At 42.1% G+C, this 124,302-nt stretch overlaps 4 protein-coding genes across 6 annotated transcripts; 1 reads left to right on the top strand and 3 right to left on the bottom strand.

The window, feature by feature from the left end:
* Positions 1 to 3,175: 3,175 nt before the first annotated feature.
* On the bottom strand, positions 3,176 to 10,825 carry SLBP (stem-loop binding protein). The gene is made up of 8 exons (XM_032186832.1): positions 10,782 to 10,825; positions 10,404 to 10,535; positions 7,981 to 8,085; positions 7,347 to 7,406; positions 6,984 to 7,115; positions 6,134 to 6,283; positions 4,901 to 4,985; positions 3,176 to 4,166 (listed from the first exon to the last, which is right to left on the bottom strand). Exons 1-8 carry the CDS (start codon positions 10,823 to 10,825, stop codon positions 4,050 to 4,052), a joined length of 825 nt encoding a protein of 274 aa, XP_032042723.1. The 3' UTR covers positions 3,176 to 4,049.
* A 3,839-nt stretch (positions 10,826 to 14,664) lies between these two features.
* On the bottom strand, positions 14,665 to 28,582 carry LOC116488931. Its single transcript, XM_032186934.1, has 12 exons — positions 28,518 to 28,582; positions 27,205 to 27,321; positions 25,353 to 25,457; positions 24,549 to 24,680; positions 22,050 to 22,199; positions 21,097 to 21,234; positions 20,383 to 20,499; positions 19,170 to 19,277; positions 18,705 to 18,818; positions 18,199 to 18,273; positions 17,387 to 17,573; positions 14,665 to 16,489 (listed from the first exon to the last, which is right to left on the bottom strand). The coding sequence occupies exons 1-11, from the start codon at positions 28,580 to 28,582 to the stop codon at positions 17,519 to 17,521; spliced, it is 1,176 nt and encodes a 391-aa protein (XP_032042825.1). The 3' UTR covers positions 14,665 to 16,489; positions 17,387 to 17,518.
* Positions 28,583 to 30,991: 2,409 nt separating this feature from the next.
* TMEM129 (transmembrane protein 129) lies at positions 30,992 to 39,194 on the bottom strand. The gene is made up of 4 exons (XM_032186964.1): positions 38,970 to 39,194; positions 38,106 to 38,580; positions 35,492 to 35,651; positions 30,992 to 33,127 (listed from the first exon to the last, which is right to left on the bottom strand). Exons 1-4 carry the CDS (start codon positions 39,172 to 39,174, stop codon positions 32,879 to 32,881), a joined length of 1,089 nt encoding a protein of 362 aa, XP_032042855.1. The 5' UTR covers positions 39,175 to 39,194; the 3' UTR covers positions 30,992 to 32,878.
* A 2,175-nt stretch (positions 39,195 to 41,369) lies between these two features.
* On the top strand, positions 41,370 to 60,677 carry TACC3 (transforming acidic coiled-coil containing protein 3). 3 transcript variants are annotated; one of them, XM_032187248.1, is made up of 16 exons: positions 41,370 to 41,428; positions 44,826 to 45,006; positions 45,154 to 45,299; positions 47,722 to 48,765; positions 49,941 to 50,034; positions 50,488 to 50,680; positions 51,369 to 51,421; positions 52,273 to 52,412; positions 52,501 to 52,612; positions 53,332 to 53,484; positions 56,684 to 56,760; positions 56,841 to 56,884; positions 57,794 to 57,954; positions 58,764 to 58,870; positions 59,083 to 59,203; positions 60,502 to 60,677. In XM_032187248.1, the coding sequence occupies exons 2-16, from the start codon at positions 44,827 to 44,829 to the stop codon at positions 60,568 to 60,570; spliced, it is 2,694 nt and encodes an 897-aa protein (XP_032043139.1). In that variant the 5' UTR covers positions 41,370 to 41,428; position 44,826; the 3' UTR covers positions 60,571 to 60,677. The 3 variants fall into 3 exon arrangements, with proteins under 3 accessions (XP_032043139.1, XP_032043140.1, XP_032043141.1); XM_032187249.1 differs by lacking the exons at positions 41,370 to 41,428; positions 44,826 to 45,006; positions 45,154 to 45,299 and adding an exon at positions 46,650 to 46,706; XM_032187250.1 differs by lacking the exons at positions 41,370 to 41,428; positions 44,826 to 45,006; positions 45,154 to 45,299 and adding an exon at positions 46,719 to 46,981.
* The last annotated feature ends 63,625 nt before the right edge of the window (positions 60,678 to 124,302 follow it).

The raw sequence follows: 124,302 nt of genomic DNA, 5'->3' as shown, positions 1-124,302 counted from the left end.
GTTATCCCACATTTAACCACCAGAGGACTTCATTGAGAGCAGCCCTGAGAAGGCCCTGGGGGTGCTGGTTGATGAGAAGCTCAACGTGAGCCAGCAATGAGCACCTGCAGCCCAGAAAGCCAGCTGTGTCCTGTGCTGCACCAACAGCAGCATGGGCAGCAGGGAAGAGAGGGGATTGTCCCCCTCTGCTCTGGTGAGACCCCACCTGGAGCCCTGCACCCAGCTCTAGGGCGCCCAGGACAAAGATGTGGATCTATTTGAACGAGTCCAGAGGAGGCCATGAAGATGATCAAGGTGCTGGAGCACCTCTCCTGGGAAGACAGGCTGAGGGAGCTGGGGTTGTTCAGCCTGGAGAAGAGAAGGCTCCAGGGAGACCTTACAGCGGCCTGCCAGTGCCTAAAGGAGGCTGCAGGAAAGCTGGGGAGGGACTCTTTGACAGGGGGTGCAGTGACTGAACAAGGGGTAGTGGCTTTAAACTAAGGTAGGGTAGGTTTAGATAAGATACTAGGAAGAAATTATTTACTCTGAGGGTGGTGAGGCACTGAACAGGCTGCCCAGAGGAGCTGTGGGTGCCCCATCCCTGGAGGTACCCAAGGTCAGGCTGGATGGGGATTTGGGCAGCCTGGGCTGGTGGGAGGTGTCCCTGCCCATGGCAGGGGTTGGAATTGGATGGGCTTTAAGGTCCCTTCCAAGCCATATCATTCTAAGATTTGTTCAATTTTGCACTCAATGAAGAAAATAATAATAATAATAATCCTGTTTATCATTTTTGAAAATACATCCCATCCCAGAAAACACGGGTGCTCTCTTTAAACCCCTACCTAGATGCAATCCTTGAACACTTAAGTTCTCTGAATAGTTAAAGTGAAGGGGAGTAACTCATAGGATTAAAAACAATGCCATGGATGCCCAGTTGTTTCAGAACAAACTCAGAATCTGAGCCTCTTTCACAAGCAGACACTGATCATAGTACAGCTAAAAAGATTTCTAAGCTGAAATAGTTTACCAACAGGTATCAGTGCTTGGGTAAGAATGCATGCTGAACACCCCAGACCTGCACCTAAGGGTTGCTTTTAAGCAAGCCAGGAGAAATAAATTATCTAAGCTTACAGATAAACCCCTGAGAAGTTACTCTGTAGGAACTTTAGTGTCCCAAGATGCTTGCTGAAAGAGAAATATTTGTTATACATTTTGTTATAACAGAAAAGCAGTCTCCACTCTTTGCCTAATATCTTCTTACCCTACGGTTCCACTACATTTCTTCGTGAAGTTTTGCCCTCTTTCCCCCAGGCCTGGATCTTTCAGCATGCACCTTTTGCTTTACTTATTAAACAGCCTTTTTAAAAGGCTGTAAAAACTCAGCCCACGAGTTTTCTCTTTTACATTTCTGATTCTCTCCCTCATTCCACTGGGGGGAGTGAGTAAGCAGCTGTGTGATGCTTAGCTGCCTATGAATGTTAAATCAAGTGTTAAATCTAACATCCCCCTTTAAAAAGTCGAGTTACTTCTCTTGACTCCAATACTGCCTTATCCTGATTCTCCACAAGAGGCTTAAAATTACTTACTACAGGATTAAGGTGATATTGTGTGACCCGTTTTACCCAGGAGACCAGGTTGCACGTATCTGCTAGCATCTCTGGGCTTAATTTTATTCAAAACGACCTGAACAGCCTGGGTATAACTTTGTGTCCTTGTTTCAGCTGGGATAGTTAATTTTTTCCTAGTAGCTGCTATGGTGCTGTGATTTGGATTTAGGATGAGAATAATGCTGATAACACACTGATGTTCTAGTTGTTGCAGAGCAGTGCTTGCTTACACTGAGTCAAAGACTTTTCAGCTTCTTGTGCTGCCTCAACAGGGCACATCAGGGGCTGGGAGGGGACACAGCCAGGGCAGCTGGCCCAGGCTGGGCCAGGTTAAACCACAACACCTTGACAAGTTTTGCCATGCTCTTTGTGGGAAGTTTAGATAGAGCATGGCATTATGAATAACATGGAGAAAAGCCAATTCACCGATCATCTAATCACCGATCATCTAATTCCTCACATACTCCCTTCAGTAAAACAACAGCAAAGTAAACAGCTTGACTATTTCTACTTGCTACAGCAAGTGTAAAAGCACAAGAAGCACCTGGCACTTCCTGAAACTATGGAAATTGAGACAACAGCTCAGTGGCAACTACCACCCTATGGTTTGCAGAATCAAGTACTTCAGGATTATGAGTACAGAATCAAGATGAAACGAAGTATTAATTTGCAGCTCTGCAATACATGTATGTAGTTCTCTAGAGAAATCCTGCTGTACTAGTTCACATTGGGTAAAGACACAACCTCATTTAACATTAATACTTTATTCTTGACCAATGCTGAAGTGCGTACTATCGGTTTCTTATTTACAATACGAGTAGCTTTGTTCCTGACTTCATGTGACTCATTACATATCTTCAAAACATTTAAAAGTGAAGCAAACAAAAAAAATTAAGAAAACATTTAGTACCACCAGTTGCCAACAGTAAGTGGCACAGTGGCAGAACTACATTAAGTGGTTGATGGAAATTAGATGCACTAACCATTAAAAACAAAACAAAACACAGAATACCCAACAGCAGGTAGTCATGATTTGAAATGGTGTTCCCAAGGAGCTTCATGTGCACTTGCCTGTCAGCCCTACCACCCAAGTTAGAATCATACGTTGACATTCAGAACTGTTACTGAACTCTAGTTTAAAGGCCATTTAGCTAGCATGTACAGAACACCAACACCCAGAAATTCCACGTTAGAGATCAAATCAGGTGAGGTCCTGTTAACAGAGCTTTAACTGTCCACCTAGTTTTTCCAGAAGTTCCAGAGAACACAGCCTTGTAACCAGCTCATGGATACCTACTAATCTAAACTGCTTTGAAGGAGACTGCAAAAGGCTCACCCATTACAAACCAGTCTTAAATTCAACACAGTGGCCTGCATACAAACAGATTCTAGGTCTTTCTCGAAGTCAGAGGACATTGCTAAAACCCATGTAATACTCTAGTTTATTATTAATATCAGTCTCAGATGTATGGCTTTCAGTATTTTCTCTGCATTTTGTTATCCACAGAATAAATGAAGTTGATTAGTTGTTATGAAGTTATTAACAAATGAAGTTGTTATCCACAGTAGGAAATGAAGTTGAAGAGTCATAAAGAAATGCACATCCATTTATTTTCCAGCAACATCCCATACAAAAGCAATAGAAACATTAACTGCTTTCAGCAGAAAGTCTGTACAGTGTTATCATTTACAAGTTTTACATTTAAAATTGGCAAATTAAAAAGCATCAATTATTTTCCCTAAACATTTTGTTTTCTTGACTGTATTAACAAACAACTCATTAATATTTACAATTCTCAAATTCATGCTACTGCTTCTTAAAACAATATTACTGCTACCTAGTCTTTACAATATTGACTAATTTCTTGAGTAATTCTTCTCCAATTGTTTCAGAAACATTTTTGCAAATAAAAATAATCTTTTTTTTTTCATTTTTAAAAGGTAAGGCAGTTTAAACTTTAGTGACTGCAACAGACAAGTGTGCTAGTACTAATCAGCAGTATGCTTCAGCTACCGCCTGCATTACTTCCAGACAGATCTTTGTAGAGACAGATGGAAAAGCAAAATGACATACAGACGCTGAAAAACATTTCCCTATTTTGCTCTTGATCTGCAGGTGGACAACTGAAATAAGGGATGCAATGGTGCAAAAAAAATAAATTGTAAGATCTTGCTGAACTGTTTATAATCACTTGAGAATAGCACTGCCTTTGGCTATTTTTTTCTATTGAAAGGTTTTATAAAAAAAATCTGACATAAGTTAAAAAGAAGTCACACAATTTAATTCTATTTTTACATAAGTTTGGTCCAGAGAGTATGTAGACCAACCATGACTTAGAGAACAGTCTTTAACTTTGCTTAAACTTTCTTACTATTATCAGGTAGAAAACACCCAGTTTATGAATCAAGCTAACCTCTCAAAATTAAAAGGAATTTCCCCTAAACCAATTTGCATAAAACTATTTAACTCACAGTATTGAAATCTTTAAGTGGCTCACTCAAACATGCTTCCAAGTCAAATTCACCTTCTGCTTGATAGTCAATGTGTCTAACTTTGGTGGGAGTGCCAGAACAGGTATCCTGGAATACAAAAAATGTTAAAAATAAGAAGTTAAATACAGGTTTGCTTATGCAATAATTCATTTAACTTCTTCAGTTCATTTAAACAACTCTGTAACGGAGACTTAAGAACACTTTTTTTAAAAGGCTATATAGAAACCTTAGACTAGTCTGAAGAGATTTAAGTGAAGGCCATTCAACCACTTTCTGAAGTTTCTTATGTACATCTTAAGGATCAGTGTATGCATATACCAAAACGTTATACAGCATCAATAATCATCACGAAAGATGTATTAACAGCAAGAAAAGCACTAGTAAATCTTTAGAAAAGGGCACTGCTCAGCTGTGCTACGTATTTTCTAGGTACAAAAAAAGCCTTCAAAATGTCCACTCATGCCCAGAAAACTACACCAATTGTTTCCTGTTTTAAAATCAGATATTGCAAAGTAAAGTAGCATTTCCTCTCTACATCACAGTTCACCAGTGACATGTTTTGAACAGGTGTATTCTCTTCTGCAAGCTATGAAAAATTAGGTAAGTGATCATCTCAGATGACAGTTAAGTTACAATTCTCTAAATTCAGGCTACAGACAGACATTGATTACAGCTGTGAATGTGTCTGAATTTAGTAATTGCTCAGCCCCTAAACACAGCTGACTGTGGAGCTTCTTGTGTATTCAGGCTACTCTGGCCACAATTCTAATTAACGGACCAATTACTAAACAAATATTTATGCAAATGACAGGCATTCTTACATCATTATCTTGACAGCTCGTTTGAGACTCTGTAGAATGGCTTCCTACGGATTCTGTCTCCATCTCACCAAGGTCAACAGGACTACTGTAAAATAATTAAAAAGCATACACCTTAGAACCAATTACATTTTTTAACAGGAGGTTTATTGTAGTTTATGGGCGCAGACCGGAAAGCTATGTCAGAACAAGAGCAACGAGACCTGCAGAGGTTATACAGAGGTGACAACTGCTGAGACAAAACAGAACGGCAGGTTAACTTACACAGCCAAAATGACTGAAGACCGTGTTAAAGCCTTGAGATTGAGTACTGCAACTAAAACAACCCAACACTCAAGCAATGCCTCAATATATAGAGAACAACAGTTACGGAAAGAGCAAAGAACTTTTATTTCCCTGGGCAAGATTTTCATTAATTTGATTTCCACACAAGATTTAAGAGCCACAATACACAGAATTGGACGCTAGAATCTGAAGACAGACTAGCATTTCAACACCAAAAGATACCGCAGGTTTCAGGATGAAATACCACTTAACTCCATTCTTGTTGATTACAAGTAAAAGAAAGCTAAAGTGAGCCCTTGCTTTTTTAGATCCACTGCTCCATATTGATTTTAAGATCATCACCATTGTTTGGGGGGGTGGGGGGGGGGTGCGCCAAGGGAGGTGATCAAGTAGTCTGTCACCACAAATCTGTTTCCTGAGGAATTAGTTACGTCTGCATCCCTTCATTCTGTAATACCACAGTTTTATTTTGGATATTCCCTGACCAGTTTTATTGCTTTCTGTAGAAAAAAATAACTATTTGCATCATTCTGTTCTGAGGTCAGTATTCATGAGATCTGTCAGTCAGAATTCTCCAGCACTGCTTCTACCACAGATTAATCAATTTACACTGCCCTGAAAGAACATTCTGCCTTGCTGGTGTGATATTTCCCTCTATAAAGCACTGCAGCATGAACTCTGATCTCATCCAGTGGAAATACATTAAAAGAAATGAGGGGTATATAGATATGCCCTTAGAAGTCCACTCTCACCAATTAGGTCCAGAAAGCTGTTACATACTCTGAGAGGGAACTGAGTAGCAATCAAGAACACTAACTGTGGACAACTAACTAAGGAAAACATTCAGTAATCACTGACTTGTCTCCCAAATAGCTACGCTGCTTTATTTTTTGAACATAAGGTGTTGTGTTTTTTTAATATATACATTTCTCTTTAAGATTCTATACATACATTTCTTGCAGATCACATCCTTCTTCAGTAGGTGGATCCCAGGAATGCAGTGCAACTTTCCATAGTTTTATTTGTTGGTCCCATGACCTACGGCTGTACTTCTTAAATTTATTTGGAGTTCTGGGGTGAACTCCAGGTATACGATGGCATCTACATTAGACATGAAAAAATTATTAATGCTTTTCACACAGAGATATGAGAGAGCTGCAAAAGTTAAGACATTTCCCGCTGCCCATGCTCATTACAACCCAGTAAATTCTAAGCGATTTTTTGAGGAAAAACTAACAAACAAAAACCACCAACAAAAAAGACTACTGCACAATTCCAATACCCAAGTGAAAGGCTGGCATCTACATGTGAATATTTTAGTTCTTCCATTTTTGCATCAAGTGAGGAAAAAAAAAGTCAATGTTAGACCTGAAAACTTAATTATGCAGTTTCCACATATAACATATAATCCAAACCGTAGGAGAAACCATAGTCCATTTTGTCTGTCAGTTTACTAATGAGAAAACTGGCTGAAAAAAAAAAGTAGTTTCATTTCCTCTAAATGACAAGCACAGAAAAAGAACTTACACTTTCATTTCTGCAGCATGAGGAAGTTCGAAAGGAAATGTGCATGTACATTTCCTTTACATGTACATTTCCTCATGTACAGAGTAGTTGTAAAATAAACAAAAATCCAAGACACATTTAATTTGTTCATTTTGCTTATCTGGTTGAAAAAAAAAAAGTCGTAGTTTCATATGTAGATACCTCAGATATCAAGTTTAGTATGTTCACATGCTTTCAAAGAACAGATATGACCTCTATTTGTACGTTTAGTTTTCCAGAAACTCAAGCAACTTACCTAGGAACTTCTTTAATGTATCTATCGTACGCAATTGTATTTTTTCCATAGTTTATCTGTTTTTGTCTTCTCATCAAAACCACTTCATCCGTCTCAAGTTCTACTGGTGCAGTGGACTCCTTTGAATCAGAACTAAGAAAAAAGTAATATAAAATGGGGGTACCAGAAAATAAGTGATACACCTAGAACAAATTTGTATGCCGCAAATTAAAAAGAAACATTAAAAAATTTAAAATGGATGCTGAGAATGTTACTGAATTTCAGTATCAGGGGAGACCTTGGATGAACTACTTAGTTTTCAGAAGCAACACAGCACATTTGAAAATTCAAACCTATTGTTTGTCAGCTAAGTTAGAAACCTACCTTCCAGAAGAGGACCTTCTTTCTCTTGAAAACTCATTTATCAGTAGTTTTCTTCTGTATCTGTAAGAGTTCAAGTCAGTAGTAAGAATATACGCAAAGAGAACAGACAAGGCTGCACTGTCCCAGCTCACAGTTAATTTTACTTCTCAGTTAAACAGTAGCCTTAAATAAGTCAACCTAAGTACCTTCCCACTATGGAACAGTTGCTTCAGTTTTTCCCTAAAAACAAACAAACAAACAAAAGCAAAATAAAAAAAAAAAAAAAAAAAAAACAAAGCAGAGCTCCAAGAACTTTCACTTCTCAACTCTTCTGTCTAAAAAACCTTCCCATGGTAAAAATACGCAAAAACAGTAAATATCAAAAGGATATTCAAAGGAGATCATTTAAATCTGGAGACATGGGAGAAGTTTTGTCCAAAAAGGAGAGGTTTAGTGACTCTCCAGTGTGCTACGTCACTGCTACAGGACCTAAGCCACAGCTAGCCTAAAGCAGAACTTGCTACCTCTGACTCTAAGGCCAAGGTTGGTCTGGTTTTACTACAACAGTTAAGTTAAAAATACAAGTCAATACAGATTCTACAAGAAAACTGCCATTTTCCCTCCTTTCTCCACGTCTTAAAACACCCACGGGTACCTTGCAATTTCTTTGTTAACGTTGGTTCTCATTTCATCTTCTTCCACTGCAGCTGCCCAGTCTGAACACCGGGAAAGGGGGCCAGGGCCTTCTGGTGTTGTAAAACTGAAGAAGAAAAAAAAGTAAGAATTAACTTTGTTGTATTTCATCCCTCTCCTACCATCTCCCCCCTTCACAGCTCGATAGCTATTTGATATATTCATGTACAGTAATGACAATTCTGAAGATCTTCTATGGTTCTGTAGAAGCATTTAAAACGCTGCAAATGGCAGCATTTTAAAACCAAACAATTGATAGATCCACTTCGAGGTTGTCTGTTTTTGTTTTGTTTTTGTTAAGAAGTTTAGGTAGGTATCTGTAGAAACTAACCACTGTAGCAAGTTACCTAGCCTACACTTCAGTAAGTTTAAGTTGGTTTCCTTCAGAATATGGTATGTGAATTATCGTCTTCACTCGTTTACTCACTTCCGTATTTTCACTCCACTAAACAATTTATCAAATATTTACTTTCATGATTGCAGACTCGTTAGCTATAGGAGACAAAAGTTAGAACATGTAATTTTATTGTACAGATCATTACAAAACACACTCAGTTTTCAGTTGGTAACCTGAGATTTGCTCTGACCTTGCAAACAGCATTTAACAACTTCATTGCAGCCCATTAACATCACGAGCAGATTTGGACTATTAAAAGGGAGTAAGCTTATAACCTTTCCCAGCTGACAACTGCCTACATTCAGATTATTAAATATGTTTTCCAGACCACCTCCTGTCCTGATGATTTATCTTCCTAAAGTACAAAATCAAAACCGCATCCCACGGACCAGAGCTTTTTCATTAGATCTGGAAATTCTCTGGAGAGTTGCAAAGGTTCTGCCCAGAGAAGTCTCTTGAAGTCAGGGAATTTGACCCATCTGCACTAAAAACAGCTCCAAATCCCTTTCTGCTCCCAGCTCAGAAACGGGCTTGCACTACTTTAATGTTTTTGTTAAATTCATGCTGGAAGTCCTTTTTAGATGAACTCCAGTTGCCAACTCAAAAAAGTTACAAGTCACATTGCAAATATCTGTTCATCCAAAAATGATTTCTAGCATTTACTTAAATCCATCTCTAACTGAAAAAGCAGGTTCCATTTGGTTACTGCTCCCCCATGGAAGAAAATGGTGCACTGCTGACTGTCCCAAAATAAACAATTCAAGCATGCTTCCTGATATTAATTTAGTAATTTATTTTTTATATCAGCCTTTCATCCATTGATCAATCTCTTCTGGGCTTACCATCAATGTGTACTTCTAGGGTACAACCCATCTCATTCTGGATCAGAAGCCTAGGTTCAATCAACAGGGCTGTATGCTGCAACTCCCATCCGCTGATGAGAGGAACAAAAGGGACCCTGGTATTTATAGCTCAGATTTAACAGTGCTATAAAATAAGATACATTCACTAAATTGTCATTTCCTGTGCTGGGGAAATGGTAAGGAAGGCAAATGGCAGCACTACGAACAGAGTGACTGACCTCAGAAGTGGGTCCCCATACATTTGTTTAGAAACAACTTTTTGGAATGATGTAGCATCCTCAGAAGTAAGACGAAAAATAAGAGCAGATCACTTTGCAGACTTGCATGTTTCATTAGCCCGCTTTTTTTTTTTTTTCTTTTTTTTTTTTTTTTAAACCATAACAGTAAGCACAGCCTGTACCCACAAAGACAGACGGGTTGGCTTGTGCTGTTAAGCATGTCATGATAAACAGCAGTAAACAGGCATAAAGCACAAGCATAAAAAAAAAATGAAGAAAAACAGTGCAAATCATCAGAATTAATCACAAAATGGCCGAGGCTGGAAGGACCTCTAAAGATCATCTACTCCAACCCCCCTGCTGAGCAGGATCACCTAGAGCACACTGTGCAGGATGGCATCTAGGCAGGCTTTGAGTATCTCCGAAGAAGGAGACCTCACAAGCTCTCTGGGCAGCCTGTCCCAGTGCTCTGTCACCCTCACAAGGAAGAAGCGTCCCCTTGTATTCAGTTGGAACCTCCTGTGCTTCAGTTTGTGCCCATTGCTTCTCACCCTGTTGCTGGGCACAACTGAAAAGAGCACGGCTCTATTGTCTTGATGCTCTCCCCTCAAATATTTATACACATTGATGAGGTTAAAAGATTAAAGAGCCTTCTTTCTCAAGGAGCAACTCCAAGACACCACAGTAGATTATTCTCTCCTATTTACTGTGCACTGAGCTGTGTCAGGGGAGGATCATAGCGTGTGTGAGGAAAAACCGCCTTGCTGTGCGGACACTCAGACCCTGGGACATGATCCTGGAGAGGTGGCTGGTGCCCCACACCTCTCGGTGCTCAGGAGGCATCTGGATGCTGCCCTTATCGGTGTTCCAGCAGGGTTTTCCCTGAGGGGAGCAGCCCCAGACCTACCTGCCCAGCCTGCCGTCGGCTGCCCTGCCGGAGCTCTCGTCCCTCGCCGCGCCGCCGTCCTGGCTCTGCCGCCTCCGCTTCCCATCCGCGCCGCGCTTCCTCCCCTGGCACCACCGAGGAGCAGACTGCGGGCTGCCGGCGGACAAGACAAAGCCGTTATTTCCACCTCTATTAAAAATAAATAATAATAAAAGAAAACGACTCCCCGCAACGACGCGGCGTCCCCTCAGCGAGGGGCCGGCGGCTCGCAACATGGCGGCGGCGGCGCCCCCCTCATGAGGCGGCCGCGCTGAGGGGGAAGCGAGGGAGGGAAGCGAGGAGGAAGGGGGTGAAGGGAGATGGCCGAGGGGGACCTCCGGGCTCCCCCATGGCTCCTACCTGGCGGTCTCGGCGCCGTGAGGGCTCCGCTGCCGGGCAGCCATGGCGTGGGGCGGCAGGGAGCGCAGCCGGCCCCGCTTCGCATCTCCCGCCGCCGCCGCGCCGAGCCCGCCTCCCTGCCGGCCCCTCCACCGCGGCGCCCCGGGGGGACACACGGGCGTGTGGAGGGCTGAGGAGGGGGAAAATGCGGCCGCCGGGCCGCCGCCGAGCTTCGCCGAGAACCAAGAGGGCTCCTTGGTGGTTGATGGAGGAACGGGAGGCTTCAAGGCGCTCCCGGCTCCGTCGCCGTCCCCCCCGCCGCCATGGTTGGACCCGGCCCGGGGCGTGTTGGCGGGAGAGCCGAGCGCGGCCCCCGGCAGCGCCATGGCTGAGGCACCTCCCTCTCAGCACCAAAACCCCCCCAAAAACAGGCGAAAAAGGGAAAGGGGAGGCTGGCCGGGATTTAAAGGTTAAGGCCTGGAGGCAGCAGGATGGCTCTTTAATCCAGGAGGAGGATAAGGGTATTTAAACGGCCGCTTCAAGCCCAAACTCAAGAGCTACAGTATAAATTTGTATCTTATGAAGAAACATAACCTTAAATAATAATTAAAATCAGTATTGAATAACAGTGCTTATGCCACAAGGTCACTAAACTTCTAAATAAGTGGAGTTTTTTGTGTTACTATGATTTCAAGCACAGGCATCACGAATTCCCATGCACCTGTGAGACCTGCTACAGGCTGACATTTACCAGAAACTGTCTGGAAAACAGCCCCAGGAAAACACAAACACACCTTTAAATAAAGTATCTTTCTTTTATTATTTTTGAAATGTAATAACGGCCAGATTTCTGCGGATTCTGTCAGTGTTCAAAAAGTGGCAAGGTGGAAACAAGAATGGGATGATTATCTAAAGATAACATATAATAGTCATTCTAGACTTCTGGTCATAAATTTACTGCTGTCAAGGAATTACTTCTCAGGAACTGTAAGCTTTTTAAGAACTATTGTCATCTGTGGCCATAGCAGCACTCTCTTGCTGTAGAAGCTGGCACAATTTTGCATTAATTCTAAGAATGCAGTTTCCTGCATCGCAAACCCAGCAATCTTGCACTGACCCAGGTGGCCTCTCCATTAGGGGCATTTGGTTACCACCTGCAGCATGGGATAACTTATTTTCCACTATCCAGGTCTTCATCATGTCTTTTAAATAAATAAGTAAAAAAATATTACCACTGTACAGCAGCTAACTTTGAAGGTAAACACATCTTAGATGTCCTGTTTTCAGATCTTAGTGTTTTACTGAGCATGGAGCCAGCCTGTTGTCACAGAACAGCAGCATCTCGGAGACTTCCTACAACAGATCTCAAAGAGAAAAAGCACAGGACCTGCCTACAAACTTTGAGAAAAAAAAACATGAAACGGCTCTGGGCATAAGAGCAAAAGGAAGAGGTCAGATATAAATGTCTCAGATCAGCACAGGGATCACTGCAGTATTACCTATGTGCTCTTGAAGGCCGATAGGAGGCACCTACCAGCTCTGAGAAGCTCAGCATTGCCCTGAAGTGGTGAACATCCTCTTCATGGTGATTTACAGAGCTCACTGTCTCTTGTCTTCCTGTAACAAGCGAAACTCACACTATTAATTTCCTCCAAAAGGCCCAAACGCTATTTAAGCACTTGGCTAAAACTTTCTTTTGCAAAGCTGGGCCAAACAACGGATGGATGAATAGAGACATTACCACAAACCTCCCAGCAAAATGAACAGCTTCAAATTGAAAATGCTCACTGCCTGCCTGCCCTTGTTGTGCCGCACCAAGCCAGACCAAGAGTCTTCAGCCACTAATTTGCAATAGCTTTTAGACTTTAAACAGTTTGAAATCTCAGCGGGTAGGTGGCTTGCTTTGAGTTTTTGCATTATTTTGCTTAATTTTACAAATGGAAGAAAAGCAAAACCATTGAGAATGCACTGAAATTAGTTTTCACTTATAGAAAATTCATCTGCATTCTCATTATATACATATATACACACACACACCAAAAAATACACACTTATATAAATAACTATACACTTGTAAGTGTTCTTTTTGCTATTTCATGATGCTCTTTGGATAGTATCCACATACTTTGTGCTCCTGGCTGAAATCAGTAGTATTTAGGGAAGATGCAAGGGAGAACTGAGTTTACTTTCTGTCACCTCGTGCTCTTCCCCTTCCCTCCCCCCAAAGTTTGTACACAGGTCCTGCATTTTTCTCCTCTGCAAGACCTATTGCAGGATGCCTCCAAGTTGCCCATCTGTGTGCGGTAACAATCAGGCTGGCTCTCCACTCAGTAAAATTCTAAGACATGAAAGCAGTACAATTTAAGTGATGTACCCATCTTGGAAGTTCCTTCCCCTTTGCCCACGTCTCTTGTTCAGTATTTGTATAATAAATACATGCTCGCACAGGAATGTTTCTGCTGCAGTAGCACTGCTCCTTTCCCACACCATACTACAGATAACAGAATTGTGTTTCTGAACCAAGGACACTCTTGCAGCTCAGCGGAGGTTCAAAGCAGATACAAACCAACCCATTTCTTCCAGCCTTACTCTGAGATCAGTTGACTTGTTTACCTGAACTCATCCAAGCTGCCCGATAGAGAATGGTCCCAGCCTAGAAGATGCACAGTGCTGTTAGCATAGCACTGCATTCAGTTTACCGAACAAAACTATCTGCTGGAACACAGATGAGGGGTTACAGTTGTCTTGCAACTTTTCCATCCTTTCCAGCAAAGAAAATCCTTCAGAAAAGCACTCTCACACTCCAGTGGGAATCTTAAGGGAACAAGGAGATATCTTCATCATTGTGACCTCAAAGGAACAGGTTTTTTTGTTCTTGTTTTTAAAAAAAGACACAGTGGCATTTCAGAACTGCTAGTGAAGGACTGTTTCTACAAGCACAGATAATGTATCATCTGTAAGGTTATTCTCCCAGTGGAAGATACGTGTCACTTCTTGAAAGAAATTTAAACCTGACTAGCGAAGTTCGGAATTTATTTTGGCATAATTACAAACTGAGCACAGAATTACGCAAACTGCATTTAATTAAGAGGTAAAAGTAATGGAAAACTATCAACTGGAAACTGAGCATGGAATACTAAATTTCAGCTTTGCTTACCTGAGTTATAAATCCTTACATCAAATAGTTTCAGATAGATAAACAAGCAAATGGATGGATTGCATTCAAGTTTTAACTGCTCTATTTAGACTGATGGTGTTGCTAATTAAAAGGTGTTGATATGGTTCTATATCCAGTGGCAGCACTGCAGGAGATGACTTTAGTAGACCTCAAACCTTATCTGTTCAGTATCATTCCTTTCATTATGCTATCATAGCTCGTCCAACCATGTGGAACCTGGATTAGGGAACAAGCCTGTCCAAAATGTTACTGCCACAGGCAGATTGGTTGTTCTATTCCTAATTTAAGTACCTTCAACCAAGAAACACACATTAAGAACTGACTCATTACAAGTCCTATGGATTTGTGTCCGTAAGTCAGCTGCAGACCTTATCTATCACAGACAAAAGCTTCAGGGCTCTGACAGCTGAGCTTAAACATTTTGTGATAGCCCATTACCCCCAAGTGACAACTCCACCTGCCCCACAAGGACACCTTTCTCCTGGCAGAATGGGTTCTGGAACCTCAGCTTCCCCCTACCAGCAAGCTACAATGCATTAAATGCAAGCCCATGACAAGATGTCAAAATACAAACTGAGGAGTTGGACTCAATCCCTCCCCTTTCAGCAAGAACTAGACCCCCATCCAAAAAAAAACACCCTAAAGCAAACAAGAAGACTACCAAACCCACATATGCCTTTTATAATGAAGCACCGACAAATTCAACATGGAAAAATGACTAACAGGGATTTTTAAAGTCTTTAATTCTTCTGCATAAAGACAATATGCCAAAAACATAACATTCTCATATGTACAATCATAAAGCACATGGAAGCATGCACACTGGAACAACAATGGTCTATATATTACTTTAAAAGGTGCTGTACAGATTTGTACCCCATATACACACCCCATGCTCAGCAGTACGTGACTGAGCCACGTTGTGCTGGGATACTACCAAACCCCATGCCTAAGCACAGATAGATGAGTCCCAACAGCCACAGGAACTGCACAGGACAAAAGTCACCAACCCATAGGCAGTTTCCCTCCACCCCACAACAGTGAGAGGTTAACTAACGTTTTAAATAGCAGAGGCCCCAGCCTCTTCCTGTGTCTGGGAACAGAGCACACAGCCAGGACATTCTTACCACTGAGCAGTAGCTGTGACCTAACACACTTCTGTTGAAGCAGCAGCACACATTCCCCTACCTAATCAAAGTTTGTTCTTTGTTAGGAACTGCCAAACTCATGATAAATAACCACAGCAGTGAATTTCTGTGCATGTGACAGGCCTTGGTGAAGGCAATCTAATGTTCAGCCCACTGCAATAATGCTGTTTGCAGTCAGGTTTTCCTGGTGCACTGGACACATCAGAATTGTGCCTGAAAATCCCAAACAAGCACAGAAATCCTGCAAAAACTCACCTCGAAAAGACTTCAGCAACAATTGGAAAAATTGGAAATATGGTTTTGGAAGGGACTGGAAGTAGTTCCTGAGGAAGCAGCTTACTTCTGCTTCAGCAGCGTATCTGGCTTCTAGCCCTTGGGTATATTGCAAGCCCCACAACAAGGCTACTAGGCACCATCCCTAGGCCACAGTTTCTGCAGAGGCCTTACAAAGGGCTGCAACAGCAAAGCTGAACTACTGCAAAGAGAATTACCAGCTCTAACAGACACTTGTACCTCATACATGCTACATAAGTCACAAGGTCTGTAAAAAAATTCTTCCAATTTAAATAGTTCTGCTCTGAACTCCACTGGAGCCACAGCCCTCACTTTTGAGGTTTTCAGCACAGTGATACAAAGGTAGAGCAAGGGAGAGTCAAGACCATTGTGGATTTCAGCCAGGACACTCCATGCCCAAGAGCAGCCCCAAACCTGCAAATACTGCTGGCTGTCATCCATTTCCTGTAACAATATCACTGCCCTCATCTACTTTCAGCAGTAGATTGTTTTTTCAGGACATGCTGCAACACACATGAAAGTGCAATCCAGGTATTCAGACCGTGTTGCTGTTCAGACAGTCACTCATCCCCTCATAGAGACACAGTTGATTATAATAATCTACCTTTCCCCTGCTCTCCTCTCACTTAGGCAGATGCTAGCTTAATGCGTTTTATCTCAGAGAACGGAAAACAAGCTGAAAAGGTAATCACCAAAAGTTAAAAGCAGTCTGTCTTTAGCAACTGAAGAAAGGCTGGAATTATCTACATTCTTTTGAAGCAGTTCTCCAGGTTGCATGTACAATTGGTCCAGTAGAACAAACAGGGTTTTAAGTCCTTGGTTTAACAGGAAGTATTCTTCACTCTGAATCAATATTGGACCAATTCAGCAGCAAAACATCAGTTCGCTTTATGCAGCATGGTCTCCAAATAGCAACAGGAAGAGCCATCAACTGAAGTAGACTTTACAGTATGGTGCAAGTCATCTGTCAGTGCAGGTCAAGAAGAAACAGTCTCACAAACTTTAAGGAACATCCATCATCATCTTAGCAAAAGCTTAATGAAATTTGAGGTTTTACACTTGAGGCAGAACTCGCAGAAGACAATCTATCCTTAAAGATCTGGAGAAACCTAAACAAAAGGCAGATAACATTTTATAAATACATTATTATCTATTCATTAACAGCAAAACATTACTCTCCTAAGCTGTGGTATTACAGTACAAAAGGATCAGAGCATTGTACAGGGTGAACTTAAAGCACAGTGTAAAAGACACAGCCATACTTTCCATACTAAAGGAAGTGTTACAGACTGCGTGAACACTTTGAGAATGTAACTTACTGTAAGAAGAATACATACCTGATATAACTAAACTATTTGCCAATAAGAAAATGAAGCAGCTGAGCCTATATTCCCAACCCCTTACATCATCTTCACTTAAGTATTTACTACTTCAAAAAATACATTTATCTCAAATCTAATCAACACATTGCTGACATGTGTCCTACTATTTTTTTTTTTCTCTTTAAAAAGCAACCAGATACATTCAAAATTATAGACATGTAATGGGGCTCAGAACAGCTCCGTTTTTTTTTCCTGAGACCAAAACTCCAAGTAGAAATTTTCAAAAATGGAGCGGAGTGGGGTTCTCTCATAACTCACAAGCTAGTTTTAAAGCAATATTCGCTTTCCACAGATATGTCAGAAAGCTCCTGCCATTTGAGAGCTAGAGCTCATCACTCCTGAAAACTATTGTAAAAGGTATTGTCTATCTCTGAATATTGATCTCTGTATCCCAGGCAACCTAGGTGTTGTCTCAGAGAGAAGCTATTTAATTCACTTTCTGTATTTTATGTGTCACAAAGACAGCTTTTCAATTAGAATGAGTGATTACAAACCCAGTGAGCATAAACAATCATTATAGCCTTGTTTAAAACAAAGACAACTACAAAGCAGATAAATATCAAGTGACTACCCAGAAGACCAGAAAGGCTCCCAACTCTGATTATAAATGCACGCTTTTTTCACCTGCTCATTTCACCTCGTGCTGATTGTACATATGCTGACTGTAAATCCCTTCTTCTTTCAGTGCAGAATTTATGAGGCTTTACCAGTCTTCCAAGTCTCGATCCACTGATCTCGTGCTGTATCATATTCAAGTCATTCTGTCACAGGAGGAAAGTCCTTCTTTGATAGTTCTATATACAAAGACAGACTAAATATTTACAAATACTGAATTAGCACTTTAGAAAAAGTAACACATTATGTCTTAGTCAAGCTCAAAGAATTTAACTTAAAATCATTTGAGCCAACAGCAAAAAGATGTTAGTAGCACTCTAAAAAAAAAGTTGTTCTACCTGCCTTTTCCTCATATTCCTAGGGGAATGCAAAATCTAAGTAGTGTAAAACTAGTTATGCGGCACATTTTTAATGAGGCAATATTTTAATGATTTTATTATGCAATATATTTCATGATAATGACTGTTAAAGACACCTGTATCCTACTCCATACTTCAGTCTTCATTAAGTGTAGATCAAATTACACAAAATACTATATTCATAAAACTCTGACTCAAGATACAAACCATCGTATTAACGCAACAAAAGAATCTACAGTTCAGAAGAGAACTTTCATTGAAACCTATTGCTGCAAATGCAGAGCTGATTTCATCACAAAATACTAAAGGCAGAAAATCTGCTATTAAAATAGTTTTCAAAAAAAATGGCAATTAGGTGATAAGACATGTTTTCTAACCAAACAAATATTTCAACTAACTCTGAAGTATTAGAACTTTTAAGGTACTGCACTAAATACAGGAGGATGAGAGGTTAACACTTACCATAAAGGAATAAAAAGAGAAACTGATCTGTTTGAAACGAACAGTTGGATTCTGTTCAATGCTGCATATGGGCTACTGAAACAGAATAGATAAAACAAATAGTCACCATGAACTCACCTTGGTATTTAAATTCTTTTTGTCATTATTCTCTCTCCAGTGCTTCCCCATCCCTTTTCAGAGTATTCTGGCTGATGTCCTTCCAGTAAACTGCTACAAAGCTTAAGCCTACAAATAGAAATCCACATATTTTCCTTCTGTACCCCTTTTTCAATTCAAAATTGCTTTATTACAGTAACCTTTTTCTACTAAGAACAGCGACAACCTCCTGCTTAATCTAATTGACTATCACAAGAGAACAGTAAGGATAGAATTTTACCACCAACACATCCTTAAAACCAATAATAAAAAAATAATCATGAAAGCTTGGATTGGAATATAGTAATAATGCAAGCTTGGTTCTTAACTTAGTATGTGGAAAAAAACAATTGATAAGCTGCATTTTATACCTCTCCAGCCTGCAGTCTGAATCTCTGAAAGTTTTGCTGTCAGGCAGAAAGATGCTTGTGTTTTTCTGTTTCTGGGCGTTCCATCCCGAAGAACAACTCGCTGGAATCAGGTCACTGCATAAAAACAAAGAACTGTCATTGTTACAAGCTGTAGAGCAGCTTCACCTCTGAGGAGAAGAAAGTTTTCAGCTCCTAGGCTTAGCAGGCCAGTAACAACAACAGGGACCAATTCTACAAATTGCCATTGCTTTCCGTAAGACAACAGGGGAAAGATTGTCAGCATCTTACAGCATTTCCTAATGGTGGAAGCAGCAGAAAGCAGTAGGTGGGGAGTTAGACTAGAGAAAAAAATACTGAGAAAAAAAGCAGTATTATACAGGGATGGAAAAGCGAGATTAAAAAAAAAAAGCCATGAACACCTTCACAGCATAGACAATTAAAAGAGATCATCATTATAGTATTTACCTTGTTATTTCTATACCATGTTGTACTGTCATTACTTCATCATTGTCACCTAAGGTCTCCCACTCTGAACAATTCGAAAAAGCCCTCTGATGTCCTGATTCAGTAAAACTGAAAATAAAATGAAAAGGTCTGAAATCATGGAGCTTTGTATCATAGTTCCTCCTAACTCTTCAGAGGATAAGGGGGCTAAGTTGAGAAAAAACACAACCGTATAAGCATTTTTACTAATGTTTGTGAAAAAAGAACTACTCACCTCCCTCTCCCCACCCCCCAACTTAAAACATTGGATCATGGCTGCCTTTTTTGTGGTTCCGACACAACTTTGTATAGAGTTAAACCTCATTCTACTTTATTAACTTATTTTCCTGGAAGATTTTTACACCAAAACTAGGAAAGGGAAGGAAGAAATAAGATCAAAATCAATCACTAGAGCAGAAGTGTAATTCCTGAGCAACTTAAAACAAAAAAAGGTACTAGCCTGAAAAACTCTACCTTTCTGTTACATATTTTTGAACATTAACCTGACTCTGGTTACCCAGCCTGGGACTAGGACAATTCTGTTGTGCCAGTAAGTACTTTTTCCTCATACTACCTTTCATAAGCAAGGAAAAGCTTTATCAAAATACAGAAGGGATATGAAGAAAGAACTTTTCATAAATACAATTTCCCTGTAATATCTGTAGTAAATTTAACAGGGCAGTAATTTACCAGGCAGCAAGCTTCAATATTTGCTGACTTATGAATGCACATTTTTTTGTGCATTCCATTCCTCTACTATAACATTCATTAACTTCTATATAGCCAAACTTCTGCATGCCAGAAGGTAGAATGCAGTGCACATAACACGTACAGAAAATAACTACTGCAGAGCCACAGTAATTTCAGAATTACAACCACTGAAGCAGAAACTACATTCTATGTGGAATCAAGAGCAAGACATTAATGTTGTCTGAACATATACATAAAAAACCACCTGCCTCAAAATAACTTATGCTGTATGTCCTGATGTTTTCTTCAACTTTGCAACAGAACACAGTGTAAATATATCCAATCATACAGCATAATTATTCTGGAATGAATTCCTGTCTTCATTAAATTGCACTACGTTTACATAAAATTAGAGCTATTAGCAAATGGAAGAATAAATTCCAGTTATATTCCAAAAGTCTGTTTGTAATATGAATGGATCACCACATGGAGAATCATTTCATACCTTTCCAGTGCATGGTACATATGCATATAATGGCTTTTGCCCTTTGAAACCACAGAAGGGTCAGGATTGTTTCGTTTTCTGCGTTTCCATACTGGAGAACAATCAGGAGAGCAGGAACTACAAAAATAGGATGAAAAAATAAGATGTAAAAATTCACATGTTTAAATGCTTATCAGTTTTGCAAAGTAACAGCATGTGATGGTTCGCAAGATTTTTTTTCCCTTTGTGGTATGATCCTTCAGTGATAACAAAGGAATACCGAAGAAAATGGCTCAGATTTGGTAATCATTCCATTGTATTCTGAAAACTGAACCCAGTCAGAATTGCCCAAGAAAATCCAGTGAGCTTGGAAGTGGAACATTTTCAGCACGCATAACCCCCGATTGAAGTACTTCAGTAGAGAGATGAGTGCATGAGGTGCTTTGGTTTTACACTCCCTGCTGTTCTGCTGACAAGCACAGTGCTGTTAAAACACAGAAGCAGAAAGAATGCTGCTCTCTTCTGCTGTTCATCAAGCAATTCTGTAATTCTGGTAGTTTTTCCCCCATTCAATGCTCTGTACCATAGATGGCCTGCATTCAGCAGTGTAAATGTGAAGCTTAGTCCCAGCATCAATCGCCCTCTCACTAAACATTTCATACAAAAAAAAACCTGACAGCAGCAACGTGTATTTATTTATCTCAGTAAGTTGATCAAAGAAGTTTTATTTCATACCCCTCTGGTGCATAGTCTGTCTGGCTGTGTTGGTTTCCACACTCATTTCTCTTCAGTTTTTCATCAAACATGGGGAAAACAGAATCATCATGATCTCTGCAGAACCATTCCTGAGAACTGCCTGAAGGTTCCGTATTACTAAAAACACAACAAAAATCTGGATTTTAAATACTACCCAGCTAGCTTACTGCTTCAAAAAGACACAATACTTGCAGTGGTTCATGGCTCACCTCATACAACACCCAAATGGTGCAAACAACTGCAGCTTCCACTGCACGTCAATCAGATCACAGCTAAAAACTATTTACACACCTCAGTGATAGTGCTTACAGAAGTACATTCACTCTTCTACTCCCACTTTACTGGTCCAAAACTTGTAAAATGTTAAGTGGTGCAAGTGAATGAAGCTAGCCTTGTTACAGAAATTCAAAGGTATGAAAAAAAATAAAAAAAATTCCATCTTGAACACAGCTGCCATTCTCCTGCAAAGAACACAGAATTCTCTCTAATCTTCACAGAATTCTTGAATTCTCTCGTGTATCATTATCGCAGGACAGTGGTTCTGCTGACAACAGAAGAAGGAACGATGGAAAGCTTGTCAAGGTCAAGGAACAGTAATGACCAGATTTCTACTTATTCTTATCCCTTTCTAAGATAATTTTATCTTGTGCTGACTGGTGTGAATGCACAGGGGAATACTGTGTTCTACCACAGAGAGACCAAATGCGTTCTTCCTTCAAGTGGAAGGAGATTCATCAGAGATGAATTTAGACTAAAAATGGACTTGAAGATTAACAGAATTCAAAAATTAAAACAAAGGTTTCAATTAGGCCCCCATTCCTGAGTCTGAAACTCATTTCCTCTTCAGTTCCTACTTAGGAACACTCTGAAGGAAACACAGAGTCTTCCTGTGAAGCAAGAGGTGTGCTGCTGACCGATTCTCCAATACATACACTGGCTGCAGATCCCAGGTCTCTTCAGCAGGAGGATCCCATGCGTGCAGTGCTATCTTCCACAGCCTGATCTGCTGGTCCCAGGATCTACGGCTGTACTTCTTAAATTTGTTGGGCGTTCGAGGATGCACTCCCGGTATTCGTTGATTCCTGTAAATACACAGTAATGTTTGTACTTCAAGATATTATTTTTGTTCTTAAAAAAAATCCTGTCCATCAGATAAAGCAAGCAGCAGTGGTCTAATAGTTCTCCTATTTCTAAACACTTACACTAAGATATGTAAATTCTAAAGCATTGTTGACAACAGACTGCACAAGCAACAACAAAATACTGATTCAGACCATAGCTTCATTCAGTCCAGCAAGACACCAAAGCAGGTGCCTACTGGCTGCAGACAAACAGGAAACCAAAGAAACACACGTCAGTAGTATCCTAGCCTCTGGATACTTCTATCTCAAACTTCATGAATCTTGTCCAGTTTCTTTGTACTCACTGTTGTACTGGGCATAGCTGGGATGGAGTTAGCTTTCTTCATAAGTACCCCTGCTTTGCTGTGTTTTGGATTTACAGCTAAACAGTGGTGATAAGAAACTAATATTTTGCCTACTAATTTCTCTCTTTTTCCCTAATCTGCCCAGCTCCCTCCTGCAGCCAGTAAGCTGGGAGCAGGCAAGAAGAGGGGAAAACAGCTGTCACAGCTGACTCAAATTGCCCAAAGCAGTATTCCATATTATATAACATCAAGCTCAGCAACAAGAACTGGGGCAGAGGAAGAAGACATATCTTCCAAAGTGGCTGCTTCTCAGAGATCAGCAGACTATCAGTATTCTTGTGTAAGTGATTGCCTTTGCATACACCAAGTTTCCCCCTCCTCCTTTCCATCACCTATTAATTTTCCCTGATCTCAATCCATGAGCTTTCTCAATTTTGCTCTCCCTATTCCCCCTCCAAGCCACTGGGAAAGGGGCAGTGAGCAAAGAGCTGTGTGGGTACGTGGCTGCCAGGGGTCAACTCACAATTGTCTTCACTGAAGACTTCTTCCACGCATTATTACAAGGTGGATTGCTCTGCTTCTAAATAGCATTTTTCCTTTGGGAGCATGGAGAGCCGTGTACCCACATGCTCCAGCTAATACACAAATGGTGTGCCTTTCCTGAATCATCACTGTGTAGATGCTGTAACAATGCTGCCTGGGATCAACCAGTGACCAGAGGCAGTATTTCTCAGATGGTGCAACCAACTCAGACCCTAACCACCACTAAGTTCACTCAAACCCTGGCTCCAGTACAAAATACTGTTCACAGGAACAAAAAATCATGCTTTAAATCACACAAAGCACCTTTACCTCAAGTAGTTCTCCCTACCACCTTCACAGATCAATATAATCATCCACTGCAGTTTTGTTATCATTTTAAAATAAATAGATCTCTGCTTAAGAACAGTATTATTAACTGCCTTGTTAAAATGCCACCCAGAAAACTTTTTAAATAGTTTATCCATTATTTTTTTTCCCTCCTCAATGTTCTCACCTCTTCCTATTTTCCACCTACAATTTAACTGATCACAGCACAGCTACGCAGCAGCCAGGCACCATTGTAAGACTGGCTGCAGTCCTATCACTGATGACACAGAGACAAGCAAAATCACAATTCAAAAGGCAGTCTGCAACTCTGAAGAAAGAACTTTATTGAAGATGCGTTCATTATATTGTGGAATATCTGTGGTCATTTATGACATCTGTTGTTGATATTTAATCAAGTTTTTAATATTTTGTTCAACAGGAAGCTTGCTGCACTCACTGCGCTGGCTGGCAATTTTCACCACAGACTCTTAAAGGCAGAATCCAGAGAACACAATTCTAAGTATCAAGTCACATTAAAACCAGAAACTCTATGTAACTACCTCCAAAACTAAAAACCAAGAACACAGATGCACATCCACATGTTACTACAGACTAGTTTCTGAGTCCTGATAGGTCTGCAGTAAGCAGAGGGAACTAACTAAGAAGTCTTCAACTTCCACAATTCATATAAAAAAGCCTGAAGTGGAATAACAAAGATGAAAAGAAATCCAAGTTCTGATTTCAGTTACGTACTGACAAATCATTAACGATTGGTTGCTCTTAACAATACTTAAATGCAAGGCTTCATTCATTCCTCAAAGATAGCATTTCCTGGTATCAATTAACTTCATAATGGCCTACCAACAGTCACCAGAAAGGTCTCATTAAAAATCTGATTAATACAGATATTTTTTTCAAGCATGATCGCCACTATACCAACAGCAATACACAAATGCAATATTTAGCTTTAAAACTTCACTAACTAAATTTGCTCCTATACAAAAAAAAAATATGACTTCTCTATAAAGAAAATAATTGATTCAAGTTTTCTTCACTTATCATTCCTATTACTTCAAGCGAACTGAAGCTGTGTGCTGACCTACCCATGTCACAAAAAAAAAAAGTATTTGGAAACGCGCAACACAGTACAACTTACTTTGGAACTTCTTTAATGTATCTGTCATATGCAAGTGTGTTCTTTCCAAAATTGATCTGTTTTTGTCTTCTCCTCAGAACCACTTCATCTGTTTCCCTTTCAGACGGATTAGCTGAATCATTTGAAACAGAACTTAAAAATAAAAGTTAGAATGAGACTGTTGTAGAGCTATTAAGGTGCTTTTCAAGTCACATAAACATACAGTCTGCAACTGCAATGACAGACAGTGGACAGAACTCTTACTTTGCTAGTTTACACAGAGCTGAAAGTTGGACTAACCAAACCAGCCACTAGAACAAGCAGACTGGGGTTTTCGAGGTTAATGCAATTGCTCAGGTTTGTAATAAGCAGACATACTTGAGGCTACTTAGTGCCAGAGCTGCCTTACAACAAGGAAATCAAGTTGTGCATGATTACTGCATACATGAGTAACAACCTCCTAGTATACATTAAAAATCAGCTCAGTAAAACAAAGATGGATAATATAAAGGCTTGAGTGACCTCATGGCCATTTCTCTAAGCCTAGAAAATTGGTTTTTGTTTTCCCACCTCACTATCTCTATTTTCTTGGACAGACAATTGTAATATGAAATCTAACCTAAGAAGGAAGAGAACTTGCAATGATCACACAAACAGCTTTTGAGTTCTCCAGGCTACTCTCTACTTCAGGTTTCCTTCAGGCTTAATATGAAAAAGCCTGTCCATATTTCAAGTCTTTGTTTATGCATGTGAAATAGGTGAAAATCATCAGATGGTTATTGCTAAAACCACACAACAGTAATTTAGTAATTATTCAATACTTACTTTGTCATTTTCCTAGCAGATGTTCTCATTGTTTTGCCTTCTTCAATTCCACCTTCCCAGTCAGGGCAATTATAAAGAGGCTGAGAATCGTCTGCTGTCATAGTCCTGGAAAATCAGAACTGTGTATGAACATTTGTTGCTCATAAATATTTAAGTGACAGAACCTTCAGTGGTGGACAAATGCAGCTTCCTCCCCAACTGTGACACCATGAGAGTGTTCCTACTCCATTTTAGTTCAAAGTCAAACAAATTAAAACATTTCAACTTAAGTCATCTTCTGTGGCAATGTAGTATAATTGGGTTAACTTTGCAGGAAAAGAAAACAGTCAAAGTTTTACATTAAAACATAGACCTTAATCTCTTAAAACATTCCCAGCTTAGCTACTGCCAGCTCTTTCTACAGCTCCATCAAAGAGCATAATAAACAAAATTATGTAAGGTCAAAAATCTTTCACTGGCAAAGGACTTCATAAAGGACAGGAGAAATGGAGTAGATTAGAAAAATGTCTATCACCCAAGCAGAACTAATATCCTGACAGACACTTGTATTTCATACTTTCCTGGCACACCATTTCAAGAATGTAAGCTCTGCCACATAATGGCAAGAAGGGAGCCAGGAAGCTGCTTAATAACTAGTGGATTATTGATATTTTCTGAGTGAAGTGACACACACCTGTTACAGTTAAAAAAAAAACAACAACACAGTAAATAAAAACTGGAAAATGAAGCAATATCCTAGTGGGGTCAGAAGTTTTCCTTCAGACTGAAGTCTGTCCACTTCTTTAAGCACTAATGCCTCAACTTTTAACATAAAGTAAAATAAAGTAGATTTAGTTTACAGTCTAACCTCTCTGAACTGTTTTGCATCAACAGTTGAAGTGACCATCGATGCTGTTAAAATAATTTTAACACTACATGGCATGAAGATCCAGCACAAAGGAATTTATCTACTCAACCAAAAAGAAACAATATGTTGCTAACACATCTGTTTTGATTCACAATCGTAATGTGCCATTGTTTTTTTTAACGACAGCGTTAAGAGACACAGGAAACACTCCTGAAGGTAAGATTATTTTTCCTAACCTCTTCAAAAGAGTTGTTTATTAACTGAAACAATATCAAACACACCATTGGAAATTATAAGAGCCACTTTCATATAATGCAGTACTCAGATGTACAAAGCACTCAGAAGTTTTCATGTATCTTCACTAAAATATTTAACCTCTCCTAATTTACGTTCTATGCAATATTCTGCAGGTATCCAAGCATTCACCACTTCTCATACTTCCTGTCAGACATTAAAATACCAACTTCAATCAGTTCTTCTGCCTGAGGTCTTTAGTCCAGAATACCCAAGAAGCAAACCAAAATACTCATGGAACTACCCACCTGTAATATTTGATTTCATCAAATTATTATCAACACTAGACTGCAAAGAAAATTGTTGTTTACTAAAAATTGCAGTAAAGCTGAATGCACTGTCAAGAGAAGAGACTTCATCATTGTTTGCCCCACTCACATAAAGATGTACAAACAAGCAAAGCATAAAAAAACCCAGCATATAGCTTCCACGGGAGTTTTATACTAACACTGAAAACATCAATAATAAAGAGCTTAAGCTACTGCTTCAGTATATACAATTTCTTTCTTTCATAAGCATTACTTGCTGATGTTATGGCACGTATTTCAATTAGCCAAACTTAATGGTCTACTGTTGCAGATATAGTTTGCTAACTGTGTGCTATGGCATTATAAGAAAACATTGAATTTGATCACATCCCAAGCTTTGTCAAATTGCTTAAGGCAAGTGTGCCAAGAGAGTATTTAAACAAGCTTGACATGCACTGCTTACCTCTCCAACCACTGGTCTATATGGCTACATTGATACTGATCAATTCCCAAAGAATCCGAATCATTCCAGCTTCCACATTTCTGTTCTTGTTGCCAGCAGTCTGGATCTTGCATGTAACTAGAAAATAAGAATTTTCATTCCATCACAGGGAGTCACTAAACGCTGACTATGTGGAACAGAGTATTGTCAATTATAGTTACAAAATGTTGATTACTTTGGCAGAGATATGCAATTTGTGCCAAGTTATTCATTCAGCAATGCTATCTTGGAGAGTGTGGTCGATAATGCAATTACTGAGAAAAGGGTCTTTTACTACTGCAGTTATGACACCTGAATTTTAAAATAGTCTGCTCATTTTTAGAAAAGCAGAAGTACCCTTTCTCTATTTGGGATAAAAAAGGGGGAAAACATAACTGAAGACCTTCAATAGTGTTTATAGAACTGCTGACATGTGCCAACATTCACAGTTTGCAATACATTAGTTTACATTTATATACTAGTCTATTCATCATTTAATGCTCAGAAGAACCAAACGTACAGAATTATGACTTTTAACACAGGAAAACGGCACGTTTAAAGAGACTTAGGCCAACCGTTGACATGGAAACACTTTTACACAGGAAATAGTTTACCAGACACTGCCTTGGGGTCCTCACAAGCACGGAGGCACTTATAACCGGCTGAAAGGACAGCTGAAAGATTAAGTTACCTAATTTTTCCTTGCCTTCCTCCTCAGTTCTGGCGGCTTTGACATCTTAAATGATAGGTTACTAAATAAAACTGCTCCGCAGCCCTGGCTTCTAGGGTAAGAACCAGCAGCTCTGCCAGCACCTCCCTGAGGGAAGGAGCCCGTGCTGCCGGCTCCACACTGCAGGCACACAGACCCAGCCCCCGTAAGGTAACTGCACTTTTTTAAGTCAAAAAGTGAAAGTGAGGGCTTTGTTATTGTAAACCTGGCTTAACAGCCTAGCTTTTGTTCCTCCACCCAGACTCGCTTTCGGCACGTTCCGTGACACATTTCCATTTCGACTCACTTTCGACACATTCCTTTTCGCAAAGACAGTTAAAAGACAAAACGCCTCCCTAATCACCCGCGACAATTACCCAATTAAAACACCTGAAACAAGCAGCACACAAACCCCAACCAAACCCCCGCGCCCCTCACCACTGACCCGAAAACACACCACCAAGGCAAAGCAGCACCTTTTCTCCTCACGACCACGAACCAAGGCCACCCCACAACCCTATCTCCCCCCAGAAACCGCCCTGAAGGAGCCAGACCCTCACCCCCAGCCCTCCGGGGGGGCTCCCACCTGTGCAGCCCGCCGGGCCCCCCGCCGCCATCGCAGCGCGGCAGCCCCCGCCGCCCGCCCGACATGGCTGAGGCGAGCCCCACCGCCGCTGCCGAACATGGCTGCCGGCCGGGCGCACGGCGCAGGCGCGGTCATGGCTGCCTGAGGGGAGCCGCAGAGCGAGGTTCTCTCTCTCAGCTTATTTTATGCAGCCCTCCTCATTCATACTATACGAGGGAGATGTATAAAAGAAGGAGTTGTCAAGTGTTCCTTCAGGAGAATGTTAGCCCTTCTTCTGCTGTCATATTCTGAGCTGAAACCACAGCAATAAGTTGGTCTGCTTTCCACCCACCCCCCAGTTTTAACCGTGAAACACAACTTAAAAATGAAAACCAGAAGTCTTTCTTGCATAAAATCAACTGTATTTTTATTAATCTCTTCACAAAGTTTTAAAATGAACTACATGTATTCATTAAGCCTTTAACATAAAGGCTATCCAATAACTCTGTTTTAAAATAGATAAACTGTTTGGATCAAAAAGCAACACAAATAACAAACCTTGTGGTATATCTTTGGAAGAAAATGTCTCGTTGTGCATGTCAGAGCTTGAATGTTCATATCTCACCTCCTCAAATATCTCAAAATTTCTTAAGAAATGTCACTCATTAATTACTTGTGTAAGTTGAGGCTGACTGGAATGCTACATAGCTGCAGTGTACAACGCTTCAGCACAACAAAAATACTCAGTTGGAAGTGATCACATAATAATCAGGTATTCTTGTTGCAGGTTTTGGCAAGCCTCCTGGTAAACAACTTCATTTATAGCATGGATTCCAACTATATCCTGCTTAGGCAACATGCCTTTTGTGGGTTACCAAATTATGTTTGTCACTAACAAACATTTTGCCAGTATTATCTGGAATGCTACAATTACAGAAAACCAAACAAAACACAACTGTGGAAATAAATAATACATATAGACACTGCCCATGTTCTCAGAAACACCTGTTCAGCTGCAGTGCATATGGAAATTTGGGCTATATATGTCTACATACTTATGTGGTACTTACACTGACACTATGCAGCCACATATAGCTTGTCATAATGTAATGACATTACATAATGTACTGCAGTTTACTAACATTACCTACCTACAGGTGAGTGATGGGAAGAACATGCAGCTGAAAAAGTATCTCCAAGTCACTAATAATAGACGAAGGTTTTATTCTTAAAGTAAATATTTTATCCCATAACATTATTCGGTTCATTTTTCTCTTAGAAAATTGTTGTAAAAAGAACAATTCTAATCCCTACCCCTTTGTTTAGGAAACATATCATGGTTGGGCGGGAGGCAATGTATTTATTTTTTACTGCAAGCAAAATGAGGACCTGAAGCTATCACGAAGACAAATTCCTATTTTTATACTATATAAATTTCATGTTCAGTGAATTATGCAAGACAAATAAGATTATCAGATGACCTGTGTTAAGAAACCTGTCATGGTTTTTCCTTTTACTGTCTCTTAGAAGAAAATGTCATACAGATTTTTAACAAGTTAGTTCTGTAACATAGCTTTTAACAAGCTTACCAACTTTGGAGGCATGCCTGATTATTACAAGAATTTAAACTTGGAAAAATGCTTGTTTTAAGGAATTTAAGACAGGCAGTATTATTAACATAAATCATTATTTTATTTTTGTAATTGTTACAAAGTTTTCTTAGAGGCACTTCTGTGGACAGAACACTACCATAAAAAATATGCAACAGTATTATACATTTATGACTATTACTTTGCTGTATTGTCATACTGGCAAAAGAAATAAGATGGGTAAAATCAAAGTTCTACTGAAAGGAAAGCTTTCAATCAATACAAAGAAGATAGAGTTATCTAAAGAAAAACACTACTGCACAAGCAATTGGGAGACTAAAGCTTTTACTACATGAGATATTACTGGCAATTGACTTTTTTTTTTAATATAAATATCTGCAACTACATGTGCTTATTGTCTAAAGTTCTCAAGGCCTTTATGATTTTAACTTCATACATCATTACAATAAATATTTTTATTCCAAACAGGAAAAGAGATGTAGGAATTGGCTGTCAGTGACAGAGTCCAGAATCCTACCTTCCCTTCTGCAGCTATTTCAAGGACCATATCCCTTATATATGTGCCATATTATGCAAACTTACTGTTAAGTAAATGGTTCAAAATGCTTATTTATAAAGTCTACTGTATAATAAGAAGATGCATGTCAGGTGATACCACCTGGCCTTGTAGGACTCTTTGAAAGGTTAAAAAAAGTCCTGCAGAGAGACTACTTCAAAATTCCAAATAACTTTTCTACAAAAGTACTGGAAAATTCACTCATCAGCTTCTTGATTTTCTACTAATTTTCAGACTTTACAACAAAACTGAAACTCAATTTTATGCTATTCAGATGGCGCATGCCATTTAAAATAAAATTGTACTGCCAGGTGCAGTGTTAAATTTTTACTTTTTATGATCTGAAACAACATGTAATGAAAACCAGAAAAAAACACTCTTATTAATAGGCAGTACAGATAATTGTGTAGTAAAAGTTGTATACGTAACAACTGAGATATATACTCAGTGTCCTTATACTCGTTTGGTCTCTTATAAGTGCAAATTTAAAAACAAACAAACAAACAAACAAGAAAAAAAAAAAGCTCCTCCACCAGCCATACAATATAGTATGTCAGATCTCAAATGATGCTGTCAAATCTGTTTTCAGTTCCTTATCACTCTCCAAAACACGGCTTAAAGCCACATATATATAACCATTTCCTCACCACATTGATTTAATTGGAGTTTGGTGCATTCAGCATACATCCTATGGCTAGGCTGATACTAGCAAAATCTTTGGTGGTTGCACTTCCAGTACTTGTGCCATTTTTAACACCCTGCTACCTATTCCTTCTCAGAACAGTCTTGCTTCTCAAGGACATCAAGATTTTTTCAGTTAGCCACTGGCATGTTACCTGTGCTTATGATTTACAGAACCTTCTGATCACACACTATATAAGGGAAGCATTAAGGCTTTCATTCTCCTAGACCAAAGCTTTAAACAACTCCTTTCTCTCACCATTTGTCCCACCTGTCTGTTAGAGGTTACTGCCCCTCTAAGATGGACTACCTGGATAAGCAAATACCTGCATCTCAGCCACTGCAGTGCACAGATCAGTGTGAGAACTCAAACACACATTCTCCAGCACCTTGAAGCTTTTCACCAAGCAGTGTGACAAGCAATCATTCATTGAAGGGTCTGATAGACATACAAAACAGTAAACACAACATTTAGGTCCAGGAGAAGGACTCTCTTAAATTTATGGAAAATGCTTGGGTTTAAATTTGCAAATTATCCTGATGCAGACTGTATCAGGGAGTGTGCATCAGTGCCCTCTGAATGTTAAAACACTGAATACTGCTTATGAGCAGTCTTGAAAGTGCACACCTGAAAAATTCTGATTAGTGAAATGAATGATGGTCATTCTTGGGGCATCTAACATGGCAATTTACACCTCTGTGATCCTGGCATCTCTTTCAGGGAAAAGGTTACCTTTCAAAACTTAAAGGCTTTGAAAAAGCTGAGCACTCTTTCAGAGTAATTTGACAGTTTGGATATTTGCTGTGCTCCTTTCAAACTTAGAAAATAATCCATCACCTAGAAAACATTGAAACCCTAAGCAATGTAGCTCCTGGAAACCAACAGATTTAATGATGCACAGCATTAGTAGTGTAAGTAAGCAGGGTACAGTTCTGAATCCTTCTGTTGTTTGAAATAAATATGTCCATCGAAAAATAAACTAGACACAACTGGAATAAAAAGTCCCTGTGGGAATTGCATATCTTCAGGAATTCAATTCCTGAGTTTACAGAAACCCATCCCCTTTACATGTGGAGGGGACCAGCAGAAGGAACACAACCGGAATACTTGCTTTGTGAACACTAGCCAAGATGAATAATAACTTGAAAAACAGATTAAATAAACACAAAGGTATCAATGAAGACTAACCAAAGTCATTTTTTTCAGTTAGCCCTTTGTGAAAGAATCAGAAATACTTATGTTTAAAAGAGAATACTACCGCACACATGGATGGGATAACCTTATTCCATCCACGACATAAACAAAATATTGTAGTTCCAGAAACTGACATCTGATGAATAAAAAAAACAAAGACACAGGTAAAAATGGAAAGGAACATAAAGAGATCAACATCCATTTTAAAGGCTGTAAAAGAAAGCTCTGAGTTTGAACTCCTGTAGAATGTGAAGTATAAGAAAATGCTAACAGGCCTTTTGGCCAAAACCACTATGAAATACATTCAGATTTAAAAAGTTAAAGCATATCCAAGTATTATTCATCTTATTATGCAAACATCTAAAATGCAGAACTTGGCTCGGCAAGTTGGACAAGGCACGCGGCTCGACAGCCAGGTCTCTGGGTGCTGCTGATCCTGTCGGCTAGCAAACCATTTGCCCATGCAAGTGAGGCACCACATAGGACGACAGTAGCATTGCTGGCATTCCCCTTCATTTGGCTCCTGGCAGTTCTTGATGAGCTTGATGTTTGCAATAGTCTGCATACACCCTATGCATGGCTCCAGCTCCTGAAGGAGAATAATGTCAAAACTATGAATCGCACACAATGGCTTCCTATTGCTCTTCAAAAGGCTTTTTGAAAATTATCTCCATACAAGCACAGCAGGAACCCGAGCTGGGCAGAGCCTCAAGGCAGACCTGCCTCAGCAGAAGATAGCTTGTGCTTCCAGTCTCCAGAGCTTCCATAAGAACACAAACTAATGAATGAGAACAAATTTACTCTATAGGCAGAAAATCCAGAACTGCTGCGTGAAACTGATTAAGCACAAATGACTGAAAACAGATTTTTTTTCAGGTCTCTGAAGATCTCCATCTGTTTCCAGAGTACAGCAGCCACATTAAGGTAAATAAGCAGCCATCTTTATCATTCAGACATGCTCTTTTTCAAACAACACAGAAATATACAGTTAGGAAAATAATCAAAGCAAGCAGTTCTCACTACTTGTTACATCAAGTGGTTCCTATCTTCCATGTTTGTAAATAAAAGACATAAATAACAGGAAATATGGGGTCTCCTGAAATTAATGAGCACTGGTCTTGAGGGACCAGAAATTTACTTAATTTTTCTTGGAAAATATTAGAATAATTTATATTTCCCCACAGTTAATTATGCCATGTGAACTAGCAGTTGCATATAGAGAGATCATCTTGCTCTGAAGTGTTTTAGCAATTAGAATCACAGAATGGTTTGGGTTGGAAGGACCTTAAAGATCATCTAATTCCAACCCCCTGCCACTAATTAATTGATAAACAATTAGCATTTCCCATGTGTCTTCCAGCTAAAGCTCTCCAAGAACTTGATGAAGTTCAAAAGAGTGCTGAACAGGCAAGGAGATGTGAATCCTGTTCATGCTGCTATCAGGGATTTATAAAATTCTGAGAAATGCATCTTAACACCTAAATGTGTATTTATATTAAAGAAAAATGGAAATAACTATCTGTTACTTACCTTTTTAAAAATATAATGGCATAAATGAAAACAAAACAAAACAAAACATTGAAGTGTTTACTAGCATTTACAAAACTATCCTCACAGCAGGGTAAAACCATACTGTTGGTGTAAGATAGCACTGATATAACAAAAAGCAGCTCTGCTTTGTGGTCTCTGGCTACCACTTCCACAGCACATCTTCCTTTAACCACATAGGTGGTTTGGTTGTCGAACAGATCAGACAAAAACTAGTCATCTTCCTTAGCCTCTTTTCACCCCAGTCATTTCTCCCAGTCATGTTCACCACAGACAAAGTGTTGCATCAACATTAGGAAAGGAAGAGTGTAGGAAGCAGGACTGCTTCTTTCAGGGGCTATATAAGGTTTCAGTTTGAGAAATTAGAGTTTATCTTAGTTTTTAGGCAAGAAAAACTCCAGTGCAGAAAGGTTAACTAACTTTTTCTATATATTCACAGAGCTTCAGAGTAGGGAAAAATCACGTCGTATTTTTAATGTCTGCATCATATTTTTTGTTGTGTGTTTTTTTTTTTTTTTTTTTTTTTTTATTGTGCAATGTCAAAGCAAAATTGAGTAGCTCAGTTGACACTTAAATATGACACAAATTAAAGCTCTGAAAGCAACTCTAACAAATAAATAGTATATTTTCTTTAATGTCTTCAGACTGTTTGCTGGCACTGCAATCAGAATGCACAACCTCATTATGTGCAGACATGTCTGATCCAGCTTTATTTTAGCTATTGCATGTAACCATGCAGTGAAGATAATAGAAGCTGCGTGATACTGCCCAGGATATCAAGTACTCACTCCATTAGGTGGTACATCTGCCACAGTCTCCCTGCAAGGTCACCAGAGCTAGTTCGATTAGTTGCCTCTGTTACACTGAACAATGCTTTAGTCACGCTTATGATTACAGCACAAGTATAATAATAACCAGGTCTCCCCAAAGGCTACTGAAGGAAGGACTCCACGGCATTATTTACAATTAAAGCAAGCCCCAGTTAAGCATCTTTAATTTATTACAGAAGAAGATCCAGCAAAACCTGGCTGTCTAGAAAAGCAAGCTGTAATAGAGCAAACTGCCTAAAGCACAGTAACAACAGCTGTTATTCTAGGTCTCTGTAAACCTTCTGAAAATACAACCTCACCATATCCAAATGTTTTCAAGTAAAAGTTTTATGAAAATTATTATAGGGGACTTCCTTCTACTATGCTATTTTTCTTGTGTCTCAAAAATGTAATGTTCACAAGACAGTTTGTTTCTTAGTAGAAGGAACAGAAGCAGCAGCCAGATCTACATAATAAATGTTTACTGAAACAGAAGGTGAGCCCTAAGTAAACAGAGTTACCAATTACAGTAATCACAGGCTCACCTACATTGAAAAATATAATTATTACAGTCTCACATGGATAGAAGGTCTCACCTGAGTGCTTGGAACAGAATAAGGCTGGTTAATTTCCACCAGAGAAGTAAAGGTTTCTAGAAATAAATCACTAAGGCTTTGATGGATCACAACATTAGCTGCATTGCTGATGGGAGCACGGAGCTTTTCTCGGAGCTCCCCATACTCTGTGGAGTTCAGCCTGAAGAAAAAAAGATGGAACAAAATGTTACCTTGGTTATCCATTCAAATACCTTGATAGTACGGTGCAGAGATGAACATCAGAAAAGTGAATACACAGAGAAGCTGTGTAGGTTGGTATGTACTGGTTAGAATAAACATGACAGCAATGATTTTATTTTCTTTTGCTGTTTGTTTGTTTCTGATACAACTTGAAACACGACGTCATCCTGCCTGGATCCCAACCTGCATATATAAGTAAGTTCAAGCTTCATGTCCAGCCAGTTCTTCATCATACCCTTATCAGATTGCCAGCAAGATATTCCAAAGATCAGCTAAAATGTCATAAAAGGAAGGCTTTTGAAGTCATTAGCATGAATAAAAGTAATATTGATAGATAAATCATACTTTAACTAGAAAATACTGCATGCACAGTTTCTGTCCATCTTTTTAATGCCTATTTACTTACACAATAGTACAAGTTCATTATAATAATATATATAATTCCCTAGAGTTCATGAACTCGTGAGGACAGAAATTACAATTATCATATGAGGAGGCATGTATCACATATCAATACAGTACATGTAAGTATCAGAAGAATGACAGTCGGTATAAGTTTCTATGACTCTGTGATACAATTACAGACTAAAACTGAAATTTTACAAAGGCTACAAATGGCTGCTGAATGTGACTTATGCTCTGATTTAAGGCAGCAGCAGGCTGTGTTTCACACTAGGTTACCTCTAGTAAAATAAGTCTCCCTAAGCGAGTTGCACAGGCCTTAAGTGCCACAAGACTTTACAGATCCTGTAGTGACACATTATTATTGTTACCCTTTCAAATTTAGCAGCTCTGAACTGTAGATTCAGAAGTCCCCATCTCAGTGTTTCCACTCATTAAACAGCTTTCATTGAAGGAGCCCTGGGAACATTGCCCTGAAATTCCTAGGTCATTCTGCCACTAGCTCGGTTCCTGCAGCACAAGGCTAGCTTAATTTTAATTCCTGGTGGTCTCAATTGTTTTAACTGCTGTAGGATAATGGAGCTTGCTGACTACAGTGTCTGTACAAATAACAGAGACCTTTGTATCCAGAGAATGAACTCACGCTGAACATGCAGAGAAACATGGCCTGCCTATACAAAAGCATTTTTCTTTCAGAAACATCCCACTGTATCTACTTCTGATTCTGCATATATACAATGATTCTGTAGCCTTAAAAAGGGATTTTTGTCCTATGGCAATTTTCTTAAATACTGTATGGCTGCAGCCTAACTGATTTGCTCTTTTTGACATGTCTTATTACAAGAGCTTCTAAACAGTCTTCTCGGTGCTGTTCCATTTAGCCATAGAATTTGTGGTTTTGTAATTTTTTTTCCTAACAGAAATTGCCAAGGAAGTCACACTTTTCTCAGCAGGGGATATAGTTTTATCACTCTGACACTGAAGCACTTACAGAAGAAGATAATTTAGTTGTTTAATATTTATTTGGTCACCACTCTCACAGGCCTATAGAAGTCTCCTCTTTTGGATTCTGTCATGCTCACCCTAACTTCTCAGTTTGAGCTGTTCACCTGGATGTCTCATGCCACCCTCACGCTTGCCAGGACCCCTCCGTTTAGCTAAATGTCTGGTAACGTCTATTTTTAGTTACCTCGTAAATAAATGCTGCTGACTTACAAATTTACAGCAGACACTCAAATACCTTTTCAAATGTATAGTTGCAGGAGCACAAACATGTCTTTGTGTACTCCTTTTAATGACACAAGAACATCAAAGACTTTAGCACCGTTCTAATCAGTGTTACAGGTTTCTGCAGAATCTTGTACTTTTGCCCTGCTACACAGAAAGACTGCTGAAAAAATAGCGCAGGCCCTGGGAAAATGATCCATAACAGTTCACAGAATATTTACGATGATTTACTGCTATGAGAATACATAAATCATAAATGGACCAAAATTATTTCCTTGCTTTAAGGATAGTTGGCTTGCTCAGTGAGCTCTCTTTTGACAAGTAACAAAGTTACAAGCCTTGAGCAGGATGGGGAAAAAAAGACATGGGAGAACAACAGACAGTTTTAGACAAATCACTATTTCTTCACTCCCAAAATTTGTGAGACCAAAGATTCAGAGATTCTCCCTTTCTTTCCTGTTCTTCACCTTTCAACTAAGTTTTTCTAGTTACTTTTTTTTCTTTCTGCATCCAGAACAACCCTTTTTCTAAGAGAGGACCAAATGGGGCAGTCCCTCTGTTTAACCGTTGTGCATTATTACTGTAGGTACATGAATCTTCCTAAAAAATCTTTCTTCAACACGCTGCACGGTAGAACTGTGCTCACAGCATCTCTGAACACCAGGCAGGGAGCAAAAAGGAAGGGGCAAGATCCAAGGAGCCTTCAGATCTGCCACAAACACACTCCATCAGCATCATCAAATACCATATCTATAACATAACAGGGCAATATATTTTGTTTTACCGAATATCAAACGCCTTCACGTAGGGATTAATACTGGCAACACGGATGGTGAGGAACTGCACAGGCATATTTGAGTCTGGCGTGAGCTCATGCTGTCTGGAGTCTGTCACTGTCAAATGAATGTCCTGCTGCTGGGCAACATGTAAACAGTAGGTGGTCACCTTAATCACCCACGTGTCCGTAACGATCACCCTCGCTCCTGGGGCTCCAGTAGCAAATTTGTCAATTCTCCTGAATTCTGTATTGATGGAAGAAGCCACTGCCCTCCATCCTGACTGTGGGAGAGCGTGAACAGCAAGCGTCCGGGCTAAGGGGTGGTTATTCCAACCCTTCCGTGACCAGTAATATGCCAGGGCACCAGCCACCGCTGGGAAGAGAACGGCGAAAAACAGGAAAGTTTTCCATCCACTTGAAGCCAGGTAGAAAAAATAAAGATGTTTTTCAGGTGCAGCAAAGCACATACCAAGGTAATAACCTGCAAGGAAGAGGAAGCAGTTAAGTACACACGTAAAGACACACCCCTGGATCTTACAGTTAATCTAGCCAGTGAGCTCACTCCCGGGACAGCTGTAGGACGGTATCTGTCATCCTAAGCAATTTGATACTTCGTACCCTTACCTGTCACTGAGTTTTACTAGAAATATATCACTCAAGGAAGCCGATTTGAACTTCCTGGTTAAATAAAAACCTCTTTTTTTTTGTAATGGCATGGATGCAGCCAGGTAGTTTCAAAGCTCAGCATTCCAAAGAAGCCGGAGAGCTCCCACCACGCCGCCCGCTGTCGGGGAGCTGCCCACCTTCCCGCACCCAAGGGTGGGAGGTGGGTGCCGGCCCCTTTCTCCCCACCGAAGCCGGGTGTCTCACCGAGGGGCAGCAGGGAGTGAGCCAGCAGCGTGCCGGTGCTGCGCCGCAGGTGGTATTGCACGAAGGCCGCGTCCTCGCTGCCCAGCCAGGCGGCCAGCAGGCCCTGCACCGTCAGCCCCGCCGAGCGCACCTCGTCCGGGGGGAAGACGAAGCAGACGGCGAACACCACGTAAGCCAACGTGAAGGTCACCGCCGGGCTCTCCATGCTGAGCCACCGGGGCACAGCACGGCTCAGCACGGCTCAGCTTGGCTTTGCGAGGCTCTCTGGGAGATGTAGTCCTGCAGGCTCGCCAAAGTCCTGCTGCCACCGCACGGCACGGCCTCAGGAGATAGATGGCCGTGGGGAGGCTGGGCAGGGCCAGGAGGGTTTGGGGTTGCTCCTCACCCAAAGGCTCTCGTTGTGGCGTCACCTGCTGTCTCCATCCCCGGCAGCCAGGCACGTGAATGCGGAGGTGCTGTGCTCGATGAAGTTCATAAACTTTTAATTGTATGCTGCGCAGGCCCGGCGGAGGAAATTAATTAGAGTTTTAAACCCAGAAGAGTGCTGTATGAAGATAACATCCGTCTGAATTAGGCTAATGTTTTACTTAAGGCTCCAGAAAAAAAAGAACACAGAAAAAAAAAAAAAAAAAAAAAAAAAAAAAGCAATTTTTCTCCAGGCTTCCTGTTGTGTTTTACGTAATATTTTCTTTAGAGGATGATCAGCTAAGACCTTAATGGGAGACAGATTTAAAGGTACATTTGTACACTCCAAAACACAGTAGAGTCCTACCTGTGATTTCTGGCTACTCCTGAAATAGAAGCGACACAAAACAAAACAAAAACTAATAGCCACAAGAATGGCTGTTTCTCTCAGAATGCAACAACCCCCCTGCCTGCACCCTGCAGTAACCATGAACTGCAACGTTTGTCTGTTACAAAGAAAGAGGAAATTGTGTAATTGGAGAAGCACAGAAAAGAAACCATTGTGCAACATTTTAAACTGCTACCAAGTAAACCAAGTAAATAGGAAATGCAGCCCCCACAATGTGAAATCTTATACTGGCAGATGGTTGCTGTGTTACTGATGTTGTTGGGGATCAGGAATTCGCGGTTGTTTAGTGATTCTTGAATAAGATTGCTGCATCGATACAACTAAGCTTAGATTGGGAGCATCTTATTTCATCCTAAAAGACAGTGTTGTTACAAAATTGTTGTAACAATCATTTCATTGTTGCTAATGACTCAGCTGCAAGAACTGTTTTAATTTGTCGGCTGGGCTATGAAGATTCATAAAAATAAGCTTGTGAAGGTGGTTTTTTTTTTTTTTTTTTTTTTTTTTTTTTTTTTTTTTTTTAAGAGGAATGTTGAAACAGAATAACTGAGCTGTTGTGGAAGTTATTGTGCCAGGGGGAGGAGAGGCAAAATACTATCAGAGCTATGTGGGACAGTTGTGCAAAAGTCCTGAAGGTCCATGTGGATGTATTTATCAACACAGATTTCTCAACAGAACCAGAATTTAAACGTGAATGTAAAACTTTTCCAACTTCTGAGCTGATCCTGCATTGTTTTCTGTATCAGCAAATTTTTATTTATTTTAAAGGATCTTAATGGGGAAAAAAAAAAAAAAAAAAAAACATTTCATGAGCTCAGCACAGGCGTGACTCTCAGGGGACGCTCTGGGTTTTTACTTCCAGAGACCTCTCAAAAAGTCAGCCCAGCCTGCTGTAGGCTCAGACCTGACTCCTCCAGTCTCCTGAGAGAGAATACTAGAGCCTATTCCTGTGATTTTTACCCTTTTTTGCTTTGTGTGGGCATCAGGGTGTGTGTAGTATGGACTGATGAGCACAGGCAGGCACCTGCCTGAGTCCATAAATATCTCTATGGGCTTTCAGTGCTTTGCAGCAGCCCTCTTAGCTCACTTCCTTCTGCTGCAAGAGGGTTTTGGCTATTAAAATGTTGATTTTGTAAAATGTCACACCAAAAAGTGGAGTTATTTAGCACAGGATTTACAGGATTTACGGACTCGAGTCTTTGCCCCCCAAATACACTTCAGTCCTGTGGGGGCCGAGCTTGGGGTGCCAGTAACACCACAAATTTCTCCAGAATAGCACTAAACACGGGGTTTTCTCCCCCCAAGAGCCAGCAGGTGCTTGGCCTAGCGAGAAGCGGGGCTGAGCCATTCAGCCATAACAGAGCGCCGCAAAACTACAATTCCCAGCATGCCTCACGCGGCAACACCCCCTTCCGAGGCGCCCTATTGGCGCGCCGCCCCTCTATCCCCGCCCCACCTGGCAGCGCTCTTTTCCTATTGGCTAAAGCGTTGTGAATGCCGCTTCCCATTCGCCGGTTGGAGCCGCCGTTGAAATTTGAAATCCTGAGGCGGCGGAGGTGGTGGCGGCTGTGGCGGAGGGGGGTTGGTGCCTGCTGGGTCCCGCTGGACGCGCTGAGGGGGCTCGGGCCCGGGTCGCTGCCGGCAGGTAAGGGCTGAGGGGGTTCCTTGGTGTGCTTTGGGGGGCGCTTGGGGGCCCCTTTGTGGTTTTTCGGGGGGCTTGGGAGGGTTTTGTGGGTGTGTGTGGGGTCTTGTGAGGGGGTCTGTGGGGTTGGGGCCCAGAGGCAGGGCTCAGGGGGCGGCGGGGGGCTCGGGAAGGGCTTGGGGTCGTCCTTGGGGTCGTCCTTGGGTCTTGGGGGCGATGTAGGGGGGTCTCTGGGGAGTGGGGGTGAGGTGAGGGGGTACGGGTTTGGCTCAGTGGGATTGGGGTCCCCAGGGAGCTGGGGGGGCTCGGTCAACAGAGATGCGCTTTTCTAGGTCGCTGAGGCCGCTTTTTGGTCCCCCATAAAGAAGGGAGGACGAGGGGGCTGGCTGCTGCCCCCCACGGTTGTTCTGGGCTGGGGCTGATATGAATTCTCCCTCAAACGGTTTGGGAGTCGGGTGGCCTCTGTGGTCAGAGGCAGGCCACGACTGTGAAGGAGGCTGTTAACGGGAAAAGTCATCGCTCGTTCTGAGCTGAGGTGTTTGTGGTAGAAAGGAAAAACTTTTTGAGGAAAGTTCAAGTGAGCTGGGCCTGTTTAGCCTAGAGAAGAGGGTACTGAGAAGGGATCTCACCAATCTCTACAAGTACCTGAGGGGGCCATCTGAAGAGGATGGGGCCAAGCTCTTCTCAGTGGTGGCCAGTGATAGAACGGTGGTTAACGGGTGTAAATTGAACCACAGGAGGCTTCATTGCCATATGAGGGAGAGCTTCTTTATGGTTTGGATGACAGAGCACTGGAACGGGCTGCCCAGAGAGGTTGTGGAGTCTCCTTCTTTGGAGATGCTCAGAATCGGCCTGGATGTGGTCCTGTGCAGCATGCTTTATGTGATCCTGCTTGAGCAGGACTAATGATCTCTGGAGGTCCCTTCTAACCTCAATCATTCTGTGAAAAGATAACTGTCAGCTCTGTGGGGAAACACAGCAGCACGTGCCTTGGGTCACTTAGTGATGTGTGAGCTGCAGTTAACATGTGAAAACCAGCCCAAAATACCAGGCGTGAATGTTGGTTGTAATGTGTCACTCTGTCTGGGGTGAGTGCTCTGCATCTTAGCTGCTGGAGGGCTTCAAAAGGATAAATAAGTAGGAAAAAATTGCTTTTGCTTTGTGTGCTCAGTGCAGGCATTTGAGACCACACTGGTGTATTGGGTGTTGTGCCTCTGTGACTGGTAGTACCTAACAGGTAGCTGCTAGGAAGCCCTCAATTTATAAATTGGATTCACTTGTTGTCACCAGACTTATGTTCTCAAATTCGGAATGGAAGACTGCTGCTTGTACATAAATAAATATTCTTCAGAAACACGAAGCAGTTTCATTTTGGGATCTCTGAGTGGCCATAGTGGGGGAAAACTTGTCTTTCACAACCCCTACTTGCATGAGTTGGCTACTGACCACCTCAAACAATGTCATTTTTTTTTTTTACTTAAATATTTTAAATAAATGCAGAATTTGACTTCTAGACTTAATATCTAAAAGTCTGGACAAAAATACACACGTATATGGGGTCAATTTGTTAGCCATTTTAGTGATCTGAATCTGGTGCATGTGTAGCTGAATAACAAGCCTGAAGTCTTCAGGTGAGCATCCCATGCTTATGGAGCTTGTTTTAAAGGTGCTGCCAACTTCATCACATCTTAGGCTTTGTTTCTAAACTGATTGCACAAAATAACTAAAGAATTGCTATCCCAATTTTAGCTTGCACTGAAGTGCTTTATTTCAAGTTCTACAGGTTAATGTAAAAATATTTTATGTAAAATAACTTGGGCTAAAGTATGAGTGTGGTGAAAGCTAAAGAAGGAATGAAGAAATAGCAAATAGAGGCGTACTTGGCATTGCTTCCATATCTGTTGTTTACATTCTATTGCTGATTAACACCCTGCTGTTGTCAGTCTCTCAGACAAAGAAGCTGAGCTTACTGGAGAGTAGGAAACGGACTTTCCCATAAGGATTATTGTAAGAGTGGGGAGATGAATATTCAAATTTCCATATTTAAGTCTCTGCATACAAGGGCAATGAGATTGAAAATGTGACAAAGCTTTCAGTGTGAGTGTTCTTGTTACCTCTTTACGAAAATTAAAATGATCATTTGGAGTCTCCCTCTGCTAATTTTGTTGACTGCATGATGGAGGGTGAAGAAAGCAGCTGATGGTCAGCTGTTTGTTCAAATCAAGCTTTTGAGATAACTTGGAATGGTTATCCAGTGCAGAAAGCCAACATCTCTGCTTGATGATCCTGGTTATCTTGCATAAGTGCTGTCTGATGCCTTCTAATTTCAATTCCTATGAAAGAAATCACTTTGTCAGAGGCCTGGCAGATAGCTGAGCTATCCTTGGTGGACAATGGTTATGCCTAGATCTTGCTTAAAATGCTTCTTGTGCTCTGGTCCTTTTTGGTTGTTTCTGTTTGCTCAGTAGCAACACTGAGCATTGTTGCTTTAATGTTTAAAAACAGAGGAGACTCCAATGGGAATTAGAAGTAGACTGAGTTCAAGTACATAGAACATGTTGGCTTGCCTGGGATACTTGAAGTGTTCTTTTTGTATTTCTAACTTATTTTCATCTTTGATCTTAGATGTTGTGGAAATTTTAGTTTCAAGTCTTTCACATTTTAAATATTAGTAAAATTAGACAAGCCTGTATGGTCTAGTGAAGCTTTGTGCATGTCTTAAAAGCAATATTTCATAAATATCTATTTATTACTTTTTTTTTTAGATTTACATACTAGTAATGTCTATACAACAAAGAATTCTTAAGTATATGTGCTTCACAAAAGCAGCATGTGTTCAGACAGTGCTGGAAAAAGCTGAATAATTGTATTCAGGACTCTGATCCTAAACACACCCTAACTAAACACATTTGTGTTTTGCTGATATACAATGTAGAAATGAGACCATGTGAATAAAATAGAGGAATGATTGTCATCTGCCCCTTGCAAAAGCTGTAATTTTGCTTAGCTGGATGCCCTATTACAAGAGACATGACTGCATGTCACTGCTGGTTTTAAGGGGCTGAGAATGAAGAAACTTGCAAATGATAGAGCTCCTTCTAAAGTATGGGCAGCTTAATTAGTAGGGTAGTATGTTAACTGGAAAGCATAATATTAGCAATTAACTGCCTAGACCACTAGCAAAAGCAGAGGGGCTGGACAAATGCTGCATTTAGATGCTTTCATAGTCTCGAGGTACCTTTTCATGTCAGGATTTTGAATGCTTTTAAGGCTGCTTTTGAAGCTTTTTTTTTTTTTTTGCTAGCCAGTGTCAGGCTTCCAACTTCAGTTATCTGAAAGTGCATCTGGCTGACCACACCCTCTCATTCATGCAGTGATGTTGTATGTGTTGATATCCTAGAATGAGTCTGCAGATTTTAAATGCAGAAAATGGAGAAAATGGAGAAAACATCAGTGATGATCTAACAGCGGAAGACTGTGGTTTTTGCTTCGCACCACCGGAACCTACAGGAAGACCTTCCATTCTGCGCCTGTCCCAGAAAGAAAACCTGCCACCAAAAAGCGTGGCAAAAGCTATGAAGGTAGAGTTTTGCTTTCATATTGGTTATGTTCTTCTTCCTCCTATGATCTACGCTACTGAACGCGTATGCTGTTTGGAGCTTGAAGATGTTCTGGTGTTCATGTTCTTTTTTTCCTTTCCCCTGCTCACCCCTGTCCCTTTCTTAAAGGTAACCTTTCAAACTCCTCTAAGAGATCCTCAGACTCGAAAAATCTTGAGTCCTACCATGACGGACAAACTTGAGTCTACTTTCACACTTGATGATTGCAGTGAAGCCTTTCAGGATGATCTTTTATCTGCACCCGTCAGTATTGAGTAAGTAGAGTATTCACTGCTAGCAGCATTAGCAATGGGGGACATCTGCAAGCTAATTTTCCCCTTTTTAAACCTGTATATTTAAACTGTAATACAATATTTTGTAACGAGATGGAAACAGTAAAAAATAATGCTGACTTGATACATAAACTTCTTTCAAAGATAACTGTTACTACTTTTAAGAAAGCCTTCTTGTGGTTTGTAATATTGAATATTGAACTACATTTTTAATTCCTTTACTAACTGATTTCCTTCAGATGACTATAATAAGATATATTTCTTAGTGTATTTACTAGTAAGCATAAATAATTTAAAAGTACTTTAGGCAGAGAATGTGAAACTGCTTCCTATGGTAAGGTTTTCATGCGAGGCTATGACTATTCTGAAGTTAATCAAGCCTTAAAACTCCATCTTTATGTTAGGTACTGCTTTATCTCTTTAGGCTTTCTCCTTAGGATACGTTTTCTGGAGGGTTAGCTTGAATTGCCACCTTGAGCCAGTGAGTGTTAAGATTAAAGGAAATCTAATAACACAGGGAATATCATGTCAATTCCAAGTAAGAACAGTCTAGCAGCCTGGGTCTTAAGGAGCCTGGTGGCACCTGTCTAGAGAAGAGCACAAGGTTTGCAATGTTACAGTTTAGGGTTTTGTAACCTCTCCTTTACTACAAGTGTTGTTATAATGGTATAATGATAAAATATCTAAATAGGCAAGCCTCAATGCATATTTTTCTTACTGAATTTTTCAGCCCCTTCTTAAACTTCTGCAAACATCTGGTGTCTACAGTGCCCAGTGACAAGAAGTCTCAGATCTTAACTTTTGTCTTCTGTGAGGAAGTACATCCTTTTGTTTTCAGCTACTCTATAGTATTCATTTGATCCCAATTCTTGTGTTTGGGACAGGGAGAAGAGAGAAAGATTGAATGCTTACATGTTCATTAAACATTTAGGTTTGCTTCAGCCGTTAATTTGTATGTAATCTTCAGTTGAGAAAAGTACATCTGAGCAAACCACCTCAATTCTTAAGTAACTTAATTGTGTTTATGCCTCAAACTTATTGCTTAAATGAAAATTTGGTACATACATGGCTCAGTTCAGTTAAAAAGGCTAGCACCAAACTGGCTTTAGTTAGGGGGATGAGTGTGTGTCAAGATACCACTTTGGCTGTGCATATCTTTTCTACATTTAAAATATAAGAATCTGCTTGCAGCAAACAAGCTAAAGGAGTGGGTCTTGCTGAAAGAGGTCACTTTTGACTAGTTTCTGAATAAATTAAGCAAAGTTTCAAGCAGGTGTCTTGCTCTGGGCTGGCATTTATTAGGTTAAGCACTGAAGGAGAATGGGAGGGGCCTGAGCAGTTGAACAAGTCTGGGGCTGAACTATAGCAGGGAAGAGGCGCTCCAACCCGGTGAGAAGAACTTCCTGAACTCTATCTCCTGCCTTTGCTTTCAGGCTTATCAAAGTGGTATTTTTATTGACAGGCTTTTAATCATGTCCTGCTCTACAGCAGATATGATTGGCACATAGAAATAGCTACTTTGAGCAGGGACAAAACAATGGGAGGAAATCCTGTTTCAGGAAGTAATGGCTTAACTCTCTGTAGTCTGAGGCAAAGCCTCAGAAGTTAAGTCAAGTTTGGGGAACTAACGTGGAGAGCAATGACTTGTAGACTACCAACCAGTAGTGAGTACACAAACTCATTCTTTAACCTGTTTCTTCTGCTGGAGAGTCTTATGTTTTACTTACTGGAGAAGTATTTGCTTGTATACTGCTTTGCTCTTCAGCTCTTGTTTTGTATTGAGTTCAGAGTGCCTGAAATGTAGGATCTGTTTTTGACATATAGGCCTCTGCAGATGATATCCTGGTGGATACTTGCACCGGGGGGAAGGGGGGGGAAATCTGTTGGTGACCAGACAGAGCATTGACTAGAATGGGAGAACCTGAATCATAATTTAGTTTAGTCTGTCTTGTGACTTGGTCATGACTCATGGATGAAATTACACAAAAATGCACCACTTGTTGTGCCTTTCCTCAGACTCCTTGTTGTTAATAACTTCCTAAGCAACGTGTATTTCACACTGCTTAGTGACAGAGAAATGTCTGTAAGTTGTAGTGAGTACAGGTCATCAGAGGTGACTGGTGTAAGGTAGCTGTGTGTAGAACTGATGGCTTAAGAATACTGAGTACCTTCGAAGATTGTTTTTTTCATGTAGTTTGTGTGTGCTAGCTCGTGATTTTAGACTACTTAGGTAGCATCTGGATTTTTGCTTTTAGGGCATTCTTTTGCTATCAGCTGCTCTCATTATACCACCAATTTTTATTATCTGAAGAAAGCTACTTAAGCAAATAGCATTTCACATCATATTTAAAGAGATATCTAAAAAATGGCTATATCATGTGTGATTTGACCTTTTTTAATGCAGCACGAGTCTTCAAAAGACTGAAGCTGAAGCAAGTAATACAGAGATAAATACGCAAATGCCAGAGAAAGTCAGTGCTGCTCCTTTCCCAGATGATGAGATGCCAGTGAAGAGCCGAGGTTCCTACAATATTGATTTTGATAACTTAAATGACATCAATCCCTTTCAGAGTTCAATGCAGCTTCAGAACTCTCCTGGAAATCTGCAAAAATCTCCTGTAAGAGTATCTAGCAGCTCTGGGAAAACTTCTGAAAAAAGTAGTAATTCTCTTCCACTGGATAGTACAGCTTCTTCAGCTATAGCAAGTACTGAGCACCCAAGTGAAGAGGAGAATACTTTTTTTGCTGGAAAAGAATCTGTTTTGACAGAGTTGGAGTCTAACAAACCCAAGCTGTCCCCAAAACAAACTATCAGTGACTCTGTGCAGGAGTCAACTTCCACAGAAGTAAACCAAGCTGGTAAATCTGGCAATCTGGGTCCTCGTAGCTCTGATGTAACTGATTCTTCTAAAACTGGGGAATCAAAGCTTCAGAATGTTTCAGTAGCAGAAAAAGCTTCTGCAGAAGAGTTGAAGCCTCTGGAAGAACCTGCTGTCTCTAAAAGGGAACCCTCAGAAAAGCCTGGTGTCCCCAAAGCCGGACCAGTAAAACTGGAATTTGACTTTGATAATACCAGTGCTAGAAAACCACCGCCGAAGAAACTAGGTAAAAGGCCTGGTATTAAACCACCTTCCAAAAAAATTCCGACTACCAAAACAAAGCCAGAGAATACTGAAGTGCAAAATAAAAGTAATGTGGAAGATGAAATTCCTGTTCCAAAAGCATCTTATAAGTTTGACTGGGACAAACTTGATGATCCAAACTTCAATCCCTTTGGAGGAGGCTCTAAAATTTCCACCTCACCCAAGTGCTCTGAACCTAGCTCTCAGAAAGCTGACCTGCAGGAGGAGCTGGATCACACCTCACCAAGAAAGGAGCCTCTTCCAGTGGAGCAGGATAACAGACCAATTACTGGTGAAATTCTTGAGAAAAAAGAACCCAGAAGCCCGTAAGTAAATCTGTATAACTGAAAGTAGAAGGGCCTTGAACTCGTGTGAGGAAAAAGTAGTTAAATGGTATCTATCTAATAATAATTAGACTCCTACACCTCCTTGACTTTCTTCCTCCAAGGCTGGCTGGCTTATATTGCACATGGTAACCTTTAACACAACATGTTGCAGCAGCTAAGATTTCACTGGAGAAACCATGGCTAGCTCTTGGCAAAATGTATCTTTAAATTTGGAGGAAGGGAAGGGGGCAGACTTACATGGGAAGAGCATTAATGCCTTGGTCAAGTAGCTCTTTACCTACTCCAAGATGAAAGTGAAGTGTGAAATATCAGGTAACTACTATCTTTCAGTAAACAGGTAAATAGGCAGTGTTGCATATCAGGTACTACATGGAAGAACTAGGCAGTTCTGTTCTATACTTAGTGTCTTGGCTGAACTCAGAGGTGCTGTTTCTGCCTTGCATTTTCTTGGTATCTGAATGCTATCTCCCATAAAAATGCTGGTTATGAAAGTTCTGTTTTTTTGGCACCAGATGAAGCAAGCTTCTCCTACTTGGGAATGGGAGATAATGTGTTGCCTTTTCTTGGAAGTGTAACTATTAAAATGTCAGCATTACAATAGGCAGCCAGGAACAAACCTGAAGGAGACTGCCAGGAGATGCTGATTTAACAGAAATGTTTGCTCTCCCAGTGTACTGTAATCAGCTACTATTTACCAAAGGGGAAAGTTATGCTGTCAGCATTAACTGAAGTATTGGACCTCTCTAATGAAGTTCTATGGCTTACACCAAGAATCACAGTGTTATTTTGGTGGAAAGAGCAGCCTGCTTGTAATTCTGCTCTTAATTAAACAAAAGCCTATCTTTAGTTTAAAAATGTTGGGCTGCTCAAATGGAAATGAGAAGGGTGTTAAGTGAACAGGAACAAGTAATACTGTTGTGATTTTTCTGCTTCCCATATAGCACTGCTTCTGGTGGAGGTAGAGCTTTGTCATTTAAGTTGTGACCAGGCAAGATGGAGAATTTACATCCTCATCTTCCTTGAAGCTTCCTGTACTTTGCAGTAGAAGCGCTCAAATAAGCTTATTTATTCAGTGCTTCAGTATATCTCATATAGGTAAAATTCAGAACTGTCTGTGACTGGGATTTTGACTTTTCCCTCCTCTTCCCACCAAGGGAGATCGGCAAACAGAATGTGGTAGAAGACAAGCCAAGAATGCAAGAAACGCCAGGAGTTCAAGAAGCTGAACTTCCAGAAGCACCGGCAATGGTAAGGTATAGAAAAGATAGCCAGCTTTTACCAAGTTGTTCCTTGGAACAAAGTTCTTTGCAACTTAACCTTGTCAGACCCATGTTTGATAATTTATCCAAGAAATAGTTTTTTTTTTTTTTTTAATGAAGCTTCAGCAGTTCTAGAGTAAATGTAAACTGTGTCGACTTGTCTTTTGAAGGTAACATCAGAGACAGACAATTGGTGTCTTGGTATGTGGTATCATTTTTGATCAGCAGTTGCGTACGAGGACAAACACAAGGGTGTGGATTCTTAAAAAGTGACTCCTGTACTTAGTGTTGGTACTGTTTAGTTTCCCAGTCTGAATTACTGAGGCTTATTATCCTGGTTGCACAGCTAATTTGTGCCAAACCAATTTGATTATTAGTGACTTTCATATTGCATTTAAATTGTTGTTTTAAACAATAAAAAGGATTGTTTTTTTCTTTTCAGGAGAAGCAAATAAACCCATCTAAAGTGTCTCCAGCTAATACCCCATCTCACGATAATTTAGTTTCTGCTGACAGTGGGAAAAGGTCAACGCCTGCAGAAGAAACTAAACCTAGCTCACACAAAACTGAAATAACAGCAGATGAGCAGACAGCAAGCACTGAAGCTGAAGAGTTCTTCAGACCATCAGCAGAAGGTAAGGATACTCCTTCACAGTAAAATGGAAAGATATTGTTATAGTAACTTCTGTGCATGTATTTCTTTTCAGTTTTAGTACTGATTTTAGCTTTTATTATCTTCCATTTCCTTCTTCTGGAAGGATTGTTGGGGGGAAAAAAAGCCCAACACAATAACTAGCAGGGTGGGAAATGTACCTGAGCTTACTTCTAACTTTTTCTGTATTAATAGGTTAAGCTAAATTGAAATAGCTGGCTATCAGCCATCAGCTGCTTGTGAAGATGAAACTTGGGCTTGTGTAGAAATAATTTATTTGGGGCTTCAGTGGCAGCTTTTTTTTTAAGAAGAAAACCTCTGCCCTTAAAATCACTTCTGGTATTAAGGGGTTTCTAAAGGGAGAACACTGGAGCTATACAACTACCTGTAATTGTGAGTCTTGAGGGTAACTGCAAGCCCCCAGCACTGCTTGAATAGTCGCTGCTTATTGCTATATGGATGGTCATTCATACATTTTAGAGCTCTTTGCCTGATTTTCATTTTATTTCTTTTTGAGATAAAAAGTGCAATATCTTTTAGTAGATGGAAAATGAGCTCATGAGATAGGAGCACAAACTTATTGACTGTATACACCAGCATAGCTGTAGATGCTTCACTGTGAGATAGCAATGAAGATGCAATATTATCATATCATATCACTTCTTTTCCAGTTCTAGGAATGGGCAATGAAATAGACTATCTGGAGCAGTTTGGAACTTCATCAGTAAGTATTGTATTGAAATGCTTTGTTTGCCTCCCTGGCTGGGTGAAAAGGAAGCCATGAAGCCTTAAATGTTTTTGTGAAGTAACTTGACTTTGAACTTGCTTACAGAAATACAGGTTTATTTCATAGGAATGTGTCAATAAGGCATGGTGAGGAGGAGGGAATATAGTTATAAACAATTCTGCAAAGAATCAGGTGTCCTATGCTTCCAGTTTGGAGAGTTTGCCAGTTTTCTTACAGTGGTGAAGTTCGGATGGATGACATTTCCCCTCTCTGCCAAAATGGCAAGAACAGCATGCTTTGAAAGTGCAGGATCATTGTTTTGAAAAGATTTTTTTAAGCCCTTCCGTTTCATGGGCTGTTTCAGGAAATGTTTCAGGAAATCTGACTCTGAATTGGCTATGTCATGTTTCAATCAGTTCAGCTCAGTTGTTTTTTTCTCCCGCTTTGGGCTGGAGTGGGAGTGGCTTTGAGTATAGAGTGAATATACTGAAATTAAACTTGGTTTTTAGTCATACTGTGTTTGTCCTTATTTTTATGTGAGTAAAAACAAAAGATAAGACTATGGATTCAGTTTACAGTACCATCTTTCAGTGTCTTTGCTGGTTTTGAATAGTTAGTAAAAGTTTGTCCTTTTGGCTCTATCTGTGAGCAGAGGACTGTTCACTTGATGTTACATAAGGACTTCAGAACTCGGTGCCCACAAGCTTATGTATTTTTCTCCTGAGAACAATACTCTGGCCACAGAAGAATAGGCTCACCCTCTCTCCAGAGGGTTATTTGTGTGGGGGTTTGCGTGTGTGTTATTCTATGAAGCAGCAAATCTACCAGTTTATGCCTCTTCCCCTCAGTTCAAAGAGTCTGCTTTGAGGAAACAATCTCTGTATTTGAAGTTTGACCCTCTGCTGAGAGACAGTCCAAGAAAACCAATTTTTGGCACTATTGAGACAAGTACAAGTATCATGACTGCAACTGCTCCACCACGGTATGGGTAGGTATTGATTTAATCCAGACTGTAGTATGTGGTGGTATAAGGAAAGGCAGCGCTGGAATATTATGTTGTGTTTGTTTGTTTTTAGCCCTGTTTCTGATCTAAGCAAACTGCTTGAGGAAGCTGAAAAGCCTGCAGTGAGTCTTCAAAATGAAGAGAAACCAAAAGGACTAGATCTTCTAGGAACATTTACAACTTCTGTAAGGATGTCTGGAGTGATACTGGGTTTCATGTCTTTATTTTGGGGAAGCGATCAGCCAGAATCTGGAGTTAAGACTTACACAGCTTTTAAAGATTGCAGAATATTTGAGGCTTATTTTAATTGTTGTCCTAGAAAGGTTGGTTAACTACTCATATCAAAGCTGAACTTTTGGATGGACTTAATTTTCTTGTATTACAAATCTTTTTTTGTGGAAACTGATGGCATTGCACATGGTCTAGGAGAATTTGAACTGTTTTTAAAAACTGCTTTAATCAAGCAATCTTTTTTCATACAGCTGAAGCCACAAAAATAAGACAAACTTCTATTTTAATTGCAGTGCTGAGATGAAAAGCACTTTTTGATTAAACTTGATGCCATACAGTGTAAGCTTCAGAGCAATGAACACCCTTATATGAACAGATCTGCACACAGTAACTCATCCTGAAAAGGTGTTCTGTTTATTCATAGGGAATAGTATGGTGTCATAACCATCAGAAACACAGCAGATAATTGGAGGATAGCACTCTGTTACACCTCAGATAACAATGTAGCTTTATAAAATACCTACAAGATAAGAAAGCCATGGTAATTAAGTTATGGAGGTATTTAGGGGGGCTTCTTATTGGGATATATTCATTTACACTGAATAATCTATCAACAGTTAATGATTGCATAAAAAAGTCAGAATCACTTAACTCAACTTTTACTTCCTCACAGGACACAGATTCCTTAATCCCAGACTCCTTCACTAGTGACATTTCTCCACTCCATTCTGCTGCTTCCACAGATGCTGCGGTGGATGCTATTATAGATGTACTAAAATATAGCCAAAAAGACATGGATGCAGCTGTTGAACTGGTTAAAAGAGAGGTATGGTGACACTTGACTCTGCATAGCCTTGAAAATTGTTTTTGTTTAGATTGTGTTGTAGAGTTCCATGCTTGGCAATTCTGTCAGTCATACTAGACATAAACATCTCATCTCCAAAAGTTTGTTGTGTTCTTGATAGGAACAATAGGTGTAGAACTCTGAAGAGCTGATATCTAAGGAAATATGTGAAACTTCACTTTTAGTTGGGTTCTGCCTTAGAACCGATGCATATTAAAAAGCATTCTTGATCAGATTTGGGGCTTGATAACAGTTATCAAAATTTTTTTTTAAACTACCCAGGAAATACCTATTCTTACCAGTGGGAAGGAGGGGCTGCGTTTTATATAACTATTCCAGTAAAGCAAGATAAATCTGTAATGTCAATTCAGTGTGGTGATAACTTTTTTTTTTTTTTTTGTGGAATAGGGAGGCATGTCAGTATGTCCAGCAACTAAAATAAGTGCTGGGGAGATCCAGAGCTCCCTCTGGACTAACATTAGTTGGGAGGGGCAGAAAGAGTCAATGGGATTTTAAACATTGACTCACAGAGTGGCTGAGGTTGGAAGGGCCCTCTGGAGGCTGTGTGGTCTGACTCCTGCTAAGGCATGGCCACCCAGAGCAGGTGGCCCAGGACTATGTCCAGGTGGCTTTTGAAGCCCTCCAAGGAGGGGAGCTCCACAACCTCTCCAGGCATCCTGCATGGTAAAAATAATGTTTCCTGATGTTCGGGAGGAACCTTTTGTGTTCTAGTTCTTGCCTGTTGCTTCTTGTCCTGTCGCTGGGCACTGCTGAAAAGAGCTTGGCTTCATCTTCTTTGCATCTTTCCTTCAGGTATATACAGACATGGATGAAATCCCCCTGAGCTCCTTCTTTTTCCATGCTGAACAGTCTCAGCTCTCCTCGTAGGATAGGTGCTCCAGGCCTTTCACTATTTTGGTGGACCTCTGGACTCTTTTCAGTGCTGGGGGACCCAGAACTAGACCCAGCACTCCAGGTGCAGCCTCACCAGTGCCGAGTTAGAGAAAGATTGCGAGAGGAAGGATTGCCTTTTTCCCTGCTGCTGATACTTTGCCTGATGCATCCAAGAATAGTTAGCCTTCTTAAGAGCAAGGGCGTGTTGCTGGTTCGTTTTCAAATTGGTGTCCACCAGGATTCCTAGATCCTTTTCTGCAAAGCTGCCTTCTAGTTGGGTGCCTCCCAGCATGTGTTGGTGCCATTTGTTCCTCCTGAGGTGCAGGACTTCGTACGTCTCTAGTGTGTTGAGGTCCTTCTAGATGACAGCATGACCCTCTGGTGAATGGGTCACTCCCTTTTGCCTCATCTGTGAACTCATTGAGGGTGCACTCTACCCCCAGTCATCCAGATTGTTAATGAAAAAGGTAAATAGGACTGGACCAAGTATTGATGCCTGAGGCACTTCCCTCATTATCTTCTGTAACTAAATCACTACAGAAATTGCTTTTGAAACCCCACCTTCTCCCTGATGCCAAAAGAATAGTGTATTCGCTCACTTTAAAAAATCTGGATACTTAATTTATTATAGCTTTTGGATTATGTGAATTCATGAATACTGAATATTGTAAGAGAAGGACTGAAGCACCAGTTCCCATAAAGCTAGTTTTCACTTCAAAATTAACTGCAGAAGAAAAGCATTCTAAATTCCAAGTGAATATGGCAACCAGTAAATTCCCTTGGTGAAGGTGACCTGCAGCCTATTGCTGCTTTACAGTTCTTTTCTTTTTTAGAGTATAAAAATACTACCTTTTCTGGGAGTGACTTTTACCCAGTATGTTGTCTAACACATGAAATGGGAAATGTGTGGCTCTGGCAGGGGTCACCTCTTAGTGCGCTGATCTGAAACAAAGAAGTTAGAAGAACAGGGAGCAAAGCTTATAATATCTTGAACATAATTCTTTGAAGTGAGATATTAGAGCACCATTTTAAACATGGAGAAATAGTTGCAGCAAGGCAGGTGTGACTGTTATACCAGCTATTGGGGCTCTTAAAAATGGATAGAAGTGCTCGGGTTTACTGTATTAACCTGAAAGCAAGATGGATCGAATTTACGATTTTTGTGAAACACCTCAAGCTGAGATGAGAAGGAGGGAAAATGTGTTTTCCTCCTGAGCAAATGTATCGTTTCATGAAAGCATGCTTTCTTGTCTGCTGAACCATTTCAGATGAGTTTGCTAATGAAAGCTTCTATCTTAACATGCTTCTGCTGTTTTAACACTTATTTCTAGCTTAACTATTATTGATGCCTTCTGCAGGCATACCTCTTGAGTTGAAATGTTCAGATTCTCCTTATTTTATATTCTTTTTCACTCATGACTTGCTTCCTGCCATCTGAAATACTACAGTACACTTAAAATGCATTTACTCTTAAAACTGCTTAAAAAAAAAACCAAAAAACAAACAAAAAACAGTGTACTGCAATGTACCATGCAACTTTGAGAGGAAGACAGCAATAATTAAGTGCACTTACCTTTTTCTGTTCAAATTTCACAGCTGTTTTGGGCCTTGTTCGATGTTCAAGGCCTCCCACACTGTGCAGTCAACTTATCAACATTATGGCTAGTAATAGAAATTCCAGGACAAAACTGAATTCCTGGGGTTTGCACAAACTATTTAGTATTAAGCAGTAAAAGCACTCTTTGCTGTTACTGTGAGCTCTGCTTTAATTAAACTGATGTGAAATAGTTACATTTATTTTTAAGATGACTGAGGTGTCTTAAATTTGGAAACATGTTAGGGAGTGAGTTGAGTATTGAATAAAGATGACTCCAAACAGCAAATTAATCTTGACCAGCTTAGTCTTTCAGTATTTACTGTCTGTCTTGTGTTATGATCAGTAGATGCGTGACTGACTTTATGATTTGTAAATAAAAAGGGAATATATGTCACCTGAGAGCATTACTGGCCAATGAGCAATGTGTAGGATGGATAAGAGCAAGCAAGTGGTGGACTTGCCAGCTGAGAGAATTTGGTAACGCTGGGAATTGTGCAGTTTGAGTTCTAGTTTTCACGTACATCTTACTTGACTCAAATTTGTAAAGAAATGTTTCACTTTGAACCTGTTAGGCAGTTAGAGTTTGAAATGGGGAAAATTAAGTATAACTAAGCTACCCTTTGGACCATTCCTAGTATCAAATCTTGTATCACTTCATGTGAAAGAGACATGTTTACTTTTCCCTGAAAGGTTGAAGAGAAACAGTTGGAGACTCTCGAATGGAAAAAGAAGTATGAAAAGCTTCATATGGAATACAAGGAAATGGGGTAAGTATCTCTTCTATGCCAGCTTATTTACTGCAGCTGCTTCTTCCATCTTATAGTCTAACTTTCTTTTCTTTTTATAGAAAAATAGTTGCTGAGTTTGAAGGTACAATAACCCAAATGATGGGTAAGTTCTGAATTTGCATTTGAAATTATTCTGGGGGCTGTGCTTAGCCTAAGGTTGCCAACTGAACTGTTTCACTTCTGATGTCATTAATGTTTCAAGTGCTTTGAGGGTGAATAAGGTTTCAGACAAGGTACTTAGAGGGTAACATTTCAATGAATATTCATATAGACATGGCTGTGTGTTGATTTAGTAGATAATAATGACATTGGGAGGCAAGCATGAGCACATCTAACATCCTCTGACACTCCAGTGGACTGTGAACTACCAGTTTATTAAAACTGGCAGATCCAGATGTCTGCAGCTTGCTTAACGGTTCATTATCTGGCCTTAATTAAGCAATGGGATGTCAGTAGGAGATCTTGCTGGACTGATCTGCCCTCTGCTTCCATCAAGTTTGTCTTCCTAACTTTTGAAGCACATTAAGTGAAGTTCTTGTTACATAGGTACATTGTCCTAGCTGAGAAGTGAATTAGCCAAATCTGTGCCTTGCTTAAATGTAGTTCCTTTTCAGGAAACTGAAGAGTATGCTGTGTCTTTTGTATGTATGCTTTTTTTAAAAGTAAGCCTATGGGAAATGTAGCTCAGGCGTGCTAGCGAAAAGTTGTCCTGGAAAGGTTTGCCAGGCTAGTTTGTCTTGTTATCCCAGTCTTCTCCAGTTATTCAACTATTGTGATAATCACAATCTTTAACAGCCTTGGGGTTAGTACAAGAGAATATGTAGCAAACTAAGAGAATACTACTACTTTACTAAAAGTAAAGATACAGCCTCCTTTTTGGAGGAGACATTATGCTATGAAAACATCTTTTCACAGTGTTATCTGGTGGGTTACTTGTCCATATTATAGATCTAGCTTTATACTAATTCAATAACAATCATTAATGTAACCCTGTTACCTCCGATTTCTTTAGAGGATGCTCAGAAGCAAAAGGAGCTTTCAAAGAAAGAAATGCAGAGGATGATGGAAGAGAAGCAACAAGTTATTTCAGATCTGAATTCTATGGAGAAATCTTTTTCTGAACTCTTTAAGAGATTTGAAAAACAGAAAGAAGTGCTGGAGGGTTACCATAAAGTAAGATGCTATAATGCAAATAATATTCTTCCAAGATAAATAAGACTTCCTTTCCTATTAGAGAAGATCATAAGTTATGCATTTCTAGAGCAGCCATTAATTAGCTAGTAGAGGCACAGCCTGTAAAACAAGTTGTCTGCTTTAAAGATTTAAAAATGTTCTATTATATTTAGTGGCTGGCTTAAAGTATGATAATGATCTTTCTGTTAGAAGCCAAAGGCTTTTCAAACAAAAATGAGCTGTTTCTTATTGTATGCATATTGGTTTTTCTGTTAATTATGAGGAACAAATCTATTGTAGCAACTTGTTGCATAAGGACAGCTTGTTTTCCCCTATGTAGCATTGAATGGGTACTGAAGAGGATTTTCTATTACAAGTCAAAATGATATACTTTACTGAATGTTCTCTAGCTTAAACTGGTGAAGTCAAACATACTCAGACTAGAAGAATGAAGTTAATGATGATCATAAGCTATGGTTTCTTATACAAAATGCTTAGACTTATTCAGCAGAAACCTATGCAGGACTTCATCTTGCATTCTTTCCATCCCTCTGCCCTGCTTTCCAAAGCCCTTTCCTTAGCACAGAGTTAAAGCATCACCTGGAGACAGTGAGTTGCTGAAGTCAGGAGTTGGAATTAGTAGGGAGACTTGGCACTTGTTTCATAGCTTATGTTACTTGGCAATTTTTCCTCTTACTCTGATTGGTAAATACTGTCACTTTGGTGTAGTTAAGTTGCTGACTTGTGCAAAGTCTTTCCATTTTACCAACTAGTACATAAAAAGCCAACTAAACTTCTTCCTGTGGCAGAATGAAGAGGCTTTGAAAAAATATGCTGAAGAATACCTGGCTAGAATTAAGAGAGAGGAACAGAGATATCAGGCACTAAAGGCACATGCTGAAGAAAAGCTGCATCAGTAAGTACCATGCCAAGAAGCCAAGTACTAAGAGTGAAATATGCAGTTTTCCCCAGTTGCTGTTAAATGGGGTTTGCTTATGCCAAAACCTGGCTTAAAGTATTGATTTTGGGGGGTTGATCTTCAAAGAATGAGAATCTAGTGTGATTCTATGAACAGTCATACTGTGCTGTTTGAATGTGATAGAAACATCCATTTTGCTTCAATTCCAGAGCAAATGAGGAAATTGCCCAAGTACGAAGCAAAGCTAAATCGGAGACTGCAGCACTCCAAGCCAGCCTCCGCAAAGAACAAATGAGGATCCAGTCTTTAGAGAGGAGCCTTGAACAAAAGGTTAGTCAAAATGCTGTGACTGAGTCTTTTTAATCTATTGCCTTAGACAAGCTGAAGAAATACCTTGCACCACTACTAGAAATAGTCCTAATAACTGCTGTTTTAGGTGACTGCTGTCCAGGTAGGTGTTGGGAAATAAGTACTGAAATTGAGTCTTGACATAATTGATGTGTGCCTTATCTGTATATAGATTTTTTTTTTTTTTGGAGCAAAAGGGCTTGTTCCCATAGATGGGTCACAGAAATGACCAATCGAGGCTGCTGTCTCAGGATGCTCTCTAAACTACTGAAGGAGTTAGTGTTTTGAAACTTAAACACATCCAAGAGCAGAATCTGGAAATGATCTTGAATAACTGTCTGATTCAGCTTGTTTGTAGACACATGATTTGTAAGCCATTAGCACTAGTCAAGCTGTTTTGTATTGGCTGAACTCTTTCAATATTGTTCAGGCCCTTAATCTTTATGAAACACTGCGATCAAATACACTTCATGGATGAAGTCTTGAAATGCTTTGTAAAGCCACATCAGTCTCCTTTGTTAGAACAAATAAATAGAAATATTTGAGGGTTGAAACATATATTGCTGGAAGTGCATGCTCTTAGTTCTACTGCATCGTGGTTGTACTTCTGCCAACACTGAAGACTCAAAAACAGATAATTCTGATTCATTCCTGCTGTTAAGAAAAAATATCCTGTATTTATGTCTTCACGGTTATGGCTAAGGTTTGAATAAATAAGTAAACAGTAGGCCTATAACTAGAAAGATGAGATGAGTCATTTAGCAGAGAACTATTTTTTTCCTGTTTAAGATTTGATTTTTCTTTTATTTTATGTTAGGAACTCTTATTAAAATGGTTTAACCACTCAAGCAATTAACACAAGCTGGAAACTACTACCACATGTTGGTAAAAGTACCGAAGCATCATCCCATGGAGATGTCTGTCTTGTGAAGTTTAAAATCCAAACCATTGCTATCATCTTGAATTTCAGTATACCTAACAAAATGACCTTGAGTCTGAAAAGTCTAAGTTTACCAAAATTTTTAGAAACAAATTGATCTATGGAAATCTGTTGAAGTAGAGAGAAATTGTAGTTAATTCTGCTTCACTTCCTGGGGCTCTTAAGGGGATCTACATGAGATCTACAAAGTAGACTGTCCCTTTTGAGTAAATTTCTGTAAGTCACTAGCATATAAATGGACTTTCTATTCCATGTTGGGAAATGTGGCTTATTGTGACTCAGCTTGCTACCTGTAGTATACCTTACATGTACCTGTAACTCTTCTTTTTTTCTTTAACAGGCTAAAGAAAATGATGAACTAACAAAAATCTGTGATGACTTGATTTTGAAGATGGAAAAAAATGCATAGCTTAATTGTTCTTGTAAATATTTCTAGTTTTTCTGACTTCCTGTCCCGTGTGTTCATTCAGTCTTTTAATTATGTATTGGGGGAAAAAATAAAACTTCACATTTGCACTCCTCTTGTATATTATTATCTCTTGTTGGAAATGTCAGTTTACCGATATGTTTATAAATACTGAAGTTCAATTTTCTCTTCTGGTATGTATCAATATATTGCCTACTTTCACATATGTCAGTGGAAGGAAAAACTTCTAATTGTCTTACCCTCAGTCTCTTCCCTGTGTGAGAACACCAAGATTCTGTGATGACCTGGCTGCTGATGAAGGTCAGCATTAAGGCCATGTCTGTCTTTCACTTCCTGCTGTGTCGTTTCAGTCAAAACTTTACAAAGTTAGAGGACTGTAGTTTTAAGCAGATTAGGTGTCACATCCTGTCAATGGTGACTTATGTTCCTTCTAAATAAGAGACGGTTGTGAATCTTGAGAAGACCTGATAGCTGTTTGCAGTAAACCAGGCCAATTACTGATCTTGAAAGTGAATACTGAGCAGAATATTGTATAGGAGTGTTTTGTACTTTATTTCCAAGCAGGGCTTGGCGGTGGGGGGGAAGAAGTTGTGGGATAATTTTTTCACTTAGTGATGTTAAAAAAAAAAAAAAAAACAACTCAGAACTTCAGCTTTTCTTTATTAAAAGAAAAATATAAACATGAGCTGAAGTGATTTGTTTTCAGATGGGCTAAGATGCCAAGGGACTGGAAAACAGGACAGACTTGCTTGCTACTCTACTGCTGTAATATTTTTCAAGTCATTAGTCTGATACTATTGGCTTTCCAGTCAGCCATCTAGAGCTCTATGCCACTCTTACAGAAAGGCTTTGAGGAATGTAGTAGGCTGCAGGTCACAGGTCATAATGAAATCAGTTTTAATTAGGACAGAAGTAGATACGTCAGATAAGTTATTACCTAACAGACCTTCTACAGGATTGTCTCATTGTGTAAGCTATAGTTTTTCATTTAATATTACTGGGAGGTCATTCCCTCACTTGCCTAACTAGTAGCTGCATTTTTCTCTCAGAAGGGTTGTTGCTGCCGGGTGTGCTTGTAGCTGTACTTGGAGCTCTTTCCTTATTTGTTAAGGGTAGTTTGCTTGGGGCAGGAGGAAAAATGACTAACAGTACTTAAATCATAGAATCTGTGGTATACTCTGGCTAGGTAGCTACTCATCATTATTGGTATGTTTACAGGAAGCCGTATGTAGCTAGAATACTCGAGACCTGTTCCACTCTAGGGTTAACTAACACTTCAAAGCTCATGGTGTGTTGAGTTTTCTTTCACTTTGTAGTTTCAGAACTAACCTGGGAATGTCAATGTGAAGTCAGTAGCAATGATATTGAATGCCCGCTTCCTGCAGAAATTGCTTTGCTAGATTTTTTTCTTTAATCTATAGCTCAGGAAGTGCTACATGGAGGCAGAGAAGAAATCATTCACAGAACAGACTGTACAAAAACAAAGCCTTGCTATCAAATTTAGATAACAGGGATTGCTCCAAGCTGTGTCTTGGAGTGTCCCTTTGTAGTAGACTTAAACAGAGCTGAGAAACTTGGTGCCTGTTAAATATGAACTCTTGCTCATATTTTTAATTATGGAGACTAATTTCTCTTGAAGTCCTCATTGAATACTGAGGCTGTGGGTTGATCTTAAGATAAGATTAGGCGTGTAGCCACAAAGTGTAGTCCTTTTCTCTCTGGTGTTGGATCATCTCTGTGGTGTGCTGGCCCAGATGGACTAACTGGCCAAGGTGAAAGGGTGTCTGATTAGAAGAAACTGGTTTGCAGGGGATCGATGTGATCGATGTGCTGTGAAGGTTCACTTTTTACATCTAGTACAAAAAGGGGTAAAAAAAAAAAAAAAAAAAGGCAGGTCACTTTGGCAGAGTAACTGACTACCTTAATGCAAAACTGAACTTGAACTAATAACTCTACAAACTCATATTATTAGAAATAAACTTGCAATGGCAAATCTTCCCACAAGATGTAGCTGCTGCTCTTCCAAATATTGGCTGTAAATGGCAGGGCTGTGTGTCAGCACACTGCAGAAGTGGAGATAATCTCTGACTAGTGCTTAATACTAATAAGGCAATTGTTCTAGTAAATTGTTCTAGTAGGTTCCTGTTGGGAGGGATGAAGAGCTGCAAAGTGATGTATGCCAACAGACTGTATATACATAGTGATAATACTACATGGAACTTCAGTGCTACAGCTATCAAAATAGTAATCATACCACCAATTAATATAATCAAGTTCTTCAGAGTTGGCTGGGTGATAGGGTCTCTGTTGCTAGTTTTGCCCTTCTGCTCTATGGATGTGGGATGGGGGAGTTGTAGGCATTTTGTGTGTGCCTTTAGGCAACTGCTGCATAAGGGAGTACTGGCACCCTCCTCACCTTCCTTTGTTCCATCAGAGTGAAATGTCCATGGATGGCTTTGGGTGGGCTGCATAAGCAGACCGTCTCTGATCCAGTATCTCGGCAGATAAAGGGAGGAGAGCTGTGAAGTGGAGGAAGGAGAGGAGCCTCTCAGCTTGCTTGTTCCCTTGCTTGAATATAAGGGCATTGCAGACACCTTAGTCCCCAGTCTGCTGACTGAGGTGGATGCAGATCAAGTCCAGTAAGAGAGCAGCACACCAGATACAATTTTCATTTGGTCTCTTATCACGTGTATCATCAAAAGTCACATCTCATGTGGCTGTTTATTGCCTATTTATATTGAATAATGGAAACTGCACTTCAGTAAGATGTTGAGAGATAGCACACCACAGTCCTACTGCAATCTGTGACTACTGTGCTGTGAAATCTGCCTGAGGCTCTTCTATTTGCTGGTTATCTCCCTCTGTACAAGATAACTGTATGTGACAATCATCACTCAGAGATGGCTATGAATACCTGTGCACTGAGGAGGATGAGTGGGCAGTTTTTGAATGTGTGAATTACCAAAGCTTATCGCTTGAGTATTCCTTAACTTTCAGCCTGGATGACTACATTTTGCTTGTCAAGTTTGTGCATGGCTTTTTTTTCCCTTTTGCTTCTTTGTATGGTCTGCTTTGACCTTTGCATTTTAATCAGCTCAGAAGGGATAACTTATTTTTCTCTACAAGTGCAGTATATATCTTCAATTTAGCACTCACAGTCTGTGAGAAAGTCTAATGTTTCATAATTTCTAGTTGAAGAGTGTTTAAGTGTCACCTTCCTTATTTCAAAGCATCATTTTTTTTTTTTAAACTATTATTCCTCTAGTGCTGCACAATCCCCGTCAGAAGAATTCATTTTTACAGCATGCAATATAGGTGGCTGGGTGCACAGTACTGAAGTTGTGTGTTCCAGTTGGATGAGATTAGAGTACACTACCCTCAGGTATGCATCAAGCTGGTTGGTTTGTTATCTTATTGCTATTTACCAGCAGCAAGCAGATAATAGGGAAATAGTGTACTACCTGGTGCCTCTGTGCTCACTTGTTTTTCTTTATTCATACTAAAATAATATAGATTTTATATAAATGCAAGTAACTGTTAGGTGCTGCACAATCAGAGGATGACAATTCTTGCTCCAGACAGCCAGTTTCTGGTTCAAGTATACAGGATGAGATACTTTTATTTTGAAGTTGTTTAGGGTGGATCAAAGGTACTGAATCTGTTGTGAGAGCTAACTGCACACGTGTGTTTATAGTAAGGTCTTTCAGGGGACTGGGCTTCTAACACCTTTTCATGACGTTTCCCAGGTTCTTCATATTACTCAAGTCTTAAGAGTGCGCAGCTGCTCTTGGACTCTTCTCAGCTGTGCTACTGTGCAGGCAATCTGCACTGATGTTAGTCAGACTGTGATGGGACTCCTTTTTCTGTTAGGTTTTCAAAGCAAATGTAACTGCTTAGCCTTGTCTAGCATATCCAAAGTCACCTTTCCAGCCATGTCAGCTCCTGTTCCATCATAACCTGATTTCAGGGGAACACTCTTCATGGTCCAAGCACAGAGTACCTGGACTCACATCTAGTTAGAGACATAGGTTATGAAGTCATGGCTCAAACCCTGCTGCATTTAATACATATCTCCAGACTCATTCCAGAATTGGAGGGTTGCATTCTGACTTTCTAGTCCTTTTTGCACTGCTCTGGTTTAAATAAATGCCATAGTGTAATGTGGGAGAGTTTCAGGAGAGTCATCTCCAGTGTGAAACTTGAACCATGCAGGGCTGAATCTGTTGCTGTGACTTCAGATGGACACTTGAATGTACCAGCTTCACTTCTAAGGCTGGAACTGATAACTCCAAAGCAGATGTAATTCACTTCTGTCCCACATTTAAAAACACAAACCAAACGCTGTAATTTGCACAGAAGAAAGCCAGACAAATAATGGGACATACGTGTTTTCCTCATTTTGGAGCAAGGATTTGCTACCTGAACCAGTAAACAATATTTTAAAGCAGAAAATAGAAATTAATACTCTTTTTCCACCAGAAAACAGATTTAGAAAGCTTTTAGCTTCAGCATGCTGTATTTGGCTGAATGAGGAGCTCAGCCTTGTCAGAAGTCATTCGATCATGGCATAACTGATCCTTCTTTGGCTTTGAAAGATGCCTGTGATTTTTTTTTTTTGAGCTTGTAAAATGGATTGGTCACAGCATTTACTTTCTTAGATGTCTTTTCCTTTCCTGTATGCCTAGTTAGTACTGGCAAACTAAATGCTGCCGAGGAGTGAAGGAATTCCTGTGAGTTTCTTCCTAGTTTTACTGACACTCGTATCATTAAAAGTAACAGCAGTTTACATCAGGTATTTGCTTTTCAGCACTTGTCAGGCTTTTGCCAATGATGTCTTACTCCCTGAACATCTCAGTGGCAACTTGCAGACTGGGAACATAACTCTGTCAGACTCTAGATTTTTTTTTTTTTTTTTTTTTTTTTGAGTCTGCTGGGCGAGAGTTTCCCAGTGGTGAAATCCTGCTGGCTTTAAGAGGGTTGTGGTGTAACATTATCTGTCTTCTGGAGTCCTTCCTGACTCTTGGTGTGCTTAGAGAGGAGAAGCCAGGCTGTGAGACTGGCTCCTGGCTGGTGTCACCTGCCAGAGCGCTGATGGAGCTGGAGCCCAGCTTGTGTATGATCCCAGTGTCCCAGAAGCAGCTGTGACAGTTTGATGGAGCAAACGTGGGTTGCAACAGAGCACCAAGTGTGCTCATGTGTCATATACATTGTTAGGCATAAGAAAAGAGCTGCTTGGGACATAAATCTGGTGAATCTTCCTCCCTGCATCTCTTTAAATCCCTTGGACTTGCAGTGCAAGACTGGGGGGAAAGGTCTTTGAGCCCTTCCACTACTGTGTTGCTCCGGTCCCAGATCTGGTGGCTAACCCTCTTGTGCAACAGCAAGGTGGAATTCAGATGTTTGTGGAAGAAATGTGGTAGGATGGCATGGAGCTGTCTAATGAACCATTCAATGCTTTTCTTCAATTTGTCTTGGGAGCATGTTGAGCTATATTGTATCCTCAAGCCAGTTATGCTTTTTAATTTTAGATGTCTTATTTTTTGTCCAATTTCATCTACAAAGAAATATAGTTTCTCTGCATTGCCTTTTTCTCCCCAAATCAAAAGCCTGTATTTCTTTCCTTCTACCATAAGTAAATGTTGAGATTTTCAAATTCAGTTAACTCCCTTTTGTACCAGTTCTTCAAGATGCTTCTCTTATTCCCTTGTAGCTAGCCAAAAAAAGAACAAAACTTGCAGAAAGGTGATTCTGGATACAAGGAACAAAGAGTCCATATTAAATAGCTGGAATGGGCTGTGCAGCCTAGAGTATAGGAGGGCGTCAGGCAGTAAGGGAACCCAAATGTTTTCCTTGAATTTCTGGACATGGATTTGTCCCTAGTTTAAGAGAACAGGTACTATTAAGGAGGAAAAAAAAAAAAGGCATTGCGTGGCAGACACAGGAAAGAGAGAACATTTTTTGGGAACTTAGTTATGTAAAGTTCCATCATGCAGCAAGTTCCACCACTTGTCTGGCTCTGGCACCTAAACCAGCCAGCCCCTGCCTTTCTTTCCATTAGCAAACCCACCGGGACTGCGTTTGGGAAGCGAGTGACAAGCGTTATCCTGGCTTGTGCTGAGGAGCTGTGCCGGAGCCTTTGCCCAACAGCTGATGGTTTTATTTATAAGCGTGGCGCCACGACTTGTCATTCCCTTTGAAAGCATCGTCAGTGTGATGAGGGAGAATTATGTTTGGGTTGGAAGAGAGGTAAATGTTGGTCTAAAAATAGATCCTCAGCCTAGCTCCTAAAGTGCGTTCAGCAAAGTTGAGGGCATAGAGGTGTGCTGGCTGCTTTCTGTTCTCCCAACCTCAGCAGCATCTTGCTGCCGGCCTGTTCAGTGCTGCTGTTCACTGTGTCCCCTGTAGCCTGGAGGCAGAATGTCATTGAATATAATCTATAGCATTAATCGATAACATTTTTTATTGGTTCTTGCAGTAAATCAATAACATTTCTAATTGGATCTTGCAATAAAGCTGGGGTTTAGTCAATGGGGGGCTAAATTTGAGTGTTGGGATCTAAGTGCTGAGTTGTAGCGTGCGCTTGGAAAAGCTGCTTTGGTACTCCGTGCCTCCGTTTGCACAGTGGTAGCTGGAAATTGATGAGGGCTGCTGCTTTGCACAATGCACTGGGAGGTTTTCAGTTCCAAAAGCTGAGCCTGTTACTAATATTTTCCGTCTGAGGGGCAGCCTGGAGCTAGCACTCTGAATTTTAGCCACCCAGATCTCGTGATAGAAAAGCTGTTGTTCTGATAAATTAACTAATTAACAATGAAGCATCACATCTGGTAGAAAAATATCTGCTGGAGTTTCTAGGGAGATTTCTGTAAACAAATAAAATCCTTTCCAAAACAGTGTTTTGATCAGCAGTTGTTTCCAAACAATGGAACTTATATCTGGGTCTCAAATCTGAAATCTCCAGCTGAGATCTGGTCTGCCTGGAATCCAGGACATGGAGACTGGCTGTGGGTTTAACTATTGAATGGAGGTGACAGATACTTTTTTTCAAAAAGCAGATCTTGTTGCACTGTTCACGTTGTCTGTGACGAGTGTTCTGGGTGATGAGCAGAGTCTGGCTGTACATCGTGGTACCTCTGAACCTGCCAGTCCCACAGACATCTCCCCTGTCAGCCATCTCACAGCTGGCACCGCGGCAAAGTTCGTGTTTCTCTCAGCCTGTCCCTATTTCCCAGGGCAAGCTGTATGGGGTTGCTTTGGAGGAGAGCCTTTCTGTGGGAAAAGATCATGCCAGGACCCTTGGTGTCCATTTATGCCAATACATTTCAGCCAAAGGGCTGACTTGTGAGTAGCTCTTAAGTTTTATTTGAGTCTTGGTTTAATCAAGATGACCTCCAAACCTGGGGTTGCAGCTCTGGGATGTGGGGGTGAAAAGCTGGACTGTGTTTCGTAGCACTGGGTGAGCAACTGGCAATGAAAAAATGTGCTTTTTCTAAACAAAAATGGGAACACCCTGTATTTTCTGTAAAATGAAGGCTTTTAAAGAGTCTCAAAGTGGTGGCTGATGCTAGGACTTAGGGCGAGGCTGTCTGGTTGTTGCAGAGCCCCCAGCAGCTGGTGCTGTATCACCCACTGTTTATTTAGCTGGCACTGACAAACCCATTGCTCAAACTTGTGACATTTCAATACTTGGGGTGACTCAATATGAGCAGGGAGTGTTGTTAACTTCTTTCTGGTGCCCGAGGTCTTCGAGTGACAATTATTCAAGGCAGAGCCCAGAGCTGGTTTGTCTGCTTGGCGTCTGCAATTCGTTCCTACAAGTGCTGCTCTCCTCTTCCACCATAAATCCCATCCGAGGCACCCCAGGAAAGCTTGTGCTTGGGCTTTAGGTAATGGCAGACCATGGAGACCGAAGGAGGAGGATGCTTTGTATTACCCAGGATTAGGTCCAATCTGAGCATCCATCCTAACGTGAGCAGGATAAAAAAAAAAAAAATACAACTGGAAATGTTGGTGGCATATTTGTCCTTTCCTATTTAGATACAAAAATATAAATAAGACTACGGGTCAGTACATACATACACATCTCTCTAAGCATCATTCCTTGTTGTCTGATCCAAGCTCCAAACCTCCAGATAAGGGTCTTGTGTGTTTTCAACTATGCTAAGACGCAGCTCAGGATCTTACCAGCTCCGAGAAGTGTTCCCGAAGCTAAATAAGAGTCCCAGTCCACCAGTGGCATAGCACTTTGTAGCACTGCCAGGTGTTTTTCAGCTGATTCGCATGGGTGGACAGGGAGCAAAGCAGCTTGATTGCTGTAGGCATGGAGTTAAGGTACCTATGCTGCCTGTCCAGGTGTGAAACTGTTGTGCACTTAATTGCTTGCTTTGCTCACAGCGATATTTGGTTTCTCAGCTTTGTAAGAAATATAATTTATGGAAACTTCATACTCCTGGCAAGCAACCAAGCAATTAATTCAGGCTGCATCTTTCAGTTGCATTTTGCTGTGCTACGTGGCTGTGAAATCCAGAGGATGATGAAGAAATGGATAAAACTGTGGATCCATGATTACATAGTGGATTCTTGTAAATAAAATGAACAGCAGCTTGGGTTGTAGTTTGATTAATAATGAGTAAAATACGAAGGGAAAGGCTGGAAACCTACCAGAGATCATAGGAGAAATGAACTGGATGGGCAAAACCGAGCTCCAGGTTTTATGGTATGGCTCAGGCAGGGTTGTGAAGCCTTTTGTTAGCAGCAAGCACATCTCCAGGTCCTTACAAGTGTGCTAAGAGGAGCCTGGGCTGTGAATTCATGGCAGAGGATGGTGATAGACTCCAGGGCTCGGGGCAGCATGCTGCAGGGTGTCTGCTGGGACAGAGGGCAGAAAGAGCCAGCATGAGTTTCAACCCATGGTTCCCAAAAAGTTGAGGCTCAATAAATAAATGGTGTAAGTGTGCTTTAATTCTCCAGTTTGTAGTTCACACCTGCTTTGCACTGCTGGTAGAGGTCTGCAAATAAGAAAAAGTGAAAAGAGGGTTGCTACTTCCCTTGGAACATCAAAACAAGACAACAAACTGCAAGGCCACGTATCCACGCCATCTGCAGCAAGGAACAGGCAGGAGCTAGGTTTCTGTGCTGGCTGTTCATAATTGTAATAATTGTAATAAACAGGTCCAAGGCACGTTTCAGCATGACTGTCATGCACGGGAAGCTAGAAATGTCCTGGTCCTATACAGCCAGTTCCTTAAGGCTGTTAGACATGTCATTTGCATGGATTTCAGTGGGAATGAGGTATTTGCTCATGATGAGGACCCAAGTGCTATTCCTCCCCCCTACTCTGCGCTTTGCACGTGGGGAGATAGCAGGCTTGTGAGGTATCCCTGTCACCAAGCTGCATTTTGCTGCAATTCCCCCTTTCCTGCAATACCTGGTAATATAACTTATGATTCCAGGGGTAACTTTACAAAAAATAAAAAAATAAATAAAAAAAAATATATATATATATATATATGGTGGAAGCTAACAGGTGTCACTGCAGTGGAGTCAGACATTTCCTCTGGCCCAGAGCTGGCCTCTGTCCCAGCTGTTTCCTCCTGCACAAGACAGCTCCAGGGTGGGAGGCTGCTGTCACAGCAAGCTGCCTTTCCTTTACATCTTCTTCACAGCTCTGCAGATGGATCAATGGACTGCTTTCAACTCTCAGCTTTCTTTTTAGACCAGTGGGGAAATGATCTGTCGTTCTCAAAGAAAAGTAGGGAGGTGGCACAAGGGATCCTCTTGGATTAGGGCCACAGATCAGTCGCGGCAGGAGCGAGGGATAGTTGCAGGAAGGATTTGGTAGGTTTTCAGGACTGTGACTTTCAAAGACTGGTAAGTCGGGGCCATGCTAAAGGTCTGCAGGACGCAACCATGGCTTTTTGCTCAAGATGGTCCACCTGGCTATGGGGCTGACATGAGCCATCAGCTTTATGAGGTGAATTTCCAATCCCAATTCCTTCCCTCCATCCTATTCCAAGATACAGCCACCCTGACAAAAGCAACAAAGAGACAACAACTTGCACAGAAGTAAATAAAGAAATAAATAAAGGAATAAAGAAACCTTTATTAAAGACTGTGACCCCTGCTCGGGGTGGCCCTGCTGGGGCAAGGCTCAGAGCAAAAGGCCCCAGAGGTCCCTGCCAGCCTTGGCCACCCTGTGAATACTTACTCTAGCTTTGACTTGCATAAAGTGGTTTAGAAAGAAAGGCAAAAATCTCAGCCCCTGCTTTCTGTTACAGGTGGAAATTCAGACGTTCCCCAAGAAATTCTTACAAGTGACCTGAATTTAACTTAGACTTAACGTTTTCAAGCTTTGTAAAAAAAGTTTTAAGAGGCTCTCTCAGACCAAAACTTGCTGAGTGAGAGGGAGCAGCAAAACGGGGACTTTATTTTCCCACTAATCTCTTTTTTTGCAGCCACTGGTGAGGAAAAAAGAAGCTTTTCTCAGCTCTTAGTTCTTTTTTTGCTGTCAGACCTTTCTGTTGGGAGAGAGTTGTTGTTTTTTTTTTTTTTTTTTTTTCCCTTATTCTTATTGTGACTTGGGATTGTGCACACCAGAAAGCAACTGACTCTGCATAATAAATTGGAGGTGACCTGAAAAAAAAAACAAATAAGCTGGAGTTTCTTGTGCATTCAAAAACCATATGCTCCAAAACCTGTTTGTCTGTACGTTGATGGTTATTTCCATTTGCCAAGGAACTCCATGTACGCTTCTGCTTTTTCAAAAGTACATTGTGTGTGTTGTTGACAGGAGGCGCTTTGGCTCCAAAATACTGCCAAATATCATTGTCCAACAGGGAGAGATCTTCTCCTCCTTCTCCTTCTCTCCTGTTCCCACTGTACTCCTATCCTTCTACATCTCCTTCTCTTCCTCTCCCATCCTATCTGCACGTCTCCCTCTTTTTTCTCCTCCTCTCCACTTCCCCTCTGGCCAGAAAACCTTCCCATCACAATTTTGCACTGAGATTTGCTATAATTTGCATTAAATTCTTAATTAATATAGAATTCTTAGTTAATATAATTGCACTTAACTAATTTAAATACAAAATTGTTTTGAGTCATGATGTGAAGCAACCTACATTACCAAGAAAGCCAAGGAGCTGAAGTTGTTATTTTGGCTCAGAGAGTTTAATATGAAATGCAAATACAGATAGCCTCTTTCCCCTGGATTTTGTGCCTCTGGTTGTAGCATTCTGGTTCGGGAATGTCTATTAATATTAAATAATACACTTGGGTGACTTTCGTAGGTGGAAGCCAGTACAGATTTCAAAGGACTCCAAAGGAGGCCCTTCATAAAGGAAAGAAATAATTACACATTGTTTTTTTATTTTGTTATGTTTTTACCTTATTTGCCTCCAAGAAGCTTTAAATAGGCTTTCTTTGTTTGTCCACACTGGAGCAATATAACCAGGGAATTTGGCAGGATCCCAGATCCTGGCAGCAACTGCCAATAAAAGCTCACTGAGCAAGTACAAAAAATAAAATCACACAGTATCATTTTTAACTTTGATTAAGTTGTGCTAAATTGCTCCAAGGGAGGTAATGGCAAGCTCCAAGGGGTTAGGACCAGCACGGGATGTGAAGGATGTTTATCTTGCAAGTGTTTGCTTTGTGCTGTATATGGTAGTTCCCACTGCTGGGGAAACACTTTGTGAAAAGCCCACTATTGAAAGTTTGGGGAATAAACACTGCAACAACAGGAACAAACAAAAAACTTTTGTACATGCATAACAAGTCACTATCAAATAATAAAGTTGATTATGCTTTAAAATGCTCTTTGCCATCCAGTGATGGGGCTGCCTCAGATTTGCCAGCAAGTGGCTGAGTGATGCCAGGGACTGTGGTCCTAAGCCTGACACACCGTGGCTGATGTGCCACCGTCTCGAGGAACAGGACATGGTTGAGTGGTCACACACTTGTGTTAGGATAACCACAATAATGCTACTGCCCATCCGTGGTGTGATGCTATATAGGGCAGGAGGGTGGGGAAATTGGCTCTTGTTATTCCGGCCCTGTTTGCTGTGAAACACGGTTTGGGAATGCTCCTAGAGTGGGCTTGGCTGAGAAGGGATCCAGCTGAGTGATGGGAGCCACCGCTAGCCCCTTAGGTGGCTTTCTGGGGGTGCTTGAGGACCAGAGGCTGAGACATTTAGGATATTTGTGTCTCACATTTGGCATGGAAGGGAGTTAATACAACTTCGTGGTCATGAAGCCAACAGATGGGGCCCATTCATGGGGATGCCCACCATCCCGAGGCCTGGGAGCTTCACATTTCAGCCTTCAGATGCTTCACATTTACATTTTCTTTAGGGCACAATGTCTTCCCTCAGTTCCCGGGATGCCAGGGGTGTCAGAGCTCCAGGGTCAGCCTGTTCCCGCTCTGCGCCCACCCCCAGATTCCCCCTGCACAGCACTGGGACCATGGTTGAGGATCACCTCTCCCTAGTGTTATCCTTCTCCTGGGGCAAAACCACTTTATGTGTGGGGAAGACTACTGGAGGAAAACCTCCTCTAATCCCATCTAATTCCACCCAGTCTGGAGACCTGCTCCACACCTGCCATTGCAATGGAGAGCCCCAACACCTCCATCAATAAAACTGCTTTGTCCTTGCCTAGCTTCTGGCAAGAAAAGGCTATTTGGGAACACAAAGTAGCTCTCTTCCTCCCTCAGCTGTTATCCAGAACTTAGGTACTCATTTTTTATTTATTTATTTTTTCTTTTCTACATCACTGCCCTGTGATATATGATCCTCCAGTGCATCTCACTGTCCTGATTCCCAACTTCCCTTCACTTGAAGCCATGCACTTGTTCAGCTCAGTGGCTGCAGAAAGCATCCGCTCCCTGGACATTTCTGCTGGCCTTGCTGTTTGGAGTTCTAGCTCTGCTGCCCTCAGTAATTCCTCCTGAAAATCTTGGGTCCCACAAAGAGTTCTCTGTTGAGCCAGGAAGTGTTTGTGCTTCACGGTCTGTATGCAGATGCCAAAGTTCTCAGCTGTGGAGCAGAATTCTTTACTTTGTCCTCCATTCCTTGGTTTCAAGTAAAAAAGGAAAAAAAAAAAACAATGCCCAAACAATAGTATTTCTCCACATTCTTCTGGTTGCTGGAATCCCAGTACTTATCAAATGACTCCTCAGCCTTCGCATTGCATATGGTTCTCAGCAGCCATGCCCCACTCGATTCATCTGCTTTTCTTCACAGCGAGACAGTACAATCAGTTGTGTCTGCATTTCCTCCACTTTATCCCATTAGCAGCTCCATTATAAACTCTGTGCTTGCTCCCACATTGGTCTGAAGGTGTTTTTTTTCCTCTGGAAATCCACCACTGTCAGGAGTCCTGGCACCGGTTTGCTTGGTTTCCACATGGTTTACCTGCTAACACTGCTCCAGAGTGGCTCTGGCCCAGCCTCTGTCAGCACGTTTCACAGATCACATGCTGATGTAACTCATGTTTTTTACACTGGAGATTTTTATTTATTTATTTATTTTAACCCAAAGAAAGAGTAAAAACTGTGGTAAGGACAAGGATTACAGCTGGGGTTATGCTTTGCCTTTCTGCACGTGTACCAGGCCCAGCAGCACTACTCCAAGTGGGCCTGCAGATCAGGCCTTGCACTGGGCCCTTCTCCAGGGGTAGTGAACATTTTGATGACAGAAAGGGAGCGATTTGGTCCCCATGTGTGAACATGTTGTGCTGGTGAGACAACCTGTGGTGCCAGTGGCGTCCTGAGCAACCTGCTCTGGCCTGGCTTGAGCTAGGGCCCTGGATAGGACATCTCCAGAAGTCCCTTACCACCATAGCCATGCTGTGACCCTGCCTTAAGCAGCTTTTAAGGCCTGTTCCTGAGTGCCCACAGGTTAGGACTGAGCCTTGCTTAAACTTCAGGGATCCAGCTGTGAGGAGATGGGGTCCTTTCTTCCCTATCACTTGCTGGGTTTTGCTCTCAGCCTTCAGATCTGTCGTGTTTATGTGTGGATTTGGTCCCCTTCTCTGCCAGATCAATGGCAGGACTCCTAGTCTGGCAATCCACCGGACCAGACTTTGTTAAAGCATGTGTTTGAGTTATTTATGTCATCTGCTAAGCAGCCAAAAAACATTGGGCCAGACCTTCACATGCTACTGGGATTTCTTTGAAGAGGCAGAGATGTTTCCGTTGCTGTAAGCCTATGTTGTGAATACAACTGGCAGGTCTGGTCAAGGAGATTCACCAAGTGTCTGGGTACCGAGAGAACAAGAGGGTCCAGCGAGGACAAAGCAGGCAGCATCCAGTGTCCACAACCACCAGCCAACAGAAGCACAGCCCATGATGCCTCTTGTCTATTGAACCTGGCCAGGTGTCCTGCTTTTAGCTGTGATAGAGTTAATTTTCTTCCTGTGGTGCTGTGTTTTGGATTTTGCATGAGAACAATGATGATAACACCCTGATGTTTTTGTTGTTGCAGAGCAGTGCTTACAGTAAGTCAAGGATTTTTCAGTTTCTCATACTACCATGCCAGCAAGGAGGCTGGGAGGGGACAGAGTCAGGACAGCTGGCCCAGGCTGGCCCAAGGGATGTTTTGTACTGTATGGCATAATTCTGAACAAAAACACTGGGGAGGGCACTGCTCAGGGCTGGGCTGGGCATTGGTCAGCAAGTGGTGAGCAACTGCATTGTGCATTTCTTGTTTTGTATATTCTTTTATCATTATTATTATTTTCCATTCCTTTTCTGTTCTATTAAACTGTCTTTATCTCAACCCACAAGTTTTATCTTTTTTTTTTTTTTTTTTTTTTTTTTTTTTCCAGTTCTCTCCCCCATCCCATAGCCGGGGAGTGAGCAAACAGCTGTGTGGTGCTGAGCTGCCTCTGGGGTTAAACCAGAACATCAGCAGAGCAGAAGAACCAGAGCTAGTAGCTTATGGCTCAGCAGACTCCTTTTTTTTTTTTTTTTTTTTTTTTTCTTCTGTGCTTGAGCAGCAACTTCTTTTAAACCTTCACCTACCTTCACCTAGGGCTGAAACTATTTTCTGTTCCTCAGGGAATGCCATCATTTCCTCTCATCCTGTATTGCACCAAAATGTTGGGGCAGATGAATGTGCCAGCAGCTACCAGGTGTTGGAGCTGCATGGAGCAGTGGTGGGGACTGACCAGCTACCCCATTGTGGGAGGAGGTAGTAATGGTTCCTGGCTTGCCTTACAGTGCCAGGGGGATATCCAGGGAATGCACTTCATCCCAAGCACGTGGCATCTTGGTGGATCTTGATCTCTCAGTCCAGGAGTCTCTCAGTATTGCAGAAAGCCCAAAGAAGCTACAATAAAATAATAATAGTAATAACAACAACAACAAAACAACAACAACAATAATAATAATAAAAAATAATGATCAAGATGGTCCCCTCCAATGGACATGGAGAAGATCCTGCGTATCAGGACAGAAGGCTGTTTAGGCAAGATAGGGCATAAATGTCTGGCCAGCTTGGTGTCTCTGTGGTCAGTCTGGCTGGAGATCCGCCAGCTGAAGGGTGAAGGAGGCACCTGAGGTGAAAACTTTATCAAGAGATTGTAAATGCAAAATTCAGACATTTGCTCTCATTGATTTTCTTTCTGGAAGCCCACAGGTTTTCTCTGGCTGCTCCAGAACCATTCTGTAGCACATTTCAAAGTAGAAAAAAATAATTTCTTATAGCTGGTGTTGGGCAGCAAGCCCTTCAACTCTCGACGTGTTTCCAATGACTTTCACATTTTTTCCTTCATATTTCTGTTGGCCTGTGCTATAATTTAGACACTTGCTTCTGTACCTCTTTGGTTAAGGTTTAAACAAAACTAAAATCTTGTGATGCTTTACTGTGTGGACTTGGGCCTGGCTAAACTTTCCAGGCTCTTTAGCTCTACCAACTGTTTCTGTGTGCTGCATAGTAATGTTGGTTAAAAGCTCTTCTTTTGTAGTAAATGAGAGCATGCTTGTATTTATTGTGCTTCTTCTTGCAGACATGCCAGTAGAAGAGAGTTACCAGCACAGGTTTGTGTGGGTGGTATTTTGTATATTGTCACTAATGCTTTAGGAGAGGTGGATAGGATGTGTATGCTCAAATAACATAATTCCTGTGCCTCCTACTGTGTGTCTCTGGTAAGATGATAACTGTGTGGAAATCTTAAAAGGAAGCCCTGATTTACACCACAGGTTGATCAGAGATCATAGTCACAGGGGACAGAGGTAGAATCATTGGGTCACAGAATCATTTAGGTTGGAAAGGACCTCAAAGATTACCAAATCCAGCTGAAGCCTCAATTACTTTCAGGTTTTATCCAAAGATCATCTAATTGGTAGATTTTGCTGATTTTGAGGACTCTGATGTGAATAGGTCACATTTCAAAGCAGGGATTTTAACCTCTTTGTTTCAATGAGAAATAAATTCTCCAGATATACTGTATAAAGGTTCATTTCTGTGTTATCACGATTGAAAATATTGTCATCAATTAGCAAGGAATACGATATAGTGACATAATCTGAGTACAAAGTGTGGGTTACAAATCTATGTCAGTAATTATCTGTGTGTTCTTTAACTAGTTAATATGATGTGATAGATAAAACAGAGAAAAACAATGCATTTTCTCCCTAATTCCTTATATATAAAAATGATGAGCTGGACATGAGTTCCCCCAAAACTATGAAAAGTTGAAGGTTGTGCCATTTGTCAGTGGAAAGGTCATTTCACTGGCATTAATCCAAATTTGATCTAAAGAGCCAGAATATCCTCAGATACCATATTTTGCTCGTTTGTCTGTTTTGATTAACATTATAAACAGCATCTAAGCAGAGTTGTGGCTATGAGGAATCCCAAACTTCCAACCCATGAATACCAAATGATGAAAACTGACCTATGGAAAAACTGCCCTTGCATGCACATGCTTCCCATCACTGCAGCCAGGATATAACCATTGTCTGCCATCCATGCTTTGGTCCCCTGCTTGACCTGTCCCTAAAGGGAGTGCTGGACACACTGGAGAGGGTTTTGCTCCAAGCAGAGACTGTCCATTTATCTAAGTCTATATCTTGGCTCAGGAGATTTCTGGATGCATTTAAAAACTTCTGTACTCTAAAGAAATAATCAGGTTGGGGTTCATGCTGGGTGTTTTGGGGACCTTTCTGCCCCGCTGTGATGTCTCAATGGTTTTGCTGTTCAGCACAAGCTGGCAGCCTCGCCTGCTCACTCGACTTGTGGGGCACAGAGCCCAGGGGCTGTTTAAAGGTGCACGTGAAAGTAGTGAGTGCTGGAATCAGTGAGTGGCCGTGAACCCAACACAAATCTGCCAGACTGAAAAGCTGGCACGTTCACCCACCTTGCCACCCCTTTTATAACAGTGACTGACAAGGCTTGAAAGGATGTGTACACTGGAGCCAGGTCCCATTAAGTAAATTGAAATTCTTCCCCTCCCTTTCCCCTCAATCTGGCATCCAAACACTTCAGCAGAATAAATATAACAGCTACATAAAATCTACTATTTACTTTTGATCCACTTATTTGCTACTTTACTGCGTGCTTGCCCAGTTACATCACTGGCCACTCGCTCGGGGAGCTCAGCCCTTTCTCTGCTCAGGGCACCTCTGCATCACGAGCACCTCCCGAGCTGCTGGGGCTGAGTGTGGGATGGAGCTTGGCTCCAGCCCTGCCTGTCACTGGGTGAGCTCTTTGAAGCCACGATTAAAGGTAAGGTTTTTCTTCTCAGTATTTGCAGCAGCTGATGCTTTTCTTTGGTGACATGTTAGGAACCAAATGCTTTCAGCCCAATGTTGAAGGGTGGTGAAGCCTGCTGGCCTCCAGCCTCGAGTCAAGTGATTTGTACACGAGTACATCTTTTCACAGCTGTGCAGGTGGCTGCTGGACCTGGGAATCACTGCTAAGCACCCCTCCTGGTGCTAAAAGCCACTGTGGCCTTGCGTCCTCACCCAGAACTTGGCACCACCCCTCCTTTGGCATCTCTCTCGGAGAGAGACTTGTTTTTGAAATCCTATGCACCAAGAGAGGGTTGACTCCCATCATCATCTGAAACTTCCTTCCATGTGGTTCTTGGAGGAAGTTTGACTGCTGGGGGGGAATCCAGAGCCATCCAGAACTCCTCCTGGGGTCTAGCCTTTCCCTTCTCATGTCCCCATACACCTGCACCAGTGTCACTGAGGATCAGTGTTCTAGGGTCCTTGGGGACACTCCAGTCCCACCTGGGTGCTTCCAACCAGCCATGACGTTTCTACGAGAGAAGCAAGGCCAAACTCTGCCCATACGTGTATATTATAAAACTGAAAGCAAATTTTCCTATGCATGCATATCTAACATATCAGAAAATATGTATTTCCATCCACTGCCATCAGCAGTGCTATAAGCATTTACCCTGCCTCACTACAGGGGAGAAGGCCTGGAGAGTTGTGTCTTGGCTGATTCAAGTGCACGAGCCTGTTCATACCCCTCTGTTGTTATAGCTCCCCCTTAAAGGAGAAGATTAGCACTCCATTTAACAGCTCTTTATATGACAACACACCATAAATTAAGTTCAGCATAGAGGCAAGCGTGTGCACCTCCAGGCCTAGTCTCTGAGTCTTCCTATTAGGAGCAGAGCAATTTCCCAAATCAAAATGCAGTCTTATGGCTTTGCCACAGCTAAATCCTCTTCAGGTTTAAGCTGGGACTCCAGAAAGAAGCCCCTGGAGCTTTCTACTCTCTCCTGAACAAAGCCTCAGAAAGAAGTGAGAATAGGCTATAATGAGGAAACTTGCCAAAATGCTTATTTTCCAGGCAAACATTTCAAGCTGGAAGAAGGTGTGAAGTGACTGGGATGCATGCAGGCAGGTGTGAAGAACAGACCACATGTGGATGGGGGAAAGAGGGATTTGGAGAGGTGTTCTGCAGAGATGAGAGAGAGTAACTTTGGATGTTGCTGATGAGACCAGCTCCTGGCCTCAGGGCTGAGACCTCAGGCAAAGGCTGAAGAGGTTGTGACTGGGGTACTTTTGGGACCTACAGACGATTTAGTGGAAAGAGAGTAGAAAGAGAGGGTACTGTGTCCTTAATTAAAACATTTTCCTAAGGGCTATCACTGCTTCTCTGTAATCAGAAATATCTAAAGCTCACGAAACACCAAACCAATGCAAAATCTGAGATTCTGCATGGACTGATGAGACTCGGGTGGTTTGACTGGTCTCTGGCTTGGTATGTGCTCACTTTGGAGACTGGTGACCACAACCAACAAAAGGGAAAAAAAGCTGCTGGCAGTGGGACAGACTGACAAGAGAATGGACAAGGAGGGGGGATGCTGCCCATCTTTACACAGCTGCTGTCTTCAATGGTAGCTAGTGGAAGACAAGGCTCTGGGCCATGTATTAGAACAGCATGGGTGTGAGAGAATGTTTCAGTTCTTTTACATCTCTATTACAGTGTCCTCTCCAAACTGCATCCCCTGTGATGGTGTCTGCAGTAGAGCTGGGAAAACAGGAGTGGGAAAACTGGCAATCTCCCCTGACTCCTCTGCCTGGGGTGGAGCACACCTTCCACCTGCACCAAAACCATCAGCAAGAGGAGCACGTGAGAACAGGAGAGCTTAAGCACTTGGGGCACTCTAATTATATTTTTAAGGCACTCGGTGACCTGGACTCATGTGTTAGCCCAGATGCATCTGGGCTGTGCTCTCCTGTGCATAACAGACACATCCTGAAGCCCTTTTAGTTTTGGTCAAAGCAAAGATCAAAGAAAGGTCTTCCACAGATGGCACACACTGCATCCAGCTTGTCTCCTGAGACAGAGCTACAGGTCCTCAGGTACAGAGAGTGGAAGTCTCACCCCGGTGGTAACAAAGCAGCACACGTATATGTATCCTGATACGTAGCGTTAGCAGTTTCACATACTTCATAGCTCTTTGCTCACTCAGGAATGTGGTCACTGCACACAGGCATTGAAATGCCAGTTATTTAACAGCGCAGTGTTGCTCAGCCAAGGAGAAATGGGAACAGAAGTGTATTTTCTGCCTCTTGTTAAAAGGGCACACTTTTGAATACGGGGCCTTATTCTGACCTCAGTCACTCAGAATGGCTCCACGTTAACAAAGGAGGTAGTGTTGATTATACTGTGATATAGAGATCAGGATCAGTCCTGTTAGTTGTCTTTATATTTTAACCAAAATTTCAAAAGCATTGAAAGGCTGGTTGATCTTTCAAATGAGTTGCGCTCATAAAAAAAAAAAAAAAAAAAAAAAAGGAAAAAAAAAAGGAAAAAAAAAAAAGTGTTTTAAATTGGGGTGTTAAAAGAATGTAAATTTTAGTCCATCCCAGATTCAGCTGCAATTAGCATCACCATTACTATGCTGATTTATTCCTGTATAGTCCCTTGTTACTCGGAGAGAAAGAGTGAATGAGATCAAAGATGCGTGGTCCTGGCACTTCAGCATCTCCTGGGAAATCTCTGCTCCCTCCTTCCAGGAGCGCTGCTTTGGCTTTGCAGTCGTGGCTCCAGGACCTGGTGGTTGCTGTTCCTGCATGGGTGGCCATGGACAGCTGTGGGATGGCACGTGAACCATGTGTTGGTCTCTTGGTCCCATCTAGGTTACTAATATGGGTGTAACCACAAGGTACAATCTCTGTCCCAGACAATTTCATCTAATGAGCACTGGTGGGGTTTAACTTAGCTGTCGGCAGCACAGCAGATCCTGCTTTCCGAGAGGAAGGAAGAGAAGACAAGGGGGAAATTTATGTGTTCCCCTGGGTTTACTGGTCCATGGCTCCTGTAACAACACAGCAAAACATGGATTTGCTGCAAAAAGAGGCAGGATAGGTTAGTTTAGGACTAATCTGTGTGTGTGTCCAGCTCTTCCTCCTGCCATTCTGCGTACATCATGATGCAGATGTCCCCAGCTGCTGTCCTCAGTGGTGGCATGCAGCACTGGGGCCACGCAGGGTTGTCCTTTTCCATACAAACTCCAGTGCTTTGGCTAACCCATTTTTCAGGATCTAATTGTTTCCAGTTCATTCTGGGAAAGACATTGCTCTAACCCATGCTCTCAGCACTGGCTCCTCTAAGCAGCTGAGTGCTGTCTCAAAGGCCAGCCTGGGGAGCTTAAAGTGCTGGGGCATCAGGAAGAGTTTCCCCTGAGACCCAAAGACAGAAGGAAGCATTTTTTTTTCTTTTTTTTTTCTTTTTCTTTTTTTAATTTTATTTTTTTTTTCTTTCCTCTGTGAGCATGGGGCATGCTCTGCTTGCTAGCATTGTCCCCGAGCTTTATTGTTCAGATTGCTTCCTATTGCAGAGATCTGCAAGAGGCTGTGCCCTGGGTTGCTCCTGCTCTCTTCCAGTGGCATGTTAGAGTGATTTCATACGGTTTTCTTCTATAGGATATAAACTTGCTCCTTAAGTGCCCTTTGGAAGCCCTGCACGGCACCAGCGCTTGTCATGGTGTAAGGGACTCTTGTTCTGCACTGGATGGATGTTTTTAGGACACTGAACCCCATGACCCTCTTCATTTGCCTTTGGAGAAGTAGCAACGACCCGGCTGTTGGCCAGGAAATCAGAAGCAGCATCCACAGTGGTCCTGGCTCCATCACCAGCCGTTCTTGTCACGTTGCCCAAGCTGCCGCCCCCTTTTCACATGATGAAAGCACTGTACAAGGCTTGTACCCCCCGCTGGCTGACCAGCTTCCTCCTCCAGATACATGCAGCACTACCTGGGAACAAGCTACCAGCAGATAACTTGTCTAGCTAGGAACATATCCTTTTTGCCTCTAACACTACTACGCCTACCTTCCCGTTTTTATTACACTACACAAGCTGTATATGGCTGCGTGTTATCTTTTCCAGCCCCAGAGGTGTTGTTCTCTCTGTCACCTTCTCTTTCTACCCAAACACGAGTAAATTATTTGTGACTTTTTTTCTTTCTTTTTTTTTTTTTTTTTTTTTTTTTCCTCAACTGCAGATGGAAGGAGGGAGGCTATTCCCTGCAGAAGCAGGCTGCAGATGTAGGAGCGGGCTGTAGATGGTGCTGCTGGCTCAGGAAAGCGGAGCTGGGCTCTATTTGCCGACAATAAAAGCTCCAGTAAAAGCAGCGCCACTTGAGCAAGTCAGCACGGAGAAAACCAAGGCAGCTCAGAGCTCTCGGAGCACCTCGGCGGGTAAATGCTGAGCTCTGCTGCCAAAAGCTGATGTGTTGAAAAGGGGACGCAGAGAGACAGCGCTGAGGGATCGAGGACCACCGGGGTGTTTGGGGGGACAAAGCGATCTCCTTCGGCTGTCCTCTGCAGACCCAGCCCTGCCCATGGTGGAGCAGGACAGAGCTGTGCCTAGGCCAGGACTTTTTGGGCAAAGGGTAGATGCTCTGGCAAGAGATGTAAGAAGCCACAAGAGATTAGGAATAACTGAACATCAGAGAAATTTCTTCCTAATCCCCAGCCATTGGTTTAAGCCCTTAAGATTTTGATTTCTTCTAAACCTCTTGTTTTTTGTTTGTTTAATGCTGGCTATTATGACCAACTAATCTTGTTAGCCACAAATGCAAGCAATTCTCTTGTGGATTCCTACTAGATTTGTTGGCTAGAGGAAGAAAATCACTGGCAATTGAATTATCATGGCTTAATGAATTACCACTTCTCCGCTGAGCCCTGGCCACTGGCGATTTATGAGCTCTTAGCCCTTTGCAGTTGCACAGTGGAGCTCGGCAGCACTTTTAACTGAGATCTAATCTGCTTTCGCAGAGTGGTAGCATCTCCCACAACGCCAGGCACTGTTTCAACACCAGCCAACCTACCAGGGAATGAGCCACAATCCGCTCATACCTGGAGTCACGCTGATGCCTTGCAGCAGTGAGTTTCACAAGTCAATTAGACAGCATTTACCAGCATTAGTATGCTAACACGTCTGCAGCTGGCCAGGTGCCTCCAGCTTCCCTATAACTTTCTAGCCCAAGCGAGAGAAAACCAAACTGACATGGCAAAGCATTGGACTTGGCTGCTGTGACCTGCCAAAAGGTTTTCTGCCCCTAAATGCTCCCCCTAATACACTCTCACTGCTTTCTGTGATGCTTATGGAGCAGCTCTCTGAGCCCGTCGTCTGTCCTGTGCCTGTTTCCAGTATTCATGCCACTACAGCAACTGTTTGGGGTGGTTCAGATCGGACATTTCTGTGTCACGTGGCAGGAGGAGCACTAGGTAATGCTGAAACTTTGGGGCTGAGTCCTTATTTAAGGCCTGGCAGGACTCCACAAGTCCTGAATAAACACCTTCATCGGTCCCTTCAAGTAAATCAAGAAAAGCAGCCCTCCTTGACTCCGTTTCAGGCTTGCAAAGACTTTTTCTTCTTTGCCTTCCCTCTCTTGGAGGAAGTTTATATCAGAATACTGCTGAAATTCAAGATCCCTCATCTGCCTCACCCCCTAAAACAGAGGCACAAAAGAGGCATTAAAGACACCGAACATGCAAATAATCAAATGTTTTCATATGCAGAAGAACGGTTGCTTTTAGTAACTCATCCTAGAACACGACGGCATTAGAGGTTTTGGAATGAGGGCCTCCCAACAGCATCAATAAAGGGAAAAGGTCCAAAAAGTAAGCTAAACAGTGCTGCCGCCTGAATATAGCCTTTCATTCAGTCGTCCCCACACTGTTTCAGGCTCATTTTAGAGCTTTTTCTTTTTTTTTGATAAATGATGGAATTTGTGTTTTTTGGCTCCCATTCAAGAGTTTATATTTTTGTTCTATAATTTCCTTAAACATTTAATTTCCTACATTAGTTGACGGTCTCTTGCATCTGCCGGAAAATTAGTTCTGGTGCTTCTGTGCCTGCACTGGGATTTTTTTTAATTATTATTTTAGTTTTTGAAGCTGCAGAGAGAGTGAATCCACCCGCAGCCAGATGCTGTGTTGGTATACAGCCTCAGCCTTGGGGGTGATGTAGGAAGACACCACAGATAAAGAGATCAGAGTCAAAAGGCTCTGGTGTTAAAGTTGTCAGGGGTTCTCCTATTCTGTTTAGCTGCAACACCATGGCCATCTCCAAAAAATTTGAACTCTGAGGTGATAACTATGTGGGAACAGGTTTTTTTTTTTTTTTCCTAAATGCTGCCGTTGACCTGTGGAACTCATTGCTGTGAGGTATTGGTGCTGTCCTGAATGGACAAAAGTATTTCTGACAGATCTCTCCATTCCTCCTTCACTTTGATGCTCTTGCTTTCCAGTGCTGCCTCTGCAAACAAGGTGTTCCTCATTTCAGGCCAACCCTCCCTACAATGGTGGAGACTGCACATCTGCAGAGTGGCAATCCTGAAAATGAACACGTGAAAATACTTTTCCTAATGGCATTTAGGAAAAAATGGATGGGAAATGGCATTTAGGAAAAATGCCATTAGCAAAATTAGCAAAAATGCCACTAGCACAGAAGTAGGTGTGTTTGGACATTTCTTTTTGGAGTTGGTGAGGGGACATCACATCTGTAAATCCTGATTCCCACAGCCCCGAGGAATGACACATGTTGAGAAGCACCCTTTGACTCTCTTGTGTCTTCGCTCATTCAAGTAAACTGAGACAAGGGATTTTTTGGGAGCCAACCCCCCTGAGCCCAATGCCACAAACATACACCCTTGTTCTCCTTCAGGAGAGGGCAGCATTCGGCCCTGTTGTCCCAATGGCAGCAAATAACTCCTGAGACACGGCAGCCCCTCATCTGTTCCTACCAGGCAGCTGTGGGATAAATCTTCACTGATGCAAAATGATGGGATCTGTCCCAAGTTAGATAAGTTGCACATTATTAAAAAGTTACTGGAAGGCAGAGAAATCATCATTTCCTTGATGCTTGGCTGGGAAGAGAGGCATGTGCTTCAGCCTTTTGCAGAGCGGAGGACTGAGCGTTCTTGGCACTCCGGCAAGGAAAAAGAGGTGAAGTCCTGGGCTGACATGGGATTGGACATCCGAATGGGCAGACCTCAGAGCAGTGGGACCAGTTGAACCCCCTTTTGTCAGCAGGTCAGGTGCTTTTTGGCCAGGTGACAGCATTTCTAGAGTTTAGGTCTGGTCAGGCACATCGGCTCTTGCAAACAATTCTGATTCTCACAACAATCTGAGCCTGCTACCATGGTATCCGAGGAAATCTGCTCTGGTTTGAATTAGCATACCATTACAAGAGATAAAGGCGTTCTCCCAATTGCTATCAGCTGAGGTTTGCTGCAGCAGATGTCCTCCCCTGTCTCTTCCTAAGTAAAAGCTTCCACTGACTGGACTTGAGAACGTCTCGTGTCTCGATGGGAATGATCTGATGGAAAGCTTAACAAATACTCTTTGTTTATTAAGCCTGCAACATACACAGTGTGTTTGTGGCCATGGAGGATGTGTAGGAAAATCTTCATGTGTCCTGGAAATACTGGGAAGAGCAAGAGTTGTTTATAAGTGGAGAAAGTGCCTGTTGGAAGGGACGCACGGCAGGCTGTGGGCTGCAGGAAGGAGCTATGCCTGCAGGCAGCACCTTCTGCTGGGTGAAGGCCTGTCTTTGGAACAAAACAATTGCAAACTGGAAGAACTAAGCCCAATGCACCATTTCTGTCCGTCGGCTAGATGCATCCTCGCAGCCTGTGACATGTCGACTCATGAGTTATGGTGGAAACCAATGAACAAACTCAGTGAGGTGTGATTACTCCACCTGCCACGAAACCCACACAAATGCAACGCTGATTTATTTCCAGTCAACCTCTGCAGACAGCCCTCCACCCCACCAGGAGCTCTGCAAGGGGCTTGGACCAGCCCTGGGACTGAGCTGGCGGTGAGGAGCCCATTTTTGTAAGGTGGCTTTGGCATAAGGTATCTTGCCCAAAAGACTTTGGCCTAGAAAGAGACCGGCAAGTAGCCTGAGAGGAAGCAATGGGCATGCCAGCCTTCATGCTCTGCCCCAAACAGGGCCCATGCCTGCAGGAAAACCTCATGCATGGCTCTAGGATGCAGATCATGGGACTTTGTCCTTCCTCTGTCAAAACTTCCACTCATTTCCTCAGGGTTTTTCATCTGAGCTTAGGCTTCGTGGTCCTTTCCTGTCAATGGCTGGATTTCATCTCCTTCCCTTCTGCACAATGTGCTGGTTGCCTCCTCCATCCCCATCTTCTTCATCAGGTTGGGATATTGGGAGAGCTGTGTGTGGTCCTGGCCAGCTCCTGGTCCACGCTTGCTCCAGGAGAAATTAAGGTTTCAAAGGTAAAAAGAGTGTGTGTGTGAAGTGGGACTTACTTATCTTGATACCAAAAATGTCTGGAAGAGTGATGTTTGGCTGGGAAATTCCTGCCCAACCCCACAGGTCACCTGAATTCCCAGAAAGGCAATGGCTGGAGAGCACCAAACAATATGTGAGAAAATATCAGACGTGGAAAATATACAGTAGCAGTTCTTAGGCCAGACACGTTAGAAAAATTAAGAGGCACAATCAGTTCTGCCATCCTTTTCTGCCAGGTAATGTGAAATCTGATACTGAGACTAATACAAAAAAGTCACAGGGGCCCTTGTACCTCTAGGATTTTTTGTTATTGTTCTGAGTTGAGATTTTTCTCTTTTTCTGAAAAAGTGGATTGCTGTATGTTGGCCCCACTTGCTGCTCTGCTCCTTCATCTTGATACCTGGAAACCTCTGTGAGGCAGGGCTGTGACAAACAACCACAAAAGGAGGACAGATTTATCAAGAAAAAGTGCTGCGGACATTAGGTGGGATGCACTTCTCCTCATGTAACCCTCTAACCTGGATGCTGAGGGTGCCTCCATGGGGTGCCTCAAAGGAGGTACCTCGAGGTAGTGCATAGGAATGAACCTCCTTTGCTGGATGTCATTGCTCCTCATGATGGAAAAGCACATGGGTGAGTGTGGACTGGATGCCTCTCTTTTAATCAGCTTATGCTGAGATGAATCCTCTCTGGAGATTTGATCTATGCGCAGGAGCTCCAACAGAGCTACATCCAGGGCAAGGAGAGAGCTTAAGTGACAAGATTAAGCTAGAAGCTTAGTCCCCTGAAGATGGTGATGGAGGGAAGAGATGGACAGACTGAGTTCTGCTGTGCAGGTTGAGGTAGGGATGTCTTTGGCGTGCTGAAAAACCAAGACACTATTACAGCTGACAGAGAACTGTCTATTTTTTTATGACAAAAAAAAAATAAACAAGCCAACAATATTGAAATGAAACATTTGGGCTCAGCTGTGTTCAACATTTATGCATGCTCAGCTCACACAGGATGGAGACCTGGTGGCTAATTCTCTTACATAGACCAAGCCTGTAGCTGGACTACATATCCCATAATGAATTACTGCCTTCTGCCTTGTTGTGTTTCTGTGTTTTGCCATGGGACCCGCTGATGCATTTTGGGGTGGGAAGTCTCAAACGCGCTGAGGCTTGTCTACTAAGGAGGCTGGGACCATAGGGCATGTGTCTGGTGACCTCTCAGCAGCTCATCCAGGTGCAAGATCAAGCCTGAAGCACGTCAAAGTGACGTATGAAATATTGCTTCCCAGAACAATTTATTCTACGAAAAACATTTTGATATTTCAACATTTTGTCCCGAGTCATAACGGAAACAAATACTGAAATATTGGAAATTCCTGTGGGATGAAATTCCTGTGAAGTTCATTTTTGCACTTAGTGAAAGTAAATACAAAAATGTCTTGTGGGTGATTTCTTGTTTTTGCTCCCTTAATTAAAGTTTCCTGATTCTTTTCCATGGTGCCAGGGCCAGTTTAAAGTGCTTATTCCCTTCAAGAGCCATTGCACGCAAATAGGCCTTGAGATGTCTCCATTGTGGGGAGGGAGATTCACATGGAAATCCAGATTTCTAGTGAGGGTAGTCCAAGGGTGGGGAGCAAAACCTCCTCCTTGCTCAGTTATGGGCACCTCTTTGCAGAGCACTGATTGTTGCTGTGGTTTGCTTGCTGCTTTGCATCAATGGGATACTGTCAGGAGAAACAAAGATATGCATTTTTTATTCATTTTCTTCCTGGCATATATAAAATGTGCTGCTTTGTTGGAAACCTTTTCGGTTTATTTTAATAGCAGTGTGGGACGTCAGGAAACATTCAGACTTCAAGCCTGGCACAGTGGCAGAATTCACATTTCAATTAAGTTTGCAGGAAGGCTTCCTTTAGCCAGCAAGGTGCTCACCAGCGCTAGTGTTCCTCTGCTAGTGTTCCTCTTCCTTGTCCTTTCTTCATCCCTAGCTCAACTGACCATGGCTAGAAAGTTTATTGCTACCGAATTTGGCAAGGGCTTGACGCCAGTCAAAGCAACTGGCATTTTTGGAAGACTTGGCCCATCTGCATCCTGAGATTCTTAACCTGAGGTCCAAAATATAATTTTTGCTCTCCTTCTGTGTACACAAATATTACTGAGTTATGATGTCAGCTCTTTCTCCAGAATTTGCCTTTTCACAGAATCCCAGAACAGTTGAGGTTGGAAGGGACTTCTGGAAGTCATCTGGTTGAAACCCCGGCTTAAGCAGGTCCATGTAGAGCTGCCAAGGGCACTTAGCATCTTTGGTGTGTTTGGAGTTTATGGGTGGCCTCTGAATGGGGTAAAGTTTGGGAGGCCTGTGCAATCAGGGTGGATCCCTGCTGTATGGGTCCCCTGCTTTTGCCACTCTTCCAGCATCAGTTTCCCAGCATCGATGAGCATTTCCCAGCTGAAGCAGTTTAGGATGGTTGTCATTCAACACAAATGAACTGTTATCTTGAGCACAGACCATCCCTAGCATTTCCAGCACATTAGGAACCTGCTTATTATGTTTGTCTTTGGAAAGGAAAATATCACATACAAGAACAAAGCCCCATGCTCATAACAACTGCAGGGCATCAGCACAATATTTACAATGTGGTGAGCATGGGGAGACACAGAGGGGAATGAACTCAAGGCTCTTTGTACATCCACTGGGGCCATGGCCCCACACCAGCATGGGTCCAGAGAGGTGATGTTCCCGAGTGACTCTGAATCCACTTGCAGAAACAGATTCTCTTGAAAATTGCTGTGCTTCCTGTGTATCTAATTTGGGATTAGCGAGCCAATACTGTGGTAATTTGAGCAAGTGGTTTTGGCTGTTCAGCCCTCTGAATGAATTGGGGTGGCTCCAGAAGGCACAGCTGCTTTCGAGTCCTTCTCTGCAGATTGATATGGGTCTGCTGCTCCTCAGGTGGCTACGACCACCATCAAGCTGGCCACTGCAGAGAAGTTATTTAGGGCAGCAGTTAGGAGAACGATGTGTCTGAGCCACAGAAACAAGCCAGGGAGTCCTTTTTGCAGGGGCTATGCCTGCTGCAAGTCACAGCCTCTGCTGGCAGGGGGGTGGATGGCTTACGGTGATGTCTGCAGTCATGGTTTGACAGCAACTGATATGATGCCTCAGCAGTTTTATTAGCAAAAGCAGAAAATTCAGTATAAATATCCCTATCCCATTGCCACTTTAGCTTCCTACAAAAATCCTTCCCATCTACATCAATGGTGAGTTTATACATGTCTTGTTTTGAGGCCTTTGCATCTTAGGAGAAGTTAGCCGTAGGAAATGTCAGGTAGTAAAAAATATTTAGTCATTTGGGATTATTGCCACTGCATGGCAAAATGAGTTGAGGTAGAGACTTACCAAGTTATTGCACTTTTTTCACCCTTGATCCCCATTCAAATTAAATGTGGGGAGTCGTAATACAACATGAGCTACTAACCCATGTACAACATGTGCTACTTAAAAGTGCTCTGTCAATGTAAGGGTACAGAAATACTGTATTTCTCAGCTGTTGCCCAATTTTTCACAAAATAGTTAAACTTCTCTAAAATTCAATGTGCATGGAAAGATTTCAGACCCATCTTAGGTGTGGTGGGGCCAGGAGGGCAGATCTTATAAGTGAGTGATCACAAACGAGGCTGCAGGCCCTGATAGTACCCTCACGTGCACCTGAGCTCATTGCTGCCATGGTCCAGCCTGCACATCATGATTGAATTTTGGAGAAATAATGCTAGCAGTGATAATATTGATGCTACATAATGTTTCAGAGAATGGACATATTGCAGAGGAGTTGACTGGATTAAAAGAGATCACATAGATATGCTCTTAGAGATGTTTGTTTCTATGACTTTCTGGAGACTACAAGAAATCAGGTTTCAATGTGCTTGCCGGGCACAAAAATAGTAAGCAGTTTGAGCATCAGAGCAACACACAGAGTGCATGAGTATGAGGAATGGAGAGGTGACTTTTAAGTTGGATGGAAGTTGTGAAATATTGGTATGTTGAGCACAAAAAACTCATCAGCAAATTCAGACTCCAGGGTGGGGGTGGCTGATATGGCAAATAAAGCCTTGGGAGCACACATCAAGAGGTACGTGCACGGGAAGCTGCCAGGCAGAGTGGGAGAAAACAAGCAGCAGGAGCTGTGGCTGTCTGCAGGGTTTTCCCAAGGGGACCAGACAGTTGGGAGGCGAAATCCCCACAGCCCTGCTCATGCAAGCCCATCCCCGTGGGCAGATTTGGGTTCTGATCTGGAAATCGTTGCTTGCCCCTGTGTCTGTTCCCCCTCTTTCAAAGCTATGTGTGCATGGCAGGGTGTCATGATCAAATGCATGGAATTGCCCTGGAAAGGCATTTTCCTCTGCTGTGTACAGACATGCCCAGTGCAACAGCGTTTGGGGCTATATGTACTGATTGAAATAAAGAAGAGTGAGGAAAGCAAAGCTGACATTGATGATTGTTAAAGATTTTTTTTTTTTTTGGCAAGAAAAGAAAAAGTCTTCTAACATATCTACTTCTTCCTCAGGCATTGAGGAATTTGCTCCCTGCTTCATTTGCTTCCCTGCTGTGCTCTGGTACATGATTCAGAGCAGACCTGTCCTGCCATGTATGCTTCACACCACTCCATCCTGACAGACTGAACAGTGATGGAAACAACTCCAGGAGAGCCCGTCCTACCTGGGAAAGTACATGTATTTCTGCAGGGCTGCAAAGCTCTGCATTATCCCCCAGGTTAGATTTGGCTTTGAAAAGCCACCCACTGCCTCATAAAGGCTGCGCCAACTATGCATCCTCCAGCTGGAAACACTTCCTGGGTTCCTGGTTTTCACCATGAGAAACCTCCACGTGAATCCCCCCTTGGAGCAGGCTTGTCCTGCAGAGTCAACCTGCATCTGCTTCTTCGTCAGCTGGTGGGATTTATGGTGTTGGTACCCCACAGGAACTGGAGAAAAGCTGTAATTTGTTCATGGTGCAAGGCACTGTACAAATGCAGAATGCAGGAAAACAAGAAGAGGCCAGCTGGTGCTGAGCTGGGTGTATCAGCAACCACTCACATTTTTCTTGTATTTATTTTTATTGTAGAGAAGGGTTTTTTTGTTCCTGAGTCAGGGGGGGACTGTCTAAAGTACTGCTGGTATTTGCTTCACTACCTTCCTGTGAGTGTAAATCTTCCCTTCTCCTTTCTCTCTATGGGGGCAAAACATCCAGTAAATCCCCTTTTTTAAACTAGTGATCAGATATATCAGCAGGCACAAAATGAATTGTGAATTGAGTTTAGATCTCCGCCTCTGCAGGGGGCTCTAGGTCTGCTAAACTTTCACACTTGATAGCCGAAATCTGCTTGTGATTAAAGGGGAAAATGAAAAGCAGACAGCCGAGGTGAAAGGTGCAGATTGCTCTGTTTTGCTGCCTGGGTTGGTACGTCAGGCTGCAGCGCTGTGGAAGGGCAGTGCCTGACATGCAAACCCAGCACAACCAAGTCAGGTGGAGATGCTGCGATTTCACTTCAATGCTGGCCTCAAACTCTGGTTTCCCATCTGCTAAATTTTGGAGAATATTGCAGCAATTGCACATACTTATATCTTCTAATTCACTGGATTTTTGCAAACACCCAGTGCTAGCGGCCCTGGGACAACCCCTTATATGCCTAGGGAAGGACTTGGCTGGCAGCAGCCACCGTTTGTGGGGCCCGAGACATCTCAGCAAGAAGGAAATTCCATCCCCAGGAGGTGGCTAGAAGCAGCATGAGGGCAGGAAACCTGCAGGAAAGGAAGCACGAAGGAGGGTGGCATTTGGTGATGAAGCAGTCATATATGCAAACCCCAATATGTCTGATATGGGTAGCAGGAGTTTTGTTTGTCCGTTTGATGGAAGGAAGGGACCAAGTCAGGAAGAAAATGCCCCCATAGAGAAACTCAAAAATTTCTTTCATATTTCAGGGAATAAAGGGACCATGTCTTCAAGACAATGTTGATGAAGGGCCAAATTTAAGTTGTCTAGCTACAGGATGCAGCTTTAGAATCATAGTACCTTCTCTGTACAGGGAGCTATGGCAAGAAAGCTGAGTAATAAGTGTTCTGAATTGCTGATTGCTACCCAAATTTTACCTAACTTATTAAATAACTACTGGAAAATGTGGCCTGAAGCCTGATTCGTACACTGTTCAAATTGCTTTCACAGATGGAATGAAGCAGAAGAAAGCAATGAACTGGAGAGTAACGCATACCCATGAACTGAAGCTACTTCAGGAGGAGGTACCTGAGACCCTGAGACTGCAGAGCTCTTGTACCTAGTGAATCGGCTGAAGCACCAGCACTGGCAAACAGAGCTGGAGAGGTGGCTCCAGCCTTCCCTTACTTCTTTCTAAACCCTTCCTCTTGGCTCCCTTCTCTCACCATGGACATGGGCTGAGATCACATCAGGACTTATGCTCCACGTGGGCTCAGGTACTGCTTCTCGGCACTGCAGACTTCAAACCAGGGGCTAAGGAGTCCCTCCTATCTGTCCCCATTTCAAGCCTTATCGCATCCCTGGAGCAGCATCTCCAGCTCGGGGGAAGAGGAACAGGCCAAAACACAAGGGTGGGAGGGATGTGGAAAGTTTGGATTGGACGGGCGAAGTGAACCTTTGCCTTGACTTTCATGCTAGGCATCTATTGCCAAAAGGGATGAATAATGTTTATGCATGAATTATCAACACAGAGAATCCCTGAAGCAACAAGTCGCTCCCCGCTGGCTGGTGAATGTTTTCACAGTGGCTTGCAGCTGGGTGCAGCACCCCTGGAGCAGTGCTAAAGACAGGCAGAGTTTTAAGCTGGTTAGAAATTGTCACCAGCAGGCTCTCGTGGAGACACAGGACATCTCTCTAGCTCTCTTTTTCAGCCGGGGGGGCACGCTAAGCGTTTTGTGCTGCTGTTTTCACAGGCTCTCTGATGTGCACATACTGAGAGATCCTACCACGGGGATCAGACAGACACTTTGTTCAAGTCTGCAGATGAAGTGGTGAGAAATTATTAAGAGGATTAGCTGCTGGTCCAAATACATGTCTGCTGGAGCAGCCAAAATACTGCTAGACGCAGGGAGAAAAAAATGTATTAGTTCATACTCTCTTTTGTATTGTCTATGGTTTCATAATTGAGGAGTTCAGAGTTCATGAGGGAGCTAAACCAGTGCAGCAGCAAAAAGGGTAGATTCCTGTAGCAGACCCTTGAAAGAAAAGAAAGCCAGGCATGTTATCAAAATGTGCTTTTAAATCCATGCAAGTTACCAGAAAGAACCAAAACCTGACAAGGACTCCGAAGGGTCAGGCCAGGCCCCACCCCGACCAGGGAACCTGGCAGCCATTTTAGGGAGGGCTGAGCTGAACTGATCTGCCATTTTCTGAGGCCCTGAAAATACGAGCAGAAAGCTCAGAGAGAGCTCTATCATATTTTGGCTGGACTGGAACAAGTCCCTGGCCTCCCAGAAGAGGCTTCAGCACCTCTTTTGCCCACCTTTCTGCCATCCTGCTGCAATCTCCCCCTTCAGGCCTGGGATATATTTGCTCAGGACCTTGCCCCCTAACCCAGCAATATTATTCTGAAGCCTTTTACTTCTGAGTCGGTCTTTACTTCTTCTTGTTTTATGTGATATACAGACAAAGGTGTAATTTATTCAAGTTCATGCAGTGGTTCTTGCCAGAATAAAGAGAAGTAAGAGCTGTCCAGTTGCTTGACTGCTCACTACAGGCCTGGGACCCCAGATGTCCATTCCCTTAAGGACAAGTGGAGATTGTTAGATTTCATGTTTAGTTTAACCTATAGCTACAAAAGAATAATAATTCAGATTTTGGCTGGCTGACACTCCGGAGTTGAAAATCTAAAGTTTTTCTTAATAAAGCTTTGCATACATACGAAGCTGTGCAGTGAACATAAATTACAGGAGAAAATTGATTTGGACATTAGAAACAGTAGAAAGGCAAGGAAGCACTGATGGTGTTAGCTGTGGGATCTGCTATGGGAATCTGTGGGAATGGGTTTAGATCTCATCTTGAGGCAACAGAAGGTGCGATGGGAGCCCTGGGATTGTTTTCAGCCATTTTCTATGATTCTGTGCCAAATTTTCCCTGGGTGCAATTTTTTTTTGCTCTACTTCTGCTCCTAGTGATTCTGTTATTCTCTCTTGACAAAGCATAGGCTGAGGCAGTTACTTTCTTAGGAAGGTGAAAATATCTCCATATGTTAATCTGTAGTCCTGAATTCCTTTGGGATGACCCTAATGATATAAATACAGCTATGATTTATTATCCTCTGTGCTTAACACATAGATGTCCCACTGTACTCTTTGTTTGGAGTTCATTCACGCCATGCCCATGCATCACTTGCTGCTAACAAACTTGTTGATTCTGGATTTGAATTCACAATGTTCAAGGGATCGGCTGTCTTTGCAGCCTCATACAGTTTTCTTCATCAGCCCTTTGACTCCCTCTGGATTTATTTTGTGGATATAAATAAAGCTTATTCTGCAGTTCTTTTAAGAGAGCTAAATATAAGTGGGGAGAAAAAGCAACAGACTTAGAAGCACAGAGAATGCAAGAAAAAACCTCTCGCTGAATTGTCAGGACTCCTCTGTTTTTATACCAAAGCTCTGCTTGTCTGAACTCATGACCATTACCCTGATCATGATGGAAACAGGCTACATGTTCCAAGTGTATCAGAATTAATGATCAGCTGCTGCAAAAAGATGGACACTATTTCTTAGTCTTAGCCTGCCTGGTGCAAAGTTGTTTTCCAGCATATGGGGTGTTTTTATGAATCTGTGAGTAATGTGATGTCTGTCAGAATTATTTGTATTATCACTATTAATTGTAGCTACCCAACTGCCGTTTTAACTGTCTGATGGGATGCAGCAGTATCTTTGTGGCATGAGATCATGACAGCTATGGAAAGGTGGAGGAGAAAAGTTTCCAGATCTCATGAAAAAAACACTGGGATTAATCCTCATCCTGCTGAAGTCAGATTTCAAATGATCTGATGTCCACACAGGCCTTCCTTCAAGTCCATAGGACTTTCCTGGATCTACAAATGTTCATTTTCCAGTACTGAGCTATATTCAATCCTTGAGTGTCCAGAGAGAGACTTTGCAAGACAATAACCGTTTGAAAATTTCCAAGTAATGGTATTTGAAATCTCCTCCTTATCCTGAAAATAAATAAATAAATAAATAAATAAATAAATAAACTGTTTAATCAAAAGGAAGAATTGAATTAAAATGATAAGGATGAAATGACTCTTCAGCAGGTCATGTAGGGTATAATTTGTTTCTTGGCTCAGCCTGGTTCAGTGAATTCTCCTGCATTCAATCGTTGAGTTAGTTCTGAGTATTTACAGCAGCTTTGCAGTGTTTCCTAGCTATTGCAGTGCTAAGGTTTAAACCGATAATTAGAAGTACCTGAGGCTTTCTTTTTTTGGTTTTCCTGCTCACATTTGGAGGGTGTGAGGGGTAAAAGGCAAACTTGGACATTTGAATTTCTCTCCTGGAATGGTGCTGCTTAAAAATTTGCTTAATCTTATCAGCCTGGCAGGACTCTGCTGTATGTGTGTGTGTTCCCTTACACAATTAGAGGAAACAGCCACAGTGGTGGAAACTCTGACATGATCACATCAGAAATGGTCAGTGGCTGAACAGCCATCGAAGACCACCCCACAATTCCCCTCTGCCTGACTTCTTGCATTCACTACCAATTGCAGGAAGGGTTTAAAGGTGATCTTTATTCTCTGCCCACAGCAGGGGAAGGTTATGGCTTTCTCTGACTTCAGTGGGAAACTGCTGGGTCCTTTTGCAGAAGCATCACTTGATGCTTTCTTCACCAGACTGTCCAGGACACTGATTTTATTGTCCAAAATGAAGGTCCTTATGAGCCTGAAATGTGATAATCTGGCGTCAAAAGAAGAGACAAGTTTGTAGGGCGAAGAGATCTTATTAGATTATCTAGACTGAAAAATATTGGCAAGCTGTGGGACACACAGGTGCCTTTTCAGGGCAGATTTGAGGAAAGACTTAAATTCCATCAAAATGTCGCAGGTAAGCTGTAGACGAAGGGCCTTGTGCCCTGCAAGCTGATGTCTGTTTCCAGCTTTAGCAGTTAATATCTCTCTTAAGTTTGCCCACCACTGTCTGTAACTACCAATACATGGGCAAACTAACATGTTGTCTTGATAACTGGGGAGGTGCATGTGTGCACCCCCAGCAGACAGTGACAAATTTAAGTGAGTAGAGACCTCAGTGAAAGTACACTGGGGGAAATGAAGAATAACAGCATTCATTGCTTCGAGGGAACCTGGCAGGATGGGCAGTTCCCCTCGTATTTTGGCACTCCTGCTTCTGATCTGGGGACCCTAAGAACTGAGGGCAAAAGAAAGAAGGGGAGAGGAAAGAAAAGAAACCTTGTTATTCAGACTTTTTTAAACCTCCATCAAAGGACTGGTTTGCGTTTTGGACATGTCTCAATGTAGGTTGTCATTAGTGACTGACTAGCTATATTTGAATAGATACAAGTGACAACTCAGAGCCTTTTCCCAGCCTTTTTTCTTTTACTCTGGTATGTGGAAAAAAAAAAAAAAAAAAAAAAAAAAAGGTTCATTGCATTCTAAACTACATCTGCAGATGGTGTGTGCTCCTTGGCTCCAGTTGGGGCTCGAAGTGAAACACCACAAAATGCCTATTGTTGCTAGCACATTCTGCCCTGCTCTGGTAAGAAGCCCTGTTTGCTCTCAGCAGATTTGGATCCTGGTTCCTGTCCCTGATGTTTTCGTATGAACTTTTTTGGATGGCATGCCAGACTTTCTGAGGTTTGCCAGTTTCTGATTATAGGCTGGTTCTTGGGAACGGGAAAAAGGCCATGGTACCAATTCTCATCCTGCCCCAAATGTAGGCTGCATCCCAGGACCACTGAGGTCAGCAGAACAGTAACAGTGGATGTCAGAGGGAGTCTGAAACCACAATAACTCCACTGAAACCCTTGGAAGGTGGGTAGAGTTCATTGCTGTTACATTTCCAAGAACTAGGGAATTTTGATCCACAGAGACATATGTGTCCCTGATTCCCAGTGGTTTCTTAGCTCTGGTGCAGGTTAGGAGCTGAGCCCTGAAATAATTTGTAACTGTGATTCCAGTGCCTCAGGGTGTTCAGACCTACCTAATATTGCTGTATACCGAGGTCCTGGCTGGAACTTGGGCTCCTTGAAGTAGAAAGAGACATACAGGCTGGAATTTATCTGGCCACTTGCTGATACTTACAGTGTTGGTGCCTACTTTGGAGCTACAGGCTATGGAAACAGTGCAGTTAGTAGAGTTGATAAGGAGTGGGATATCATGAAATAGTTGCCTAAAACTGATCTCCTAAGAAAGTCTCCTTTTCTTCATTAACTGCAAATTAAAAAAAAAAAAAGTCTATTTTTTCTTGATTAACTGACAGCTGTGTCATAGATGTCTAAATTTAGGTAGGAGGTGTGCCATCTAGAATGGGAGTCAATGTCTCCGTCAGAGAGGATATACTGTTAGTCAAGACAGCTTGGCCTGGGAAGTGAAATGCAGATGCAGTGAATTTTAGTTCACTTGGGTACTTTTAGACACCAGCTATGCCGACTCTTAGGTTTGCCATCCACTCCCCTGCTGCTTCTCCCAGTGGTGAATCTCTTATTTACACATGGGCCTGGTCTGATTTAAAGTGAGGTCTTTAGAAATAAGGTATCCAGTCAGTAGTCACTCCTGAAATCCTGGTCTACCTGGTTTTCTTCTCAGGTCCTCTTCCCCTCTCTCTTCTCACTCTTTCAAGCTCAGTTGTTTTGGTTACAAGAAGTGCAAACTTTCCTTTCTTTGCAGCCTTTGTCCCAAATACTTTCATCCTCACAGGACACTTTTTGCTATCTTCCATCATCTTTGGAACAGATCAGCATGTTTTGGAAACCTAATTCAGTGGTAGTGAAGTGGTATGTTTCACCTGAGCTCAGTAGTGTTTTAGACCAGCTGAGGCTACAGCTTTTCATGTTCTGTGATGTGCTTCGATCAAAGGCGGGAAAACACAAAAATGTTTGCTGAATTGTGTTTTATGGATCAGAGGAGGCTTTTCACTCCTTCATGAGTTGTTTGGGGCTTAAAAAAAAACAAGCTCCCAGTCCTTGCATATTCAGTTCAGATGCTGACAGAGCAGATGGTGAGAGAGTATTTTCTCTTCAGCCTTTCCATGTGCACTCACGCAGTTCAGCGCAAGAGGCCTTGATCCCGCCTGGGCCTGTGGCCATTCCTGCAGTACACATGCTAGATGATAGCACATTTTCTTTTCTCATGTCAAACGCTGGGTGTGTTTCCATCCCTTAGATAAACTTTATGGTGTTTCTATTTCCCTTTCCCCCATGGTACTGATTATCCCAGAAATAGATAGGAGCTGGAAAGCTCTGTTCTGGATCCTGTGTTGCATCTGGCATTGTGAGTGGATCCATTTTTGGGGCTGTGATAATTTCATGTTTGCCCTTGTGCCAAGACTCTTCTGTTTTTAAGTTTTATTATTTTTTCCCTCCATGAATTGTATAGATTTTTTGTCAAGTGTTTCTTGTTTGAATCCTCTTGTTCTCTTCTTCTTTTTATCTTTCTGCTTCTCCATCTCCTTGACTTTCTTATTCTTTGTCTTTTGCTGGGTCACTCACCCTGGTCTCACAGCACTGAGCTGAGACCCCTGGAGGTGTCACACAGCAGCAGTGGGGCACAATGTTCTTCAGAGACAAAAAGGGGGCAAATGTCTTTAAGCTTATCCCTGCCTGAAGAGAAGCTTAAACCCTGGAAACTCACTTGTGTATCACATATGATCTTGTCACTCTGCTGTTATTCCGGAAGGCTGTGAAACTTCGGCAGAAGGCGGGTGTATATTGAGTTGATACAGAAAGCTTTGGTGTCCTTCTGGGAAGAACAACACGTCAGTGTTGGTTCTTCTACCGGGACAAGTATGAAGTGTATCTCCCAGGCTGCGGCCCAAGCTGTAGGTGGTAGCTGACTTTGGTCTGTCTGAATCCTGAGCAGAAAGGTTTTGTGTGTGGCACCTCCCTGAAGGGATATCAGGGAGAAAAGAGCTTCTGCCTGAGGCAGGGACAGTGACCATCCTGGGCAGTTAACAACAACATAAATGCGTGGCCTGCCGCCCTTGGAAGTAGTGAGACCACTTCAGCTTTTCCTTTGAGATGTTTGTAGGGCAAACTCCTCGGGGAGGCGGTCCAGGTATTTCTAGAATGTCTCACCATTTATGAGCAGATAATTACTTTTGTGTGAATGGTTTAAGATGTTTGAATTTTTCCAGATGCTCCTTAGGTATCTGGAGAGCTACATCTCTCCTTCTCCTGCCTGTTCCCATGGGGAGGTAACTTCAGTGTCCCAGGAGTCTGCTACTTTGGAAACTCCATAAATATGAACCTGGGACATCTCCTGCCAGGGGAGGCAGGATCTTCTCCATCATTTGTAAAGCTCTTTCAGATCCTTGAGATGCAGTTATTGTTTTGACCTTATTGTGAAATCTCAGGGGTCATGACTCAAGGAATAATTGTCCATATGGAAATAAGGACAGGACTATTGAGCATTGTAGTCATAACACTTTAAAGACTAGATAAACAAGTGCTATGGGAAGGACATAAACTTTTGTTTCAGGGCAAAACTATTGTGGGTCAGGAAGTAATTCTCCTTTCAGACCATTTATTCTGTAACTGATGGCTGCAACAGAGGCTGGACACTCTCAGAATCAATATCCCATGGCAGAGGCACCTCTGTTTATTTGTTACTTCCAAGTTTTGCAATGAATTCATCGGGATAAACAATCTTTTGTTTTACTCTTGCAAATTCGACCACCTCCCCACTTCTTGTATTCCCATACTTTATTTCCTCCTTGGCACTAATTGCTTGCTTTCAGTCAGCATGTTTCTGCTTTCCAAGCCTGTAAGCCATGATCTGGGGGGCACAGTCACATTTACATCCCTTCGCAGATGGCCCGTTTCTAGCACTGTCAGTCCTTGGGGTTTATTTTTTGCTCTCTTTATGCTCAGGGACAGACACTGCTCAGTGGGTCTTTGTGATTCTAATCTTTTTTTTTTCTTTTTTCTTTTTTCTTTCTTTTTTTTTTTTTTTTTTTTTTTTTAAATACAGTTTGAGGAGCAATGAACTTGAAAAACAAGATCCCTTTCTCTGGGGCGAGAAGGCACCTGAATTTTGGCCTGTCTGTACCACCCACTAAGGATGTGCGTGACAGTTTAGAGAGGGCTGAGAGCAGTGTGTTTGTCGTCATTGTAATGCCCTTTGTTGTTTCCATATAGTTCCCATTTCTGCAGACACCATCTGTTTGTTGGGATTTTTTTTTTTCTGCCTCGTCACTGCAGGCTTCAGGAAATGCCATCTTGCCAGGTGGCATCTCTATTTGCTACTGCTACAGTAGCTCTAGAAGCAGGTGCAGTTTGTGGCATAATGTCGCTTTGTGCCAACCCATTACGAGCCATGGCCCTTTCAGGGACTTGGATGGGGTTATTGCTTTAGCTCAGCTCCATTTGAGACGTGGGCATTGCATCTGAAGTGCCACTGGCAGCTGACTTCTCACTTTGATTTATGCTAACCTTAGAGCTGCTGGTAATTGCATGCATGTTCTTGTATTCAGAAAGTTTATGCAGTAGCCAAGGAGCAGGGATGTCTTCATGCAGCACTGGGAGGATGAATGGCTCATTTTGATGAGCATCTCAGACACTTTGGGGCATGTGAAAAGGCCTGCCTGTGTGCTTCTTCTTGTGACAACAGAAAGGCTGGTGGAAGAAGAATTGATAATGCTGCAGCTCTGTTCTCCAAGACTTTCTGAACTGATTTGTGGATATTTCATCAGCCAAAATAATACATGCAGAGCATTGGTTTTGTATAGTGTGATTCTGTGGCTCATTAAGTGAGTTGGATGACCAGCTGGGGCTTGTCTTCTTGGTATCCCTGACAAGTAGCACAAGGGGGAAGTGGTCAATTCACAGTTTTTTTCTTGGCAACTTCATCTACCTGCTTCAGCTGAACCCACGGGGCCACATCAGAGTGCACAAGAAATGATCAGAAATTCTTCTCATACTGGTGCTTCCTCTGTGAGTGCCCAGAAGATGTTTTGTAGCTGTTTTACATGGAAATATGTGTTCTGGAATAGGCAGTGAAATTCTAAGCTACCAGGCATTTCATATTTTAGATAACACTTCTCCAAACAATTCCTTAGACTCGTTGACTTGTTCATTTTTATGAACTGCAAGGAAAAGTTTGCATACAGCCAGGAGATTAAAGAAGATGGGAAACGAGAAGCTGATGTCAACGCAGGGTGATGCTGTATTACAATTCCTTGTGTAGCAATATGCTCTTTTCTGCAGCTGCTCAAAGAAAATTTATAAGGAAATACAAAGAACAGAGGTGATGTTCAGAGATGAAGTGGGAACAGTGCAAATGAGATTCCTTTTGAATCATGTACAGATGTTCAGGTGAAGAGAATGGGAAGAGCTTTTCACTGGGTGAAAATAAAACACCAAGGAATCATAGGTAAGAAAATCCATGCTTTCTCTCATGTGGAGGTACTCATGTTTGCACCTCCTCATCAACCGCAAGGACAGTCAGGACATCTTATATCAGCTTTGCTCCTACTGCCCTGCTGCAAATATCACAAATGCCAAAGCTGGTGCCTTCCTTCCTCCCCACCTTGAAGCAAAGCCGAGGTCTTCTCTGACATTCCCTCAGCCCGTCAGCAGGAGCTCTCAGCTCTCAGCCTCATTTGTCACACTCAGTGTAGCTTTTCCATGCGCAAATGAATACCAGATTGCTGGAGGAAGTTGTGCTCTTTTGCCCTGCTCCCAGTCACAAGGTGAGTGTGTAGCAAACTCCCAGAGGCTGCTTTTGTGTTCCACATATCAGATTGATCTCCTGCAATGAGCACCTGGGCAGGACTCCCTAAAGCCATTAAATTTGGAAGGCAATGCACTAATTTTCCCCAGAAACCATCTCTTCTGTCACTGTCAAGAACATCCTTCCAGTCCCTTGCGGGTGCCAGCAAAGCTGTAAACATGGAATCTGTTACAGTCCTTCAACATCTTTGTTTACAGCTGCTCTAAATACATTCATGTGAGTAATCCCTGCACCTCAACATGTTCCCCACATTGACACCGTGCACAACTATCCACTTCAATGCAATTCATCATGCTAATAGAGATAATTTGATGGATCCTTCTTTTATTTGCAAAGAACAGGTGTACCCTAGTGATGAGGATGAGTCTAGAAGCACTGTGGAAAACACTGCCTTTGGAGAAAATTTAGGTTGTTGTTCTGTTTCTTCAAAATAAATGTCAAGTTAAAAACATAACCCAAGTCTTGTTCCTCTTTCTGAGCTGATCTAAAGCTCCTCAAGAGGTGCTGAAATCACTGCCTTCAGTCCAAGAAGCTTTTATTTAGGCCTTTTTTTCATGTTCATTTCTCCTCAGCAGTTAGGTAAATGTAAATATCCGGACATGCTGTTAAATGTGCTGTGAGCAGAGTTGGCAATACCACTAAGAAAGGTCCAATACTGATTTCAACCTAAGTGAAAAAGAGGATTATGTGATCATTCCATCGGACCATCTATTTTTTATTTTATTTTTATTTAAATCTCATGGCTAATTTCAAACCAGTATCGAAAGGAGGGGGAAGATCTCCGATACAATGAAGTTTCTGCAAATACTTTGAAACTTGGCGGCTGGGTAGAGGATAGAGATGTGGAATAGTGATAAGTGTCCTGAAAATAGAGAGAAGTGGTTGAATTTCTTTCAGTCTGCTTGTTAGTATGTTATGCTGGCTGGCTGGACCATAAGCACATGGCTTGGGACAAAACATGGGGTATTTTAGTGCTTCTCTAGTAGGGCAGAGCAGAAGGTCTAGGGAGAACTAGGGTGATTGCAGGGGGTTGGTGTTGGCAGCCGAAGGGCTTGTGTTGAGGTGAAACCACATTTCCTCAGTCTTACTGCTCACACAACTGCTTGCTTAACGTGGGCAAAAGAATGTATTTTTCCCTTGCATTGTGCATAAAATTTCCTGAAACATTTTGTCTCAAATTGACTTGAAATATTTAGCCTGCAGCAGATATCCGGAGCATAACATTTCAGCCCACACAGTTGAAGTCTGGCAAAATAGGAATTGATTGAAAGTAGGGTCTGTTCCAGGACCATTCAGGAGGAGACTGAAGGGGACAAGCTCTGCTACTCGTTTTACCCCACTTCTGCAAAATATCATTGGAAGTGCTGGCTACTACAGCCATCCTCCAGATATAACTGAGTTAAGTAATAGAAGCTATTTCCCAAAAGAAAAGCTGCACTGGTTTCTGGCTCTCCAGAAACCCAATGCTATTGCCCAAGGTGTTTTGCTGGCAGCAGAAGGCAGACCTGGGGTCAGGATATCATTTTGGCTGAACTGTGTGTGCAAAAGCAAATGTGCCAGAAGCACCGGAGAAGGGGAGAGGAGGTGGCAGCAGAAAGCCCAGAGTGGCCACAAGACAGCTCTGAGCATAACCCCAGCTGACCGCTAAGAGGGTGTTTTGAGTATAGAGTTGACCAGAAAGAGACCGAGAAGACAAGGAGAAGCTCTTCCGTAGGTTTTGGTTCCCGCTATGACCAGTGGAAAATGGGAACATGAACTTTCTCTGCAGATAAACAGGACTGCATCAAAAATACTCAATTCAATTAACAGCTTTTGTAATGGAAACATTCCCATGGTCCTAAGGATCAGCTCTGTACTGTGGCTAAATGATCTTGCATTCCATTTACGTACACAATGAAAGATATGCATATATGTTTAAAATAAAAGAACCCTCTGGACTGAGTATCACTTTATAGGTTTTTGAAAGAATTGTACTTAAATTTGAGTTTATTCCCATCTGTCATGTTGGGTGAGATACATATGATCAAAAGTAGATGCACAGAGCACAGACATTTCCATCTGAGCTGGACTCTGTAGCTGCCTCTTCTATTTTTTCATATCTAGGGTATAATTCTGCATGTCTTAAAAAAGGCCTCTAAAGTAGGTCAGACAAGTCTCTCCTTAAAACCACCTACTGAAGAGCACGAGCGTGGCCAGCTCTACCTTGTCGGCATCTGAAATGAGGTGAAATAAATCCCCCCCACTGCTGATCCCCAGGTGCGTGGCGCCTAATGCCTGCCCTGGGGTGGGTGGTCTGATCTGTCAGGTCCTGGGCTGGATGACAGGACTGTTTGGAAGTGGTTTCCACGAGCTGTCTGTGCAGTTTCCTTTGCAGACAAATTTTAGCTTTTTATCCTTTAGATGGTGGTGGGACACTCCGGCCCTGACCGTATGTTGTCTTTCTGCAGGAGATGTGTGTGAGGTGCCTCACTTCTGCTCCATTTTAGCAATCCAGCCGCTGACCCTGGGCACTGTTTTTGCTCTCTGTGGGATTTTTGGTGCCACTGGGTTTGAAGTGTTGTCCATTAACCCAGCTTTAGCAAGCTTACAAAGGAAGGAGAGTGGTGTGGTGAAAGCACCCCACTGGGTGGCAGGAGATCTGAGCTCGGCTCTTCACTCTGCCACAAAAAAAATATCACTGTTGATCTTGGGTGCGTTTCTTACACTTTCTGCTCCACCACAGTTTCCCCATCTGTAAAATGTGAATGATTTTTACCTACCTGGCTGAAAACTGAGAACCTCATAACTGGAACTCGAGGAACCTAGAGGGAAGTTCTGGTCTGGATTTGCTCATGACAAAGCATCTACTAACATATTTTCAGCCGGTGCCTGGCAGAGCATAAATGTTCAAATTTCTGTTTAAATAAGCTCTTTCATCAGATGAAAGAACATACCAGGAACCGGTCAGCAGTCTGCTCTGCAGAGTGGCCCCTGAAAGGGGAGCTCAGACCAAGGAGTTAATAGCTTCCAGGTAATGAGGAGAGCACAGAGCTGCACCAAAATGCAGTCAGTACCTGAGGACTGACCCAGGGAGCTCCTTTTATTCTGAGCAATCCCATTTATCAACTGCTGGTCACCTCTGCAGTGGGAGGGCAAGGAGAAGGAGGGCACTCCTTTGATGGACATTGAACCATTACCTGTGCCATAAAGGATTTGGCTTGAACTGGCATGAATTAAAGGCTTTGGTCAGGTTGGCCTTGGAATTGTTTAGGATGAAACCGATTCCTTTTAGCCTTTGAGAGGGCCCAATTTAAGCTGTTTAGCTGAGCAGCATGGAAAATACTGCACTTTAGTTATTATGTGGTCAAACTGAAGAGCAGATGCCATTTACTGATACTGCTGGATCCATAACCTCACATCCTTTCGGAAACACCATACTCATTACACTTTCTATCATTGTCGTTATGGCCACCAGTGAAGAAAATCCAGCCTGTTTTATCCATTATGTTTCTTGGATTCTGTGTTGCTTAGAAGGCTTACATGTCCCCCAGCCCATTCGCTGCAGGGCAGCACATGCTCATCGCAGGGCTTGCACTCCATTGGGAAATGTGTGTCTTTTGAGACACAAGGGCAGGAAACGCTTCTGTGAGATGTCAATGGCCTTAGAGTTTATTAGGATAAATGTGGTCACAAAGGCTCTTATGAAAAGAAAACACTTCTAAGAGACTGATTACTTGTTCTTCTAACCCTAAAGCTTTTTTTTTTTTTTTTTTTTTTTTTCTGGCTGCCTGCAATGGCATCTTGCTTTACTTGTGCAGTTTGCTGCCTTGGACAGTCTCTTTGCCTGTCCTACCTGGGAGATGGTTTCTGCTAGCAGCATTGAAAGAGCCTGGTCTGTGCCTCCATGACCATCCAAAACCAGAGTCTGATTATTTTGCTCAGACCCATTTTCCATCAGTGTGGCTCCTCTGAATGGATGTTGATCCCACTGTCATCACAACTGAATTGGGCTGATCTCATGCGTGCTGATACCTTAGTCATGATAAACATTTTGAGTGGAGGTTAACAGTGATTTTCACCTGCCATGAAGTGATAGAGTGTGAACTTGAGAGCTTTGTACCAGCTAACTGTCTCACCTAAATTTTGGACAATAAGTCCAATAAGTAATATAGACAAAGGAAAGTGTTACTTTTGACTGCTTTCTGGAATAAAAAGAGTATTTTTCTCTTTATAGCTTCCCTGAGGAGCTGTGAATGTACATAGAGGAGCAATGAGAAAAAATTAGGAGAGGAAAATTCAGGACAACTGGTAGTAAACTGAGGTGTTAATCTTCTGCCCTGCTCTCACCCCTTCACCCCTCCACCTGTGAGGACCATTTCTCAGCAACATGCAGTGGGAAAAGAGATGGAAATGGTGAAGGAATGGAAATGGCATCTTGGTTCAATGGGCACTGTCTCCACTTGGGTTTCAAATGAAGAAGAAAACAGAAATAAAACACCGGTCCCCTTCCAGAAGAAAATAACACTGTGAGGGGACTCAGGGGCTGGACTGCCAGTGCTGATTGCTGTCCCAGAGGCATAAAACCCCCCACTTTGAGCAGCTGCCCTGCTCAACACGATGGGAACTTCTGGTGCCACACCAAAATGAGCGTGAAAGTTCCTCAGTAAAGAATTTTATACAACGATTGGATGAAAAAGAGCAGAGGCACAATCCTGCCCCAGCAGGCAATAAGCCTGGATGATCTTGGAGGCATTTTCCATTCCTGTTGTCCCTGTTTTGCACCACAGTGATTAAGCCTCAAAGCGGTTGGTGTTTATCTAAACCCTTTTAGTCTGGAAAACAGGCAGGAATCCGCTGGAAGGAGAGACTTGTGAGTTTTCCTGCCCTTCCTTGTGCTGGCGGTTGGAAACACTGTGGGGCCGGCATTGTTTATGATCTTTCTTTGCTCCCACTTCTGGCCCAACCCTTTGGAAGTGCAGAACCACACAAACAAACAAAAAATAATTAAAAAAAAAAAAAAAGCCCTAGGAACAAGACACTTCAAAGTCAGTCTGAATGTCGGCAAAAAGGTTTGCTGGAAATGCTTTGTCCTTTGCGTGTGGAGCAAGATGCTGTCCCTGCCACGGATGCTGCGTGCACAACTATTTCCCCTCAAGCAGACCATGCCTGTGGCTAAGTGGCACAAGGGGAAATTGTCCTCTCTACGCATTGTACCCCTGCTCATGGAGGTGGGCTTTCCTCCAAACCCCTGCACACCATCCTGAAGGTCACGATGATGAGCAGAGCAACAATGCAGTGACAGCTCTGTTCTCCCACTGCGCTCTTCGTGAAGGGACTCCCTGCTGCAGCTGCTCTGCGATCTTCCAACGAGCTCTTCTTTCACTGTGCTTGTTTATGTCTTTCTTTTCCTTAGGTCAGTAAAAGCTGTCTTGTTGAAGCTATGTTTCTTATTAGGAAGGTTTCTGTGGTCCAGGATGGCCTGTCATATCTTTTTCTTCCTGTGTGTGAAATAAATTTGGAAAGTTTGGTTTTCATTCGGCTGTAGAACAAAAACAAATTCCAAAAAACTCACAAAAGATGGGCTTGTTTACTGATATAATCACAGCATGGCCCCTGCGGCGGGGCCCAAACCAGTGTCTATTCCATTAATGTCAGCGTGGCTATTGTGAAGGACAAGTTCAAGACCAACCGTGACAAGACACGCGAATGTAGAAGTTCCTAAACAGTCACTTAATTTGGACATCCCCTTCTTTAATCTCCTGAAAATAAATATAAACTTTCCTATTTAGACTGCAGCAGAATCTGAAAAAAAGAAAAAAAGAAAAAAAGAAAAAAAAAAAGACTGTTCTTCATTAATATGAATGAAGTTATAAATTAGCAGCCTCTCCTGTGATAAAAATCACTTTATAATCAGCATGGAGTCTAGGCAAGCACTCCATCACTCATGTCTTTATTTAATACAGGTTTGGGAGACAACAGCTTTATCTCTGGCTCTGCCAAAGCTGGTCTCCACTAAAGACCAGTACTGCTACTATTTGCAGAGCTTTGAACAAGCTGGGTGTGCCTGTACCAGTATTGCCTCCATCCTGCCAAAGGGAACCTGTCTGTCCCAATCACAAATCAAACCTTTTTTCCAAGAACTGCAGTTTGGTGTCATGGGAAATTGTCTGCCAGTTGCCAGAAATGATGGCTTGTGTGAGCAGCAGTTGCTTCTTCACAGCCAAGGATGTGCTGTACCTAAAAGCTGACTTACGCATCAGCTCTGTTCCTTTATAGGAAGGCTTGCTTTATAGAAATGTAAATTTAGGTGATGCTTAAACCAACCGAGCCTCCGTCTTGGTTGGGACCTTTGATCTGAGTGGAATATCATGACAATAGCAACGATCTCAGAGGAACGAGGCTGCTAACAAGCAATGTCCACATTGGTTGGATAGATGCCAGAGTACGGCTGACAGGGATGACGTGCCACAGGAAAAGAGCAGGGACAGTCAGAAAATGCTTTTTTTTTTTTTTTTTTTTTTTTTTTACCTGTTGTTTGGAAAAATCTATGGAGGGAGAAAGTGGGTCTTATTGATAAAGCATTGGCCTAAGACAAAGAGCTGGGTTAAATACCGTTGCTGGCACAGGCTTTGGGTGTGCATCCAAGAATAAGTCATGGGACCTTCGCCCCTGGTTCTCAGCCCATAAAATGGAGATGTGGAGGAGGAGAATAACAGCCCCTTTCCTTTATCCTTGCTTTGTATGTGGCAGACCAAAAATCTTGGGGGAAGGGGCAGCATCAGAAACAATAGAGGCTTGTTCCCTTTTCAGGCCTCTGAGCATTGCTGTGCAACAGACGCAGGTTGTGCTATCTGAAGGCCTCTTTCAAGGTTATGTGGTTGGGACCAGCGCTTATTTCTAGGCTTTAGAATTAGAAAATGAAAGGACCCAACTGTTTCAAAGGTCAAAGTGTCCACCTGTCCCGGGCAGGCTCCTAGACTGATTTTCTAGTGTACACTGTAACGTTTTACTTTGCTTGGAGTATGAGATGTGAGTTCAATAGCAATTTGCAGCCCAAAGTGGTAACTTAATTGGCAAATCTTTGAAGGAGAAAGTTTGGGCTCAGCAAAATCTAACCTTCCTTCTGGGACCGCATTCCACTATAAGGCTGTCAGTTTGTCCAGGACTTAGCTTTCACCAGAAATGCCCTCACTACTGGGAATATAACCTATTCCTTGTGACATAACGAAAATGGAGAGGATGGTTCCTGATTCTTGACTCTGCATTTCGTTTTGATTTTGTGTATTTTTATTGTTGCTGTTGGAATGGGAGCATTAAGGTAGAGAAAAACATGGGCCCACTCATTTGTTTCTGTGCTTTTTCAGCAGGAAAAAATATTTATTTTCTTTAGTCCCCAAACTGAAGCATTTCACATATTGAAAAAAGGTTCTTGTCTTTTGAAATGGAAGGTTTCTCAAAAGAGGGTTTTGTTATTACTATTTCCTTTAAGTATATGACATTGTTGACATAAGTTCATTCTTGGGTAGAAAATTTTGAGGGGAAATATTTTTAGCTTGTTGAAATATATCTGTTTTTCAGCATTTGTGGGCTGGTAGATTGCATGGACTATGAAACCATAAAGAGTATGAGCTATTCTAAAGCTCTTCTGTGGGATGTCTGTACTACTGTTTTGAAAAAACAAAATCCTGAAAATATGAAGTATTTCACTGATAGCTATTTTAGAAATATTGATAATAGTCAGGGAATGTGTTACTGCTTACACTTTATCTTCAGTCTGTTCATAGCCTGAAGCCTTTTGAAAACTTTTACGAGGATAATAAAGAAGAGGATTGTGCGGACGAGAAAAAAGGATAAACACATATAAGAAAAATTTGAGAAAACTCCAGAAATACTTATTTTCACTTACCCATGATCAATCTACAAAGACTAAAAAAGCTACTGAATTTGGCTGATAAAGCTTAATGTCATTTTGTTTCCATTTTAAATTATTATGGAGTTGTGCTAAGCAGAATTCCTGAGGCTAAGGAAAACTCAGGTACTCCAAACAAATACTGTTTGAAGTGAATGTTTTTTGGCAAGGTGTTTCATGGTATGTATTGCATAATTCCATCCAAGATATTTTGATACCTTGTTTTAGGAAAAGAAATTGCTGAGGATTCAAAGTAAAATAAAACTGCGGGGGAAAGAAAACTAATCTGTTTTCTTGGAACATCCCTCAGAATGTTGCAAGTCTTGCAGAAGTTTATGGGTAGCCAGAAGCATCAACTGAAGCCCTCACCATTCACCGGTCCGTTACCAAAAATGAACATTAGAGAATATTTCCATTTTACATTGGTTTATATGATAATTTTATGATTTAGAGAGGTCATGTTCAGACTAGCTCCTTAGGAATGTCACTCTCCAAACTCTCCCCAAAATCCTCAGCATTAGGCGGCACTTTGTGTTTTGAAATATCCACTCATCAATCACCACTTCACAATATTAACTAATCCTGGCAACACCCTTGTCAGATATGGAAATTTAAGGCAAAAAGAAGTTAAATTCCAAATTGTGAAAGGATCCCTAATTTTGACATCAGGATAACGACATAGGCATTTCTAAACAATAGGCGAATCTTGAATTCTAGAAATATTTGGACACATACCTCCCACTGAAACCAAGAGGTAACGAGGAGATGTTTTTACTTCTCCTATAGTCAAAATTTCAAGTCTTTTCTCTCTTCTATACCACAGAGATTATTTATATTTTTGTGGGAGATATTATAGAGCTATAGGAAATACTGAAACCCATTAAACATTTGGAATGAGTGCACCGAAAGTTGTCACGCATTATCTGGGATTAAAGTTGAGTACTTCTATCCAGAACCTCCACTACTGAAAGTTAATTGTTGAAACTTGACTTTACTGGCTGGCAAAATGCCCGTGTACCTCAGCAAAAGGTCAGGCATACCGCTTGCTTGCTAGGCAGAGGCAAGAGCATATGAGAATCTCCAGGCAGCTTTCATCCCTCATTTTGGATTTCAGTCTCTTTTTGGTGTTTAGAGGCTGTCAAAAAGCTGAGAAAAATCACATTATTTCTTCCAGTTTCCTGATTCAGAGGTGTTTGTGGAAAGGGCTGTAGAAGCCCTGTATGATCAAAGGGACTGGCTGGCCAGGGGCTCCTCCTCTCCTCCTCTAGGCTTGAGTCATGGGACAGAAAGAGGAGTTTGGCTATGGACACAAGAGATGCATGGTCAAGTTCGTCTCCTTACAGCATGTGCTAAAACTTATCCTACAAAACCTCAAGTTAATTCAGATGAATTCTCCTCAAAGGTGCCTGTTTTGCTCCACTGGCAGGGACACTCTAAAAGTGGACACCCAAAGTCCAACGGGATGAAACCCAGTCCAGCCTTTTTTGTGCCTATGTGAGTTACTGAACCCTTAACCAGCTTTGATGGTCTAGCTTTAGGGTGACTTTGAATCACTGGCAAAAGCAGAAGTCATTGACACTCCAAGGTTTATTTGTCAGCTGTAGGCAACTTCTTCTGCGCCTTGTCCGTAAATAGGATGTGACGGGTCATAAGGTTCCTATTTGGGTCCTGTGAGACTCCCAGATGTTTGGGACTGCCACCAGCATCATTCCACCCCATGCCCGCAGGGATGGGATCCAACCCAACAGGGCTGTAGCTGCAGCAGAGGCGCCTCCTGCCCGGGCACCAGGTCTGCACAAAGCCTCCCGTATCCACGTCCCGCCAGAACGGGGAGAGGGCCTTGAAAAATGATGCTGCCGGCATGAAGGCAGCAGGGGGAGGCTTCCGAAGACCTTTCTGGAAAGCTGAAAACAGGAAATGTTTAATCAATCTCTGAGAGAGGAAAAAAAAAAAAAAAAGAAAGAAAAAAAGAGAGTCTCTTTCTGAGCAGCCAGGATGTTTGTGAAATCCCTTCTCCGTTTATTATGATGCTGAGTTTCAGCTGGCTGTTTTATTAAAGACAGCTGGGACACATTACTTGCGCATTAACACTGAGCCAGCTTTCATTTTAAAACTTACCCATTGCTGGGAGCTTTCCTTAATGCGTTCCTGCTGCTGCCAGCTCCATAATCCACACCAGCAGCCGCGGGGGAAGATCACCTCACTTTACCATACTTCTTATTTCCGGAGAAAGGCCTCGTAAAAGTCAGCCTGGCTAAGCAGGAGCAGGACGGCCCCTCTCCTTGCTGCAGCTCCAAGGTGGAGCAAGGCTTGCTGGAGCGAGGGGTCGGAGGCACATCCTCCAAGAGGACATCTGCTCGCGAAGCAAAACTCTTAACGCTCATATGCAACTCTCTCTTAATTGCTTTCCAGGGACATATTAGAGCTTTTTGCAATGTAAACTGTGTTTCAGTACATCACAAATCACTGTGCGTAGATCGTTGTGGAGGTTGGCAAGCCCTGTTGTGAAAGCTAGTGGGGATGAGCGTGCCGTGGTGGCTGCGAAGGATTGTCAATGGGGTGCATCAGGAGGGTTTGGGTGGGGAGCACCAGCACCTATCTGGGGCTGGGGGTTAGGTGGCCACGGTCCTTGTCCTCCAGCACATGTCCCCCAAGAACTTGTTCTCGTCAGGGATTTGGGAGGTGACTACAATCCCTAACCCATAATCTCCTGTCCATAAGTAAACACCAAAGTGTGGATGGAGGGAGGTGAAAGTGTCTCGTGTGCTCCCAGCCCTGTGGCCTGGGATGTCAGAGGACATTTGGTCCCTGCTTTCTGTCCTCATCCCAGTCCTGAACATGGCTATGGATGCCCTCTGGGAACATAGGTGTAAAATGCTGTTGTGAATTCAGGTCTGAATTTTGGGAAGGGGTCAAAGAGGTAATGTTCCTGTGCCCACACTGCTTTGTAACCCCTTCTCTTAACAGAATAAGGCTTGTGCCATTGTGCAGTGTGTTGTGTATGTGCATTTACATGTTTATGTAGCAGGTGTGCTTCCTAACTAATTTTGAACTCATGTGCCAATTTCAACTAAATGTAACAGAGGGGTAGAGATTTCAAATAACTGAATTCTTACAAGTGTAAATAAGCCTTTAGATGGAGAAGAGAGGCTCTGTTAACACCCTCACTGATAGGCTGCACTGGGACTGTGCTTTATTAGACACGTGAGAATCCACTCAGACATGCTCCATTAAGTGTTTTAATTGTAGAGGACGTTTCCATTCCTGTTTATGCCTTATTAAATACCAGAGTGATCACCCTTCTCCCAAGTCCAGGAAGAGGCATTCATAACATTTTGCTTTCACATGACACTAGACAGCTGCCCAGGGAACAAACTGCCCGGAGGGTGAATTTCTCCCTGATTTATCTTAGCTGATGCTTAGTTAATATCATCTTATTTCTCAGCAGCACTGTGGATCCTTTCTTGATCTGTAAAAGTACCAGAATCCTTTTTTTTTTCCCCTGAATTCTGTTAATGTCTTAACACAGTGAAATCACACAACAATGAGATTCTCAGGTAAATAATGCCTGTACATAAATATATATATATATATATATATTTTAGTGTTTTTTTTTTTTTTTCTTTTTTTTTCTTTTTTTTTCTTTTCCCTCCTTTACCTGTTTCTTTTCCTTTGGCTTATTCTCCTCTATTTGCAATGTGAGAAGGGGTAAGTGTGCCTTACTTACTTGCCACCTCTGCATTATTTATTATTTTGTCTCTGCACAAAAAGGGAACCATGACCTGCTCTGACAGTATCGTCTATGCTGCAAAGCTGCCGTTCTGCTGGTGAGGAGGTGGCTATGGTGCCCAGCCTGTTACAACGCTCTGAAATCCCCCCTAAAAACTCACCTGTGCTGTGATTCTTTCAAAGAGTTTGATAACTGCTGAGCACTAGCATGCTGATATTGCTTTCTAGTGTGCTACTCCATAATGCCTTGTTGTTTCTTTGTATTTCTACCTCAGTCTGCATCTCCCTGTTGCCTCTTTAGACTTAAAGCACACTTGGAATAGAAACTGTCTGCAGTAAGTGTTGACATATTTTATTTTATTTTTCTACACCATCTAGCACAATATCCCCGTCCAAGTTTAGGGTTCATCCATAGTAACACCACGGATGGCTCATCCATTTGGAAGAACTCTTGTCCCTTGGCCACAGTTGCCATCAGCAAATCTGGTGCAAATCACTATCTGAAGGTCCTATGTAGGTTTTGATGTGGCCAGCATGGTTAGTGTGGCTCACAGTGAATGGCTATTTAAACTGTTACAGACAAAGCAGGTGCCCATGTGATCTGTTTTGCTAGAGCTGCTCTTGATGTGATCTTCATCAAAAGAGTGATGGAAAACAGCTGTAGAGTAGCATCTTAAACAGGCCTCACTCCCCCCATCAGCAAACAAACATCACCACCTTAGAGCATCTTTAAACCAGTTTAATTGCATCTGAACTGGGTCTTGTGCTGGTGAATCAATAAAATTATAAAATTACAACCTACATATTTTCACTCTCTCTATTTTTTTTTTTTTTAATAGAAAGTTGCTCTGTTTTTTATAGTAATTTCTGTAGGTCTGAAGCCCTCTTGTTTTTGTGTATCCATCCTTCCTGTCACCCCAGTAAGCACTTTCCAGTAAGCAAGAGCTTCATAGAGATCTCCAGGTGGGTGGCATGGAAGAAGGGACGTGACCTCAAGGGAAGACTTTAACTTGAAGTGCTGCACAAAACCTATTATAAAAAGGGAACAATCCAAAATTAAGAGCAAGTGTCCAGTCTGCCATGTGGCCATTGAAATGGTTGGCATGATTTTGGAAACTCATTATACACTGAAGGTGTCCCAAGTCCTTGGTGGCACCTGATAGACTCCTCTAACTCATCTCACGTGACAGAAATTGGTGTGAAGCCAGTGCCATGACCTGTTGTTAGAGTGGCTATCTGAAGTGTGCCTCAGCCCAATGGAGTCGAGCTGAAATCATAGCAAGGAAAGGAGGCTGTTCCCCAGAATCCAATTCAGCAGTGCTGCGGTTGCATAAAACTATTTAAGTTTGATGTAGCAGCACTCTCCAGAGGGGCTAGATGCCTGGGGAAGCCAGAGGTACATATCAGAGCCCTGCACAAATTATGGTTGGAAGAGAAACCTCTAAATTCTTGGAAAGTATTTATCAGGTTCATGAAATATTAGGCCTAATACTGTAGGGTCATAAGCCAGAATGGGGCTGATATGTGTACGGAGATCCAGAAGCGTATATGTGTGTGTGTGTGTATCTGCCTAATATTTCCCAAACCTTTCTCCAGCCCAGGTCAAATAGCACAGATTGGAAATGCTCATGAGTAATTTTGGTTTCACTGGATTGGCACTTGTCAAAGGAAATGGAGTTCTCTGGAAAATTCCTGAGGGTCTCCAAAGACCATTACACGAAGTGAGGGAGAGGAGGGGGGAGGCAGCTCAGGCGTACACTTCCCCTGTCAGAGGCCATTAAGGAGGTGCCCATGACATGTCACCAGCTCTTGGTGGTGAATAGTGGCACTGAAGTGAATGAGCTACCCTGTCGTGTTTGGTTTTGGGTAAAATTTTCCTTTCTCCTTGCATCCTGCTCAAGCAAATGACTAGGTTCTGCCTTTACCAGCCTTTATATAGAATGATCTTTTGCAACACTCCTTCATTTCCACTGCCTTGAGCCACCTTTCTTTATCTCCTCCATTTTATGCCAAAATAATCACCTGAACAAAAGTGAGCGTGCTATTTTATACCATATACCTTGCCTTAGCAAGGAATTAATTACTGTAGTTATGTATAGGAAGGAGCTCTGCAGTTCATTCATTGCAGTTTGCTTTAATAAATTCAAGGACCACTGGGTCAGGCCCTGGGCTCGAGTAAATCTACATAGCTGCACTAAAGCAGGTGATGATCTGCCCCATTATTTTTCTTACAGTGCTGCAGTTTGCCTGGGACACTTGGTTTAACATTCACATCCTGCGTCTTGCAAAAAGTGCCAGGGGAAATTTATAACCAGAAGTTAATTAACCATGAATCAGTTAATATTTGGGCATGTGAAGTGCTATATACATGCAAGGGATTAAGCTGTCAGAAGGAACTTCAGTTTTAAATCTCCCAGGAAAGCTGTCACTTCTGGCAGCCTGCTGGTCTCCAAGTTGACGCTATGCAGGGTGGCTGCAGGAGCACTGGTTTGGGGGAAAGGTTCCTTTTGCTATTTTCTACAGGTTCTGGGGCTTTTCTATGGATTCCTATCCAAATACTCCCCTTCTTGCCTTGGATTCCTACCCAAGAAACTAGATTACCCTTTTTTTTCTGGGGTAATTAATGCACAGGGTGAGATGCATACACCTGCACTGTACAGATCACAGTGACTGCAGTGTGTCCTGCTGGCTCTGGAAGAAGGACACCTGTACGGTCTCTGCAGACCCCGCTGTCCACAGAGACACTGGCAGCATCTGTGAGATGAGCTCTGCATCGCAGGAAGGATTCAGAGATGAATGTAAGGACTCATCTGCTATTGCTCCTCATCCTGGCTGGTTCTGCTAGAGGATTTATACTCTAATCAATCCCACATTGCCTTTTTTCCTTGACCTGTGCTATAAGAAGTTATTACACTGGCCATCTGCTTCTGGCTAACATGATCTACTGTAGTCCAGACCATAGCCCATAAATGTAGGCAGAGGTGGGCATCTGTGTATTAAAGCCAATTTCTCTCACTGCCCTGCTGCTTGGACATTTGTGCCTCCACCAGAGCTTTAAAACAGCTGCTGAACTGATAGATCACCTTGATGTGCCTAGTCACCAGCACAAGGAAACCTAAATTTAGCAATAAACTAGGTGTTTCGTTTAATGTTTTTCCTGGAGATGGAGGTTTAGTCCAACAGTGCTATTTGCAGAGCTCTGACTGTTGACTGAGCAGGAGAAAGAGTGACACATCAGGGTCAGGCCAGCTGTCCTGCAGGCTGCAGGTGACCTGCTGGGGCCAGGAAGGGATTAGGAGCTGCAAAGGGTGGTGCTGGTGACCACGCACCCCTGTGGATCCAGAGGAGCTGACACAACCCTGCTGCAGCTAGGAGCACTGCCTGAATTACGAGACCTCAATGAGCTGCTGAGCTTTAGGATGTCGATGTGGCTGCTTGCAGCTCCCCAAGGTGGCAACAGCCTCATTTCACAGAGCTTCAAAGAGCCAGGTTTGATATAACCAACTTTTTTTTTCTTTTTTTTTTTTTTTTTTTCTTTTTTTTTTTTTCCTGTCCACTTGAACCTAATGAATGCACCACATCTGCAGTAGCTGCTGAGTAATAGTGACAGCTTGTATGAAGAAAATGAACATGAATGGAGCATTAATAAAGCTCTGCTAGACCCATTTAAAGCAGGCACTTTCCCAGAACTAGGAGCTGATGTTAAATTGCTGGGGTTGTGTAACTAAAGGAAGGGATGGAGCTGAACTTCCCATCATAACATAGCCCTCTCTAAAGTATTTGGAGAACTAATGTCTTCATAAGGATCCAGGCCATTATTTAGGGACCCTTGCTATCAGTTTTGTCTGCTACACTGGTAAGGCTCACAAACTTCATAACATTTTTATGTCCAGAGAAGCACAATAATATTAAAAATGATTTTTTTTTTTTTTTTTTACTTGCTAGGCATCAGTTTTGAAGTTGTATATAGGTAGGCAAATACCTGAGATATTGTGGTGACACACTCTGCGTCCTTTCACTGGAACAACAACGACATCTCTGGCATTTCCCAGTCTGTTACTGCTGTAGGAGGCTGATTTCTCATTATTTGGGCTGTTTGCAAACTTGGGCAAAGCGAAAAAATAACTTCTGTAATGCAAGGCCAGATGTTGTCCTCTTCCTCTGTATGAATAGCACAGCTGAAACTCGGGGACTGCTCCTAGAGCTCCTAGATTAAGATGCTGCTCTAAGCTGAAAGGCCCAGCTGGCAGCTCTCACCTCTTCATTTTGGAGTTGCTTTCCAGTATGAGCCTGCAAATTCAGACAGAAAGCCTTGTGGGGAGAACATACTGCCATTTACTTTAGTCCTCAAAATATTTACTCTGCTGTAACACCTACCAGACCATCTCGTCATGCACTAGACAGCACTAGATGGGAATATATGTGCTGAGCTCTTGACATGACCGTAGTGTGAAAGTTTTCATGTGAGCAGGAGAGCAGCGCACAGCGCGGGAGGTGGATATCCACTTGGTTTCCCACAAAACAAAATAGTTATTAATGGTTCTGCGAGTTCCCCTCAACACTAATTTCCTGTTTAATTTAATAGGTGGAGAATGTCAGTGCTTTGTGGACTTAAGGGCTCATTTTTTGTCCCTGATTCCAAGTCCCTCATGAGCCAGACCCCTACAACAAGCCTATATGATCGGATACAACCCAGGATGTTTATTTCTTGTTCCAACACGTGGTTTCTAACTTCTTGCCTCCCTTGGTTATAAATCTCTCAGCTGCCAAGAACCTGGAATGTCACCCAACACACACCGGAGTTGGTCCTGCATTCATTTACCCTGCGTCCATTGGGAGCAGTGTTACTGCAACAAAGAAAGTTACACCATCATGGGATTAGAGACAGATCAGCCCAAGACCATTTCCCCTGAAACAGAACCAAACAAAACCCAAACAAACCAAAACAAAATCAGGCAACAACAAAAGTTATTGAGTTAGATCTAGGATGGACGTAACACTTTGATTGCCAGAAGTTGGCGTCTCCTCTGGGGGCTGATACGACTTCTGGGAGATGATGCCTTCATCAGAGTGATGGATGAAGTTGCAGAGAATCCCCATATAGATCCACAAGGCACAGATAGGTTGTTAACATGACTCCACTTCATTCTGAAACCCATTAACCCGCACCATTCTGGGGACCTAATTTTGCTATGACTTGTGCATTCATTCTGCAGGCAGCGATTTCGCAGGAACACCTTCTGATTTAGATCAGTATAACCCAAATCAGACTGAGACCTCCTCAAAGAATTCTTTAACTTCTGTTATGATCTATCCTCTAGCACTCGGTCTGTTGGCAGCTCAGAGCATGCACATGTATGCTTGTTACGAGATCTCCAATGACCACAGGGAAAAAGCTCTGGGGAGATGCTGGAAGTGCATGTGCTGTGTGGAAACTATAACTTACCCAGGTGCACAGCTCTTGAGGAGTCTGAGCCTCTGAGGGAACCAAAAACCCAATTTCCTGTGTGGGAGGAGAAAGTTTTGTGAGGGTTTTCAAATGGGAATAGAGATGCTTGAAACACAGACAGTAAATAGGTGTAATTTTTCTGGTATTCCTTTGGATACTATGTATTACAGGGATGTTCATATAAAAATCAAAAAAGGGAAGCAATTAAAAAACAAATGAACAAACAAACAACAACGCACATACACACACAACCACAAAGAATTAAATATAATACAAAGTTTGCTTAATTTTTGTAACAGTGCCTCATTGTGCCAGATGAATTAGCCCCTGTTGTGCTGGGCACTCCACAGAGATACAGCAACAGCCAATATCCACTGCAAGAAACATGCAGCCATAAGGGTCAAGACAACACATGGCATATTCTCAGACCCATTTCCTCAGTTGGAAATTGTGGCCTCTAAAGATTAAACAACTGAGCAACACAGAACCAAAAAGCAATGCTAATACCAGGGATTAAGCACTACTGCGCTGAATCCTGGTCCAACAACCCCTGCACAACCAGTTCACACCAGCAGGAGTGTTGAGCTACCCAAGCACATCACAGTGACCAGCAGGGCTGCCAACCAGCTAAAAACCAGGGCAACTCCTATAGGTTTGTCTCCAGAAACCTACACCTCTGCACAGAGACTTCCTCACTTCCCCCTCCTGTGAGGCAACCACCATGAAACCATGAGTACATCACTTTTTTTTTTTTTTTTTTTTTTTTTTACATTACCCAGGAACTGCTAAATTCCTCTATCTGCCAATAGCAGTATAATAATCCCAGGGTGAAGAGCAGGAGCTGGGTTATCCCTGTATGTAGGTGTATGTTGAGGAGGCATGGAGTGGCTCCTGCTAAAAAAGGCTCAGTTGTTGGCAGAGAGGGTCAGAGAGAATATGGGGAAGAGCATATGAAGATGGCAAACCTTGTTTATGACCTTATTACAACCATGTAATGTTGCTTCTCAAGAATATTTTCTTTCCTGTCAGTGACCTGCAGCTAAATTAGTGGTGTATCTCTCGTATCTAATAGCTCTAAGTGGCTTCCTCTTCTATGAATTTGCCTAGTGCCTCTTTGAACCCAAGCGCATTTTTGGAAATCCGGAGCATCCAGTGTCAAGGAGCCCCACTGCTTAACAGAGAAGTCTCCTCCTGTGTTTGAAGCTGCTGCTTTGGTGTTTTGTTTTCAACTTTGTTTTGCTTTATCAGGAGGGAAACTCCCTGTGCCAGCCCTGAGTCCAGAGCTTCCAGCATCCCCTGACTTCTACCTTGTAACTTGGTCTCTGCAGTCACCAGCAGCTGATGAATTCAGCTGCGGGAGGTCAAAGTCATTACTATTTATTTTCTTGCTTTTTCCACCTAAAATTATTCCTTTTTATGATTAACACAGCTAATGCTCAATTAAATGCTTAAAAATACAGATAAGCCACCACACTCTGATTCTCCTAATCCTTTGCTATCCTTTTTCCTCCCTTTTCCAGCTTTCCTAGGGTCTTGCCCCGTAGTTCAAGAAACTGCCTTACTACGAAGCAATGAAGACAGTAGGAAGTATCCTTAAATTGCCTTTTATGCGACTGAAACATTTATTTATGATCAGTCTGTTTGCGGTTTGAAATGGGACTTTACATCTCCTCAGCAGCTCTTTCACAGCTCATAGAGCAGCATATCAACATCAATGGGCTTAAGTTTACAAAGTCTTATAAGATCAGTGAGTATTAGACATGCTTCATGTGTTGCCATCACACTGAAATGATGAAGTTTCAGCTTTGGAAAGAGGGAGGGAAAGCTCTGCTAAATCTTTCCCCAGTCTTTCGATCGCGATCCAATACTTACCCTGGTTGTAGAGACTCAGAGACTGAGGTACAGAGACTTGGGCTGAGCCAAAGGACAAACCCCAGGCTGAAATGGGGCTGGGTTATGCTTTCCCTCTCTTTATGCTTTAAAAATCCTAAGAATCTTAACTTAAATGTTAATGAAAGCAGAGAAATATTGCAACATATTAACATTTCTGTTATAGCTCGTAGCCTGGAATTTCTTTTTTCAGATGTAATGACGTGCTTAATACATCTGAAGAAATTATGGTCAGGTAATAAATAAGGTTGAAGGAGAACAAACAAAAAGTACAGTGTCAGATGCTTTGAATAGGAGAACACTTATACCAAGAAATGCCAAAGAAAACACGCTTCTTCCGCAGGTCTTTTCACTGCTATTTATTCAGCATAGGCTGTGAATAAATAATAAATAGTAGAAAGCTACATGGGATTAAACTTTGGTAGTGACAGACATTACAGATAGGATGAACAGGCTGGAATTCCTTCTTTGTCACATAAAGCAGAAGTAATTAAAGCTGGCTGGACAAATGCCAACAGAGCATTTTCAGTAGGAAACACAATCCAGCTGAAATGCAAGTACTTTCCTAAGTCACTCAGGTATCTTAAAATCCCTTGTTCTTAGAGTTTCAAAATGAACCTGAATGAAAGAGAATAAAACATATATATATATTTCTTCACAAATCACATTTTGCTTTGAAAATTTAAAATTATATAATTGCAAAGAATAAATAAAATAAATCAACTGGCACTGTGTAATCAATCCTAAATGCTATCTATTCCTTCAGAGAAAATTTCTCCATTTACTGCATGGTGGAAAGGGAAGGAATTATATTTTAATGTAGCATGAAGACAGATGTCAACCTCTCAAAAAAGATTAATCTCCACTGTCAGTGGTACCTTGGCCAGGGAACAACCTCTGGCTCCTGCAAAATTCAGTGCAGGCTGTCTTGCATATAAAATATTCACTGAAACCTCTGGAGCAAAATGTCTGAGTCCCCAGTGTCTGTGTACAGGCACAGAGATCTCTGTCCCTGTCTACAATGTGCCAGGAGCAGACCCGTGTCTGAACTCACCTCCCACCTCTGCCTGTGTAATGGGGCAAGGAAATGCTTGACCCAGCCCAAGGGGATGTCCAAGGAATGAGCTGACACCTGCTATGGGATTTCCAGGTGAAGAATTAGTGAAGTATTAGAAAGATGATGACTTTTTGCTCAGAAAATGCTGTCTGCCTGCAGTTGTGTTGAAGGGATCATGGGTAGGACTCCATCCGTCTTACAGCACTGGATGTAACCAGAGACCTGCGTCGATCCCTGATAAACTACTTTGGTTCAAGATTCACAGAAAGCTTTATTTCTCTCTTTAGCTGGCAAACCGTGTTGCATAGGATACGTTCCCTGGAAGCTTTCTGCTCAAACTTGATCTCATTGCATCTGAGCTAGCTGTTTGGAGTTGCACTGTGTCTGAAAAGCATTTAGCTGTTCAACATCCTGCTGGCCCCTCCTGTCTATTTTTCTGCTGGACAGAGGTGTCTGGAAAGGACAACCAGGTGTCACGCTTGTCTACTACCAGAAATGGAGTTCATAGTCTGTTAACATCAAAGCCTTTTCACCTGGAACCCCCTATTGCATGGAGGGTAGGACACAGCCACTAGCCATGAAAAGAGAGGGGCTGTATGGCAAAATGATTTTTCTGTAGTGCACGCAAGCCAAAATATCGAGATTTTATTCAACTGACTTGAATGAATTTTTCATTTCTCTTTCAAAAGAGATTGTAACGAAGCACTGTCTCTATCTTGGACAGAGTATTTTGGTTTAGGTTTTAAAATATCTTTAGACCTACGTAAATGTAGCTATGGGGTGAGAATCATCTAATCTAACTTTGTTTAAAGTTAGACAAGCTCTCTTTGCAGTCCATACAGATAAGCACCTCCAAAGGACCAATCACCCCATCTGTTGTAAAGCATTGAAAACAAATGCCATATAAATGTCTCTTTTGAAACCATCAGAATGAAGTATTTTCTTGTCTAACCCAGGTTTACAATAGCTTTGTGATTGCAGCACATAAAAAAAAAAAAAGAATTCCCAAATGAATCAGTTTATTGGAATCAGCATTTTCAATGAAAAGCCTTGCAATGGAAAACCCCTCCTTGGCTGCAGCTAAGAGTTGTTTTCAGCAGCTGGGAAGGCAGGAGAAGTGGGCACTGCAACTGCAGGAACAGTGTGGATGGTATGGATGTTCTCACATGTAATTGTAGCATGTAGACTACCAGAATGGGGCTTTTTCCTGTGACCACATGTGTGTGCACCAAGGCCGCCCACCTTGGCATGCAGAGCCCATGAGCCCATGAGCCCTACTTCAATGCAATGGGTGTGGAAAATATGTGGCTTGGAAACAAAAAAACAACTTTTTTTTTTTTTTTTTTTTTTTTTTTTTTTTTTTTTGCTTCTGTTCATCCTCTTGAGCCCTAAAGAAGTATGTTCAGGTCACATTTACAAGCTTTGATCTGCAAGACTCAGGACAAGAGATGTCTGTCCTTTGTGAAAGCCGAGATCCTCTCTTAATTGGCTGAGTCAAAGAGCTGATGTTTA

This window comes from Aythya fuligula, chromosome 4, assembly GCF_009819795.1.
Source record: "Aythya fuligula isolate bAytFul2 chromosome 4, bAytFul2.pri, whole genome shotgun sequence".
NCBI lineage: Eukaryota > Metazoa > Chordata > Aves > Anseriformes > Anatidae > Aythya > Aythya fuligula.
This window is presented reverse-complemented; position numbering and strand designations above follow the sequence as displayed.

Excerpts from the sequence above, each read along its gene's own strand:
- SLBP (XM_032186832.1), bottom strand. The coding sequence starts at position 10,825 with ATGGCTGCCCGGCAGCGGAGCCCTCACGGCGCCGAGACCGCCAG. Across the intron at positions 7,116-7,346 it reads AGAAGGTCCTCTTCTGGAAG|TTCTGATTCAAAGGAGTCCA; the intron begins GTAGGTTTCTAA and ends CTTTTTTCTTAG. Across the intron at positions 4,986-6,133 it reads GGATGTGATCTGCAAGAAAT|TAGTCCTGTTGACCTTGGTG; the intron begins GTATGTATAGAA and ends ATTATTTTACAG.
- LOC116488931 (XM_032186934.1), bottom strand. The coding sequence starts at position 28,582 with ATGTCGGGCGGGCGGCGGGGGCTGCCGCGCTGCGATGGCGGCGGGGGG. Across the intron at positions 24,681-25,352 it reads TCTGCTAGGAAAATGACAAA|TTCTGTTTCAAATGATTCAG; the intron begins GTAAGTATTGAA and ends TTTATTTTTAAG. Across the intron at positions 21,235-22,049 it reads ACCTGGGATCTGCAGCCAGT|TAATACGGAACCTTCAGGCA; the intron begins GTATGTATTGGA and ends TTGTGTTTTTAG.
- TMEM129 (XM_032186964.1), bottom strand. The coding sequence starts at position 39,174 with ATGGAGAGCCCGGCGGTGACCTTCACGTTGGCTTACGTGGTGTTCGCC. Across the intron at positions 35,652-38,105 it reads GTGAAGGCGTTTGATATTCG|GCTGAACTCCACAGAGTATG; the intron begins GTAAAACAAAAT and ends TTTTTTCTTCAG. Across the intron at positions 33,128-35,491 it reads ATTCTGTTCCAAGCACTCAG|GAGCTGGAGCCATGCATAGG; the intron begins GTGAGACCTTCT and ends ATTCTCCTTCAG.
- TACC3 (XM_032187248.1), top strand. The coding sequence starts at position 44,827 with ATGAGTCTGCAGATTTTAAATGCAGAAAATGGAGAAAATGGAGAAAAC. Across the intron at positions 50,681-51,368 it reads CTTCAGACCATCAGCAGAAG|TTCTAGGAATGGGCAATGAA; the intron begins GTAAGGATACTC and ends CTTCTTTTCCAG. Across the intron at positions 57,955-58,763 it reads TGCTGGAGGGTTACCATAAA|AATGAAGAGGCTTTGAAAAA; the intron begins GTAAGATGCTAT and ends TTCCTGTGGCAG.